Source organism: Sander vitreus, chromosome 7, assembly GCF_031162955.1.
Source record: "Sander vitreus isolate 19-12246 chromosome 7, sanVit1, whole genome shotgun sequence".
Taxonomy (NCBI): domain Eukaryota; kingdom Metazoa; phylum Chordata; class Actinopteri; order Perciformes; family Percidae; genus Sander; species Sander vitreus.
Window position 1 is genome coordinate 31,628,836 of NC_135861.1, and position 144,179 is coordinate 31,773,014.

Genomic DNA, 144,179 nt, shown 5'->3' on the forward strand with positions numbered 1-144,179 from the left:
CAACGCGCACGTGGGTAATGATGGAGACACATGGAGAGGCGTGATTGGGAGGAACGGCCTCCCTGATCTAAACCAGAGTAGTTGTTTGTTGTTGGACTTCTGTGCTAGTCATGGATTGTCTATAACGAACACCATGTTCGAACATAGGGATGCTCATAAGTGTACTTGGTACCAGAGCACCCTAGGTCAAAGGTCAATGATCGATTTTATAATCGTTTCATCTGATCTGAGGCCGTAGGTTTTGGACACTCGGGTGAAGAGAGGGGCGGAGCTGTCAACCGATCACCATCTGGTGGTGAGTTGGGTCAGGGGGTGGGGGAAGACTCTGGACAGACCTGGTAAGCCCAAACCGGTAGTGCGGGTAAATTGGGAACGTCTGGAGGAGGCCACTGTCCGACAGACTTTCAACTCACACCTCCGGCGGAGCTTTTCGTGCATCCCTGTGGAGGCTGGGGGCATTGAACCCGAGTGGACAATGTTCAAAGTTTCCATTGCTGAAGCTGCGGTGAGGAGCTGTGGTCTTAGGGTCTTAGGTGCCTCAAGGGGTGGTAACCCACGAACACTGTGGTGGACATCGGTGGTCAGGGAAGCCGTCCGACTGAAGGAGTCTTTCCGGGATATGTTATCCCAGATGACTCCGGAGGCAGTTGCAAGGTACCGAAGGGCTGCAGCCTCTGCCGTGAAAGAGACAAAGCAGCGTGTGTGGGAGAAGTTTGGAGAAGGACTTTCGGTCGGCACCAAGGTACTTCTGGAAAACCGTTCGCCACCTCAGGAGGGGGAAGCGGGGAACCATCCAAGCTGTGTACAGTAAGGATGGGATGCTGTTGACCTCAACTGAGGAGGTAATAGGGCGGTGGAAGGAGCACTTTGAGGAACTCCTAAATCCGACTAATACGCCCTCTATGGTAGAGGCAGAGCTGGAGGATGAGGGGGGATTGGCATCAATTTCCCTGGTGGAGGTTGCTGAGGTAGTTAAACAACTCCACAGTGGCAAAGCCCCAGGAATTGATGAGATCCATCCAGAAATGCTTAAAGCTCTGGGTGTGGAGGGGTTGTCTTGGTTGACACGCCTCTTCAACATTGCGTGGAAGTCTGGGACGGTGCCTAAGGAGTGGCAGACCGGGGTGGTGGTTCCCCCTTTTTAAAAAAAGGGGGACCAGAGGGTGTGTGCCAATTACAGGGGTATCACACTTCTCAGCCTCCCCGGTAAAGTCTACTCCAAGGTGCTGGAAAGGAGGGTTCGGTCGATAGTTGAACCTCAGGTTGAAGAGGAACAATGCGGATTCCGTCCTGGTCGTGGAACAACGGACCAGATCTTTACTCTCGCAAGGATCCTGGAGGGAGCCTGGGAGTATGCCCAACCACTCTACATGTGTTTTGTGGATCTGGAGAAGGCGTATGACCGGGTGCCCTGGGAGATACTGTGGGAGGTGCTGCGGGAGTACGGGGTGAGGGGGTCCCTTCTCAGGGCCATCCAATCTCTGTACGACCAAAGCGAGAGCTGTGTCCGGGTTCTCGGCCGTAAGTCGGACTCGTTTCAGTTGAGAGTTGGCCTCCGCCAGGGCTGCGCTTTGTCACCAATCCTGTTTGTAGTATTTATGGACAGGATCTCGAGGCGTAGTCGGGGTGGAGAGGGGTTGCAGTTCGGTGGGCTGGGGATCTCATCGCTGCTTTTTGCAGATGATGTGGTCCTGATGGCATCATCGGCCTGTGACCTTCAGCACTCACTGGATCGGTTCGCACCCGAGTGTGAAGCGGCTGGAATGAGGATCAGCACCTCTAAATCGGAGGCCATAGTTTTCAGCAGGAAACCGATGGAGTGCCTTCTCCAGGTAGGGAATGAGTCCTTACCCCAAGTGAAGGAGTTCAAGTACCTTGGGGTCTTGTTCGCGAGTGAGGGGACAATGGAGCGGGAGATTGGTCGGAGAATCGGCACAGCAGGTGCGGTATTACATTCAATTTATCGCACCGTTGTGACGAAAAGAGAGCTGAGCCACAAGGCAAAGCTCTCAATCTACCGGTCAGTTTTTGTTCCTACCCTCACCTATGGTCATGAAGGCTGGGTCATGACCGAAAGAACAAGATCCAGGGTACAAGCAGCCGAAATGGGTTTCCTCAGGAGGGTAGCTGGCGTCTCCCTTAGAGATAGGGTGAGAAGCTTAGTTATCCGTGAGGAGCTCGGAGTAGAGCCGCTGCTCCTTTGCGTTGAAAGGAGCCAGTTGAGGTGGTTCGGGCATCTGGTAAGGATGCCCCCTGGGCGCCTCCCTAGGGAGGTGTTCCAGGCACATCCAGCTGGAAGGAGGCCTCGGGGGAGACCCAGGACTAGGTGGAGGGATTATATCTCTAACCTGGCCTGGGAACGCCTCAGGATCCCCCAGTTGGAGCTGGTTAATGTGGCCCGGGAAAGGGAAGTTTGGGGTCCCCTGCTGGAGCTGCTACCCCCGCGACCCGACCCCGGATAAGCGGATGAAGATGGATGGATGGATGGATGGGCCTACCATAAAATGATATTTCAAAAAGTCAGTTCTTTGCTCATTTTGTGTTTCTCTGTTCTGTGCACCATCCAATATTACCAGGTTCATATTGTGGAATCTGTTCTGTATGTCTGAATGATAAATGGTGCTAATAAAAAATTTAACAAAGTCATTTATTTAAAACAACTAATAATGTGTGATATTAAATCAAAATAAGTCCCACACATACATATACTCATGTTTTTCCCTTTAGTCTTTGTTATTAACATTCATCAGCCACAAAATTAAAACTAAGAGCAGACAGAGGTTCAGGAGGATGGAATTTTAAGATGATGATGATCAGAGTGATTCAGAAGAGATCATGGGTGGATATGACCCTGCGATCAGACGAATGTTGGCTAGGGCAGAAAAGAGAGGTGATGAAAAATGGAAGAGACAAAAAAAGACAAGAGATCAGACCTCTGATGAAAGTGAAAATGGAGATAGCGATGAAGATTAGGAGAGTAGAGGAGCTACAGGATTTCATCCTGCAGCGTCTAGCATAGAAGAGATTGAAAGAGATATGGAGCGATGCATGTCATACTTGGAGAAGCTGAAGATACAGATGGACAAACTGCTGAAAAGAGGGTCCCAAAAAGTGGTAGAACAGGACTGAGAAACTCGCAGAAAACTCAATTGAATGCAGTTGGTGAAGAATAAGAAGAAGGACAAGAAGCAGGTGATTCCAGTTGTTTTACACCCACAGCCAGTTTTTGGACAGATACAGAACTGGAGAGGAAGAGGACGAGAAAGCTTAGGCAGAGGAAGAAGAGGAGGATTTGATCCATACTTTATGCAATCTCCACAAGCGTGTTATAATTGTGGACAGGATGAACACTTTGCCCGTAGTTGTAATAGGCCAGGAGGGAATTATAGAGGAAATTACAGAGGAGGATACAGGGGCCAGTCGAGGTCATCTGGAGGACCGGTGAACCCTTATAGGAGCCTGGAGCCAGGATTCTAGAGGTTCCCAGAAGATCTGAAAGGGGGGTGTCATCAGGGCCAGAAAGAGATCCAACAATTGAGGACAAGGACAGTCACAAGTTGGTACAGATCTCCACAGATGAGCGTTAACATCAGCAGACTGACCAGAGAAGGAGGGGGGGAGAGAGAGACTGGATTTGCTCTGACGCATCGACACATCAACACATAAAAAAATGAGGTAATGCTTCACAGATCAAGATGTCTACACTGATGTGTTGAGATGTTAGTTTAAGTATCAGTCTAAATTTCAATGAATGCTTGCATTGGGCAATTGAGAATTCAGTATTGACTAATTCAATTTTAGTCAATACTGTTATAATTTTATAATGTGGCAAAGTGGCTGCATTGCTTTATGCTAGTATGTTGTTGTGTGTCATGTTACTTTTAAGCCTCTGTCTAGTTTACACAGGAATGTTAAATAGATGAGGTTGAAGGAGGGGGTGTTGAACATAAGGAGATTTATTACACCCACTATCTGGTAAGCAAACAGTAGAGAGACTTTTGTGTGGTCCTTTTAGAAAGCGAGTAATTATATGCTACAAAATGATTGGCTTTTAAAATAAATTTGGTCCTCTCCATCCATACGTGTTAAAAGAAAAAGGGATGTTTATGATTTGGTTGATTTGTTTGATTTAATTTGTTGGTGTGATTGATGTATCAGGATAAGAGCATTCCTTTTAATATTGTTGGGGTATTTAGTGTTCTTATTAGTCAGAGGGGGGAAATGGAATGTGCTTCATATTCATATTATTCATTTTTAATTAATTTGATGTTTTAATTTTCATGTGTTGTCTTGCAAACGATACTGATCGGTGTTTTCTTTTCTTCCAGAGCATATGGCAGAATGTGCAGAGGGGATACTGATACAAATATGGACAATATGAATGGACTGAGAACTCTGAACTAGGACGGTGTGGAAACGTTCAGATTTCATCACACCAATACTGCATTGATAATCAACACTGCTGAGAAACTGCAGTGTAGTGGACTACATTCATAATTTGTGTCAGTCTTTTTGCATTAATTGTTTGGAGAATGATGTTTTCTGTCATGGAGTGAATATATGGGGACCTCAGATGTTTTTCTTTCTTGACACTTAGGGATATGTGATCTAGGCAGGGACAAGTCCATTGGACGGTCCTAAGGGTTGACCTGTCTGAATTTGGACAGTGTTTTGATTTTTATTTCATTTTCTGAGGTTTTCACATGTCTTTGCGTAAACCATATCTCTACATAAATTGATAAAGATGTATTTTCTAATTGATCTGGAGTACTGAGGTGGTCGCCTAGGGCAGAGGGGCCGTGAGAGAGTTTTCCTATCTTGATTGATGGATGGTTATTTGGAAAGAAAGCTGCCAGATCTCGCACTCCATAAATTACATTGTTACACTCTATAAATTTGTTTACACTCCAAAGGTTATATTATAAGGAACCTGATGTAATGAGAAGTGTTATTTTGTTGTAATCCTACTCTTTGTTTTCGAGACTTGATTAGTCTCAAAGGTGGGAAATATGTGGCATCTGAAGATTTACAACTTTGACTTAAGGTTTGCCATATAAGGGAATTCCTTTGAACTTTACCCTACTGTTGCTGAAACATTTGTAAACTGTTAACATTAGAAGGGCCCCCCTAAGACAGAAGATATTTTGTTGGAGCTATACCATGTATGGGGCCTTAAATGGTCAGTTCTCTACTCCAAGCATATACTCACACCCCCACTTTAGGTTACACAATGCACAGAATATATACCATGTGTTAACCGCAGAACGACTTATTGGAAGAATTTGAGTTGGTCGTCCTCCAAACTCTCTGCAGGAATTTGTAAAATTGATGCTGAATCTTTGATTGTAATAATTGATATCAGTGTCAGCGGATTCCTCTTCATACAGCATCACAGCATTACTATTAAAGACACAACACTTGACAGATGTGGCACGATCAACAGAATTTCACAACATCAGATTTAAGTCCAGGCCAGAAGAAATAACGAAGGACATGATCGTACATTTTCCTTATTCCTAAGTGGCGGAACGGCTGTGGCACTACAATTTGGGACACCGACTCATGCGTAATACCAGAGCTCGGAGACTAGTGCTGCATAAGAACACCATCATCAACAAGGTAGAACACAGGCTTTTTACACGTTAGGTTCTCTGCAAGAGAAAAACAAGAAGTTAAAGTAGCATCAGCTTCCTGTGCTCTGATCAGCTGCTCTTTCTCTACAGCAAGAGTTAAGGTTCTATTGTCAGGCTGAAGCGCTACACAGATAGGTGCCTTTTCATTACACTCTTGAGGTGTACTCTTCATCCACTCATGAAAGAGTCGCTAAGATCCACCAAGTGCCAAGCTTTCGTGCTTGAGCACGGGTTACAGCACACACCGGAAACTGGGACAAATCAGGCACATTGGGGTCAGGAACACATTAATCCGCAATCGGATGTTCAATCACCTCGGGAAACGGGAAAACTTTACTACAAGCCAAATCATTCCTGAGGATCAAGTCGATACCGGCTATCGGTAACTGAGGGCGTTTGGGCATACTAAATTTGCCTGACACAAATCTGGAGGACAACTCAATGAAGTGCAACGGCGCCCGCACTGCACACATTTTAACACCCCATGCCAACACATCTGCCCCACAGTAGGTGTCAGCTGAGAGGGGCAAAATACCATCTCGAATCAGTGTTTGTTTAGCTCCAGTATCCCACAGGATAGGGACTTGTTTTTCCTCACCCACTAGAGAAACAAAACCATGCGAAATAAACGGCCTAAAAGCCTCATCAATTTGGTCTCTTTGAGCATTAACCAGGTTAAATTTTTTGCGGGGTGTAGTGTGAATGGAGAGGCTGTTTTGGCATTCTTACGGTACTCCTTCCTTTTAGGAAGAAGACAGGCAGCGATGAGATGTCCTTGCTCATGACACACTCCCTGGCTTCTGTGGCAGCAGGGGCAGCAGTGGGGTTACGACGATAACTCTTAGGAGAGTTACCCTTATGGACAACTGAGATTGGCTCCCTACGAACAAAGGGCGAAAAAAACACATTTGTGAGTTAATGTGAACTCATCTGCCAGTAAAGCGGCAGCAGCAAGGGATGTGACTTTTTGTTCATTTAAGTAGATAATCTTATCTGGGAGCCGATTCTTAAATTCCTCCAACAACACAAGTTCACGCAGATCATCCAAAGTTGCCATCTTACTGGCCTGACACCGTTTATCAAACAGAGCGCCTTTCTCCCTTGCAAACTCTACATACGTCTGGGTGGCAGCTTTTTCATAACTTATAAAGTTTTGCCTATATGCTTCTGGCACTAACTCATAGGCACGGAGGACAACATCATAATTCAAGCTGTCTTCTATGGACAGAGGTACATTTTTACAAAAATGTACATTGGAGCAAAAGAGGCCACACGCTCATCGGCCAATTCAGTGTAGCAGCAATATGTTCAAAAGCATTGAAATAGGAGTCTACCTCAGATTCTCTAAATGGTGGAACCAGTGCAATGTGCCCACTCACATCGAAGCTGTCTTGGGGTCTCGGGATGGGTGACGATGAAGTAGACGAACTGGAAGCTGTAGCGGCTCCCCGCTCTATCTCCAGAGCTCTTATTTTCAGATGCATAGCTTGTACTTCCAACTCTCGATTTCTCACCTCAGCCTCCCTTATCTGTAGCGTTAGCCTCAGCTCTTCTGTTGTCAAGTTTGCCTGAGCCACAAGGCCTTGAGGTGGGATTACTTGGAGTGGGGCAACAATATCAGCCCATTCACCCGGAAAACCCCTTTCAGTTAGCTCTGAGCAAAAGAGCTCTTTCAACTCCTGCTTCTTAACCCTTGTGTTGTCCTTCGGGTCCCCGTGACCCGAAGGACAACACAAGGGTTAAGACTGGAGGGCACATGCACATCATAAAAGTTCCCCACCAAAATTAGGTCAGCCTTCTTACACCTATCTAATTTATCAACTGATGGACTAGTAGCTAAATCCTCCAATTGAAAGTCCATACCTGTCCCCACCACAAAAGAAAACTGCCAACCAGATAAAGAGCCAACTTCAGCCAGCACAACATTGAGGAAAAAAAAACAAAAAAAACAGACGAGGCCCCAATTTATGTTACGTCCTGATGTATAGGGGTAACCCGAACACAACATAATGGGTGCCCGCCCCACTCTTCCCACTCCCAAGCAAGGCCAGAACAAAGTATTACAAAGTAGCAGTTTCTATTTTATTCAGAGATGAGGCCCCAACACAACAAACAAAACAACTATAGAGACAACCTAAAACTTTTCTAAACCAAAACAAAATGTAAAGAAAAGACAAAGCTCTAACCTAGGCTTCTGATAGCAAAACAGGAGAAAAAGGGAATAAACAAAAAAGGACTTCTCACTCCTCTCAAACTGCTACTAGCAAATAATACAAAGAAAATGTATTCACAGCCGAAACAAAATGGCTGAAGAATAACAAATCTAAGAGATCAAAACAATCCTTTTCACTAAAGGCTGTTTACACTACTCACAACAACTTGAACCACAAGATACCGATTTACACAGGCACATGTTGGGAATGGCAGAGTGAAGAAAGGCTGAGTTCCTGTCCGATGGGGCTTAAAATGGCTGCTGTCCTCCAGGCGACCAATCAGGAGACAGCAATCAGCTCTGCTGGACCAATCCGGTGTGCGCACCTGTTCTCCATTACTTGTGTACACTCAGAGGAGATCAACTGATAGTGCAGGTGTCAGGGTTTTGGTATTTTTCTGTCTTATTGTGGTAGTCTTGTTTTTCTGTTATGTTCTGTTTCCTGTTTTATTTTGTAGTCTGTCTTGTCTCCCTTGTCTTGTCTAGCTTTCTTCCTGTCTTTGTTTGTTTCCTGCCTTTTTGATTGTTCTGCCCGACCCTGATTTGTTTCACCTGTTGTGTCACCTGTCCAGTGTTAGTCCTCGTTACCTGGTGTATTTAGTTCCTGTTCTGTCCTTGTCGGATCATTGTATTTTGTTGCGTGCTGTTTCTGTATGTCCAATTCTGTGTTTCGGTTGTTTCCTGCCTGGCTACCTTCCGGAGGACTTTTTGTGTAAGACTGTCTTTGTTTTAATAAATTACTTCTAAACTGCATTTGGGTCCAAGCCTCGCCACACACTTGACAGATCGTGACAGAATGATCTGACCGCAAATGGACCCAGCAGTTTTTGAGCCTCTCATTCACCCGTTGGACTCTAATGGTGAATTCATGATTGAATTTTTTTGCGGGCTGTATGAGGAGGATCCTGCCCTTGCTAGGTGCATCATGGAGGCTCGCTGGCAGGCTACTGAAAGAGAGTTTAGCTTTCCAGTCTCCAAGCCAGTCAGCCTTCCAGAGTTTCAGCAGCCAACTCGCCTCTCTGTCTCCAAGTCTGACGGCCTTTCCGAGCCTCATGTGCAGCAGACAACCAGCCTGCCTGTTTCTCGGCCTACTAGCTTCCTAGCTACTGGTTCTCTGTTCCTGACCCAGCCTGCCTCCTCGCCTGCTTCCCCGGAACTTTTTTCTGTTTGCTCAACTACTACCTGTCTAGCGGGCACCCCCAACAGCAAGCAGTCCTTTGAAGGGACCCACCTGGCTATATTTCTTGGGATTCGTGGAGGCCAAAGACGGAGGAAGGGAAAACATGGCTCACAGCGCCATGCCCTGCATCAACCTCTTGTCAGACCAGAGCCTGAGCTGACCTGTGTACCTGAGCTGACCTGTGTACCTGAGCCTGAGCTGATCAGTGTTCCAGAGCCTCAGCTGTCCAGCGGTTCCGAGCCTGTGCTGTCCAGCGGACCTGAGCCCGAGGTCTCCAGCGACCCCCAAGTCCGAGCTGACCAGTGTTCCTGAGCTTGAGCCGACGTGCAGCCCTCCTGTTCCCGAGCCAACGTGCAGCCCTCCTGTTCCCGAGCCGACGTGCAGCCGTCCAGAACCTCAGCTGTCGCCCGGCCATCCAGAACCTCAGCTGTCTGCGGCCCCAGAAACTATGCCCTTTCCCGGTACTCCTGAGACTGCCCTTCAGACTTTGCCCTTGTCCTGTCCCCCTTTTGTTTTCGGTCAAACCCACTCGTGCCCTGTCGGCACCCCTGTCGACCTCTGTTCCCGTTGCCTGTTTGGCAGTCTCCAGCCCAGCTGGCCCGTCGCCAATCTCCAGCCCAGCTGCCCCCTCTCCTGCTCAGTCTGCCTGTCCTCCTGAGGGAATTCGCCTTTGCCGCAGACCTGGACGGCCTCAGAGGGTTTTTGCCTTCGCAGATGGCCTTCAGAAGGGATTCGCCTTCACCGCCGGCCTTGTGATGAGTTTCGCCTTTGCAGCCGGCCTTCAGAGGGGATTCTGCTTCGCCAACGGCCTCCTGAGGGATATCGTCATTGCCGGCCACCTGAAGGCTTCTCCCGTCTGCGCTGCGCCCCTCTGTTCCCCTGTTTGCCCGAGGCCCCTCTCTGTTCCCTGTCCTGAGTGGCCTCTCGGTTCCCTAGCCCCGTCTGACTTTTTTCGTTCCTCCGTTCGTCCCCCTCCGCCCTGCCTGGGTTGACTTTTGTCCTGTGTTTTTGGGACATCTAGGATCTGTCCCTTGGGGGGTACTGTCAGGCGACCAATCAGGAGACAGCAATCAGCTCTGCTGGACCAATCCGGTGTGCGCACCTGTTCTCCATTACTTGTGTACACTCAGGAGAGATCAACTGATAGTGCAGGTGTCAGGGTTTTGGTATTTTTCTGTCTTATTGTGGTAGTCTTGTTTTTCTGTTATGGTCTGTTTTATTTTGTAGTCTGTCTTGTCTCCCTTGTCTAGCTTTCTTCCTGTCTTTGTTTCCCGCCTTTTTGATTGTTCTGCCCGACCCTGATTTGTTTCAGCTGTTGTGTCACCTGTCCAGTGTTAGTCCTCGTTACCTGGTGTATTTAGTTCCTGTTCTGTCCTTGTCTCTTGTCGGCTGTATTTTGTTGCGTGCTGTTTCTGTATGTCGGATTCTGTTTCGTTTGTTTCCTGCCTTCCGGAGGACATTTTGTGTAAGACTGTTTTTGTTTTAATAAATTACTTCTAAACTGCATTTGGGTCCAAGCCTTGCCACACACTTGACAGATCGTGACAGCAGGGTGAGAGACAAATTATAAAATATGACCCCAGGGTCATAACAGGTGCCACAGCCAGCTAACCAGCCAGCTAACCAACCATTAGGAAAAACGAAATTATCAACTCAGTTAGCTAGTAATCTACGTTATAAAATTATTTACTCACCGTTTCAATGCTTGGGAGAGGGTCCCGAATAGTTGGAATGGATCTTTTCAACAGTAGTTTTTGATACGACTCCAGCATCATATAGCACCTGATTCGGTACCAACTGCCATGAAAAATGTGTCGTACATAGCCAAGAAGCCTGACTGGGCACAGGTTGAGGCAAGTCTCCAAAAATAAAATCCATTCACTTGTCAGTGACATTTTTCTTTTGGAAGGCAGTGATTTATTTTATACTCTGCACCCTGGAATGATGCATTTCTCATGGCTGGTTTTCAGGGATGAATTAACTCCCAACATGACTCCCGATTCTTCTCGGCAGCACAAAGCAAACGTTGGAAAAGGGGGCAGGGCTAGGTCGATTTTTGGAACACGACACCCATTGGTTACCCGGTTTCTACGTAGCAAATACATCAAATTCTAACTGGTCTGTTTAGCTGGGAGGCGGAGAAATGGCGGCAGTGAGCAATTTCACATTTTCACAGCTTTTACTTTACACCCCTGAGCCTATATGACACAGAATCCCATAAAAACCCCTTTTCACCATATGGGACCTTTAATCTTCAACCTCTGACTGCTGTTTTTGGTGTCCTTCCAGATCCATCTCTATTAACCCCCAAACATGCAGATGTCAGATGTCAAACTGTGACAAAAAGGCGTCAAAACGTCGAAAAATAAGTTGTTGAAAGTTTTTTCAAGGTTGACGGGAAGACAACAAAAGGGTTAAGTCACCCCGATACTATGCTGCGCTGTGTGCCTCTTCCTGGAAGAAATAGTTTTCCAAAGTGCTTATTTATACGCCCTTTGACCGGTACTGTAGCCCTACCTTTACCATCCACTGGTGACTATAACACTGTAACGTCTGTTTACTCTTTTCGTTTCTGTAAAGCTTTTTTTTTTTTATATTATTACTACTACTACTACTATCATTATTCTTGTTCCTAATTTCATTCTTATTCCCATTATTTATTTATTTATTATTTTATTTTTTATGGGGCTTGTTCTCTGTATTGTTCTCTTAATTGTCCTTTCATTATTGAAAAATTCTAATAAAAAGAATTATTATTAAAAAAGAAAAATGTCAATATAACAACTTTGACCATTCCCTCTGTTTTTGTTGTCTCTCGTGCATGATATACACTTTAGTGATGATTGGATCCACAAGCCCTTAACAAATGTACATGAATTTAAATCGGTTTATGCAAACAGCCATTATACTATTTTCTGACTTTGAAAAAAGTACCGGAGCATCGTTCCGGTGCGCTCCCGCAGCACTACACCCCTGATTGGAATATATTCAAACCTATGTTCTTTTAGAACAAATATTCAAACGTCATTTTTGGCCAGTTTTGACAGCCCTACTGACCACGGGCATAATGCCCGGTTGCCAACCCCACTACCTGAGCCACAGAAAAAAAAAACACCATGTAATGACACACAACTAAACCAAAAAACACATACAAAACCTCAAACAAATAGAAAACAAGGACAAAAACTCACTCGCTCCTTAGACTCACTCCACACTCATGCATGCGCTCAGAGAGAGAGAGAGAGAGAGAGCAAGAGAGAGAGAGAGAGACTGTAATCCTCCAAATATAAACCCAAGCCACAGAGTGAGGCGGTCTCAGTGTGAAGGATGGGAGATAAAACGTCCACCGCTCTGAAGACAGATGGAGTATCCTTTGTTCTGAGCAGCACCCAGCAGGATGACTGGTCCTCTCACACTCTGCTGCCTTCTCTCTGCTTACACTCTCAGTCTAACAGCTGGTAAGTGTACATGACCCATAACAAGCAGCTTCTCCAGAGACTTCTGCACTGTTTAAATGAGGCAAAGAGTAGGGCAGAAAAAAGGAGCATCTTTAAAGGCTTCAAAAAGCTTTATGGAATAAATTCAGGTCGTTTTTCTGTGGAAGTGACAAGGTATGCTTGCTTTTATGATTTCTTCTTTGTTTGATATTGTTGATGTCAGCCTTTTGATAATCACTGACTAAGAAGTTTTCTGGGGTTTTTCAAGATGGAGATTTTTGGAATGTAGTCTATAATGTGTTTAATTGTGGTTTAAAGCTGAGATAATTGTCACCAACAGTGTGATTAACACTTGACTTATCTCTGTGCATGTGTTTGTGTGTGTCTCCCGCATGCACAGTACAGCAGCGGGGGCGGAGAATGCTACACCAACGTATAGCCCAAGCATGTCCTCGTAGTGAGTGACAGGTGCCGTGCTAAAAAGTGATCATCCGCCAGAAATTGATGCTGTCTACCCTACATGCAAATGATAAAATGATTGGTACACAAACACACTTAGACAACCGCCCAGGCTGTTGGGCTCTCCAGTACATTGTTTTGTTGCCGGCGGTTGCACACATTTGTGCAATGATTGAACCGTGTGCGTAGAGCGAGAATGGCCTGTACCCAAACATTTTTAAATTACATTTCATTAAATTATGTCATGGGACAACAACTAGGAAAACATGAGATGCAGTTAAAAGACAAAGTTAGTGAGTGGAACTTGATTTCACACATTGTTTTTATTCCGCTCATGGACACAGACAAATTTTATAATCAAACCACAAATTATTTGCCTTATCACATTACATAGCCTATCCATGATCGGAAAGGAGCTGGATGAAGACTAAATCTTATTTTCCCAGCCCTTTTCCAAATAATAAACAAACTAGATAAATAGACTATAGTTACAACTACAGTTAGTAGTTGATTTTACATAGAAAAGAGAGAGAGAGAGAGAGAGAGAGAGAGAGAGAGAGAGAGAGAGAGAAGACCAAAAAAGAAAATAATAATAAAGAAAATAAATGTATCTGGCAATTTCATATTCTAAATTGTTTTTGTCTTATACATGTTCTTAAACTTCCACATACTGAAATACACATTTCTTTATTTTCTAGGGCTGTCAAACGATAAATTTTTTCTTAATCACGACTAATCGCTGAATTTTTATAGTTAATCGCGATTAATCGCATGTTTTATCACATGATTAAAATTCTATTATTTTTTGTATCTTGATTGGGAATCAAATGAATGCAAAGAAAGTTACTTTATGAACTTGACTTTAAGATTTGTATTTGTTTATTATTTATTTATTTATTTACTGTAAACACAAGAAAAATGTGTGAATCTAGTCACACATTTGAATCTAGAGTCAAAATAGTGTGCAGTAACTCCTAAATAATTTTGATTATTCACTGATGTCCAGTGATCACCGGTTAATGAGACAACGTTTGCACTTTGTAGCAGTCCCAGTTGGGCTGCTTTCTCTGTGTCGTACAGGCTGTGTGTGTGTGGGGCTGCTGTCCCCCTCAACGGCAATGTATAAGACGGGTCAGAACATGCCAACCGTAGTACGTCATTAAGACCAGAGTCTTCTACAATGCTGACAGGTCTGTTAGTTGCCACCCATTTCGCAAGAGCTGTAGTCATTTTTTAATCGCATCGCGATTAATGCGTTAATGCTGACAGCCCTGTTATTTTCTGATCTGAACACATACATTTATTGTATATATTTTCTGGTAATACTTAGCTTTTTGCCTTAAACATTACCAACAAAGTCTGTAATTCAACAAGGTCTTTACGTTTCATTAATCCTGATTTGATAAACAATCCATTGGTGGGTTCTCTAAAATCCACTTATGTAGAATTCGTTCTGCTGTTTACTGTAAAATGAACAATGGCTCTGTTAGTTGCGTATGTGTTCCCCCACACAATAACTAAAGTAAGGCAAGATACGTGAACAGTACATAATTCGCATTGCCTTGTAATCTAACACATACTTAGCTTTGTTTTGAACAGAATGTTCTATATGGGATTTCCATGTCTATTTATCATTCATTATCACACCCAAAAATCTAAACTCAAACACTCTTTTAATAAGAGTTCCATCAATCGATTATGAAACATTTCCATCTTGCTTCTGGGAAAAAACATCAACTTTGTTTTCAGTAGTAACTTGTTTTTATCAAACCATTTTTTCAGTTTGACCAATTATTTTTCAATACTTTTTGCTATGGTTTTCAGATCATCTCCTGAACTAAAAATGTTTTTGTCATCTGCAAACAGCACAAATTGCATTAATTTTGACACCTCACACATGTCATTAATGTACAAAATGAATAATTTAGGCACCAAATTTGAACCTTTCGGGACTCCACATTGAATCTTCCTTCATTCAGATGTATTACCAGCTAACTGTACCATACCTACCATTTTAAAACTACAACCCTAGGTTTGCAATTTAGAAATTAATATTTTGTGATCTATAGTATCAAAACCTTTTTTTAAATCTAAAAATATCTGTATCGTATATTTCTTATATTCTGGCTCTCTCTCAGTGCCTGACTGCAGCCGTCTTTCCTTTACTACCATGTGGCAGTTCAAATTTACATTTGTTGTCACATTTCTTCCAAAGCTTCTTGTAGGTTTATTATAGCCCATTTACCACAGATTTCCTATCAGGATACAAATCAACTTGCACAGACTGAATCTTGAGTTGGGTAATCCATCACAGGAAACATCATGTCTGGTTGTATTGTTGTTATAGTTACTGTATAGTATTGTTGTGTGGCAATGCAGTGGAGATCTTTCAAAATTGTAATCCTTCAAATATACTGTAAGTGTGACATGGGAAAAAGCAGTCATGATGCACACTGTGATGGGATGTGTAGCAAGTACATCTCTGCAAGTAGATCTTCATATAAGAGTTTAATGGCAGGCTGGATTACTAACAACACAATATAGACAAACTCTCTGTTTGGTGTGACTTAGATGTTATCAAGGGGGTAGCGAGCATCAGAAAAGCGTACCTCCTATGGTGAGACTCTTAAGCTAACAAGCCATCACCTGCCGTTAGCTTTCCATTGACTCCCATTCATTTTGGCGTCACTTCGACAGTGAATAACTTTACATCTGAAGCGTTCAAAGACTCTATTTGTCCATTGTTTATTTCTAAACAAACAGACAATGTATAAAAGGCTTCATTACCTTGTATCTCACGTTATGGCCCCGTAGCAGCAGTTTTTGTAAAAATAGGCTAACGATTGTGTCATAACCGCGTGACTTTCTGTCGCATAGTAGAGAAATTACGTATAGTCAGGAAAAGCTCGCTGGCAGTTTCGACTCACATTAGCTGTGTTTAATTACTAATGTTAACTACCATTTTAGTTAGCAATAATTAGCCTGTGCCTATGTTATCTCCTTACATATACCTATGCTCAGCCATCACCAGAAAAGTGCTTCTAATTGACTTCACTGGTCTCCATCGAAGTATATGGCGTTAATGTGTCCATTATTTTAATGTCTATGGATGTTATATGCCACTACTGGTATTGTTTACACATATTGTTTACGTCAGTGTTTTGCTTTAAGCTCCTGACCATGGAGTGTGCACGGTGCACGAGCTCTGGCATCCAAGCGATCCAAGCTCTGGCGTGAATCAGTCAGTTGTTAGGAAAGAAAAGAAAACATTTGGCACAGTGATACTAACAAGCTAATGTTAGCTCCTTGCCTCAGAATGGGCAAGTGTTTGAAGGTTTGGCCAACAATGCAGTCAAGTTGGCAGACTTTTACTTTGGGCTCACAGGGCTCACATTCCTAAATAAAGCTGTGGTAAATCCATAGAGCATAAATAAAAATAAAATGGACTTACCATCAGTGACGTCAACTATTGGTTTGTGGACTGCCGTTTTAAAGCCTTGAATTTGGCAATTTGGTTGTCGCCATCTTGGTGTTTTGGGGAGGATGACGTGTCTAAGCCAGTGTCTATATGGTTTCAACTGCGCTAAGTTAACGTTGTCTTTGCTGGAGGAGATAAAGCTCCCAGTAAATAAAGACTACAACAACTGTTTAACTTGTGGTGCTACACTGTGCAGTAGGAATGCTGGGTGTCAGGGTTTGATCACAGAGCTCAGTTCAATATTGAGGACAACTACATCATTCATCTGGCTAGCAAGCTACCCATCTTCAGACCAAAATCCCACCTGTTAACATAAATGCATTTGATTGTTTTTCACACACATCACAATTTATAATTAATCTTAACAGTTGTAAGGGTACACATAATGTACATTTTCTAATGATTAATGCATGTAACATGAATGTAAAAGGTATCAGACAACAACAAGCACTGACAGTCAGCAGGGCCAGTACAGACAATCTGTGAATTCTGCTTTGGGATTAAAATCCATGCACTTTGTGGTCTGAACAGACACACTCGTTTAATCATCAAGTACAGATTACCTTGAGCAATATGGGTCAGAGTCAGACAATGGGCTTTTTTATCCCAGAGGGGGAACATTCTCCAAACACCATTAGGTAACTTAGATGACATGACAAGCCACACCACCAGGTTTCATAACTTAATTCCCTTTCACTCAAAATGTCTTTTCTTGTGCATTATATTTGTAATTCATCGTCATCATCAAGCCATGTGATGGACTGGACTGCTGTATTTACAATAAAACAGCATTATTATTCTATGTTTACATTTACATTACTGCAAATTTTCCAAAGCAGATAAAAACTGTTTTTTTGATTGTGTATTCTGAGGGGCCTGGGACAAAAATGTGCTGGACATACACATCATCCTCCTGCATCAAAGTCCGACATGCCACCCGCCTATCCACACTATCTCTTTCCACCTTGTTTCAGGACTCAATACTTCTTTCCTGGCACTGAGTGCTGTCAGTGAAGGTAAACCATGACCGGCAAAATCATCCAATACACAATTCCAAGGAATATTGGGCTCTGAATTGTGCTCCAAAATGAAGTCGGTTTCTATAGAAGGATATGAGAAAATGAGCCTACTTCTCATTTGTTTTATTTTTATTTTCAGTAAACATTGTCATAATGACTTTATGGTCTCAATCGCTAGTTTCAAGTATTCTTCAATACAACACAATGTTTATTTTAGAAATAATGGTCCCATTTATTTTAAAATATACAATAAAGAAGGGGATGGTTTAGGACCTGTCAATCAGGACAGAGGCTTAGCTATGCTAACCATGGCACTGTGGAGATTAAAATAGAGCACCCATGATTCCACAGCCAAACTGAAGCTGAACTGAGCGGGTCAGTGATATCACTCCTCAATATCTCATTTCACTAACTCTAATCTCATTCCAAAATATGCTTTCCCTTAGTGAAATGATTGTTTTTCGTTGTTTACAGAGAACATTATGAATCAGTTATCATGTGCAAATGCTGTCAGAGTGTGTGTGTGTGTGTGTGTGTGTGTGTGTGTGTGTGTGTGTATATATGTATGTGTGCCAGAGCTTGGCAAATGGCTGACTTTCTAGATGAAAAGCTGGAGGGAGGATTAAAATCAAAAACATGGGGAAAATAATCTGTAGGCAGGCTGACGTCATGCAGTACGGGTCAGTGTTGTGGATGTGAGGGAGCTGACTGTGATGGCAGAGGGCATCAGTGTCTCCCAGCACCGCCAGGCTGCTGCTCTGCAAGGTGCCTTTGATTTTGGTCCCAGACCATGGGTCAGAGGGCAGCACACACACACACACACACACACACACACACACACACAGTAAAGACTACATCAGGCTGGGGCTTTGTTTCAGTCCCTTACAAACGAAAGCACATGTAAAATATTACATTTCACACGCTACAATTTCAAATGTGTAACGTCCAAAAAGCACACTGATTGTATGTGACTTTATGTAAAATTAGCCTACGTATAAAAAAAATTTTTTCACATATGACAGCTTGATTTCACATTGGAAATATCTGTAAATGTACCTATGTCATGTGAATTAATCACCTGTGAAATGCTGTTTCATATATGATGACCACATATGTGAATTGGGCTGTCAATTGATTAAAATATTTAAGTCGCGATAAATCGCAAATTAATGACACATTTTTATCTGTTATAAATGTACTTAAAAGGGATATTTTTCAAGTTAAAATGCTCAAGTGGTATTCGAGCCTCGCCATACTCCAGTGGTAACTCAGTTCACATCGACAGTAACAAAGTCTCGCTTTGCCAGACCATCCACATACTGCGGAGCAGAGGACGGTCTGGCTACTCCACACAGCATTCCGGGATGGGAGGAAAACATGCTCTGGTTTATTGGCATTTCTTTAAACCAATCACAACTGTCTAAGCGCCGCACTGAGCCGCTGTAAAATAGATCTCTGCAGAGATCTGAGGAGCTGCTGGAGCTGCTCCCCCCGCGACCCGATACCGGATAAGCAGACGAAGATGGATGGATGGAGATCTGAGGAGCAGTTAACCATAGTCCTCATAAATCCACCGGAGTTTAAAATTCCAACACAAATAAAGTGGAATGAAACGAAAAAGACATGCATCTAGCAGAATTTCCTGCGGCAGCAGAGCAATCCCGGAAGTGAAACGTCAAGGATATAGACTAACAGTGCAAATAACCTCAGGTCTTGTGGCGAGAACTATCTGGAAGGACTTTGAAACGCGACTTGCCATTCAATAGACCCTTTTCATCTTACATTTCTGCTCAAGGAAATTTGTTTTTGCTAGCCATCCACTCCAGTCCCGCCATCTCAGCACAGAATGCCTATGCGTTAATCACACTGTAAACCATTTCCTGTATATTACTGTATTTTTAATGGTATTGTACTGTAATATGCAGTTTTATTAACATTCATATATTACTATTAACTAACAAAGGCTGGTGAAATAGCATACTGGTAGTAAGCAACAATTCGGCAGGGAGAGGAAAGTCAGACTGGTCTTTAAAAGGCAGATGATGAGCAGATGAGTTGCAGGTGCGCTGATTTGGGATTGGTGCCAGGTGTGGGGAGAGAGCAGCAGGAGGGGGCGTGTCCACACACTGGAGAATGAAGGTGACACAGAAACACAGACAGAAAACCAAAACACCACCAAACACACTGCAGGCATAACAAAATTAAGAAATAAAACAAAACACATTCACACACACACCAGACTGTCGCCGGGGCGTGACAGTACCCCCCCATCTGACGAGCGCCTGCGGGCACTCTAACAGGCTTCTCTGGATGCAGGAGGCTAGAGGCAGTAGCAGGCTGATCCTGACAGGTTTTATCCGGGAAACAGGGTTCACCCTGATAGTGCGGGGCAGCTTGAGACAGACAAGAACAGGGTTAATAATTGTCAGTCTTGGAGTCAGTCTTCAGTGGGAGATCCTTTGAAGAGAGCCAACCTTGTCCCCAACAAAGTAGGATGGAGCAGGAATGCGGCAACAATTAGCGTGCCGCTGGTAGTGGTCAGAATTCTTCAACAGAGTCAACGATGCCAGGTCCGATGACATTGGCAGATGTAGAACTGAACAGAGGGCACAGAGATCTCCTCCTGGGATGGAAACAGTGGAGTTTGAAAACCGTAAACATATTGAAAAGGGAACAGACCTGGGGCTGATGTGGGCAGAGTGTTGTGGGTGTACTGCACCCAGGGGAGTTCAGATGACCAGGTGGTAGGGTTGGTTGAGACCATACAGCGGAGAGCAACTTCCAGCTTCTGGTTTGCTCCTTCCGCTTGACAGTTGGACTGATGGTGAAACCCAGAGGTCAGGCTCATGGTGGCACCAATAGCTCGGCAGAAGGAATGCCAAACAGCAGAGATGAACTGGGGTCCTCTATCCGACACGATGCCCACGGGGAGTCCATATCAGGTAAATCGTTGTAGCAACAATTCAGCTGTCTCCTTGGCAGAGGGTAGTTTAGGCAGAGGCAGGAAACAAGCAAACTTACTAAACCGATCCACAACAGTCAGAATGGTGGTCATACAAAATCCAGGGAAAGGTGAGACCAAGGGCGATGAGGAATCGGCAGCGGTTGCAGGAGGCCAAAACTGGGCTGGTTTGACGTCTTATTCTGGGCACAAACAGAATAGGCAGAGACAAACGACTTGACATCTGCCTCCATCGTCAGCCACCAGAACCGTCTCTGGAGGAATGCGAGGGAGCGAGCCACTCCCGGATGACAGGTAAGTTTAGAGGAATGCCCCCACAGTAGCACAGATGTTCTGACAGAATGAGGAACAAACCGGCATCCTGGTGGACCGTTACCTGGACCTGGTTCCTGTTGCAGTGCCTCATTAACCTCCTTTTCAATTCTCCAAGAAACTGCTCCAATAACACAGGTACCAGGTACAATGGTGTCTGGAGCAGAGGAACCACTCTCTTCTTTGACAAACAGGCGGGCCGTGAACTGAGTCTGTAGATTAGAGCACAGTTGAACCGACCAAAAAACAGAGCCCACGAGAGGCCTGATGAGAGATGAGGCGTCTTGCAGAGTGGATGTACTCGAGGTTCTTATGATCAGTCCACACCAGAAAAGGCTGTTCTGCTCCCTCCAGCCAGTGTTTCCATTCTTCGAGAGCCAGTTTCACAGCCAGCAGCTCATGGTTACTGACATCATAGTTTCTCTCTGCGGGGGACAAACGGTGAGAAAGAAAGGCACAAGGGTGAAGTTTATTATCAGTTGGGTTCCTTTAGGAAAGAACTCCTCCAACTCCCACATCTGAGACGTCCACCTCTACCACAAACTGCAGGCTAGTGTCAGGTTGGGTGAGGATGGGGGCTGTAGTGAAATGCTCCTTAAGTCCAGCGCATCCTCAGCCTCAGGTGTCCAGAAAAACGGTCGTGGAGGTAAAAGTAGCTAAAGGGGCAGCCAAACGGCTGTAGTTCCTAATGAAGCGTCTGTAAAGATTTGCAAACCCCAAAAATCTCTGTTGTTGCTTTCTGTTCTCCGGCCTGGGCCATTCTTGGACCGCTTTCACCTTGCCAGGATCCATCTGAACCTGCCCCTCAGTCACGATGTAGCCCAGAAAGGTAACTGATGAGGTGTGCAATTCACACTTCTTTGCCTTGACGAATAGACGGTTCTCCAGGAGCCGCTGAAGAACTTGGCAGACATGCAGAGTGTGCTCGGTAGGATCTCTGGAAAAGATCAAAAAGTCATCGAGGTAGACAAACACAAACCTGCCAAGCATGTCCCTTAAAACAGCATTTACCAAGCATTGAAATACTGCTGGAGCATTAGTTAGGCTGAAAGGCATGGCAAGGTACTCATAATGTCCAAGCGGAGTGTTAAATGCCGTTTTCCATTCATCCCCCTTACGGATACGAACCAGGTGGTAGGCGTTGCGAAGGTCCAGCTTAGTGAATATGGAAGAGCCCTGGAGAGACTCAAATGCAGAACTCATGAGAGGAAGAGGATACTTGTTCTTAATAGTTATGTCATTTAAACCTCTGAAGTCAATACAAGGGCGGAGAGTCCCATCCTTCTTGCCCACAAAATAAGAATCCAGCTCCCAGTGGGGAAGATGATGGGTGAATTATGCCTGCAGCTAGAGAACCATTTATGTACTCCTGCATGGCTCCCTGCTCCGGTTTAGACAGGCTGTAAAGACGGCTACGTGGATGAGTGGAACCAGGCAGGTCACAGTCGTATGGATGGTGTGGAGGCAGGGAGAGGGCTTGTTGTTTGCTGAAAACCCCCCCGATGTCATGATAGACAGCAGGAACGAGGGACAGATCAGGAGGGTCCAGACTGGACTTCTGGCTGGAAACAGACAGGGGTAGAGCAGATTGCAGACAACTGGCATGGCAAGCGGGGCTCCAGTTAGTTATCTTAGCTGATGTCCAATCAATACTGGGATTATGCTTAACAAGCCAAGAGTGACCCAAAAACCAGTGGCATAAGCGGTGAATCAATGACAAAGAAACTCATCTGTTCAAGGTGATTGCCAGAAAGCTGGAGCTGAATGGGACTGGTTCTGGTGGTGATTTTGGCGAGTAACCTTCCATCCAAGGTGTGTGTCCATCCTGTGGCACCTCCAGATGTTCAATGGGCAGCCCCAGTTGATTCACTAGCCTATTGTCCAATGAAGTTTCATCAGCCCCAGAGTCAATAAATACTAGTATTTCCAAGGACTGACCTTTCCAGCAGATTTGATTTGATTTTGATTTTATTGGGATCTCCATTAGCTGGGGCTGAAGCCACAGCTATTCTTCCTGGAGTCCACTCACAACTTGTGCAGCTATACATTGCCGTGCATCATTACATTAAAAACAACCACCAAAAAAACCACATTCTGAAAGAAAAACAACGAAAAAAATAACAAGACTCAACAACATTCAACACAACACATTACAACACAGGACAACACAGGACCTAGTTTAAATTATTCATAGATCGTAGAGATGAGATTATAACATTGTTCACTAATAATATGACCAAGCAAATGCACACAGAGAACCCTCAATGATACTGACAGCATTCATTGAATATCATCCAATACAGAGTTCTGCTCAGCTAGGAGATGTTCTTTAAGTAATACTTTGAATTGAGGTTTTCTATTTTCTTGAATGACATGACTAGGCATTGCATTCCAATTAATCATAGCTTTATATATTACGGTGTTTTTTCCCTTATTTGTTCTTACTTTAGGTAATGTGAACTTGCCCTCCGTAGCATGCCTAGTACTGTAGTCATGTTTATCAGAACTAAGACTAAGTTGCTGATACAACACCCTCGGCTGTTTAGTCACTAAAATATTTCTGGTAAAGTTGAGCAATGAGGCAGTTAATCTGTTCCTTACACTTAACCAGGATAAGCAGCCATGCATTGCATCAATGTTTGATCTGAGTGGGCACCTTAGTAAACAGTGTGCAGCCTTATTCTTAGCAATTTGCAATGTCTTTATAGTTGATATGGCAGCACCTGACCAAACCTCTGAACAATAGTCCAAATGGGATAGGACAATTGTTTTAATGACATTTCCCATTACATTTTTATTGAGAAAATTTTAATATCTCCTTATAACTGAGAGACCTCTACCCATTTTATTCACCACCCCATCAACGTGTTGAGACCAGCATAATTTACTGTCTACTATAACCCCAAGAAGCTTGGTCCTTTGTACCTGTTCAACTGCCTTACCTTCAACACATAAATTTAATTTAGGTTAACTAAACAACAGATTTTTTTGTTCCAAATACCATCCTTGTGGTTTTAGATACATTAGGAACTAGTTGATTTGTTTCCCATTCCAATGCTGACTGCAATTCCTTATTCAAAACACTAGTAAGGCATTCAGCTGTAGATGCCGCCATGTATATTGTTGAGTCGTCAGCATACAACGCCATTTTTGAATCTATTAAGGTTAAAGGAAATTCATTGGTAAAAATAGAATAAAGTAATGGCCCCAAACAGCTTCCTTGTGGAATTCCACAAAGTACACCATCTGTGTCCTATTTGCTAGATAGATTTCTAGCCAAAGTATTGCACTTGAATCGAAACCATAACATTTTAGTTTTTTTAATTACAAATTGTGATCAATGATATCAAAAGCGGCAGTGAAATCTAACAGCACAGCCCCTACTAATTTCTCATTTTCTATCTCTCTGTGCCAGTCGTCTGACATTTGAGTAAGGGCTGTACCTGTTGAATGTCCAACTCTGTAGTCATGTTGATAATCTGTATATAAATCATTTACTGAAAAATAACATTGTATTTGTTCATAAGCAATTTTCTCCATGATTTTACTTAACGCCGGCAGCAGGCTAATTGGTTGACTGTTTGGGCCACTAAATGGTACAGTTGCATTCTTCGATAAAGAAATGATTTTAGCAGTGTTCCATGTTGTTGGAAAGAATTTTTTTTTCTAAATTCATATTCAACACATGGCTAACTGGAATGGCAATCAAGTTTGCCACCAATTTCAAAAGTTTTGTATCCATATTATCCACACCAGATCGTTTGTCTTTACAACTAAGAAGCAACTTTTTCACATATCTCACATCAACTATAGTAAATTCAAAAGTACATTGTTTTCCTATCATAATTTGATCTCTAATCAAGGTATATGATTGTATGTTAGTTGTTTGGCACATTTTCTCCTTAAGTTTTTCCACTTTGTTGTTAAAATATTATATATTGTTGTTAAAATATTGAGGTGATTAGCAATATCTACAGGCTTGGTAAGAAATTGTCCTTCTGATTCAAGAAATTATGGAGTATATTTGAATTTACTGCCCATCATCTCATTAAGAATATTCCACATTTTCTTACTGTCATGCTTTGCATTCCCAATTGCATTTTCATAATAAATCTTCTTTTTCATTTTATTTAACTTAGTCACATAATTTCTTAGCTTGCGGTAAACTTGCCAATCTGATTCATAATTGGAGTTATTTGCCATTTTCTTTGCTTGATCTCTCTGTGCCATACAATCCTTCAATTCCTCATCAATCCAAAAAGATCTCACATTTCTAACAGTTCTCTTTTTCACAGGTGCATGTTTATCCACCATCTCTACAAACAACTTATTAAAAGCCTCAACAGCGTCATATGGATCATCCTGCCTCAACGCACTATCCCAGCAAATATTTCTAACATCTTCTATAAAATGGTTCTCATTGAAATATTTATATGCTCTCTTAATAATGATTTGTGGTCCGGCTTTTGGGACCTTTGTTTTCCTTACTATAGCCACTAGGTTGTGATCACTACATCCAATTGGCAAAGACATACCTTCCTAGAACAATTGTTCTGCTTGGTTAATATATATATATGATCTATACAAGTTGCCGTTTTGGATCAATCCTTTTTTAAACATACTCGTGTTGGTTTAGATATCACTTATGTTAATCCACATGCATCTGTGATAGTTTGAATCTTATTCTTAAGTGGAAAATGTAAAGACTTCCAATCAATATTTAAATCTCCAAGGAGATATATTTCATTGGCATGATCACATACTGTATCTATCATATCACAAAATGTATCTAGATAATCAGAATTTGCATTATGTGGTCTATAACAGCAGCCCACTAATAAAGGCTTCAAATGGGAGATATGAGCTTGAAGCCATAATGCTTCTATTTCTGCTGACATTAAGTCTATCCTTACTTTCACAGAATATGATTTTGAACATAAGATAGCCACCCCACCTCCTTTTAATTTAGTTGAAATTCTTTATTAGGAATAACCCCTTGAGATGTAGCATCTCGTTTTCGAGGGGGTCCTTAAAGGCAAACATATACAATACATTCAAAATTAGACAAAACAGTTAACAAAACAACTTGAGGAGACCTCAAGAAAAACATAAATCAAACATACATACATACTGACAGACAAAAGACAAAGCTCTCCATCACACTGAAACCACCCATATTCTCCCCATTGAAACCATTAAATATTAGACAATAAACAGTTAGTCATTAATATACAGTTGAAAAAAAGAATTTAAGAAAAATAAAAATAATAATAATAATGAAAAACATAAATAAAATAAAGTAAATAAATAAAAATAGAAATATAAAGCATGAGGAAAGCTGTTGCAGCTTGTATGCAAATAATAATTGATTATAGGCAATAATAGTTGAGTAATAATTTTTAATCTAATCTGTTTTGTAAAACAATTAATTGAGCGGTATAACATTTTTAAGCTACAGTTTATTTTTTTCACGATAGAGTCAATATGAAGTCTGGAGGTAAGTCGGGAATCGAGCCAGAGGCCAAGATATTTAAACTCCTCAACATTCTCTAGAGGTGTACCATCCAGGAATTTGACCTCAAGAGAGTTATTTTGCTTATGGAGTGCAGATCTAGTTGCAAAGAGCATGCTATAGCACTTATTTTTATTCAATAGAAGCAGATTAGAAGAAAACCATGTTTGAATACGATTGAAATCAAATTGAAGTGAGGTTTGAATCTCAGATATGTCATGTTTAGATGTATACATAACTGTGTCATCTGCATATAGATGGATCTGACAGTCTATACATATTTGTGGTAGATCATTTATCAAAATGGAAAATAAAAGGGGCCCTAGGGAAGAACCCTGAGGGACACCCGTTTCAATTATTCTAGGCTGGGAATAAGCTCATAAGAATGAGAGCAGCATTAAGAGACACACAAGATATGCATTAAACCAGAGAACAGCTGATTTGGAAAGACCAATAGCATATAGTTTATCAAGAAGAATATAATGATTGACCATGTCAAACGCCTTAGTGAGGTCAATAAAAATTGCACCAGTAGACCTGTTATTATCTTGTGCAGAAAAAATATCATTGGTAAATATTGTAAGGGCTGTTGTTGTGGAAAGATTAGGTCTAAATCCAGATTGATTTGGAGTCAAGAGGGAGAAGTCATTAATATATTTAGAAAAATAAGCTTTTCAAATATCTTAGCTACATTACTAATTATGGAAATTGGCCTATAATTGTTGACATCAAGTGAGTCACCACCTTTGTGTAGTGGTGTTACTTTCGCAAATTTCCACATTAATGGAATTACGCAAGTGGAAAGTGATAAATTAAATAACTCACATAGTGGAAATGCTAGGACGTGCGAAGAAAGCTTAATAAACTTAATGTCCAGACCATCAGGACCAGCACCATTAGAAGATTTTATTTCTGAGATTGCCTGTTGGACATCAGAGTGATGAATTAGATAGATATATATAAATAGATAGGAGGGTTGGGGAGAAAAGGGTGAAGGGGAGGGGAGAGCATATCACACAAATATTTACAAACATTTACACACAGACACAAACACACGCACACCACGACACACACACACACTGGTCAAACCAAGGCATAACCTAGGATTAATTTAAAACAAGAAACAAAAAAATAGAAAACAAACAAGAATGCAGGCTCAGGCCGCAAAAATATTAACTGGGAATGCTTTATATGTATAAAGCATTCCCAGTTAATATTTTTATCCTAAATGTTTCACTATGTACAGACCTCATTATGAGACAGCCCGTAGGCTGTAGTAAGAAGAAAAAAAAAGAAAAAGAAAAAGAAAATTAATAAATAGCCTAGTAGTAATAGAACTCAGTGAGAAGCTGCATATGCAAATTAAAGAAACCAAATAATATCAGCCACTGAATTCATTTTTATTTATTTTATTTTTTTCCCTTCCCCTCCTTTAATATAGCCAGCCCTATAGGCTATAAGAGAAAAAGAAAAACGTCTCAATATTCTGGTCTGGGAGGAAATTATAAATCATTTCCATATCATGTAAACCTTCAAGAGGTAATCAAATACATCTAGATTACGCTACTACAAACAAACAAACAAACAAACATCAGCAACAACCAATCAATAGACTACCTTAAGCAGGAGCAGTCCGTCATTTAGGTTGTAATTCCTGAAGAAACTTTTCAGCTTCCACTGAGGTTTTGCACAGCACCGATTTACCATCAGAGTAAATCTCAAGATCTAAGATCTCAATCTTGAACGTAGCAGGATAGTGCAAGGAGTATTTAATGTCCAGTTCACGGAGTTTCTTTTTGATATCATCAAACTCCCGATACTTTTGGAGAAGACTGGTACTGAAATCCGGGAAGATAGGGACACGTTTGTCATTTTACTTAAGTTCTTCTTTTTCATGGGCAAGTCGTAGGATTTTAAACTTATCCTGAAGACTGAGGAGTTTCACCAGGATAGGCCTCGGAGCAAAATTCTTCTGGTTCTGTGACTGTTGCATAGGAGAGCGGTGAACCTGCTCTCAAGCTGGAGGTACCGGAAAATTCTCCTCACCCAAAAGCTTCTGGATTAGGCCGCCGATGAATCCATGGATGTTTTTACCCTCAGCTTTTTCAGGCACATGAATGAAGCGAAGATTGTAGGCCTTGCTTCGGTTTTCAGCATCATCCAGTTTATCCCGCAAATATAAGTTTTCACCCTCAAGTGAGTTCAAGCGTTTTTGTGTCGGATAAGTTGTCCTCATTGGAGCTGACCCTATGTTCAAGCTCCGCTACATGGTCGCCTAGAGTTGTTAGAGAGCCATGAATCAACATTAAACTTGACTGAATATTGTCCATTTTTGCGTCGAAGTGTGATAACATTTCAGCTTTCAGTTGTTGTATAGCGTCCACTGTAAACTTGTTTGTAACTGATTGCTCCATGATAGACAGGCGCTGTAAATCAGATGCTTTGAGGATGTTATTTATACAAAGCGTCAGTGTGCAAGTATAAATTGCTTTCGTAGCAAAACAATGTGATGATTTACGAGTTATCTGAAGGCAAATCTAGGCATTCTTGCAGGTCTGACTTCCTGAAACGCTCACACCGCCGCCATCTTTTTCTGTCTTTCCTATATATAGTATAGCCTTGAATGCTTATTACAGCATCTTGAAATGAAAAATCCGGCAAGATGGTGGCATGCAGTTGGGTTCGAGGACAGGAAGACAAAGGTAGAGTTGTCCAGCTCGCTAGAATCCTTCCCTGAGCTAGCGAGCCCTCCGGTTTGACGGACGGTTAAGACAGGTGGCGATGTAGTGGCCCAGTTGACCACAGCAGATGCAGCTGTTACTGGCTCTGCGACTTTCACGTTCCTCTGTGCTCAGCCGGTTAAGTCCCAGCTGCATGGGTTCTGGCTCCGGTGAAGTCGCTCTCCGTGTTCCTAGGGGAAAAAAATGGGCCCCTCAGTCCGATGAGACACCCCCACAGCAGAGGAACGATGTCCTCAATGAGGAGTGACGTCACCGCCAGCTGCTTGCCTCTCCCTCCTCCTTTCACTGCATCAGTTGTCAATGCGGATAGAGAGAGAAATCAGATCAACCAGAGTTGCTGGCTCTGGATGTGACACAAGTTCATCTTTTAACTGTTCATTAAGCCCGTGAACAAACTAGCTAGAGACGCTGCTTCGTTCCACTCGCTTTCAGCAACCAGAATACGGAACTCAATGGAGTACTCATTTTGCCGCGACCCCTGGCAAAATGAAAACAGTCTCCTGGCTGCATCTTTACTCATCTCATGAATGATGTTGGTGTAGGTGGATGACAACGGATCCTGTCTCCTCCAGTGAACGGCCACCCACTCCAACACCTCTCCTCACAACAGGCTAATCAGGTAAGCTATCTTAGCTTTCTCAGTAGAATACGTCAGGGGCTGCAGGTCGAAAACTAAACCACATTGCAGGAGAAAAGTCTTACATTTACCCAAATGTCCATCATACCTCTTGTGCAGGGAAACCCATGGTTGGAACTGCTGCGGGAGGTGGGGGTCCCAGCACTGAAGGAGCGGCTTGAGAAACAGCCTGAATCTCCGTCAGACATGTGGTGAGCACGTGAAATTCACCCATGATTTCCTGGAGAGTCTTGCTGTGTTGCTCCAGGATTGCTCCCTGTGTGGCGATAGCATGACGCACCGGCTCCAGATCTGCTGAGTCCATACTGGCCAGATTGTTCTGTCAGGATTGAGGACAGAACTTAGGCACAGACTGGAGTTGGTGCAAAAGAATCTGTGTTATTTAGACAACGCGGGTGAGCTGGCGTGGTGTGTCCGAAGCTGGCTGGGGCTGGCAGTAGAGGTGTTGGGTCTGGAGATGGCTGAGCAGGCAGTGAAGGTGCTGGGTCTGGAGATAGCTGAGCAGGCAGTGGATTCTGAAGATGAGTTATTTCTGGAACACAGAGCAGACAGGTCAGAACAAGAACAGGAAACTCGACATGGAACAAATAAAGGCTGGTGAAATAGCATACTGGTAGTAAGCAACAATCTGGCAGGGAGAGGAAAGTCACTGGTCTTTAAAGGCAGATGATGAGCAGATGAGTTGCAGGTGCACTGATTTGGGATTGGCGCCAGGTGCGAGGAGAGAGCAGCAGGAGGGGGCGTGTCCACACACTGGAGAATGAAGGTGACACAGAAACACACTGCAGGCATAACAAAATGAAGAAATAAAACAAAACACATTCACACACACACACACACACACACCAGACTGTCACCGGGGCATGACAACATGCCTATATGTGAAGTAATAATGAACATGTTTTTATGTACGGTTTGGCATTGTACCTATGTAATAAATTACATCTATATACCTATACACATTTTCATATGAAAAATTGTGTTTTGCATGTCATGTGCAAGGAAGTGTCATACATTAATGTAGTTGAAGACTTTTGCATTTGTATCAACACAGTTACATAAAAATGTGGTGCCTGGTGTAAATACTGTTGCTCCTGGGTTGATGGGAAGACAACACAAGGGATACATATGCAGAGAAGGAGGAATCAGAATGTAATCACTGCGGAACCATCATCGAATAGCTTTATTTTCTCCCGCCCATTTCTAGAACTTATGGTAATTGTTATGCAGTGCACCCAGGTTGACCCAGGTGACATCTGAATTGTAATACCAGCAATATACCCATGTTGACTGGCTTGGTTTGAATTTCCTAAAGGAGGGTTGAACCCTTATCAGACAACCCTGGTGAAACCCTGGTCATTGGTGTGAAAGCGGTATAACGGGCAGGCTATCTGTGTATCACATTGCTAGACCTATCTCCAGACCTAGCTCCACAACGTTTGTGCCACGCTGTGTGATACGCTCTGATGCAGACATCGAGCGATTGAGGGGCACATGACCAATGAAGAACCGTGTGTGTGTGTGTGTGTGTGTGTGTGTGTGTGTGTGTGTGTATTAATCGTAATGTTGTGTTAATCTTCATGTTACTGTCTATAGTTGCAATTTGACTGGCGAAAATGCTGCGTCATGCTTACTAATCAGTGGCCATGTTTGTAAACACAGAGGAGATTGCTTTGATCTCTGTAATCAGCTAACAACCGTGTCACCTGTGTCAAACTGCTACCATTAAGGGGAAACACGGCAGGCAAAAACATAATTTTTTATGCACTGTTCAGTTTTGAGATTTTGGGCTATTTGTCTTCTATAACATGTTTTCTTTCGGAAATACACATTTAGGTCTTTATTTTACTACACTTTGTCTATTTCTCGATTTCTCCTAAATTCAACAAAAGTTGGCGTTCTAAATCGACATGCTGCTCCGCGATCGCTTTCTGCACCCTGTCATCACATATACCATTAGAAAGCTCTCTCCTGTGCAATGTTGTTAGATCCAAATATGGTAATTTCCTTTTCATCAGCAACCAATTGTGAAAGTACAATGGGGGATTTAATTCTACATGCGCAATCTCTTTGGCTGATGCCAATTTCTTCGTCACGTGACATGCTCTGACATTTCCTCGGGAGTTCAAAATGTCGAAAGAAGTGCGTCGAAGGGTTCTGTAGCAGTTTACTACTAGAGTGCAGTCTTTGAAAAGAAGATGTGTACAGGCAAAGTGTCTATACATCTATGCGTCTTCAAGACGTATCGAGGAACGATGTAGTGTTTGATGTGAATGTGCAAATGGTGCTGTTAGCGCACCAGTTAGGCTTGGGATATGCAGCTCTCAACAAAATCAGCAAAGTGTTGGGGATTCCTGGCCTTCATGTTAAAACATATCAAAGACACCAAAGGAGAGTAACAGGTATGGAAACACGCTCTCTCTATACCTCGCTCTCTCTCGCTCCCTATCACTCTCAAAGCAGTTTACAGAAATTCATAACCTACATGTCATATACAGTATATAGGTGTCACATATATACTACACTGTACTGATTACGATACAACACACTATATTACAAAACAATTACATTACACAACAGTTACAGTTTTTGTATAATATAATAACTATACAATACTAAACAAATCTGTAATGTTGGGATCCTAAAGTGGTTGTGAGTCCCTCAGGCTGTGGCAGGCAGATACATATTTAGTTGTCAGTGGAGCTGCTGTTCCCTCTCCTAGGAAAACTTCCAGCTTTTCTGGTGTTAACATAGGGAAGTTTTATTTTTTTGGCTATTTTTCCAAGGTGTAAATTGAAGGTTACGAATGTAACTATGGTTCTATGAATCCTGGATGACCGCCAGAGGCAGTGCCTAACAGTGAATATATTCCGTATCGCTCTTGCGTAGGTTGAGTATTTATATCAACAAAGTCACCTGTGCCCTTGGGGCATTAAGTTCTGGTGTCAAACCCGAGCTCATTCCTACAGAATCTTCTCGTGGGTTCACAAGATTCCGAGTGACCAAAAACTCATCCAGGATTCATAGAACTGTAGTTACATTCGTAACTTTCATTCTAGTTCATCCTTACTGACCGCCAGAGACAGTGCCTAACACTGGATGACTCATACCAACAGAGTCACGAGGAAGCCTGTGTACCCACGTCACAAGGATGCAGCAGAGGACCTCGGCCGGAGAACCACGCCCAATGGATGGGGGGTGGCAACATTCACCCTGTAATAACGTGAGAATGTGCTTGGCGATGCCCATGAGGCCGCGGCACATATTTCCTCCAAGGGCACACCTCTCAAAGTCGCCCACGATGTGGAGACACTCCTGGTAGAGTGGCATTTCACTCCAGATGGTAGGGACTGACCACTCGCTCTGTATGCAGAGGCAATGGCCTCCACAATCCAGTGGGACAGGCACTGCTTCGAGAGAGCACATCCTTTCATACGACCACCATAACAGACGAAAAGTTGCTCAGACTGACATATGCAGGCGGTAGCATCCACACAGGGCACAACAGACTCGACTCATCCCCCCCTTCTCTGGGAGGGGGGTCAAAACGTGCCAGGTGGATTGGGTGATTGAGGTGTGAGCGTGCCAGCACTTTAGGGAGGAACGCTATATTAGGCCACAAAGTGACTGACAAGAGCTAATAACCACCTCAGCTCTGCCTGTGCCAAGGGCTCAAAGGGAGGCGAGCATAGGGCGTCCTGCACCTGGGGCAGGTCCCATGCAGGAGTGCTTGGGGCGCAACCTCAGAGCCCCTTTTAAGAAGCAGGATACAAGCCTGTGGCACCCCACAGTGTTATTGTCAACCGTGACATGCTGCGACATAATAGCAGCCACATAGACTCTGAGGGTAGAAGAGACCAGCCACGGTCCAGGAGGGTCTGCAGGAACTCAAGGATGGCAGGCACAGAACAATTCACTGGGTCACAATTACGAGTCGTACACTAAAGGTTTCCACCTATTCCCGTACTGCAGATGGGTAGACAGTGCTCTGGCATTCAGGATAGTATTTCTGACAGGCTCTACGCAATCAGTTAACAGCGGGTCGGGCCTTTCAGCGGCCAAACCCACAGGTGAAGGCGACAGGGGTCGGGATGCCAAATCCGACCCCCCAGCTGAGACAGGAGGTCTACCCTGCCGGGGAGGTGCCTCACAGCAGAGACTGTGAAGCAGGGAGAACCAAGTCCTGGCTGGCCAGAAGGTAGCCACCAGAAGAAGCCTGTAGCCCTGATGAAGCACTCTGAGAAGCGTCGGCAAGATCAGAGGAAATGGTGGAAAGGCATAGAGAAGGCCCTCCGGCCACACATGAGCCAGAGCATCCTGGCCAAGAGGGCTGTTCTTCTCCATCAGAGAAAACCATAGGGAGCAATGGGTTGTCATCTCCGAGGTGAAAAGATCCACCTCCACCCTGCCGAAGAGACCCCAGATCCTGTGTACCACATCTGGATGAAGCTGCCACTCCCCCGGTGGAGGCTCTTGATGAGAGAGGAAATCCTGGTTCTGCTCTCCAGGTAAAAAAATTGTCCGGAGACTGGTCAGGCGGGGGGCAGCCGTATCAGAAGAGCCTGGGACTGTGATGGGTGCAGGGAATTAGAGGACCCAAATGCAGGGCGAGGCAGGCAGGCAGGCAGGAGAAGGGTGGAACGCGAAGATTTATTTTAACAAACACAGGATCAAACCAACGGAGTCCTGAGGCTTCAGCAGGCACATAACAAATCCAGAGAACTGACACGGGGAAGGCACACAAACACACACAAAATGGCAAGGCAAGAACACAAACTGACAGAAATAGAACAAAATGCAAAGCAAAATACCGAAACCATAACACTACCCCCTCCTCAAGGGGCGGATTCCAGACGACTGAAGAAAAAAAAAAAATGGCACTGGGGACCGAGGACGCTAGAGCACTGGGGAACTGGGGGCAGACCAGCTTAGGCCAGCAGGGCTGCTGGCAACAGTGAAGGGGGAACCCCTCCGGTGGCCGAACAGGCCATCGAGGACTCCCAGGCCCCTCCGGCGGCCGGGCAGGATGGCGAGGGCAGCCCCCTTCTGGAGGCCGAGCAGGTTGGCCAAGGCGGAGCCCCTCAGGAGGTGAAGGGGCAGCTGGGCTGGAACCAAGCAACGGGTCAGCTGGGCTGGAGCCACACTGCGCCCCATCCTAAAAGGCAGGCGTCCGTCGTGACAATCTCTCGTCGAAAGGGAACAGAGCCCATGGGCACCCCTTCTGACAGATATGAACTCTCCCCCCATCGGGACAGAGCCATCAGGCACTGCTGCAACACCTTGATCTGCCTGTGCCTGTGTCAACTTGCCCATGAGTTGAAGAAACTGGCCGTAGGGTAACATCCTGCCCCCTTGGAATGGGGGAAGGAGGCGGGCGGAGGATGTCATCTATACACTGACGCTGTTCAGAGCCACACCGATGAAGGTTATACGCTGAGAAGGAGTCAGAGAACTCTTCTTGAGGTTCACCGTGAGACCCAGTCGGGCCACATGTGACAGAAGGCGAGACGTGTCCTGGGTCATCTAGCTACGGCAGGATCTTCATGCCCTGTGACTGCAGGGGTGAGAGGGCTGCTGCCACGCATCTGGTGAATACCCGTGGAGAGAGGGAGAGTCCGAACTGGAGGACCTTGAACTGATAATGACTGACCTGGAAGACAAAACGAAGAAACTGCCTGTGGTGAGGCACAATAGGAATATGAAAATAAGCATCTGTCAAATCGATTGATGTGAACCAGTCCTCATTGGCAACAGCACGAAGAACATCTGCCATGCTCAACATGTGGAACGGCAACACTTTAAAAAATTTGTTGAGTCCCCTTAGATCCACAAAATAAATCGAGTAGAACCCCCTGGAACTGAAGCTTGTACCCCTGGGCTAAGGTGGAAACCACCCAAGAATCCAAAGCAAGGGCTGCCCAGCAGGAAAGCTGCTGCTGGGAGAAGCGTCCGACAGCCAGCCTCAAGGCTTCAATGCCTGGCGCCCCGGCCTCTAAAGGCCTTGGGGGGCTTCACAGCCCGAGGTTGTGGAGCGGGCAAGCGAGCAGGTTTGCGACGGTAGCAAACTGGTCTCTTATTGGGGCGCTGAGGCCCATGGTGGCCCCAGTGTGATTGGAAGGGGGCAGATGCGGACCCCTTGGCTGGCCAGGAGGGGGCATGACCCTGCGAAGACCAGTGAATTGCTGCGTGGTCTGAGTAGCCTGGACAGTCCGCTCAAGCACTTGTAAAGCAGCCGAGCTGAAAGGTTCCCCGGCTCCACTGGAACAGTACGGAGGGTCCGCATACACGTCTCAGACAGTGGAGACTGCGCAAGCCACACTTGCGTGAGTCTGAACCAAAGTGGACATTAGGTGCCCAAGTTCCCTAGACATTAGAGCAAAAGCCTGCAGAGAAGCATCACTGAGGCTGGTGGAGGAAGCATCGAATGCCGCCTGCTGCAGGGAAGCCGAGAGGGCAAGCATGAGGTGAGAGAGGGCGTTACCAATGCGGCCCATACGTGCCGCAGTATCAATAAGCCTTGCACAGAAGGTCGTCGGTGACCCGACACTGGGGTCGAGGGCACTTGGCATCCGGCCTCAGAGCCTTGTCAGGGGAAACTATGAGGGAAGCAATAGGTGGCTCGACAGCTGGCATGCGATCCAGGCCGAATTTAGCCTCCTTGAGATATTCGTCAGAGGGAGGAACATGAAATGGTTTTGAAAAGGGGCTTGAGTGCGCCTGAAGAAAGCACTAGCCTGCACCGGTTCGGGGTGCCTCACATTCAACTGCAAGCGAGCCAGCGCCACGTGAATGATGGACCCCATGGAGCTGGCATCGGCCCCTTCTAAGGAGTTATGAGCCGAGGAACGAGAGCCAGGCCCTGAAGCAATGGAGGGCCCCTCTTCAGCATACTCATTAAAGAGAGTGGCTGAAGCCGCCAAGGAAACTATATCCTCTTCAGCCACAAGCTCAGCAGCGGGTGGATTGGGTGGAGCAGCATCCACCGTACCAGCACCGGAATGGAGGGCCAGAAGGAGAGACTTTATCTGGCCCAGCTCAGCGGTCAGCAAGTCTACCTTAGCAGACAGCCCGCAAGATTTAGCCTTTTTCTTGACACCGGAAATGAATACCTTGGCTAAGGTCACATTTGACTTTGTTGATATAAATACTCGACCTGCGCAAGCGGGATACGGAATATATTCAGTGTTAGGCACTGCCTCTGGCGGTCAGTAAGGATGAAATAGAACTCTTAGTGAAAATACTTTTTCACAGTGGAGGAGGAAGTGCATCTCTGTCTGACCCAGATGGTGGTCACCGAGCCTGTATTTAGTCAGGATCTGTCTCTTCTTCGCTACTCTGAGAGTGTGCAGATAACAATGTCAAATAACAATTTAGTCTACTTTGTTGGCTTTCTCCAATGTTCTAAATATTGATCTTTTGAATGATTCATAATCTGTTTTTGTTCTGTGTGGTTATGAACCAGTGCTGATGGGAGCCTGGTTAGTTAGCTTCACCGATGTCTGACTGAGGGGACTGAAAAGAGTGTAGCCACATTCTGGGGTCGAATCAGTGGGTTTAAGTCTCTGGTAGGTTCCTGCATTCCCCTTAAGTCGACATTTTCCTCTCCTCTTCTGGCCAGCTGTGTGGCCAAAAAGTGGCTTGGCAATAGCAGAGCAGTTTGGGATGCAATTTTGATAGTAGAAATCAATTCCTAGGAAAGACCTGATTTTTCGCATCGAGGATGTGCATCCATCATCTTCCAAGAGATCAGCTTTTTACATCTTTGATATGACCTCGCTGGATCCACGCCAACACCATTGCCATCTATGATATGGCCCAATAACTTGACAGATGCTCACATTAGGTGGCATTTCTTGGTCGCAACTTGAGATTGTGGAGCCTCAGTCGCTGAAAAACGACCTCCAGCCTTTCCAAGGCCTCCGTCTCCGTAGATGCCAACACAAGGAAGTCATCCAAATAACACAGTAGGCTGCTGAAGTAGAAGTCACCAAAAATGCTAAGCATCATCCGCATGAAAGAAGCTGGGCTATTACACAGCCCCCTGCGGCATCCTGTTGTACTCGTGCAAACCCAGTGGGGTTGTAAATGCAGTGTACTTCTTCAGCCATGGGGATGTTGTAGAAACCGGATGTCAAGTCCATCATACTGAAGTACATGTTTCCACCCAGGGCTGCCAAGCAGTCAGACTGATGGGGAACATCGGTGCAATTCCTTAAGCTGCCATGCTTTTTCCTTTATCCCCTGTTCCTCCATTTCTGTAAGAGTGTGACGCAACCTCTGGTAATGGGCAGGTGGTACTCTCCAATATGGTAGCTGGAAAGGGCGATCATCCGTAAGCTGAATGGGATGAACAAATCCTTTTGCTTCACCACAGTCCAAAGCATGCTTGGAAAAGACATCATCATAGTATTCAAGTAACTGGACTAACTTCTTCTTTCCTTTATAGTCAGCATGGCAGGAGTCAAGATCTATGTCGCAGAGACCAACAACTTGCAACCTCTGCTTCAGATCTGTCGGACTGGCAGCTTTAGGCTGCCTGTCTGGGGTGGGCTCCTTTACATGATTAGCACCTTGGAAGAATTTTGGTTGTGAGAGTATGTTTTCTTTTAGCATCTTCTGCTCAGCTTCCTCACTGAAAGTACAAGCTATTGAGCCTGAGTCCAATATTCCCTGTGTTTGGAAAACAGTGTTCACATTGACCGGAGCGTAAAACAGCTCATCATATGCTCTGTGTATTCTGCCTATGACTATCGCACCAGCTGGTGCTTCTTTACATGAAGTTTACATGGAGTTTGGACAAAAGCTGGTGATAAGCCAGCGGCTATGGGCCTGGCCACTGAGCGGGAGCGCTTGGAGAGGCTAGGCTTGCCCCCCTGCCATTGTGCACACTATCCAGGGCTGGTGTTAACTACCATCCAATATATCGGCTAAGAGGGGGAGTGATTTATGCGCGCTGGCGGTTTCATTGTCCTGCCTGTCCAGGGGACGGGAGCGTGGCCACTTTACAGCCAAATCCATCATTACACCGAATTATGAGAGTATTACAGTATTTTTTACGCATGGCAGACATGAGACAGACACAGCGGTTGTTTGCTCACTACAGAGAACCCCCACAGGGTGTGGCTCTTTTGGAGCAGCGTCTGTCTCATTGACTTTGTGAAGCAATCACCCAGGTCTATAGCGCGGAGGGAGTGGAACCCCCCCCTCAGAACATTCGGGCGCACTCCACGAGAGAGCTGCATGCATCCGCGGCCTCCTCAGAGGCATGATGTGGCCAACGTTTGCGCAGCGGCTTCCTGGGCATCCTCGTGCCCGTTCATCCGTTTTTCGGGAAAAGTCCAGAACGACTGTCCAAACGACGGCTGTCGACACAAAAAAGTCTAATAAAGCGATATTAACAGCCAAAAACAGGGGGCGCTAATACAAAAAGAGTAGGCCTACTAGGGAGAAAGGTGGATGGGAAAAATTCATAGAGGAGAGACAGCAGAGTTAATTTCACATCAGCAAGAGGTACTGGTAAGTGCCAGGAGCAAGAGGTACTGGTAAGTGCCAGGAGCAGGACACATTATAATAGGCTGCCTTTATCCCTATCTTAGCGAATTGCATAGTCAGCTATCAACATGGGTGTGCATCATGATTATGAAAATGATTGTGCCTTAGTACTGTCAAACTTAACGTGTTAACTGATTTCTGTAGGTTAATTTGAAACATTAAACGTGTTAGAAATGAATCGTGGGTTGACCGTGATTTCAATTCGTTGTATATGAGAGGTTGTAGTGAGCTCACTTTTGCTGCTAGGATGAAGGCTGTGGTATTGAATTAAATGGGAAAACATCAGGCATGCATTCGTACCACTCTAAACGTGCTAACAAACAGGGAAGGGGGCTAAATAATTCACCAAATTTAACCAAAAGTGTAACCAAATAATCCTAGCTTGCACTTTCTGTCTGTCTTCCATCAGAGTGCAGTTTTTCCTTGTCTTTCATATTTGTGTTTACTATTGTGGAACTGGCAAAGACCTGGTGGTTTTTATATATATATAGTTATAAGTTATAGTATATAGTAACTAACACTCTTAGTGTAGTTGTGGTATAGGCCTACAATATATCTAATCCCCATGTTCAGGTACAGCAAGTAGCCTACTTTATCTCTGAAAGTGTTGTCAGTAATACTCTGTACTGTTTTATAATTACAAGTTTGTGTAATTTGGGGTTTCTGTAGCCAGTGACATTTCATTATTTGTATTTTATTTTCAATGCAGATGCAATGACATTTTTTGTTTTTATTTGAAGGCTGAGGCTTCATTAATAAACACAACCCCAATTATCATCATTGGTTTTGAGATGTTACTTGCTGTGAATACCTTGTCTGTATTGTATAGTATCAGGACATCCTGGCTAGTGTCTGTCGCACACGGCTAGGGGCGAATTTGGGAGAAAGTTCAGGGCTGTTTCTTAGCCCCAGTCTGTCCCTGACTCTGGCTCAAATAAATACGGGCGGCCATCCAATTATATCGACCTCATCCACATTGTCGAAATCATTTAAATATTGAGCCATTGCATTGAAAATCTTTTAGATAACAGGAGCCTATAATTTCTGTACAACCGCCATCCTGACCGCCTTTCTCTTGTCTCGCATTCCTCTCTCCACAGCGCTGTCTTCAGACAAGAAGTCACCTCGTGAGATCGATAATGTCAGATATGGAGTTATATTCCTATCTTTATTCAAGAGCACATTCTTTCAATTTGAGAGCATTTCTCACTGATATTACGTTCATATTTTGTAATAATTTCCCTCAAAACCTTGCTCTCACACTCAAATAGTCACTGCTCGTGCTTGGATTTGCTCTGCTTGTGCTCAAACTTTGTGCTTGGACTCAGAAATGTCGTTGCTTAGACAGATTTTCAGACTTTCTCAGCTTTGGCCCTTCTCACACTCAGGCTGATTCTGTGCACTTACAAATCTTCTCTCGGATCTCTCCTACGCGCTCAGATTCTTTTAGTTACAATCCAATCAAAATTCACCAACCAATAGAATGCCAGGTGTAGTGTTGACCAATGAAATGATCCGTGCCCCGCTGAGGGTGCGTTTGTTTTAGGTTAGAACGTCTGTTACTGTAACCAAGTTTATTTACCCCTGTCGTCCATCGCTTTATTATTAGTATAGCTACATCAACAATGTGCACAGAATGGTCGACGCTCGTTCACCTGCACCCATCAGGAAACGGGAGAAAGCTTTGAAATGGGACACATCAAGTTACGTCCACAACTACGAGGGTGAGTAACATAAATTAAGCACGTAGCATATGGCGCTAGCATATAGCCTAGCTTGATGTCCATAAACAAATAGATTTCCTTTATAGTTTAGCTAGATTGAACGACATATCACTGACAGTATGTGTTTATTTACAACTGGTATTAAATGACCCCACTTTGTATTTTTCCTCGTTTGGTTAACCTTGTTCCTGGGGATTTGGCTAATTTCATGTTAGAGCCAGTTAGTAAAACCTAAACTGTAATATAACTGAAAGAACACAATAAACTGGATTGTTTGTATCAGTTTTTGCATCAATGTTATGTGTTGTTCATCAGAATTTAGTCATTATTCCTTCATATAATGAAAATGATGGATTCAAATCAGTCTGTATAAAACATTGTAGTGTTAAGTACAATTTCACCACTATAATAAAAACAGATCTAGAAATTATGTCTTCTTATCTGCTCCTTAAATAGCGGTTATTTTTTTAATTAATGCAAAGAAAATTGAACAGAAAATTAAAAAAAAGTAAAAACTTTGTTTTACTTTCTTTTCTTCCAGTCCACCACTGTTGAGCTGCTGCATCATAGCAGCACAGTGTCTTATCACCAACCCATGAAAGCTAGAAGTCACCGTGCTGCTCCAGATCTACCTACTGTATTGCTGGCTACAGACTACAACCATCTACTCCAGATCTACCTACTGTACGGGTGGCTACAGACTACAGCCATCTGCTCCAGATCTACCTACTGTATTGCTGGCTACAGACTACAACCATCTACTCCAGATCTACCTACTGTATGGCTGGCTACAGACTACAGCCATCTGCTCCAGATCTACCTACTGTAAGGGTGGCTACAGACTACAACCATCTGCTCCAGATCTACCTACTGTATGACTGACTACAGACTACAACCATGTGCAAGTTTTGTTTGTAGTAAACATACCTTGTTTTGACAAGGTAAATTAAAACCATTTAACAACCTGCAAGTGTCCGCTCTGGTAAATTTAATTGTACTGTTTTTTTTTTATAAAGATTACAGAACCTATTTGCCTTGATCAGGGTTTTAATTTGTTGCAAATATGGACATGGCTTTAATAATCTGTATCTTATTGCTCTGAAAAACTACACTGATTTAAGAAATATCAGTAATACTTATCAACATTTATTGAATTGAGTGTATATGTTGGCAAACATTACAGGCACCTATTCATGCAAGCAGAGAACACAATAGTTTGTTCTCTTTTTTATCACTTGGATTATGCAGGTGATGGTGCAGAAACGGGTGAAGTCCTTTGAGGACAGACAGATCCAGCAACTCTTCACTGTTGTCTTTGTATAGTGTGCTCCTATTTAAGACAAATTCATAGACATCAACACATAACATATTAGGTGTACATAGCTTTCTTTAACATCATTACTATCTTACCTTACCTTCTCTGCTTTGGTTTTGTAGACATCACGGTAATTTTCTCTCCCGGGCCTGGTTGTGCACCCTGTGAATTTAAGCAAGATGAATAAATGATAAGTGTATGTAACATGATGTGTGTGTAGTTGTAGTATTTTAATTACAATTACATTATTATCAGACTTGCCAACGTTCTTGGTTTGTGCCACTGCTGCCTGCCCTCTGCACACAGGTGAGTACAAGGGGAACCAATGGGATTTTGTGTTTGGAGTAATGTACTGACTGGAACAACACAGAAGGGTGGTTGTACAACACTGGTCCATGCACACGGTGCAGCTGTGATGCAGCTCAACAGGGGTGCTTTAGCCCCACCTGGAAGAAGGGAAACTGAAACACAATACTTGTTCTTTCTGTTCAGTTTGCTTTGTATTGTTTTCATTAGGGTAAAAATAAATAACTGCTATGTTAAATAGTGTTTTATTATAGTAGTGGAATTGTACTTATAAATTTCTATACAGAGTGATATGAATTTTATTTTTATACTAATGTTATAAGAATTTAGAACAATATCTGAAAAACATACAACAGTGATGTAAAAACTGATACAAACAATCCAGTTTCTTTTGTTTTTCAGTTATATTACAGTTTAGGTTTTACTATTGGCTCTAACATCTCTGAAATTAGCCAAATCCCCAGGAACATGGTTAACCAAACGAGGAAAAAATACAAAGTGGGGTCATTAAATATCAGTTGTAAATACACACAAACTGTCAGTCATATGTTGTTCAATCTAGCTAAACTATAAAGAAAATCTACTTGTTTATGGACATCAAGCTAGGCTAGCGCCATATGCTATGTGCTTAATTTATGTTACTCACCCTCGTAGTTGTGGACGTAACTTGATATGTTCCACTTCAAAGCTTTCTCCCGTTTCCTGATGGGTGAAAGAGCGTTGACCATTCTGTGCACATTGTTGACATATAAAGCAATGGACGACAGGGGTAAATAAACTCGGTTACAGTTGTCCGCAACAGACATTCTAACGTAAAACAAACGCACCCTCAACGGGGCAGGGATCATTTCATTGGTCAACACTACACCTGGCATACTATTGGTTGGGGAATTTTGAAAGGATTGTAACACTAAAAAATCCGAGCGCGCAGGAGCGATCCGAGAGGAGAAGATTTGTAAGTGCGCAGAATCAGCGAGAGTGCGAGGAGAAGGGCCAAAGCTGAGAGCAGAAAATCTGTCTAAGCAACAACATATCTGAGTCCAAGCACAAAGTTTGAGCACAAGCAGAGCAAATCCAAGTGTGAGCAGTAACTATTTGAGTGTGAGAGCAAGGTTTTGAGGGAAATTATTACAAAATCTGAACGTAATATCAGTGAGAAATGCTCTCAAATTGAAAGAATGTGCTCTTGAATAAAGATAGGAATATAACTCCATAGTCAGACACTTTTAGTAACAATCTGAGCCTGTCAGTAGCAAAAATAACCACATTTAGTGTACAAAAAGCAAGGCTGCACAATTGGTAGGTCAGTAATGTAGCTATATGGTCTATTATGACAAAATATTATCCAGCTAACTACACATTGTTGTAATTGCTATTTGTCTGGTAATACACAATGCTAGGGTATTGGTTAAGTTGTACAATGTAGAAGCTATGAATACAATGTATTCTATCTAGAGATTGACACATACATTAGATAATGTTCCATCTGTACACACTGTTTCTTCTTTTATTGCACTGCTGCAAGATGGTAGATAACTTAAGATGACCAGACGGCCCCGGTTTCTGGGGACAGTCCCCGGTTTCGGTGACCATGTCCCCGGCTGGAGCTGTCCCCGGAAATGTCCCCAGTTTTCACTGTGACTGACAGACCCGAAATTGGAATGAAAGAAAGAAAACATTGACCAAACGCGCACCATACACGTGCAGGCTCAAGACAGCCAGAGCAAGTGCTGCTCAGAGCTTAACTTCGGTAAAGTTAGAAAGATATTCACAGATTCCAACTTCCGGGATCAATTACTCTACAGCGAAATGTTATGAAATCACAAACGACGGATCTCGACGCAACACCTTAGGGACCGTCTACAAACTACAACACCGAAAAGAGATACAACAAAAATATTTATTATTTAAATAATTAAATAGAGTCTTCTGCTGGTTATACTACATCACTTTTAAAAAATAGGCATGTGCCTAATTTTGGGGAATATTTTTGCCAAAGAAAATGTAATATATGTCATAATTACAAAGAAGCATGTCTCCAAAACTACTCCACACATAGAAGCCCCCCTGCTGGTTGTTCTACAGCACTTACCTTTCAAAAATAAGCATCATCATAATTTTGGGGAATATTTTTTGCCATAACATTTTTTTTAATATATGTCATAATTACAAAGAAGCATGTCTCCAAAACTACTCCACACATAGAAGCCCCCCTGCTGGTTGTCTGAATTTATTTTCAAAGTGCACCAGATTGATGCATTTAAACGTTAAAATAGACATTTTCTTACAGGGGACCGTGCCCATGGGGGGCTTGTGCCCCAGTGCAGCTCTAGGTCTAGTGACGCCCCTGGGGCAGTGTCCCCGTTTTAAGTTTACAAAGATAAAAACATTACCTGTTTTCGAGGTATTTATGCTTCTGAGCTGAAAATGTCCCCGGATTTTGTCTCAGAAACCTGGTCACCTTAAGATAAATAAGGGACATATTTTTTGTATATTTTAACGCTGTAAATTTCAACAATATGTATTATTAATACATATTGTTACTACTGGCCAAACTATGTACTTTAACTAACACACCAGAGGCCTGTACTACGAATCAAGATCAACATGCCCTGGATTTCTTTCAGTTATCCGGCTTCACTAAACCTAACAACCGCGGTCCCGCATAACCTGTGTCACGACGGTGGTTATCAACTAGTTCAATCAACCCAGGGTTTCCCAATCCAGCAGCGCGTGCGTTCACATAAAAGAGGCGGTGTTTGCGCACCACGACCAAACGCAAACATCTACCAGAGCCGCATATTTTAAACAAGAAGAGCAAACTATAATTCTACATAAATATGAAGAACACAAACACGTTTTACAGGCAAAATGCAGGAAGGAAAGCTGGCAAAAAAAAGCTGACACTGTTTTATGTAAATCACAACGCTTATCCTTAGCGACCCGACCCCGGATAAGCGGATGAAGATGGATGGATGGACAACGCTTATCCTATCAATATCACTTCCAGTGGTGTAGTCTACGTGATTGTAAGCTCCAGGATTTCTATATAGGCTACCCACTTAAAAATGCCCAATGACACGTAACAACATAGGCCATTATATTTTTTGATAAATTTTGAATTGTCATCCGTGCTTTTTTCTTAACATCTATAGGCTGAATAAAGGTATTTTTACTGTAAATTGGTGCATTAAAGTGTATCGGAATGCAGGAAATGAAGTCGTTGATGCTTAAAACGCTTAAAAAATCGAAATCTTTCATAAAGATACCCATCAGTGAATGTTAACGGGGTTGTCGGTCTCTAAATGTTTTAACTTTTATGAGCGTAGCCCTCTCACCCCCCACTCTCTCTCTCTCTCTGCGCGCTGAGTTCCACCTGATCTTCTAAGAACGGTGACGCCGTTATCAACCGAGTATTGATTGGTCAGTAGGCGGTGCTTTAACGCTGGTTGATCTCTAATCTCCAACATAACCTGCTCCCGACCAGGTTAGGTGTTCAGCATGAGTTACCACGGCGATTGAACCCGATAACAACTAATCCACCTTCGTGGTACAGAAAACCCTGGGTTGAACCTGAAGTTAGCTCGTTAACGCCAAATCTTGCTTCAGTAATACAGGCCTCAGGCCCTTGACAAATACTTTGTTTAGTGATCATTATTGTTTGATGTGATGTGCATGGCTGGTGAAGCACAGGTCCTGGTGGCTGCCCTGGACCATCTTGGCAGATTACCCAAGGGAAAAGCAGATGGATCATTCGAGTATATTCAACATGAAGCCATATTGTACTTTACACATGTAGTAAACGTGGAGGTAGGGATCTAGAAGGTGTGATCAATAATATTCCAGAAAAAAGTGTTCTAGTATTGATTATGAAAGGTAGACAAATATTCCTAGAGTCCAAAGGCTTTATTAAAAATTATTTATTTTTGAGCTAAATTCAAACAGTTTTTTATGATCTAATAAGGTACTTCAAGCTTTACAATAAGTCAAGGAAGTGAAGGACTACAGCCACATCCCAGCCCTTCAAAGAGCTGTCCTGTAGAAAAGGCTGTCGTCCAGACTGGAGCGGTGGGCCATCAGTGAGCTCATAGCAGATGATCCCAGGCGTCCAGGAGTTGTGTGATATTCCTGCACCACCCTCAGAAGTGTTGTTGCAGACACAAGTCAGCAGACAAATACGGCTTAGGTGAAACTGAGTATGTGAAATATAATCATAACCCATTACTCAGTATGTTTGTGTATTGTTGGTGATGAAAAACTGATCCTGACCTGTGATGTACTGCAAATAATGACTGACACTGAGTTCCAGCTACTTCTACCACCAGGGCCCCAGCAAAATACGTTCAAATATCCATTATGTATGTGAAGTTTTATATTGACTAAAAATAAAGCATTATAATAGTTTCAAACTTATTTCCTGTATTATATAATGAACCAAACAGACAAGGGTGAATGTAAAAAAAAGTGTTTACAAATTTACAAATTACAGGACAGTATACTTATGGAGCTAGTATACTAGTATAGTAGGATATACTTACATACAATGGACTTAGAAACTACAAGTACACAAATGAAAATAAACTTAAGAAAAAGGCTATTGTAAGTGTTATTTGAGTATCTCAGCAAAATATGATCAATACATACTGTGGTGGAAGTTTTCGATGCAGCAGGTGTAGATGTTTTAAAATAGGAAGGTGAAACAAAATAAGGACAGTAGAAGACTAAACCAAGTTAGGTTTTTGTATTTTATTATAAACTTGCAAGTTTACAAGGAAGCACACAGTTCACAAAAGGCACGCAGCGCTTAAGTGAAAGGTCTGTTCCACGAATAAGAAAAAGCACACAGTATATATGCATCTCCAGTGAGATAGAAATACATGCCCCCTTTCTAAACATGACTCAACATTTCTTACAATCAAACATAGTCAGACTTTCAGGAGCCACTTCACTTCTTCCCCTCTGTACCACTTTCTACCCATAAAGTTTAGACATCTCGTTTATCTCAACTATGTGAGAAGTCTCAACTATCCAGGGAGAAATAACAGATAGGGGCTACAAGGTCACCCTAAACTATCTGTTCAGCGTACACATTACGTTCCCAGACTTTGTGGCTCTTACTTTCAACATGTGAGAATAAGAAAAACTCCCTTCCAGTATTGTGAGAGAAACAGTAAAAGAAATTATACAAATAATATAGAGAATCATGCTTAAATGTAAATTTGCCATCACAATACTCTATTGGTCTATACCCTGGCTGTTTGAAGCCTTACAACACATAGTGTTTCCGCCACAGAGAGACTGAAGGCTCCTCTCCCTCTGCTGCTACCATGTCCTCCTGGTTGGTCTGCCTGCTACCTGATGTGAGCTGTGATAGAAAATTATAACTAAGTTCTTTACACAAATCAAATGGTAACAAAGTTCTTATTGATAACTGCAGCTTCTAAGCTTGGGTGATTTACAATTAAAATAACTTGCTTTTAAGTAGCCATTAGCAATGTGTAGGCTTTAAAAACACTATGAACACTTTATGTACCCTATTGTATTCTGTATTCCTGTATTGTATTTAATGTGAAACTATATATTGTCCTTCACGCTTATGCTTTTCTTGGCCAGGTCGCCGTTGATCATTCTTGTTGTCTTGTAATGTCATCCTCTTGACTGTAAATGTAGCTATTAATACTAAGTTTGTTTTTATGCTATGCTATAATATTGCACATAACTATGAAGATTAACCAGTTAAGCAGTGCTAACACTGCATATGTACTGTATGTGTCAACCTCTAGATAGAATACATTATATTCACAGCTTCTACATTGTACAACTTAACCAATACCCTAGCATTGTGTATTATCAGACCAATATCAAACCACAACAATGTGTAGTTAACTGGATAATAATTTGTCATAATAGACCATATAGCTATGTTACTGACCTAACGTTACCTGGGACAGCATCGTAGCTCTGCTCGGGGTCCTGCACGTCCCACAATGTTTCATTGTTCTACAGAGAGAAGACGATAATACAGCTCCATTGAGTAAGGCCTCACTAAGCCTACATGATTCCCATGGTAAATTAGCTCAGTAACGTAGCCACACGTTTTAGATAACGTTAAATGCTAACTTAAACAGCTTTACTAGCTAGCTAGTAACTTAACACAACAAAACAACAAACGTCTAGTTACGATGCTTGCAACGTAGATCACAAACAATATACAGTGGGGAGAACAAGTATTTGATACACTTCCGATTTTGCAGATTTTCCTACTTACAAAGCATGTAGAGGTCTGTAATTTTTATCATAGGTACACTTCAACTGTGAGAGACGGAATCTAAAAAAAATCCAGAAAATCCCATTGTATGATTTTTAAATAATTAATTTGCATTTTATTGCATGACATAAATATTTGATCACCTACCAACCAGTAAGAATTCCGGCTCTCACAGACCTGTTAGTTTTTCTTTAAGAAGCTCTCCTGATCTCCACTCATTACCTATATTAACTGCACCTGTTTGAACTTGTTACCTGTATAACAGAAAACCGGTCCACACACTCAATCAAACAGACTCCAACTTCTCCACAATGGCCAAGACCAGAGAGCTGTGTAAGGACATCAGGGATGAAATTTTAGACCTGCACAAGGCTGGGATGGGCTACAGGACAATAGGCAAGCAGCTTGGTGAGAAGGCAACAACTGTTGCTGCAATTATTAGAAAATGGAAGAAGTTCAAGATGATGGTCAATCTCCCTCAGTCTGGGGCTCCATGCAAGATCTCACCTCCTGGGGCATCAATGATCATGAGGAAGGTGAGGGATCAGCCCAGAACTACACGGCAGGACCTGGTCAATGACCTGAAGAGAGCTGGGACCACAGTCTCAAAGAAAACCATTAGTAACACACTACGCCATCATGGATTAAAATCCTGCAGCGCAAGCAAGGTCCCCCTGCTCAAGCCAGCGCATGTCCAGGCCCGTCTGAAGTTTGTCAATGACCATCTGGATGATCCAGAAGAGGAATGGGAGAAGGTCATGTGGTCTGATGAGATAAAAATAGAGCTTTTTGGTCTAAACTCCACTCGCCGTGTTTGGAGGAAGAAGAAGGATGAGTACAACCCCAAGAACACCATCCCAACCATGAAGCATGGAGGTGGAAATATCATTCTTTGGGGATGCTTTTCTGCAAAGGTGACAGGACGACTGCACCGTATGGATGGGGCCATGTATCGCGAGATCTTGGCCAACAACTTCCTTCCCTCAGTAAGAGCACTGATAATGGGTCGTGGCTGGGTCTTCCAGCATGACAACGACCCAAAACACACAGCCAGGACAACTAAGGAGTGGCTCCGTAAGAAGCATCTCAAGGTCCTGGAGTGGCCTAGCCAGTCTCCAGACCTGAACCTAATAGAAAATCTTTGGAGCTGAAAGTCCGTATTGCCCAGCGACAGCCCCGAAACCTGAAGGATCTGGAGAAGGTCTGTATGGAGGAGTGGGCCAAAATCCCTGCTGCAGTGTGTGCAAACCTGGTCAAGAACTACAGGAAACGTATGATCTCTGTAATTGCAAACAAAGGTTTCTGTACCAAATATTAAGTTCTGCTTTTCTGATGTATCAAATACTTATGTCATGCAATAAAATGCAAATTAATTACTTAAAAATACTTAATGACCACGCTGCTCATAGGCCATTATATTTTGATAAATTTTGAGTGTCATCCGTGCTTTTTTCTTAACATCTTATAGGCTGAATAAAGGTATTTTTACTGTAAATTGCGCATTAAAGTGTATCGGAAATGCAGGAAATGCAGTCGTTGATGCTTAAAACGGCTTAAAATCGAAATCTTTCATAAAGATACCCATCAGTGAAATGTTAACGTTGTGTCGGTCTCTACGTGTTTTCAACTTTTATGAGCGTAGCCCTCTCACCCCCCACTCTCTCTCTCTCTCTGCGCGCTGAGTTCCACCTGATCTTCTAAGAACGGTGACGCCGTTATCAACCGAGTATTGATTGGTCAGTAGGCGGTGCTTAACGCTGGTTGATCTCTAATCTCAACATAACCTGCTCCCCAATTAGGTTAGGTGTTCAGCATGAGTTACCACGGCATTGAACCCGATAACAACTAATCCACCTTCAGTGGGTACAGAAAACCCTGCTGAACCTGAAGTTAGCTCGTTAACGCCAAATCTTGCTTCAGAATACAGGCCTCAGGCCCTGACAAATACTTTGTTTAGTGATCATTATTGTTTGATGATGTGCATGACTGGTGAAGCACAGGTCCTGGTGGCTGCCCTGGACCATCTTGGCAGATTACCCAAGGGAAAAGCAGATCAGGATCGACTGGAGTATATTCACCATGATGAAGCCATATTGTACTTTACACATGTAGTAAACGTGGAGGTAGGGATCTAGAAGGTGTGATCAATAATATTCCAGAAAAAAGTGTTCTAGTATTGATTATGAAAGGTAGACAAATATTCCTAGAGTCCAAAGGCTTTATTACAAAATTTGATTTAGTTTGAGCTAAATTCAAACAGTTTTTATCATCTAATAAGGTACTTCAAGCTTTACAATAAGTCAAGTGAAATGAAGGACTGATGCCACATCCTGTGCCCTTCAAAGAGCTGTCCCAGAAAAGGCTGTCGTCCCAGACTGGAGCGGTGGGCCATCAGTGAGCTCATAGCAGATGGTCCCAGGCGTCCAGGAGTTGTGTGATATTCCTGCACCACCCTCAGAAGTGCTGTTGCAGACACAAGTCAGCAGACAAATACGGCTTAGGTGAAACTGAGTATGTGAAATATAATCATAACCCATTACTCAGTATGTTTGTGTGTATTGTTGGTGATGAAAAACTGATCCTGACCTGTGATGTACTGCAAATGATGGCTGACACTGAGTTCCAGCTTCTTCTACCACCAGGGCCCCAGCAAAATACGTTCAGCCATCCATTATGTATGTGAAGTTTCTATATTGACTAAAAATAAAGCATTATAATGGTTTCAAACTTATTTCCTGTATTATGTATAATGAACCAAAACAGACAAGGGTGAATGTAAATGAAGTGTTTACAAATTTATAAATTCGAGGACAAGTATACTTACGGAGCTAGTATACTAGTATAGTAGGATATACTGACATACAATGGACTTAGAAACTACAAGTACACAAATGAAAATAAACTCTAAGAAAAAGGCTATTGTAGGAGTGTTATTTGAGTATCTCAGCAAAATATGATCAATACACATACTGTGGTGGAAGTTTTTCGTGCAGCAGGTGTAGATGTTTTAAAAATAGGAAGGTGAGAGCAAAATAAGGACAGTCGAAGACTAAAGCCAAGTTAGGTTTTTTGTATTTTATTATAAACTTGCAAGCTTTACAAGGAAGCCACACAGTTCACAAAAAGGGCACGCGGCGCTTATGAGTGAGTCTGTTCCGCGAATAAGAAAAAAGACACACAGTATATATGCATCTCCAGTGCGATAGAAATCACATGCTTTCTAAACGCTGACTCAGCATTTCTTACAATCAAACATAGTCAGATCTCCCTTCAGGAGCCACTTTCCACTTCTTCCCCTCTGTACCACTCTTTCTACCCATAAAGCTTTAGACATCTCGCTTTATCCTTTCAACTATGTGAGAGAAGTCCTCAACTATCCAGGAGAAATAACAGATAGGGAGCTACGAGGTCACCCTTTAAACTATCTGTTCAGCGTACACATTACGTTCCTACAGACTTTGTGGTATCCTGCACTTTTCAACATGTGAGAATAAGAAAAACTCCCTTCCAGTATTGTGAGGAGAAACAGTAAAAGAAATTATACAAAATAATATAGAGAATCCATGCTTAAATGTAAATTTGCCATCACAATACTCTTATTGGTCTATACCCTGGCTGTTTGAAGCCTTACAACACATAGTGTTTCCACCACAGAGAGACTGGAAGGCTCCTCCTCCTCTGCTGCTGCACGTGTCCCTCCTGGCTGAAGTCTGCCTGCACTACCTGATGTGAGCCAGATAGAAAACTAGTAACTAAGTTCCTTACACTAAATCAAATGGTAACAAAAGTTCTTATTTCTGGGTTTCTGCAGCTTCTTAAGCTTGGGTGATTTACAATTAAAATAACTTGCTTTTAAGTAGCCATTAGCAATGTGTAGGCTTTAAAAACACTATCTGAACACTTTATGTACCCTATTGTATTCCTGTATTCCTGTAGTATTGTATTTTAATGTGAAACTATATATTGTCCTTCACGCTTATGCTTTTCTTGGCCAGGTCGCCAGTTGATCATTCTTGTAATGTCATCCTCTTGACTGTAAATGTAGCTATGTACTAGGTTGTTTTTATGCTATGCTATAATATTGCACATAACTATGAAGATTAACCAGTTAAGCAGTGCTAACACTGCATATGTGCTGTATGTGTCCTCCTCTAGATAGAATACATTATATTCACAGCTTCTACATTGTATAGCTTAACCAATACCCTAGCATTGTGTATTTGTTATCAGACCAATATCAAACCACAACAATGTGTAGTTAACTGGATAGCTAATTTGTCATAATAGGCCATATAGCTATGTTGCTGACCTAACGTTACCTGGGACAGCATCATGGCTCTGCTAACGAGTCCTGCACGCCCCACAATGTTTCATTGTTCTACAGAGAAGACAATAATACAGCTCCATTGAGTAAGGCCTCACTAAGCCTACATGATTCCCATGGCAAATTAGCTCGAGTAACGTAGCCACACGTTTTAGATAACGTTAAATGCTAACTTAAACAGCTTTACTAGCTAGCTAGTAACTTAACACAACAAAAGCAACAAACGCGTCTAGTTACGATGCTTGCGTAGATCACAAACAATATACAGTGGGGAGAACAAGTATTTGATACACTGCCGATTTTGCAGGTTTTCCTACTTACAAAGCATGTAGAGGTCTGTAATTTTTATCATAGGTACACTTCAACTGTGAGAGACGGAATCTAAAACAAAAATCCAGAAAATCACATTGTATGATTTTTAAATAATTAATTGCATTTTATTGCATGACATAAAGTATTTGATCACCTACCAACCAGTAAGAATTCCGGCTCTCACAGACCTGTTAGTTTTTCTTTAGAAGCTCTCCTGTTCTCCACTCATTACCTGTATTAACTGCACCTGTTTGAACTTGTTACCTGTATAAAGACACCTGTCCACACACTCAATCAAACAGACTCCAACCTCTCCACAATGGCCAAGACCAGAGAGCTGTGTAAGGACATCAGGGATGAAAATTGTAGACCTGCACAAGGCTGGGATGGGCTACAGGGACAATAGGCAAGCAGCTTGGTGAGAAGGCAACAACTGTTGGCGCAATTATTAGAAAATGGAAGAAGTTCAAGATGACGGTCCAATCTCCCTCGGTCTGGGGCTCCATGCAAGATCTCACCTCGTGGGGCATCAATGATCATGAGGAAGGTGAGGGATCAGCCCAGAACTACAGGGCAGGACCTGGTCAATGACCTGAAGAGAGCTGGGACCACAGTCTCAAAGAAAACCATTAGTAACACACTACGCCGTCATGGATTAAAATCCTGCAGCGCACGCAAGAGTCCCCCTGCTCAAGCCAGCGCATGTCAGGCCCGTCTGAAGTTTGCCAATGACCATCTGGATGATCCAGAGGAGGAATGGGAGAAGGTCATGTGGTCTGATGAGACAAAAATAGAGCTTTTGGTCTAAACTCCACTCGCCGTGTTTGGAGGAAGAAGAAGGATGAGTACAACCCCAAGAACACCATCCCAACCGTGAAGCATGGAGGTGGAAACATCATTCTTTGGGGATGCTTTTTCTGCAAAGGTGACAGGGACGACTGCACCGTATTGAGGGGAGGATGGATGGGGCCATGTATCGCGAGATCTTGGCCAACAACTTCCTTCCCTCAGTAAGAGCACTGATAATGGGTCGTGGCTGGGTCTTCCAGCATGACAACGACCCAAAACACACAGCCAGGACAACTAAGGAGTGGCTCCGTAAGAAGCATCTCAAGGTCCTGGAGTGGCCTAGCCAGTCTCCAGACCTGAACCTAATAGAAAATCTTTGGAGCTGAAAGTCCGTATTGCCCAGCGACAGCCCCGAAACCTGAAGGATCTGGAGAAGGTCTGTATGGAGGAGTGGGCCAAAATCCCTGCTGCAGTGTGTGCAAACCTGGTCAAGAACTACAGGAAACGTATGATCTCTGTAATTGCAAACAAAGGTTTCTGTACCAAATATTAAGTTCTGCTTTTCTGATGTATCAAATACTTATGTCATGCAATAAAATGCAAATTAATTACTTAAAAATCATATAATGCGATTTTCTGGATTTTGTTGATGTTTTAGATTCCGTCACTCACAGTTGAAGAGTACCTATGATAAAAAATTACAGACTTCTACATGCTTTGTAAGTAGGAAAATCTGCAAAATCGGCAGTGTATCAAATACTTGTTCTCCCCACTGTATATATCAATAGATCAATACATTCACTTTATTAATCTTGTAGGAATCCGCTGTGGAGTGGCTTGTGTGTCCTCCAGACTCAAAGTCTACGTTAGCTTAGCTGCACTGAGCTGTCACTCAAACTTACCCTAAAACTCATTAGCCAATGGGGACGCACCCCTGTAAGACCCGCCCACGCGAGATGTTTGTGTCAGAATTGAAAACAAAGACTTTAGTAGCGCAAACAAGAAAGCTGGGAGCAAAACTGCAAATGTGATGGAGAGAGCAAAAGACTGATCATTGAGCAAGAAGTCAAGGGAATCATAAACAAAAGGACATAATATCAAACAAATAAAATACCAATAGTTTACAACTACACAAATGTTTTTTTTGCAAGTTTTAAGTTATACATTTGAGGTGACCATTTTTTTTTGCTTTAATAAGTGTTTTTTGTTTGATACTTGAGAGGTTTTGCTTGGAATTAAAGTCACAAAAATAATTCCTTATTCCTCCCATAAGGACCATCTCAGTCTACCTTGAGGCTATTTGAATTTAGTGTGAGCTCTTCTGACAACTAATTTTGTATTGTTTAGACCAGACATTTGTAGCATTTACTCCTCCCTCATTATATATATATACAGGAATTTTAGGAAACAATTTAACCTACTTCTGCAAAATAGTAATGATAAAATAACTGTTGAATCTTTTGATGTTTTTATTTTTTGCAAAAAATTATAGATAGTAGTATCGATAAGGGACCAGACAAAGAATGGTTCAAAAATCCTATGAAAAATCGAGGAAGGAATGAAGTGACCCTGCCCGGAGGAAGCCCGGGGCCCCCGTCTGGAGCCAGGCCCAGATGGAGGGCTCGTCAGCGAGCGTCTGGTGGCCGGGTTTGCCACGGAGCCCGGCCGGGCACAGCCCGAAAAAGCTACGTGGCGGACATCCCTCCATCCCATGGGCCCACCACCTGTGGGAGGAACCGCTGGGGTCGGGTGCGCTGCCACATGGGTGGCAGTGAAGGTCAGGGGCCTCGACGGACCAGACCCGGGCAGCAGAGGCTGGCTCTGGGGACGTGGAATGTCACCTCTCTGTGGGGGAAGGAGCCGGAACTTGTGCAGGAGGTGGAGCGCTACCGGTTAGATCTGGTGGGGCTTACCTCTACGCACAGTCTTGGTTCTGGAACCATACTCCTGGATAGGGGTTGGACTCTTTTTCTTCTCCGGAGTTGCCCAGGGTGTGAGGCGCCGGGCGGGTGTGGGGATACTCACAAGCCCCCGGCTGGCGCCGCTACGTTGGAGTTTAACCCGGTGGGACGAGAGGGTCGCCTCCCTACGCCTGCGGGTTGTGGGGGGAAAACTCTGACTGTTGTTTGTGCATATGCACCAAACAAGAGTTCAGAGTATTCGGCCTTCTTGGAGACCTTGAGTGGAGTCCTGCATGGGGCTCAGTCGGGGACTCCATAGTTCTGCTGGGGGGACTTCAACGCGCACGTGGGTAATGATGGAGACACATGGAGAGCGTGATTGGGAGGAACGGCCTCCCTGATCTAAACCAGAGTGGTTGTTTGTTGTTGGACTTCTGTGCTAGTCATGGATTGTCTATAACGAACACCATGTTCGAACATAGGGATGCTCATAAGTGTACTTGGTACCAGAGCACCCTAGGCCAAAGGTCAATGATCGATTTTATAATCGTTTCATCTGATCTGAGGCCATATGTTTTGGACACTCGGGTGAAGAGAGGGGCGGAGCTGTCAACCGATCACCATCTGGTGGTGAGTTGGGTCAGGGGGTGGGGGAAGACTCTGGACAGACCTGGTAAGCCCAAGCGGGTAGTGCGGGTAAATTGGGAACGTCTGGAGGAGGCCCCTGTCCGACAGACTTTCAACTCACACCTCCGGCGGAGCTTTTCGTGCATCCCTGTGGAGGCTGGGGGCATTGAACCCGAGTGGACAATGTTCAAAGTTTCCATTGCTGAAGCTGCGGTGAGGAGCTGTGGTCTTAGGGTCTTAGGTGCCTCAAGGGGCGGTAACCCACGAACACCGTGGTGGACACCGGTGGTCAGGGAAGCCGTCCGACTGAAGAAGGAGTCTTTCCGGGATATGTTATCCCAGGCGACTCCGGAGGCAGTTGCAAGGTACCGAAGGGCCCGAAGGGCTGCAGCCTCTGCCGTGAAAGAGGCAAAGCAGCGTGTGTGGGAGAAGTTCGGAGAAGACATGGAGAAGGACTTTCGGTCGGCACCAAGGTACTTCTGGAAAACCGTTCGCCACCTCAGGAGGGAGCGGGGAACCATCCAAGCTGTGTACAGTAAGGATGGGGCGCTGTTGACCTCAACTGAGGGAGGTAATAGGGCGGTGGAAGGAGCACTTTGAGGAACTCCTAAATCCGACTAATCGCCCTCTATGGTAGAGGCAGAGCTGGAGGATGAGGGGGATTGGCATCAATTTCCCTGGTGGAGGTTGCTGAGGTAGTTAAACAACTCCACAGTGGCAAAGCCCCAGGAATTGATGAGATCCGTCCAGAAATGCTTAAAGCTCTGGGTGTGGAGGGGTTGTCTTGGTTGACACGCCTCTTCAACATTGCGTGGAAGTCTGGGACGGTGCCTAAGGAGTGGCAGACCGGGGTGGTGGTTCCCCCTTTTTTAAAAAGGGGGACCAGAGGGTGTGTGCCAATTACAGGGTATCACACTTCTCAGCCTCCCCGGTAAAGTCTACTCCAAGGTGCTGGAAAGGAGGGTTCGGTCGATGAGTCGAATCTCAGGTTGAAGAGGAACAATGCGGATTCCGTCCTGGTCGTGGAACAACGGACCAGATCTTTACTCTCGCAAGGATCCTGGAGGGAGCCTGGGAGTATGCTCAACCAGTCTACATGTGTTTTGTGGATCTGGAGAAGGCGTATGACCGGGTGCCCCGGGAGATACTGTGGGAGGTGCTGCGGGAGTACGGGGTGAGGGTCCCTTCTCAGGGCCATCCAATCTCTGTACGACCAAAGCGAGAGCTGTGTCCGGGTTCTCGGCAGTAAGTCGGACTCGTTTCAGGTGAGAGTTGGCCTCCGCCAGGGCTGCGCTTTGTCACCAATCCTGTTTGTAGTATTTATGGACAGGATATCGAGGCGTAGTCGGGGTGGAGAGGGGTTGCAGTTCGGTGGGCTGGGGATCTCATCGCTGCTTTTTGCAGATGATGTGGTCCTGATGGCATCATCGGCCTGTGACCTTCAGCACTCACTGGATCGGTTCGCAGCCGAGTGTGAAGCGGCTGGGATGAGGATCAGCACCTCTAAATCGGAGGCCATGGTTCTCAGCAGGAAACCGATGGAGTGCCTTCTCCAGGTAGGGAATGAGTCCTTACCCCCAAGTGAAGGAGTTCAAGTACCTTGGGGTCTTGTTCGCGAGTGAGGGGACAATGGAGCGGGAGATTGGTCGGAGAATCGGCACAGCAGGTGCGGTATTACATTCAATTTATCGCACCGTTGTGACAAAAAGAGAGCTGAGCCAGAAGGCAAAGCTCTCAATCTACCGGTCAGTTTTTGTTCCTACCCTCACCTATGGTCATGAAGGCTGGGTCATGACCGAAAGAACAAGATCCAGGGTACAAGCGGCCGAAATGGGTTTCCTCAGGAGGGTAGCTGGCGTCTCCCTTAGAGATAGGGTGAGAAGCTCAGTTATCCGTGAGGAGCTCGGAGTAGAGCCGCTGCTCCTTTGCGTCGAAAGGAGCCAGTTGAGGTGGTTCGGGCATCTGGTAAGGATGCCCCCTGGGCGCCTCCCTAGGGAGGTGTTCCAGGCACGTCCAGCTGGGAGGAGGCCTCGGGGGAGACCCAGGACTAGGTGGAGGGATTATATCTCTAACCTGGCCTGGGAACACCTCGGGATCCCCCAGTCGGAGCTGGTTAATGTGGCCCGGGAAAGGGAAGTTTGAGGTCCCCTGCTGGAGCTCCTACTCCCGCGACCCGACCTCGGATAAGCGGATGAAGATGGATGGATGGATGGATGGAGTATCGATAAGAGTAGCAATAAAATCCTAACGCTACCCATCCCTAGCTATATTGAACGTAAAGTTTCATAAGATATACAATATGCAGAAGTTTTGTAACATATCAGACAACGATATGGTTGATGAGAATACGTTAATACGTAATACGTAAAATACCTCAAGTCTAGTCATGCTTTCATAGCAGATTACTTTGTAAATGCATAAGAACATACATTACAGTTCACTACAGGAGCCATACAGGGTAATGTAATGTCATTTTCAAATGTCTCTCATTTTTCTCTGTTTGGCAGGTTATTTAAGTGTTTCCATTCAGCCTCTTCCTTCTGTTGTCATTGGAGACACAGTCACACTCAAATGCAACTTCCAAACAGACGGCAACCTCCGAGAGATTGTCTGGTTTCGGGTGAGCACACGTGAAATGAATGCCTCCGCCCCCTTTTTCAGCCCTCAATGTATCTGTATCTCAATGTTATCTGTTAAATATTAATGTTTAACGTAGACATACATGTAGGTAAGTAGGTATTACCTTATCCCTGTTTTTTTTCTTGAGCAGTGGCCTGATTGATGGTGACTTATTCAGTCCAGCTGAGAATAATCAGCTAAAACTTCTGACAAAATCTGACAAAGGCAACAATGCATATTAGTCTAGATTACTTCGCAGAAAACCACTACCCAAATTGAATACACTATATTAGAATTGAAAACTCCACCTTGAGCAGATGTTAAGTAACTCTCTTTCACTGTTCCCTTTAAGTTAATTAAATTTTATTGTGAGGTATTATTAGTTTTTACTATCATTAGTTTTACTTCAGAAAATAAATCCGACACTAAAAGACATGCCCAAGTTGTGGCTCCTCGCAGTCAGAAACAGTGGTTGTTGGAGCCAAAATTATGATTTCGATGTTAACTTTTATTTTGATAAATTGTGTATGGATGCAGTGACATTCGTAGTAAACTGGACTCATTGTGAGCTGATAATTTGTGTTGGTTGATCTTGGTGCGTGGCATATGTCACAGCCTTTTGGCAATCAGCTGATTAGGGTAGTAATTGCATCAGCTGGTGTATAAAAGCCAGGAGCTGTCATTGAGTTAGGTGCCTTTGGTTTGTAGCCATATGGTTTTTTGACCGCTGTTTCAAGTAGGCTACCGTGCAGAACAGAACGTGCTTGTGAAAAGCTGAAATAGTTTTTTTTTGTTACATCTTTTATTTTTTGCTCAGCTGTCAATGCTTGTGCACCATCTGTTAAGGACAGTTCATTATTTTTTTGTGGAAAAGACGAAAACGTATCACGTTAAAGTTTGAGTGATAAAGAAGAATAAACATGGAAACAAAGGAAAACAGTTGAGTTATTGAGTCTTGTTTAAGCGCGTCGACCACAGCGCATTCCAAAAGACAAAGAAAGGGAACAAAAAACGTTGTCAGAAAGTTGCTCCCACAGTGGTGAAATATTGTGAAATGCCTCAGACGAGATCTGAAATACCATAGTCCAAAAGTTGTTACAGGACCAAAACATGTGAGACAGGTCTGCCTTTTCTGTGGACAAGGATCAAAAATGTCATTCACATTAGGTAGCTCTTGGACAGTCTGGTGTTAGTATAATGTGTACAATGAAGAACCTTAAATTGAATTAAACCAAGGCGAGCACATGAGGTTGATACATTTACCCTACCCAATGCACTATTCCATATTTCATCAGATAACTATTACAAGCTCTTCACCACAGACTGCTCAGACCTTGTTAAGTGATACGTCACTGAGAGACATGATAGTTTATTTATATATATATATAAATAATGTGTATATGTAAGAACTTAACAAGCACAGGAATTTGCAAAATGACATCTAGTCACGTTCTTGGTTGAGACTGGTAAAGGATGGGCTAATGGATTGCATGAAGTGACCTGGAAATGGCGGAAAAGGCTAGAGTACTGTAACTGAAAGTGGAACAGAGAAATCCCCGTGAGCTAAAACGTTCAGATTTCCATCTGTTCTGAATGATCCGGGTTCAACACGTTTTTTTTAAACTCTTGGCTAAGTCTTGCGCAACTCCAAGCAGGCCTTCTATGATTGGTCATCTCCATAGATGTATTAAGAGAACCTGCTTCAGGCAGGAACTACTGAAGTGTTTGTTTTTTTTAAGCTACTGCGGTGTTAACAATGTCCCATGTAGCTAGCCATGTAGCACATCCAGCTGGGATGAGGCCACAGGAAAGATTATATCTCCACCCTGGCCTGGGAACAGCTCCCCCAGTCCAGCCTGGTCTCACAGAATTCCATGAAATGATCACAAACTGTAAACACCGCATTATGTGGTGGTGGTACGGAATTTGTGAAAATTCTGTTTGGTCAGAACGGAAAAGAATGACGTAGCATTAGGAGCGACTACGGTAACGAGTAGTATGAAAGCCCGAAAATCCGCGTAAGGAGGTTGGTTGGGGTGGTGGATGGGTCAAACACAGGACTTTCACCCAGGAGAGCGGGGATCGTGTCCCACGCGTCATGTTTCCTAAACCCAACCGTCCCGTCCCGTTCTTCTTTTCCTAAACCCAATCGTCCCATTGTTGTCCTGCGTGTCATGGAAACGTAAGCCCACCCACAACCTTTTCCTTAACTTAAGGGGCGTGTTCATTTCATGGAATTTTTCTGTGGGCCCATCACGGAATTCTGTGAGATTAGGTTGCCCAGTCAGAGCTGGCTAATGTGGCTCGGGAAAGGGAAGATTGGGGTCCCCTGCTGGAGCAGCTGCCCCCGCAACCCAACCCAAATAAGCGGCTGACGATGGATGGATGGATAGAGAGTGGTTCCATAGCCAAAGCAAAAAGAAGTGGGCTAATAGGACAACCATGCCGCATAGCCCTTGCCAGTATTCTGCACACAGGATGTCCTACAGAAAGGGAGACTAACTGGCACTCTGCTTTAAATCCACATTGGATGATTAACGTCCTTTTAACCGGTTACAATATATAGTCAACACGACCAGGATCCAAAGAGTGTATCGGACAAGTGAAGCTCAAAGATGGATAAAAAGTCAATTTATTGGGGCTCACCTTGTGGAGCGTGCGCCCCATGTACTCCCTCTCTCTCTCCCCCCTCTCTGGCAATTACGTGTCCATTTAACCTAACCTGCATGTCTTTAGACTGTGGGAGGAAACCAGAGAACCCACAGAAAACCCACGCAAAAACATGTAAACTCCACATATAAAGGCCCCAGATGGCCTACAGGTTCAAACCCAGAACCTGCGCTGCCCCATTATACATACACAACATTTTAATTAATGTCTACATAGTCACAGCTACTGTACACTAAGTAATGCTAATGTTTTCTCAGGTGGTTGAAGGAGGCAGTGCCAAGCAAAAGATTTTCACCTATGATGCTATGTACAACAGCACCTACTCCCACATGGAGCACAACCACAGACGAGAGGACCTGGTCTACCAATCAACTGTGCGGTGAGACAGGCAACTACTAGTGTACAAGTTGTACCAAAATTCATAGAAAGACAGAAATGTTTGGGGGAACATTCCCACCTGTGTCATGGTTTCTTTTGACAATGGGGGAGTAGTGATAGGGGGATGTGAAAAAAGAAAACCTCAAGAACCTGAGATGTTAAAAATGAAAGGTAAAATTAAAAAACTCTCTCTGTAATTGTTGTAACTGTGTATATGAGCAGGCTTCCTGAGGTCCAGATGGAGGATGACGGTCTGTATGAGTGTCATGTGGGGATCTATGACAAGAGCTCCACAGACAAAGTGATTCTAGCCTCTGGCAGCATCACCCTCACTGTCATAGGTATGTGTTCATTTCTGAGGGTCTTGTGATTTTTAAAGACCGTGGCCCTCATTTATCAACCTAACGTAGAAACCAGCGCAGATATGAGCACAGAAATCATCTTGTGACAGGCTTCACGTGTGATTCATGAAACGTTCGTATCACACCAGTCAGAGCGTAAGGATGGTCGTACATTGATAAATGCAGTGGCTGGAAACGATCATAATTTAAAGATCACGCCCCAATATATTCTCGGTTTTGAGGCCTCGCCCCTACAATTTACGACATAGCGAGACGTAATACGGCTGAGAAGCGGCACTTTTCAGAGGTGGAGATTGAAACCCTGATATCTCAGGTTCATTTGCACTAACGTGTGTACTATTTGGCAGCCTGAAAACTGGTATTTAAGGCTGTAGAAAGAATGCGGAATGGAAAAAGATCACTGATGCAGTCAACAGTGTTGCCATAGTAAATCTGACTCCAGCTGAAGTTTATTTAATGTAGGCTACATCCTTGACATATGTATGCTATAGTCCTAATAATATCGCTGATGCAAGACAGAGCCATCTGCCCTTAATCAATCCGATGGAGCGCTCCACCGTGGCCCGTGCGCGTACGTGTGCACTGTTACCGGCACGTAGAGGTCCTCTATAAGAGCCAGATCTGCCATTGCTGATAAGTGATCAACTGATGACTTCTCCTTCTCCTGTTAAACTGATTATATGCTGCACCACAAGTCCACACTGACTCGAAAACTTGCGTACACGAGTTCAGACCAGACGTGAGATTTTATCGCCTACGCTCACGTTCAAATTGATAAATACCTTGCTTTGCATAGGAATCGCCGTACACCCGTCCTACGCCTGTTTTAGGTCGTACGCACGTTTCATAAATATCTTTAGAAGAAAAGTCAGGGGATCACAATTTATTTTAGGATTCATCATGTGGGCACCATTGATATCTGTACAAAATAACTGAATTTATTTGAAATATTCACATTTAAAGGTGCTCCCCTTGCAGTCTCAGCTTGGAGTCATCACCAGCATACCGACTCACTACTTATCGCTGATTTTTTTTATTACTTGATAAATACCTAATAACTTATATTCTATTATATTGATTTAATTAATCGAAAGAGTGTCATCTGTGTATTTTCTCTGCAGTACCTCCCAAGTCTATCTCTGTGGTGGCAGCCAACAGCCCGGCTCCTTTCAGCCGCTATGAGGCGCACAACTTCACTCTGGTTTGCATTGTTACAGGAGCAAAGCCAGCTCCCATGGTGAGACTGAGGCTTTTTTACTGTTTATCTCTCTGGATTGTTTTACATGTCCTGAATGAGACAAACACAATGCAAAAGATAAAGAGAAGCAATGCTACATAATCATAATCTTAACAGAACACCCTTTAATTAAATGTTCCATTTGTATCTACTGAATTGGACTACATGTTCAATAGCTGTCTTTGTTTAACCAAGGACACCTCTGCCCAGCACTGGTTTATTGTAGTTGTGGTAAATAATAATGATGGCAGACACCAATCTCTCTGGTCACATGACCATGTATACTGAGCAGTAAACAAGATGAACACAGGAGCAGCCAGCTGTAGGCTGCCCACTGACTGTCTGAATAATATTAAAGATACCATCACTGTTTATATATACATACGTTGTTTGCTTTAAATTACCTTGTTGCCTAGAAAAAGGCTAGAGAAAAAGGAACTATTTGCTGAGTGCAATGATGCCTCTCACAATAATCTACGTAAAACGGTTCATTAGTTATGAAAGGGGGTCATTCAATCAATCAAATGTATTTAAAGTGTAAAATCATCATTAAACATTGTCTCAATGCACTTTACAATTAAAGTAACAAATAACACACAGCAACAAAACAATTGAACAGCATTAAAACAGTAATAATAAAAAAATACAAAACCAGCAACAAAGACAATAAGTGAAAAGGTTTGTTTGTGAAGGATGCAGAAAGGATGGTGTGTTATGGTTGGCTGTAATATAATGAGTAGAGGTGGGATTTTTAATCTAGATTTAAACCTTCTTTAACATGTAGTGGGAAGCCATTCCAAAGATGAGGGACACAGTAGGAGAATGCTCTATAACCAATTGATGTTTTGTTTACTAGGGGAATGACCAGGAGACCAGCATCAAGGGAGCGGAGTGTGTGTGGCGGTGTATATGGTGTAATAAGCTCAGATAAATAAGGTGGTGCGAGTCCATGCTGGACCTTATATGTTAAAATAAGAACCTTAAAATCAGCTCTAGCTTGCACTGGGAGCCAGTGAAGAAAGGCCAGAATGGGTGTTATGTGATTGTATTTTCAATCATGTATTTTTATTTATTTTAGTTATTGTCAAGATTCTGGCTGCAGTGTTCTGGGCATGTTGAAGGCCTCTAGTGGCACAGCTTGGAAGACCAGAAAACAGAACATTGCAGTAATTAAGTTGGGAAGACACAAATGCATGGATTATAGTTTTGGCATCACAAAATGATAAAATGGGTCTAATTTTTGCAATGTTACTGAGATGGAAAAATGCTGTCTTAGAAATAGCCTTGATGTGAGACTGAACTGTCAGGCGAGGATCATAAATCGCACCAATGTTTTGATGCTCAAGCTTTCAGAGATAAAACAGCTATTACTATTAATACACAGATTCTTAAACAAGTGATCATGTTTGGCTGGTCTTACTACTAATTGCTATGTTTTATCAGCATTCAGAAAGTTCATAGCCATCTATCCATTTATGTCTGATACACATGCTTCTAAATTTAGGAGTTGGGAAAGTTTGTTTGGCTGTACAGGTACATATAGCTGGATATCATCAGCATAGCAATGGCATTTTTTGAGGCTTTTTCCCTTTATTAGATAGTAACAGTGGATAGACAGGAAAGGGGGGCGGGGAGAGAGAGAGAGAGAGGGAATGACATGCAGCAAGGGCCGCAGGTCGGATTCAAACCCGGGCCACTGCAAAGGACTCAGCCTACATGGGGCACACACTCTACTAGGTGAGCTAATAATGTCTGCAAGGCGATGCATATAGATGGGGAAAAAAACACAGAGCCAAGGACCGATCCCTGGGGTACACCAGAGTTCACTGTAGAGGAGTCAGAATTGTTATTGTTGTAGTTTACATGTGCAGTTCTTTTTGATAAATTTGAGTGAAACCATGAAAGGGCTGTCCCCTCTACACCAATATAATTCTCCAGGTGACGTAAGAGTATGCTGTGGTCCACAGTGTCAAAAGCTGCACTCAGGTCAAGGAGCAGTCCGCAACAGAGATGTTGATTCAGAGTCGGCAGTAATTAATAGCTCATTTACTACTCTGGTCCAGGCTGTTTCAGTTGAGTGACAGGAATGGAAGCCAGATTGGAATTTTTTTTAAATGATTGTTATTGGACAAATGGGCAGTAAGTTAGTTCTCAACAGTCCATTCAAGTAGTTTTGACATAAAAGGTAGATATTGGACAGGTAATTGTTAAGAACTTCTGGGTCAGTATTTGTTTTTTTTAAGTAGAGGCTTAATAACAGCTGAAAAGCTGAGGGCACAGAACCCACGGAAAGCGACTTATTAATGAAATTAAGAATAGATCTACTGAAAACAGGAAACAGGTTAGACGTACTGGATTCTGATATGAGTGTGGACCAGTGAAATTAACTCTATGAACTTCTTCGCAAGCAAGATTGACTCAATTAAAGCCTTCAGCTGTGAAAGAAGAAATGTTGGCAGGGGGACACTCTGTGTGAGTTTAGCCACAGTGTCCTGTGGATTATTTTTTATTAGTGTTAATCACTTGATAGATATCTTTCCCTAACAGCTGAGAGTGCTCTTTTTGTATGCCCTAAAACTCCTTGCCCAAGCTACGTGAGAAGTCGCATGTTTAGATCTGCGCCACCTGCGCTCAAGTTTTCTGCACTTCTGTTTGAGTGCACCAGTGTAATCAGTGAACCATGGCGGCGTTTTTGTCTGAGTGCGTTTTCTGGTTATAAGAGGTGGGACAGAGTCAAGTGTGTTAAGCAATGCACTATTCAGATTGTTTGTGATATTATCAAGGGAAGCAGAAGTAGTATTGCAGTATACAACAGTATACATTGTGGAATCCACTATTGATGAACTTGCAAGTGTGGTAAACAAGGAATTGCAGCAGGTAGTTAAACGTGTAACAAATAAACTGGTTCTTAATGTTTCTAAAACAAAAAGCATTGTATTTAGGATAAATCGTATGTTAAGAGCCTAGATTAAAGTTGTATGTAACAGATGTTAAATAAAAGACTTAAGAACTTTTAGACAATAAACAATAGATAGTAAATATTATGGTCCACACATATAGATACATTGGTGAGTAAGATGGGGAGCACAAAAATGAAATGGGACATTAAGACACAAGTTTGATCTAATCTGGACTACTGCTCAGTAGTTTTGACCCAGATGAGAAAATTGCAAAAAAACAAGCAGCACATTGTACACTTCGATGCTCATATAGAACCAATGTAAATACGATGCGTAACTGGCTAAAGGTAAAAGATAGATGCACTGTCTCTTTGCTTAAAAAAAAAAGAAGATTTCAGTAACTAAATTGCCAAGGGTATTACACATAAATAGCTATTTTTAAGCTCAAATGTGCTGAACTACCATACCAGGCACGCTATTGGAGGTAGAGTCACACTACCCAAAGCAAAAAACAGTATGGTTGCAATGTACAGAGCTGTGGTTACATGGAACTCTCTGCCTGAGCATATCATTCAGGAAAACGGTAAGAATCACTTTAAAATATCACTGAAACATCTCCTGGCGAAACAACTTTCCTCACCTAATGATATTTAGGTCTTAACTAGATGATTATATACAGTATAATCTAGATGGTGCTGTACCCAAGTGCTTAAGTGCAGGTTTGTGGTGCTTGTGTGCTTAGTTTGAGTGTTTCTATTTTTTTGTTGCTTAGTGCTTGTACTGCATTGCATCTTTGAGGCAAATATTGTACCATTTACTCCAAAATTATTATTAATACTAGGGCTGTCAATCGATTAAAAAATGTAATCTAATTAATTACATACTCTGTGATTAATTAATCGAAATTAATCGCATACATAATTAACGGTGCCTCAACTGATACTTTTTAAGAAAGTAAAAAAAGAAAAGAAAAAAAAAGGGTACTAAACAACAGTTGGTGACATCAAAGAACGGCTTGTTTATTGCTAGCCATATACAAGGCCATATGGTCAAAATTAAATGATTTAACAATAATGTATAACAATAACTTATTTCACTAGTAAATTGCTGTTGAACGACAAAAACAACAACCAGATAGGAAAAGTACATTTACAATAACTTCAAATGCACCACGAGTCTGTAGTTTACCAGTTTCATTGAACGCACCGTCTGTGTTGTTTCTCCGACGGCAGCTGCAGATTGTTACATGCCGGTGTTGAATCCTCTACAGTAAAACACAGTCAAACTTTACACCATTTAGCGTTAGCTGTCAGCATTTTAACCATGTTTAATCCAGCTACTAGCTAGCGGTAGGCTAACGTTAGCTGCTGTTGAGTATTGTGTTAACTAGCGTCACGCGCAGCGGGGTTTGTGTTTCCTGTAACGTCTGTTTCAGAGCAGCAGAGAGAAGCGCAGACATATCAGTGGCACCAGATTTTTAACGCATTATTTTTTCTCTGATTAATTAATCAAAATTAACGCATTATTTTGACAGCCCTAATTAATACACAATATATAATGTGGATGATGATGTATTGTGGTAGATTGAATTGCCCAGTAGTATAGGAAATAATCAGGTTGGCCCCAACTTTCGCCAGCTGCAACATTGGGGTTATACACATTTGGCGTTTTTCTATTACATGGTACCTGCTCGACTCGCCTCGACTCTACTCGCCTTTTTTGTTTTTCCATTATGAAAAAAAGTACCTGGTACTAGCTAACAGGTAAATTTTTTTGTTTCACCTCCGTCGAGATTCCAAGCGAGCTGAGGTGATACCAAAAGGTGACATGAAAGACTACTGCCTACTGATTGGTCGGAGAGAATCGTCACTAGTTACTGCGTCATCATTGCTAGCGACAGACGGGGGTGTACTGAACAAACCCGCCATTTTAAAATAGTTTAGCCAGCGGCGTTTCTTTTGCTGCCTCCAGCTTCTTTTGAAACTAAATGTGTGCTTTGTGCCGAGAATTAAAAACAACACACCTTCGACGTTCTGTGTGTGTGTCGCGTTAGGTCATGGCAGTTTCCTGTGGCGTCACTATGACGCATGAGGCGGTACTAAATCTGCAATGGAAGCTGAGTCGTGTCGAGCCAAGCAGAACTGGTACTAGCAGTGGGTAAGTGCCAATTGATGTCACTAACTGTAGTGCAGACAGCAATATAGTGTATATAACTGTAGGGTTGGCCACTCTGCGTGATAAGTACTCCATGGTCTGCTCAATTTATTAATACAGCTCAATGTCAAGACATCTTTAATTATGTACCTCCTGTCATGGTTGTGGTTTTCAACTGTAGTTTTCCCTGTTTTATTGTGTTCATTTATTTCCTGTTTACTGTCTCCTGTATTCTCTGTTGTGTTTTACCCTATTTAATCCATGTGTATGTTTCTTGCTTCAGTTTCTTGTTTTACTTTTTTAGTGTTGTCTTGTTTTACTTCCTGCCTTGTGTTTTACCGCCTCTGCTATTGTCTGCACTGCCCTGAAGTGTTCCACCTGTTCTTCAGCCCTCATGTCACCTGTTCGTTGTTTTACCCTTGTTACCTTGTGTATTAGTTTCTGTGCTGTCTTTGTCTGTTGTCGATCATTCTATCAAGGGTTAGGAATACCAGACTTGGACCAAATGTGTAGAGACAAGTAGGCAGTGGAATATTAGAGGATTGAATAAAGTAAACGGCATACAACAAAGGGAGTCCTGAAGGACGCAGGCAGGCAAAAATGAGTAAGTCAGGCAGGCAAAATGAGTTCCAAAAAACACTGAGCAAACCAAAGACTAGGGCATCAAAACTACAAGGAACGCTGTGACAAGGAGTTGCAAACATAATGGCTGTTGTTCAATCTCTAGAATGCAAAGAACGGACTTGTGTTCTTGGGGAGAACGTTCTTTCTGGTTGTTCTTGGAAGAATGACCTTGCAAGTTCACAAGCACAGAAAATGCTTTTAACAGTTTGAGACAATGCGTTCTTCCTGTTATTGCTCAACACCCCCAGCACAGAGGCTGCCTGCATCGCTCCAAAATAACAGCTGGAAATACAAACCACAACAATAAAACCACTTTATATTTAAACAATCTATTGCAATAATATTGAAAAATAAAACTTTAATTTTTTTGTTTATGGTTTAGCTCAAACACCCCTTATTCAAAAGAGTGGAACGCGATCCCTACTATTATTAGTGTATTAGTTTTAGTCAGTTTAATAAAAAAGCAGCATGCCTCTCTGAATGGGTAGGTGTCCCTATTAGTATTATGTGGACAAGGAAATGGGAAATAAATTAGATAACACAATAAAACAGGGAAAACTACAACTGAAAACCACACTTCCCTATTAAATCTGTTCACCAAAATTTCTAAATGCCGTTTCTAAAATAAAGTTTCCAGTGGAAAGGCTGTTAGATGGAGAGACTATTTAGTTGTAAACAAATTTGAAAACTGTAAAAAGTATTATTTATTAAACCGTAAAAAGTATGAGTTATTTATTAAAAAGTGTGAATTATTTATTAATTTGCTATTAATCAATTGACTAATATTTGCAGCTGTAATTCCATGTTTTATAAATGTGTACATGCATTTAAATGTTACTGAATCACTGCTGTGTTGGTGAATAAAGGAAAATAAGAAAACTATGTTGGGTGTACCAAATTTCATTTGTGTGGAACCTGTTGACAAACTTGAATTATGTCAAAGTAAATAGTAAAACTTATAGTAGATGAAAACCTAATGTTTTCATTAACTGAACTGAATGAATGAATTAAATGTATTATTTAATGACTACAAATAAGATATATGCTGAATTGACAAATGTAAAATATGTAGCCTGTACATATATTATTTAGGTTAATATAACATAACTGACTTAATTTGGTTAAGCTTAAATATCTCTTGTTGATCAGAAGTAAAACATTTTAATTAGCTGAATTTACAATCACTGTTTCACGGTAACATAAGTTAGTTAAATTAAATGACCTTAATATTTTTGCTTTTAACTAACCGAATAAAAATATGTGGAACCGGTTGACATAATAAATTTAATTAAAGTCAATGATTCACTTTTTTCAGTGTATATTGTATCTCTCCTAATGTTGGAATATCAGGAGAAATACAAATCTCTATTGTTTCTTGTATCTGAGTGAATCTTTAAGCTAAATATTCGTCTACCTCTTGCTTTAGGGTTTAAGGTTACCTTCTTCTTTAGACTGAACATCTTTTTATAAAGGTTAAATGGATCTCTATAAAATACTGTTCTAACTTGCTCATTCTTCTTTCTCTTCCCTGTAAGTTGTACTGCTAACTGGATTATTAGCTTTTTTTGCAAAACATGAATTACCTTTCTCATCTATTGTTGCTTTTCTCTATTGCTTTCTTAGTTGTCTCTCCACTAATTTATCTACTTCTTTATGCTGTCGAGACTTAATAGTTTACAACCTGTCCACTTTCTTTATATCAATGATTCTAAATCTTTCAGCACCATATTCATACCTAATTTCTCCCATCTTTACCGCTGCCCATCTAACACTATTGTTAGGTCTCTATTGTCTGTCTCCTGGCTCATAACTTAAAGATATTACCTCATTCTGTCAGGATACTTCATGTTGATTGTCATGCCGCTTGAAAATGTGTTCTACTTTGTTTCAGCAGTTCAGTGTGGTTTGTTTATCTTCGTAACCATAGTAACATAGTACCAGTGCATGTTGGGAAACAGGAAGTAAAATTGCCATGCGGTAATCAGCTACAGGAATGCGTGAGCTCTACCAGTCGTCAGTTTCTGAGTCGATCGCTTTTCTTTCTTCCTTTTTGCTAAGGCAACGTCTGTAAGTATTTCTCATCGTGTAACATTAGGTTAGTGCATATTTTAATTTTGTAAGATTATTGAGATAGCTAAGAAGCTAATTAGTTCGTGCTTGGCTAAGGTAGCTTTATGTTTATTACTGCTGGTTGTTTTTACTAGCTTGATTGTGTTTATCATATAGGCTACACTGCTATGTTAGCTAAGCGGTGCTATTTACACTGTTGCTGTGTATTTGGGTTTGATTAATAATATAGACATCTCATTGTACTGTATTGCAGTTTCACAAAATTCCCAGTAAACTTCATGGAAATTAATCAACTGCGTCCTGGAGTTTGTCGGGAGTGTTTAAGCTGAATGGAAAATAGCCCATGACAGTGAAAAGACTGCAACACAGCTAACGAGGGACACAAGGATTGCCATCCTACGGAGCAACTCAATACCAAGAGATAAGCGGCTAACGCTACAGCTTCCTGTAAGCTACGCACTAGTCTCCTTTTCCTGATATTGAAAACGCGGTGAGTCACAATGTCACAACGTAGCAACAGTAAAAAAGGAAATGGAGATAACCAGTCTGAGACTGCGCTGAAGAAGCAGTCGCTCATCTGGTACATCGTCCAGATCGAAGATTAGCATGGCCGTCGCCATGGCAAAGGCAAAAACTGAAGCAGCGCAAAAGGAAATTGAACTTAAAGTGGAGCAGGCACGAGTTCATCATCTTCTTGATGCATTAAACGATGAAAAAGAAAAGGATGCTGCCATAGCAGAGGCAAATGCTCTTGTGGCTGGTTTACAAGATATGGGCTTTGAAGTATGCAGTGAGGTTAACAGCCCGGTCCCCCAATCGGTCAAAGACCAGCGCGTTGCCGCTTATGTGTCGGCACAAGCCAGCCTACGCAGCAAGGGTCTATCCGTCTGAAGAGGGGGTGACTATGCTTCGCCAACGCTTCATCCTCCACACCCTCAACCAATCAATGTTATCCTTCAACAACCCACCCACGGGCAAGGGCTCGCACTGACCCAAGCTTTAACCTCTTCATGCAAGCTCCAGCAGAGAGAGAGTAAGTGGGAGAGGCCTACAAAGACATCCGTATATGTTCACAAGACGCAGGTCTCAGGAACTGCTAAGGTCAAGTGTAGAGAAAGTATGGAACGAATTGATCCAAATAAACATTGTCCTCTGCATAAAAAGCCCCACCCTCTGAGGAAATGCAGAGGCTTCCGTGAGAAGCGCATAAATGATCGTAAACAGCTTTTAAAAGAGCATTACATCTGCTTTCGCTGTTGCTCCTCCACAGAGCATCTTGCAAAGAACTGCACCGCTGAGCTAAAATGTACAGAGTGTGAGAGCACTGCTCATGTGACAGCACTTCACCCCTACCCACCTACCTGGAAATCGAAGTCGTCCCCTTCCACTTCAGAGGACGGCGGGGAGGAGGACAGAGCAGACATCCAAGAGGTCAAGTCAACGTGCACACAAGTATGTGGTGAAGGATTGAGTGCCAGAGCATGTGCTAAGATCTGCCTCGTCAGCGTGTTCCCAAACGGATGCAGGGAGGAGTCCAAGAGAATGTACGCCATACTGGATGAGCAGAAAGAACTCTGACCGCGCGAGTTCTTTGAGGTTTTTAAGATCTCTGGGAGTTCCTACTCATATACACTCAAGACCTGTGCGGGGCGTACAGAGACAGTGGGGAGGAGAGCCAGTGGTTATACCGTGGAGCCGGTAGACAAGAAAGTAAGCATTCCTCTGCCTACACTCCTTGAGTGCAACCAAATCCCTAACGTTCGCGCCGAGATTCCTACGCCGGAAGCAGCCTACCATCATGCCCACCTGAAGCACATCGCCGACAAGATTCCGCCTTTAGATCTGGATGCCAAAATACTCCTCTTACTGGGCAGAGACATCTTACGGGCGCACAAGGTCCGAGAGCAGATAAGTGGCCCAGGAGATGCACCGTTTGCTCAAAGGCTTGACCTAGGATGGGTCGTCATCGGTGATGTGTGCCTTGGAGGTGCTCACAGACCACTTGAGGTGAGGAGTTACAAAACAGCCATCTTAGAGAATGGTCGTACAAGTCATCTTCAGCCATGCAACAACCAAATCAGAGTGAAAGAGGTATTTGGTCAAGTGCCTAAACATCAGACTTCGATTTCCAGGTAGGTGGGTAGGGGTGAAGTGCTGTCACATGAGCAGTTCTCTCACACTCTGTACATTTTAGCTCAGCGGTGCAGTTCTTTGCAAGATGCTCTGTGGAGGAGCAACAGCGAAAGCAGATGTAATGCTCTTTTAAAAGCTGTTTACGATCATTTATGCGCTTCTCACGGAAGCCTCTGCATTTCCTCAGAGGGTGGGGCTTTTTATGCAGAGGACAATGTTTATTTGGATCAATTCGTTCCATACTTTCTCTACACTTGACCTTAGCAGTTCCTGAGACCTGCGTCTTGTGAACATATACGGATGTCTTTGTAGGCCTCTCCCACTTACTCTCTCTCTGCTGGAGCTTGCATGAAGAGGTTAAAGCTTGGGTCAGTGCGAGCCCTTGCCCGTGGGTGGGTTGTTGAAGGATAACATTGATTGGTTGAGGGTGTGGAGGATGAAGCATTGGCGAAAGCATAGTCACCCCCTCTTCAGACGGATAGACCCTTGCTGCGTAGGCTGGCTTGTGCCGACACATAAGCGGCAACGCGCTGGTCTTTGACCGATTGGGGGACCGGGCTGTTAACCTCACTGCATACTTCAAAGCCCATATCTTGTAAACCAGCCACAAGAGCATTTGCCTCTGCTATGGCAGCATCCTTTTCTTTTTCATCGTTTAATGCATCAAGAAGATGATGAACTCGTGCCTGCTCCACTTTAAGTTCAATTTCCTTTTGCGCTGCTTCAGTTTTTGCCTTTGCCATGGCGACGGCCATGCTAATCTTCGATCTGGACGATGTACCAGATGAGCGACTGCTTCTTCAGCGCAGTCTCAGACTGGTTATCTCCATTTCCTTTTTTACTGTTGCTACGTTGTGACATTGTGACTCACCGCGTTTTCAATATCAGGAAAAGGAGACTAGTGCGTAGCTTACAGGAAGCTGTAGCGTTAGCCGCTTATCTCTTGGTATTGAGTTGCTCCGTAGGATGGCAATCCTTGTGTCCCTCGTTAGCTGTGTTGCAGTCTTTTCACTGTCATGGGCTATTTTCTGCCCGTCCCTCTTCCTCGGTGCCGAAGGACTTTAAAGCGTCGTCAACGTAGAACTCGCGGTCAATGAATCTTCTTGCATCACTGCCATAGTCGGTTTCTGCTTCCTTAGCTGCCCGTCGCAGACCATACACTGCAACGGCAGGTGAGGGACTGTTCCCAAAAAGGTGAACCCGCATTCTGTAGTCCACGATGTCAGAGGTAGGGTCATTGTTCCTATACCACAGGAAGCGGAGAAAATCACGGTGGTCCTCCTTAACGACAAAGCAGTGGAACATGTGCTCGATGTCAGCGGTGATTGCCACCTGTTCCTTCCTGAACCTCATAAGAACACCTAGCAGGCTATTATTAAGGTCAGGGCCAGTGACCTTAATCATTGGACTGGAACTTGGATTGTTCTGGAACATGCGCACAGACACCTTCATGTTTGTAACCAAAGATGACCAGAAGCCATTCACTCGCAGAGGGGTACTCTCAACCGTGAACAGCCTCTACGATCCTCTAGGGTTCCTCGCACCCATCACAGTTCATGGAAGACTGATACTCAGGGAACTCACCTCGCAAGCAGAGGAGTGGGACTCACCTCTTCCCAAAGACATGGAGAGTGAGTGGACTAGATGGAAACAGTCACTCCAAGACCTAGAGGGGCTCCAGATACCACGCCCTTATACATCCTTCTCCACCGCAGGTGTGTTAAGAAGAGAACTCTGTCTCTTTGCAGACGCATCAGTTAAGGCCATAGCAGCCGTAGCCTACATCAAGGTGACAAGCCACCAAGAACAGACTGAGATTGGCTTTGTCTTCGGGAAGGCAAAGTTGGCCCCCCAGCCTGGCTTAACTATCCCGAGACTTGAGCTCTGTGCGGCTGTGCTCGCTGTCGAAATCGCCGAGATGGTAGTCACAGAGATGGACACAACATTTGACAACATCACCTACTACACAGATAGCAAGGTTGTATTGGGGTACATCCAGAACCAGTCAAGGAGATTCTATGTCTACGTACACAACAGGATCCAACGAATCCATCAATCACCCTGTTCCGGCCAGTGGAAGTACGTCCCAACGCACCTGAACCCAGCTGACATTGGGTCAAGAACTGTGACACCAGCCTTGCTTAGCAGCACAATTTGGCTCAAAGGACCAGCCTTTCTCCATGATGTATCTTCGCATTCACCTGAGCTTCAAGAGACTTATAACCTTATTGACCCTGACACTGACTCTGAAGTGCGTCCCCAGATGGTGACAAGTCTCACACGTTACCAGAGATGTGGTACACCCACAACGCTTTGAACGTTTCTCTAAGTTCAGCACTCTCCTCACAGCCATAGCACACCTCATGCACGTGGCTCGTTCTTTTGCCCACTTCACCCAGAATGAATGTCAGGGGTGGCACATCTGTCGCTCTACAGAGGAAGAGTTGCTGAGGGCCAAAGTTTGCATTGTGAGGAGTGTCCAGAATGAGTGCTATACAGAGGAACTTAAGTGTATCAACTCAGGATCCAACATCCCATCTTCCAGCAGCCTCTGCGGAACTAATTTCATCGGCGCCTCTTGTGAACTAGAGATGGACAAGACTAATCCAGGCTTAAACAGTGTGGAAGGGTACCTGGACACACAGAGCTGCACCTGGGTATTCAACCCGCCCCACGCGTCTCATATGGGTGGCGCGTGGGAACGAATGATTGGCATTGCCCGCCGTATTTTGGACTGCATGCTGCTTGAGGAGAGGAGGTCTCACCTGACACATGAGGTTCTGACCACACTCATGGCTGAGGTAGCTGCAATCATGAATGCTAGACCGCTCATCCCAGTGTCATCGGATCCGGAATCGCCTCTCATTCTCACCCCAGCAATGCTCCTGACTCTCAAGACAGGCTCCGCACCTCCTCCTCCGTCAGGAAGCTTTGAGGAAGCGCATCTCGTCACAGAGGAGTGGAAGCGGGTTCAGGGCCTAGCAGACATGTTTTGGAACAGGTGGAAACATGAATACCTCAAAACATTGCAGCTTCGGCACAAGTGGCAAGAAAAAAGGCCGAACCTCCAAGAGGGAGATATAGTTCTCCTGAAAGACAATCAGGCAAAGAGAAATCAATGGCCTAAGGGCATCATCGCAAAAACCTTTCCAGGAGAAGATGGATTGGTCCGGAAGGTTCAAGTGGAAGTCGTCAAGGATGGAACCAGAAAGACTTTTTCTCGGCCCATTACAGAAGTGGTTCTGCTTCTCGCTCCAAAGACTGATTCTTTTAATAAATGTGGGCTCTTTAAAGACCCCAAGCGGGGAGTGTCATGCCGCTTGAAAATGTGTTCTACTTTGTTTCAACAGTTCAGTGTGGTTTGTTTATCTTTGTAACCATAGTAACATAGTACCAGTGCATGTTGGGAAACAGGAAGTAAAATTGCCATGCGGTAATCAGCTACAGGAATGCGTGAGCTCTACCAGTCGTCAGTTTCTGAGTCGATCGCTTTTCTTTCTCCCTTTTTGCTAAGGCAATGTCTGTAAGTATTTCTCATCGTGTAACATTAGGTTACTGCATATTTTAATTTTGTAAGATTATTGAGATAGCTAAGAAGCTAATTAGTTCGTGCTTGGCTAAGTTAGTTTTATGTTTATTACTGCTGGTTATTTTTACTAGCTTTCATTGTGTTTATCATATAGGCTACACTGCTATGTTAGCTGAGCGGTGCTATTTACACTGTTGCTGTGTATTTGGGTTTGGTTAATAATATAGACATATCATTGTACTGTATTGCAGTTTAACAAAATTCCCAGTAAACTTCATGGAAATTAATCAACTGCGTCACCACCCAGACCTTCCTATACGAGGCGACAGCAATCGACCCCAGGTTCAAGGGAAAGATGAATAATGATGCCAATTGCTGGGACCGGTTGAGAAGGGCAGCAGTAGCCAATGTAACACAATAGGGCTGAACGATTTATCGCATTTGCAATAATATCGCGATATGTTAAAACGCGATTTCCTAATCTCAAAGGCCAAGTGACTCGCGAGAGAAAAGCAGTTTGTAATCCGCAGAGAAAGCATCAACTTAGCACGCTAATGCTACGTCGTACCTTGACCTGTTGTACAATGGCCTCAGTCTCGACAGAAACATTAGTCCCAAATAGGAACAGTATGTCACTTGTGTGGGACTATTTTTGGTTTAAAAAAAGATTAAGTGCAGCTTCAGGTATTGTGCAAAACCTGTCTTGCTAACGTTGCTACCTCATGGGGTAACGAACCTGTATCAGCACTTAAAACAACACAAAGCCATCTGTGACAGTTGCATGGCTAAAATGCCGAACACCAGTTTGTCAAGTAAGCAAAACGCCTAAATATTTGAAAGTGTAACGTTAACTCCATATGAACGTACTTCAAAACGGAACGAGGAAATTACTCAAGCAGTAACTGAGTTTATCACCAAAGACATGATGCGGTTGCCAAGCCTGGGTTCACGGCTACACAGAGCGTCTGTTTAGCACTGGAGGGAATATAGATTAGATTAGATTCAACTTTATTGTCATTGTGCAGAGTACAAGTACAAAGACAACAAAATGCAGTTTGCATTTTTACGAAAACCAGAAGTGCAAAAAAAAAAGCAGAAAAGTGCAATGTGATATTCAAGTATAGACAGGTGGTGCATAGGCAGGACAAGAAATATATTGGAGTGTTATAAGAGCATAATAAATATGGCTATGTAATATGAACAATGTATGTACAGATATATGCAATGTAGTAGCAGTGACATTATACTAGTAGAGTTAAGAGTAATAATATAGAATAATATAGATATATGCAGTGTATTAACAGAATACATACTAAGAAAATCAGAATAAATATGGATATTCTGAATGTAAGAATGTAAGAATAAGTGTATGTGCAGGATGAATAGTATGAAGAGCAGTAGAATATGGCTATGTATAGGTGTAATTACAGTATGTACATTTGTAAATAATAAACGAAACAGTATGGGTGAGGTAGGGTAGTGCAAATTGTGTAGTAGGTTAAATTGTCAGAGCAATAGTTCAGTAGGGTGACAGCCACAGGAAAGAAGCTTCCTCTGAACCTGCTGGCACGGGTGCTGAGAGACCTGAGACGCCTCCCCGAGGGGAGTGGGGTGAACAGGCTGTGGTTGGGGTGAGAACAGTCTTTGATGATGCTGCACGCCTTACGCAAGCAACGCTTGCCCTGGATGGTCTCGATGGAGGGGAGTGAGGAACCGGTAATGCGTTGGGCATCGTTGGGTTTTCACCACCCTCTGCAGTTCTTTCTGGTCATGGCCAGAGCAGTTGCCATACCAAACTGACACAGTTGGTAAGGATGCTGTCGATGGTGCAGCGGTAGAAGTTCACCAGGATCTGAGGAGACAAGTGGACCTTCTTGAGTCTCCTCAGAAAGAAGAGACGCTGGTGAGCCTTCTTGATCAGGGTAGAGGTGTTGAGGGTTAAAGAGAGGTTCTCAGAGATGTGGACACCCAGAAACTAGAAGCTGGTGACACGCTCCACCTCAGTCCCGTTGATGAGAATGGGTGTGTGTGTGTGTGTGCGCTAGCTTTAGACTTCCTGAAGTCCACAATGAGCTCTTTGGTCTTCTTGGTGTTGAGAGCCAGGTTGTTGTCTGTGCACCACGGTGATAGGTGCTGGACCTCCTCCCTGTAGGCCATCTCATCGTTGTTGCTGATGACACCAATCACGTAGTGTCGTCTGCAAACTTTACAATGGTGTTAAAGCCACAGTTTAGTCGTAGGTGAAGAGGGAGTAAAGGAGAGGGCTCAGCACACATCCCTGCGGTATGCCGGTGTTCAGGGTGAATGTTGAAGAGGTGTGATTATCTAACCTAACAGACTGAGGTCTGTTGGTTAGGAAGTCCAGAATCCAGTTACAGAGGGAGGTATTGATGCCCAGTTCACTGAGTTTGGTGATCAGTTTAGTGACTTGTACTCGCTTGTCCTCTAAACCAGCAAAAGTGGATATGCTGGTTTTCCTAGCAAAAAACCTGTGAGCTACTGAGAACAATACAATAATAATAACTTATTTATATAGCACCTTTCATGAAACCTAAGGACACTTAACATAATTACAGTGCTAAGCTAAGGGAGGTTGTAGGCTGTGGTGAACAGGTGGTGTTTCAGGAGTTTTTTTAAAAATGTCCAGGGATATAGCATTTCGGATATCTGCAGGGAGGGTGTTTTTTTTTTTTTTTAAATTACCTGACTAATGTAGTTCTACTGTAACATAGGGTCAGTTTCAGCACATATGACAGGAAGTTAGTTTTATAAGTGTAGCTACTGCATCTTTAGTTGGGAGCCAGTGAAGGTGGATGAGGGTTGGGGTGTGCTGCCAGGTCTTGGTGTGGGTGAGGACCCTGGCGGCAGAGTTTTGGACATACTGGAGCCTGTCTAGGGTTTTGCTGGGGACCCCAGACGGGACTCCAATGCAGTAGGCCAAACGGGAGGTAATAAAAACATGTATGAGGGTGTCTGCCATGGAAATACAATGATTTATTGCTTGTCTTTGTTGAATAATACAGCAAATAAGAAATAATCACACAGTCCTGCAGCTGTGATGAGGCTCCCTCAGGCCACGTCTTTACAGTCTTTGAGGTGACTTGAGTTTTTCTTCTGAGGGGGGTATATGCTGGGGTAAGTAGTATGGATAGGTGGTCTGGCTGGCCTAAGTGTGGTAATGGTATTGACCTGAAGCCTCTCTTGATGTTAGAATAGGCTTTGTCAAGTATGTTAACTCCACCTTGTGGCGCACTTAATGTGTTGTGTGAACTTGGGGCGGACCCGTTTTAGATCTGCATGGTTAAAATCCCCGGTTATTATGTGGGCAGCATCAAGGTGTTTATTCTGTTGTTCACTAATAGAGCCATGTAGAATGCCTAAAGCTGCGTTAGCGTTAGCATCTGGTGGTATGTAAATGGCAGTGACCATCACCACAGAGGACTCCCGCGGGAGATAAAACGGCCTGCATTTAATTGTCAGGTACTCCAAATCAGGGGAACAGTGTGTAACAATGGTTTGTGTGTTAGGGCACCAGCTATTGTGGACGTAAATGCATAACCCCCCTCCTTTCATCTTACTGGAGTCTGCATTTCTGTCCCAGCGAAATAATGTGCGGCCTGTTAGCTCCATGGCTGCGTCCGGGATTGATGAGTGCAGCCATGTCTCCGTTATCACCAGAATGCAACAGTCCCTGATGAGTTTGTCCGAAGAAATCCAGAGATTCAGTTCATCTAACTTCTTCACGATGGATCTGGCATTTGTGAGTAACAAGCTGGGTAGTGGTGGTTTGTGTGGTTGCCTCTTTAGCCTTGCGAGTACTCCAGACCGGCATCCTCACTTTTTCTTCCGGTATCTCCTCCGCCTCCGTCGCCTGTTGGTGCCAACAACAATGCACATCTCATCTCCGGTTTCTCGAGTTTCTCGAGCGTGTGTAAAAATTACTGTGTGTGTGTGTCAGTCAGTCGTGTGCCCTACCCGCTGCAGAGAGTAGACAGGATTGAAACAGCAGCAGCTTTTAGCGACATCAGTGTGACAAATCGTAACAGCGTACTTTGATGTTAAAATGTGTACAGGTAGGCAGGACAGTCTGAATTGGTTTGTACGGCCTTTTGCTGTACATTTTGTTCGTAAATGTGAGATGCACACATCTCATCTCCATACCCTACACAAGGAAATGAATTTGGCGTTGTACTTGTACTGTCAACCTGTTCTCGCTCCCTCTTTATCAGTGGCTCTCAGCATCAGATACCGAGGCAAAAGTCTGGCATGGGGGACTGCTGTGATTGGTAGAAATCGCGGGAAGCTCCGGTTATTGGTCAAATTTGCGGTGAAGTTTTGGTGATTGGACAAATTTGAGTCACAGTGAATTCACGGAGATTGGTTGAATTCGCCTGAATTGTTGCAATCGTGACATCGCGAATTCCAGAAGGGATTGTATTATGTACAAAGTACATAATACTTTGTTACTGTACTTAAGTACATTTTTCACGTATCTGTACTTTACTTAAGTAGAATCAATAGTGCATACTTTTGACTTTTACTTCTATCTATCTATACTTTCTACTCCACTACATTTCTACAACGTTCCGTTACATTTTCTGATCAGTTTTTCCCCCTGCTAAAACGTCTTCCTGGCCATCACACGTTTGTCTCACCAGTGAAGTTTGGTTGCCATAGATATATATGGGGCACCGCCGTTCCTTAATCGGCTTCCAAGCCGGCTCTGGTGCTCCAGAGCCCGGGCACAACGCCGCTGACCCTCAGTACAGCCTGCGGTAAAAGTGAAAATGAAAAGGTTTGTTTTTTATTATTCCCGTTTTTTTAAATCATAGTTGCCATCTATTTCTCGTTTCTCGTTTCTCGTCGTTTACTCCTCCGCCAGGCTGCGAAGACGCGTTCATATCTTATTTATTTGGCTGGACCTCTTCACATCCACCTCACCATTCCCGCTGCTTCACATACTTTATTTGCTTACGCTCCCATGGTTATAGGAATTAAAACCATCTTAAAATACATCCATGAATAAAATCAACCACATTCCAATTCTACAACATATTTCCGTTTTATGCTAGTTAGGATAGGAACTTTTTTTAAAAGCCAGGCCATGTTTGTGGTAGTGGACAGTATGGATACTGTCAAAGCTCAGCATCAAAATAACTGAACCACCCCTTTGTAAATAACGGGTTGCTAGACACAGTGCCCTCACTGACCAAGGTGCAAACTAACGAACTAACTAACTCTTTTTGCATATTACCATTTAAAATTGTAATATGCAAATAAGATTAAGAAAATAAATCATTATGCAAGTACTTTTACTTTTAATACTTAAAGTACATTTAAAATCAGGTACTTTTTACTTTTACTTAAGTAGGGTTGTAATTGTGGTACTTTTACTAAAGTAAATATGTCTCTGGTTATTTGTACTTTTACTTAACTACTGAGATTCAGTACTTCCTCCACCACTGTGCATTTATTTTACATTTGTTGTTTGAAATAGTATAGTCTAGTTATTTAAACATTGCTGCTGTTGCTGCTCAAACACTATTTGTTAACATGAATAATAAAACAATGTTTACTCTTTTCTTAATTTTCTCACAAAATAATAAAAAAAGAACCAATAAATGTATCAGTAAGAAACAGAACCGTTAATTAAGCAGTATCGATTAAACCCTATCCATATCCATCCCTAGTAATAAATAAATAAAAGCCCTTGTGTGGACTCCCTCCTTCTCACATTGCCTGAGCCAGGATTGACAGAAATTGTCAGGAGGAACAGTGACACCCCAATACGCATGTGTGCAGGCCTCGAGCTCAACTTGTTTAAATGTTCACACGTCCCACCAGTATTGGAGTGTTGCCTGCACTTGATTAACAATCACATGTTCCTGTTGAATACCATTCTTGACTACTTAGGATCTCCTTTAACCAAATATTATTGTGTCAAAGCATTTGACTTGTCCTGCCCCTTATGCAATTGACAGCAAACTGTCTTTTTAAATGGAGGTTCTGTGTTCCAGTTGATCTGACCTGCCTTTGTCCTGGCTTTTAAGGTTTACTTCAAGCGAGATGGTGAGCTTATTGATGTGGTGCCAACTGCCCAGTTGTCCTCAGTGGAAGACCAAAGCAAGGGTCGAGGTCTAGAAAAAAGCTTTGACAGGAGCCAAGCGGGGCTCTGGAGCTCCCGGGCTCTCACCAGTCGAGACCTTGATGACACCAAACTCCAGAAGTCCCTGCTGGAACAAGAGGGGAAGCTTGCTCGGCTGGGCCAAGACGGCCCAGATGGCCTAGAAAAGGGGAGAGAACATGGGTCCAAGTCAGACTCCGAGCCAACCACCGAGGTGATTCCTGAGACGGTGGTGAGCCGGGAGTTTCCCCGCTGGGTCCAGAGCAGCGATCCGCTCTACTACTTCCAGCAGCGGCAGCAGGCAGCACGTGACGGCACCATGGAGGTGAGAGCCATGCTGACCTGGAGCCTCAACCCCCAGCTGGACAATGAGGCTCTGTTCAGCTGTGAGGTCAACCATCCAGCTCTGTCCATGCCCATGCAGGCCGAGGTCACACTGGGTGAGTCATGCACCAACACACAGAGCTGAGCTCTGAGCTGACATGCACACAGAATTCTCTCTGAATCCAGTTACTCAGACCATATAGGTCATGTTTTATATGAGTGCAGAGGAGAAGCATCGATGTGAATAGATGAACAATCAAATCATTTTTTTATACCTTTTCTGAAATGTGTTGGAGCCAGATTGTATACCGATACCTCACATTTAATTTAACTTAATATCAAACGTTAATTATAGATCCATATTTACATAAACATTCAAACCAGCAGTGGTATTTGTGCTCGCAGTGAGCCCTAACTATTCCATAAACACCTGTCAACTTGTAAAATAACTAACCAACTCAAATGTTAAATCAAAGTCTCAAAGCTCAATATTTCACCAGTACTGTCTCACCGTCACATTCCCCACCCACAGAGCGCAGAGCAGAGAGCTGGACTGTGATGAAATTATAATCTGTTGTTGAAATCCAAGATTATGTAAAATATTATGAAATATATTTATATACATTTTTGGGGGACAAATTCAGGGCTACGAAGAATTAACAGGGGCAAGCCACCTAATTCATTAATTTAAACTAAACTGAGAACAATGAATAGTAAGTGGGTCATCCTGAGCCTTCAGCACAGTTTGTACCACTTCACTTCAACTTGTTTGTAGTCTGTAATAATAGTACATGTTACCTATTATTTGGTTTTGTTAAAGTTAATATAAGTGTTGTGTTACTGTACAACAGCAATCCAACGTGCCATTTTATTTTTCTATCAGCTGCTCCCAGAGGACCCAAGCTGTCCATGAGCCCCAGTAAGGCCACTGTGGGAGACACAGTGCGGATCACTGTCCAGGGCTTCCAGCTGGGATCTTCTGCAGTGAGTTTTTCAACACAGTGGCTCTGTGAAGTCATACAATTACATCAGGGGACTTTCCAGGATAAAAGATATGGACAGAGTAAAAAAAGGCTCTTTTCGCACCCTTTTTTACAAAGTGTACTACAGGTTTCTGAATTCAGTTGCTCCGTTCCAGACAGTAGTCTTGTGTTTTTTTCATTGGTTTATTGTTAATGGGTATAGATGGGCTTACAGGCAGGTTCAGGTGCTAGTGGCTTAAAAGCAAACGTGCAAAGCACATGACCACTATGAAGATCTGCGAAGGGCACAATGAAAGTGGGCCATTGAGGGGCTGATGAGGGAATGAGATGCAGGTGAGAAGGTGGGCGGGGAAAGCCAGGTAAATGCAGAGCAGATGAGGGAAGTGGGAAAAGGTGTGTAGATGGGGGGAAGCAGTCAGGATGGGGAAAGGAAAATAGCAATGAAGGGACCTGTTGAATTGGGAATGTGACTGGCGAGGAAGGAATGAGAGACAGACTGTGACAGCAGATCAGAAAAGAAGGAAGCTTCATGCTAAAATATGACCAAATAAAGAATATACTTATCAAACAGAGTGGATTAGTAATAAAATGCATGTCTCTAATATAAGCCTTCTTCAATCTGCAGTTGAGGTAAATACATGGCAAAACATTACCAGCTGAAACACTGTTGAATATCATTTTGAAAGAAACTACAACACTCACTCTGACCAATGGTTTAACTTCATCACTCAGTAAGTCAGGGACAGACTTTTGCATTTATAGGGTTGGCCCCACATTGCTGCGACCAGATAAAATTATGAGCATCATTTACATATAATTTACTATAATCCATTTCTTAAATATATCCATTATAAATATATAATTTCGTTGAATAGAGGAGCTAAAAAGATTGTACATCTCTCGATCCAGATTAAAAGTGTGACTGTTGCATGGGGGACACAGTGCCTTCTCATTCAGTTGCAATATTCTTGCTTGAACACCTTGTCTATTCCCCATCATTTTGCTGCCATTATCATAGGATTGTCCACGGCAGTCTGAAAGTTCTTCTCTGAAACTTCTCCAGAGGCCTGTACTACGAAGCAAGATTTGGCGTTAAGGAGGTAACTTCAGGTTCAACCCAGGCTTTTCTGTATCACGACGGTGGATCAGTTGTTACCGGGTTCAAACGCCGTGGTAACTTATGCTGAACACCTAACCTGGTCGGGAGCAGGTTATGTTGGAGATTAGCGATCAACCGGTGTAAAAGCACCGCCTAGTGACCAATCGGTTGATAACGGCGTCATCGTTCTTAAAAGATCTGGTGGAGCTCGGTGCGGAGAGAGAGAGAGAGGTGCGCTCAGAAAAGTTAAAACGTTAAAAAAGTTAAAACATTTAGAGATCTTTCAATCCTAGTGACGTTTCTGGTAAGGGCAATAATGGGGCAAGAACAGATTTCTCAATACACTATAGGGTTTTTTGCTGAACTACTAAATGTGCTTCTCTAAAAATGCCCTTTTCTCATTTAAACACATTTAAGATCTTTTGAGAGCCATGGTTTATTACTAAACACCTAGTCTCGCTTTGCCAGACCTCCTCACAGTGCTACGAAGGAGGGTCTAGTTAGTCCAACATTCCGGGATGGGAGAGGAACGTGCTCTGGTTTATTGGCATGTCTTTAAACCAATCACAAAAGCATATTGTAGTCTTTAGTGCACACTCTCTTGAACACTTTGGCCCAAGTGTTGTCAATGAACATACAGAGTCCTCCTCCGGTGGATTTTCTCTTATGACTATACGTATATCTCGCTATGTCGATACTTGCGCTGTTCTCATGAAGCCATGTCTCCGTAAAGCAGATCAAGTTACTTCTCCAAAAATCCTCATCACAACAGATGTGTGTTGTGACCCCATCCAGTTCATTATTTAATGATCTGATGTTTGACAGTTATGATGGGAAGCAGGTGTCTGCTTCCTCGCCTTCTCAGTCCGTTACGGACTCCTTCCCTCTTTTCCTTCTTTTTTTTGCCTTGGCCTTGTCAAATGAGGGACTGACACATGGTTTCAACAGGCACAGCTTTATCTCGAATATTCGATGATTGACGAGGTTTGTACACAATATTCACTTCCTTCGTTGTTCCAGGTTAAATCAAAATTCTCACTTATGACAGTGTATAGGATGAATAAAATCACCACGGCACACGAGTAGTCCATTTCCATGTTGCTTAACAGAAGGACGTAGAAAAAACAGAAGTTAACAGAACAATTAACACAGATAAATCGACAAACAGTTAAACAGAGTGCCCTAATGACATCCAAACACATTTATGAGTTATTGAGTGGTGGGGGACTTTAAGATGATCTCCACCCATCCGTCAGTTCTTCAAACTAAAAAGGGTGTGCCATAGTACTAAAGCGTTTATTATGAAAGCTTTTTTATATGAAATCTTAATGTTTCTCAACAGATGTGATTGTTCCAGTGCTGCTCATTGAGGTGCCTCAGTGCAGTGTTACAGGTTAAGAACATGGCTCAGATTGGGGCTGCCTTTAGCTCACCTAGTAGAGTCCGGCCCCATGTAGGCTCAGTCTTTGTCAGTGGCCCTGGTTCAACAGAAGCCCTTTGCTGCTTGTCATCCCCTTTCTCTTGCACATTTTCCAGTGTCTCTTCAGATCTCTGCTCACACACAAGTGTCTGTGTGTGTGTGCGTGTGTCCACAGAGCGAGGTCTTCCCTGAGCCCATATTCACCTGGACCAAGGTCGGCGGGCCTCTGCTAGATGGCAGAGAGGAACATAACGGAAGGGAACTCATCATGGAGAGAGTTCCTGCTGAGCTCAATGGCTCAATGTTCCGCTGCACGGCCCAGAATCCTCTTGGGTCCACAGATACCCACACCCGCCTCATCGTGTTTGGTGAGTCTGTTTATGAGGGAATTTGTTCTAATAATTTATCATTAGTTTAGTGAGCTCACAGTAATGATTTTTTTTTATTTGGTGTGTTTTTACAGACAACCCAAGACTGAGGAAAAGACATTTTATTGGTAGGTCTTTCTCTGTCATATTCATTTCAAGGACTACTGTTATAGTGATTACATCCTGTTAATGTAATGAACCATTCATATAAACACAAAGTGACCACAGAAATCCGGGCTTCTGAGTCCAACTAGCTGAGCCTTCCAACACTTCTTGATTATAAAATGAACTTATAGTTGGAGCTATCATCTATTCCTCTACAATTTAGGGTCACATTAGTCAGGGGATTATACCAACCAAATATGACACAAATACGATAAGATCATCTAGGAGGACTTTAAAAAACTATGAATAGAATACAGGAAAAACGCACAAAATTGAAAATGGCTGACTTATCATTGGAAAATTGGAAATATGTCGGAAATGATGAGAGAAATGTGGGTAGCAAATTTTGTGAATATAGGAGCAACTATGTCTAAATTAAGGCCTTCATGCTGGATAATAAACACAATGCTCACAGGTTTAAAAAAAAAAGTGCATTCAAAGGAGTAATCACTATAGAGCTGATGTGCCATACCTATGCCCAACTGTGTTATCAATTTAAATGAACATGGCTGCAAAATGTTGTAATTGTGCATCCTAAAGTCTTAAACATTTTCGTAAAATAAAAATGAGGGGGCGGGGCAAACCATGAACAATGAACCATGAACAATCAAAAAGGAGGTGCAATGATACCTTCCACAGAATTATACGTCAAACAGTTCATGAGTTATGACTGTATAGAGGGTGGCACGAGACATGTATTTTGTTGCTCACTATCATGTGTAGACCACACAATGTAAATTTCTTACTTTGTCTTTCCGAAATGTTTACAATGGCCCATTATCAATTGGCGAAACTTGAAAAATGTTAATGTTAAAGTTTGTTAATACAGCGCCTTGAATATAAGGGCACTTTCATACCTACCTAGTTTGGTAGATTCGGTGGGTCAATTCGGGGGTGAAGTTGCAACCATTGTTGCATTTTTCATTTGGTTCGGTTAGCTTTTACATTGCACTTTGTCAAATGCACCAAACATTGTAAACAAATAATGGGTCCGATCGCATTCTCACCTAAAGTGAACCGAACTGTAGTTCACATGGAAGGGAACCAAGACCCCCGTTTTCAAGCAGACCAGAGTTTGGTTGTTTGGTCCGCACCAGAGTACCAATGAGCTAACCCCTAACCCTGGAAACGGTAAGCGGGGTATTAAGTATAATGCACTTGGTGACTGTAGATGGTAGGTGGTAGCAGAATGCTTGAATCCTGTTGACAGGATTTTAGGATTTATGAACAATACACCCTCTGACCAAAGAATGGGTTACAATGGCAGAGTGGCGCTGTTCGTATTTCTGCTTGCTGACTCCACAGGACGAAGAAAGAATAAGACTATAAACTAACAAAGTGTGGAAGAAACTCACTCACTTTCTTATGGTGGAGCTAATATTCATCTTATTCATTCAGCTGTGGAACAGGATGAACGGTAAGAGATTAATTGTGCATTGGTGTTGCTCTCATTTAGCAAAAGGGCTAACGTTACAACTAACGTTAATAAAAAAAAAATAAAAAAAATAGGTATCAACTAATTCTGTCATTGAGTGTACACGTTAAACTCCAGTGTTTCTCAGTCTGACCTTATTTCACCTAACACGTTAGCTAGATCTGTGTGCTTTTGATGATTTTAAAAACGTACGGACATAACCCATTCCGTCTGTTTTCTCTCCGTTTTATGATGGATCAATGTTGCTGTTATTTCTGCCCGTTAGATTAACCTGTAAGGTAAATTAACCTGTAAGGTAATCATGCATTTGTCTGTCAAATGCTAATTAGTGTTAGCTGAAATGCGGTCGAAGAGACACCGAAGTTTAGTGACTTGTTTACAGTGTTTATAAGACTGCAATCTGCACACATGATGTGATTGGTCGCACTGCTGGAACATAATTCCTATAATATTGGGAGATTATATGTTAATATTTCTGAGTGAGCAGGATTGTGGTGCAGCTTGAAAATGTAACATTAGTTTGAAAGTTAGTTTAAAGAAATGAAAATAGGCTACGTATAGTCTGCATGTGTTTTAACAGCATTTCAGTGACTGTTTCGATTGAGTTTGTTAAACCTCCTTTTCTGAAACGTGGCACAGGAAACAAACTACAACACATTTAGAATGTTAATGTATAAAACTGAACTACTGTTTGACTTTTCCATTCAATACTGCAGGTCGCCTAATTTGTAGGAAATCTTAACTCATAACTGCAATTGAGACATTTTGGACCACAAAACTCACCAGAGAGGCCTGCAACAATTACATCGACCACTTGGACAAAGTGACAACGCAGGTCATTGCATGATTTCAGAAAATACATGTGAATAAACTTTTATGCCTCTTGCTAACCCTAGCCAGGTTAACAAAAAAGCTGTTGAATTTTTTTTTTCTCTACTGTAAGACTGATATTACTGTATTATACTTAATATAGTACAGTAAAAACTGAAAATATAATATGTGCATTGCACAGGGTACCCACTCAGCCAGTGGGTTGATCTTTTAGATGCGTTGCCTGCACACCTTTGTAGGTACCCGGCATGTTGCTGGCATTGTCATAAAACTGTCCTCTACAGTTATTAATGGCAATACCAATCTCTCCTAAAACACTAATAACTGAATTAAACAGTGCTTCTCCCCTTGAATTGGGGGGAATTTAACAAAATGCTCCTCTATACAGCCCTCTGGTTATACGTACTGCAGGATGAAAATCAGCTGGTCCACATGTGTGATGTCTGGCGTGAAGTCCACATTGACTGAGAAATATCTTGCAAGTTTCACTCTGCTGATGACTTCATCCAGCACCTTCTGTCACATCAGCTGTCTGAATTCCTCACACACATTCAGGGAGAGGTAGAATGGGGTTCCTCTGCCTGCATTTCCATATTTATCAATATGGACTTTAAAAAAAGGTTCCAACTAACTGATCAATTCCATGCTACCATAATAGTTGCCATTGTTGCTGTCTCCAGAACTGTGGCTTTCACCACTAAAAGCAAGTCCCCACTGAGCCAGATACTCAGCCAAAGTAACCCTCCCCAATATTCCCAATCCTTATTGTTTCTTTAATTTTGTGTCCACTGTCCCGCTTCAGATGTATGATTTATGTACGCAATCATGGCTTTCCTGTGCATATCACAGCTTTCTTGTTCTCTGATACGTTCATTTGCATGCTTCCAATTTGAATAACCCACGTCATTTATCAGAGTCTGGTTGTTTACCCTCCCCACGGCAGTCTGCTCCGCTCGAGCTGATCTTTATAATGGAGTTATTGGAGCTATCCCGAGCTCCATCACCGTGCCTGTACCCATTAATTGTAATGAATGACAAAAATCTGTTCAGATGAGATCTCAATAAGTGCAACAAGGACACATCTATAGTACAGTTACATGTAGCAGCATGTTTATTAGGATCGGAACACCGATCTATACCTAACAAAATGAAAACTTCAAGCAACCAGGAATAGGCCCTCGCCCCTCTCAGCATGTCGGGGGTACTGGCGGGATGCCTGGGTGATTTACTTCCAATTTTGCACACTGATGCTCAGTGGAGCATCAGGAACAACTGTGCCAAGTTTCGTCTAATTCAGAGTAACTGTTGCCAGGATACTGTAGACTGGATTCTACATGCAAAGTTTCATGCAGATCGGATTCACGCTGTAGGAGGAGTTGGAAAGAGGTTTTGCATATATCGCGATTTTGCCAAAATTAAAAGAAAAATAAAACCACGCCATCTAATGGCTGATTGGCGCAAAATTTGGCACAGAGCCTCACTGACCCATGGGGAACAACTGTGTTGAATTTTCTGTCAATCAGAATAACTGTTACCAAGATACCCAAAACTTCCTGTTTTGACTGCCACGTACAGGAAGTTGTTCCTCTATAACTCACACATTTTTAGATTATTAAGTTCTTATGATATATTTTTGTCATGAGGGTCCACAGATTCTACATGCAAAGTTTCGTGCAGATCAGACTGCCTAGGAGGAGTTCGCAAAAGTAGCATAAAAATTGCATTTATCGCTATTTTACGCAAAAAAAAGATCCAACCTCTAAATGGGCGAGTCCTAGGCTGTATGATTCAGCTTCATTCAAGGGACGTGTGGATGTAAAGATTTTGAATCATGGGCGAACTTCTCCCACACCCGCTGCTTTGCCTCTTTCACGGCAGAGGCAGCAGTCCTTCTAGCCCTTCGGTACCCTGCAACTGCCTCCGGAGTCCTCTGGGATAACATATCCCGGAAAGACTCCTTAAGTCGGACAGCTTCCCTGACCACCGGTATCCATCACAGTGTTTGTGGGTTACCGCCCCTTGAGGCACCTAAGACCCTAAGACCACAGCTCCCCGTCGCAGCTTCAACAATGAAAACCCAGTAGAACTATGGGGTCCCCCACTGGAGCCCGATACAGGACTCCATTAAAAGTCTCCAAGAAGGCCAAATACTCAGAGCTTTTGTTTGGTGCATATGCACAAACAATAGTCAGAGTTTTCCCCCCCACAACCCACAGGCGTAGGGAGGTGACCCTCTCGTCCACCGGGGTAAACTCCAACGTAGCTGCGCTCAGCCGGGGACTTGTGAGTATCCCCACACCCGCCCGGCTCCTCACACCCTGGGTAACTCCGGAGAAGAAAAGAGTCCAACCCCTATCCAGGAGTATGGTTCCAGAACCGAGACTGTGCATAGAGGTAAGCCCCACCAGATCTAACTGGTAACGCTCCACCTCCCGCACAAGTTCCGGCTCCTTCCCCCACAGAGAGGTGAAGTTCCACGTCCCCAGAGCCAGCCTTTGCTGCCTGGGTCTGGTCCGTCGAGGCCCCGGACCGTCATCGCCACCTGTGTGGCAGCGCACCCGACCCCAGCGGTTCCTCCCACAGGTGGTGGGCCCATGGGATGGAGAGAGAGAGGTGCCACGTAGCAGACCCGGCCACCAGGCGCTTGCTGACGAGCCCTCCATCTGGGCCCAACTCCAGACGGGGCCCCAGGCTTCCTCCGGGCAGGGTCACTCTATCTCTTTCTCGGTCACTCATAGGGTTTTTGAACCATTCTTCATCTGGCCCCTCAACTGAGACCATTTTGCAATGGGAGACCCTACCAGAAGCACCAGACAACACAGCCCTCAGGTTCATAGGGACACAAACCTCTCCACCACCATAAGGTGATGGTTCCCGTATAGCATTTGGGTTCAGGGTAATTAGGTATTTTATCTGCCGAACCATTAAATGTATTTGACAAACCAACCAGATTTAATGACGAAGCACATCATAGCTACACTCCATCTGTATCTGTATCATCTTTTCATCTAGTTTGTTTAATATGTAAATAGTTATTTCTAAATGATCTGTTAATGTTATGTAGTCATTGTTTTCAATAAAAAATTCTTTGTTTGTAGTTTATTACTGAACCCAGCCATCACGCTGCACCGTCACATCTTGCACCACCTACCACTACAAGTAAATTCTTAACCTGTGGGAAACAATGAATATGCATTTTCTTTATTTTAGAAAAAAAGGTTCAGGAATTACCTAAAACACATAGTTTTTGACAACAATGGAGCTTTATGGCATGGAGGAATAAAGGGCAATCCACACGAAGAACAATAACTATAATCATAACTAAAACGATGTGAGCATCCACACTGCTAAATAAAAACGCTATGTAAACGGGCGTCAAGCACGCACTGCACGCTCCAGCTGATAATAATACATAATACACACTACAGCAGACATTGCCACGTACGATTACAGGAATGTCTGTGTTAATATCCTACATATTCTTGAATTCAGGTACATTTTATGAACCATAAAAGTCTACCGGGGGTCCTTGGGGGTGGACACCGCTGCCTTCTCCAGGTTACAGTGGCACACAGAGCTCAGAGAACCTGGGAACAGAGTGGGCAGGCTGCGTCAGATCTGTGTATGATAGTATGATAATAACATCAAAAACACAAGATCCACTCTCAGTGGCTTCTGTGACATGAGAAATACTTTCAAAGGTATGTCAAAAAATACAAAAATACAGCTAAAGGATTGTAGCCCCATCGAGTGGAAAGTCCCGCCACACCACTGACCACCTGTGTGGAACAAATCTCTCTGCAGTGTCTCTCTCTGCCATGTAATGTTGTGAGTTGAGATAAATTGTGATTGGCTGACAGTGTTTCTATTGTTCAACAAATCGCTCTGAAAATGATCCCAACGATATTGTTTACCGCTGCGGTTGTCGTTATAGTTGTGGTGTGGACCCCACCATCCACTTAAGTTAGAAGGATTTTGAAAACTATATATTTATAGTTATCGTTTTTGGGGTGGATGGTCCTTAAGATATATCAGGCTTTGATGCACACACACACACACACACACACACATATACACAATTATTATTGTAATTGTTTTAATCTGTAGCAGTGCTCTGTAATGCATGCTGTCTTGTTTGTGTGCAGCCATTGACGCAGCAGCCAATCAGTGCCCCCTCACATTAACCTCCATGTTGTTGCTGCTGAGACTCACCTGCGAGCTGACGTGACCCAGGGCCTTGCTGCGCCTCCACACACCACCACCGGCATCAACCTGAGGCACCTGTTCTTTAGTGACTTCCCCGCAGTAGGTAAACCCCAACCCAGCTGTTCCAGCAGAGCTAAACAGTAAAGGTGTAGCAGGACTTGGAGAGAAGACAGACACTGACACAGCATCAGCCACACAGCAAAGGTCCAGATGCTGTACAGCATGCCCTCACACTATGACAAACTTTGCTGATGAGTTACACTAATCTGACTGATTATGAGTTTGTAAGAGGCTCTAACTGCATCATACTAAGGAAAAGGTTGGTGTAGTGTGTGTGATGTCACCTACAAATGTCTGCAGGTATGACACTAGATCCCATGGAATAATGGCACTGGATTATGGTCAAGTTTTATCAAAAGTTTGGAGTGAGATTATATGCGTTAGGGGAGGAGCCATCCCAATATTTGCCGCAGTGGCAGTGCTAGAAGTGTTGGGCAAGTTACTTCCAAAATGTAATACATTATAGATTACTAGTTACTGTCATTTGAGAGTAATTAGTTACATTACAATATTACTGTCTTTGAATTGTAATGCTTTACACTACTTTTACATTACTTTTGAGTTACTTTCACCAAAATAACAGCAGAAGTTTGACTTGGCAGGTAGCTTGTGAATTTCACCACCGGATCAATAAAGTCTCCTCTTTATCCACTTTAATACATCATAGATTATTCATAATATTTTGTATAATTAATATGAATATGCAAAGTAAGCAAAGATATGAAAACAGGGAAGTAAAACATACAATAGGCAAGTAGGAGAAGATGAAAATATTCAATTAAAAATACCTTACAGTTGTATTGAAGTACGGCATAGTTACTTTCCACGGCTGATAAAATGCAATGATATTTACGTGTGGCAAGCCTAAACATTAATTCCCGACATATTTATATCTGTCAGCAGCTTGAACACACTGGCTCTGACCACGGGAACAGTAACGGGACAGCTTGCTTCAATGCAGCATAATAACTCCTGAAAATAATGTCCATCTTGCAAATGTATCTGTCTCTGCAGTCATCTCAACCATCGAATACAGCAACAGGAAATAATACTCATGGCTTTTTTCCTATGAAGAAATGTTTTGCGGTGTTGGTGAATTCTTAAAAAAACAAAACACCACTAAATGCGTGTTAATGTTGCGTTAAAATGCGTTTTATAGATTTATAGAGATTATATATGTATAATATTACCAAAATGTAATTAGTAATGCGTTATATTACTTACAGCAAAAAGGAATACATAACCGTAATTGCGTTACTTTTGTAATGCGTTACTCCCAACACGGCCCATTGTACATAATTAACCAGCACAAACAGAAATTGGTAAATCTGATAAATGACCACCAGTCTTTTGGTTTTCATATGCCATGTACCTTGGGCTCTTGTTCTGTTATGCCACCAAAGAAGCTGAAGCATAAAACTTGCAATCCTACTTGCTGACTTAGGTTCCTGTTCTTTGGCATGATGCCCTTTGCATCAGTCACACATTGATGGGCACAATAATTCTCGTGTCTGCAAACAGAGCAGCTGTAATAGGAGCTGGTAGTGCCTTTAGTGATAAATGGCCATTTGGTTGACCACAAATGTTTGAAAGTACACCTATAAGTGGCTGCTCTTCCACTGTCTCCTGTATGCTCTCTTCCACTGTCTCCTCTATGCTCTCTTCCACTGTCTCCTGTGTGCTCTCTTTCACTGTCCCTCCTACTGTCTCCCTTGGTGTCTTCTCCACCGTCTCTGCCACCACCTCTTCCACCGTCTCCTCCTCTAATCTGGCAACCTTTTTAGGGGGCTTACCCTTTGGTGCACAGAACGAAAAAATATTCTTTTGCTTTTTCCCTGACATCTATGAAACAGACAAATGCAATGATTAATGTAGGCCTATGTTTTGACAGGATATTAACATTATTGAAATACAATCCAGAGCACTCTGCTTTAATAAATGTAGTCTTAATGTAACTAGAAAGACTATTAATACAGTATAATTTGAAATAAAATGAAGAAATACATCTTCAGTCCTTAACGCTAAGTGTCAGATAACGTAAGCCAGCCAAACTGAGCCAAAGCTTGTGGTTGCAAAGCAGATAATACTCTAGCCACAAATTGGCTATATTACAAAATGTTCTGGCCTCTCTGGAGTAAATATTAAAAAATTTAGACAAGCTTTCTTCCAACTGACCTTCTCCGTGTGTTCGCGCGTCTATGTTGCTTACTTAGTAACAAACGTGCGGTGGCTGAGACTGTTCCGTTTGTTTGCGTGTCTATGTTGCCTGGTAACAAACTTACTGGTGGCCGAGGCAGGGGCAAACAATACGTGCTGGTGGCAGGAAATTTCACTCTGTGTGTCTCCACCTCGTCCATAATGTACAACCTTAGCGGGACAACGTTAGCAGGACAACATTAGTGGGACAACTTGGTGGGCGTTGCCTTCTCAGTAGTGGTGGGCGGATCAATCCAAATATCAATAATATCGTTACCAACTTTGGTATTGATCTTGATCATTGTAATAAGATCAATACTTTAGTTTCAGTTTCTCTCCAGTATGCACCGCTGCGGTTTCATCAAAGAAGCGACCTGGCTGTCTGTGTCTGTGTAAGTGCCGCTGCTTTAAAGTGGTCAAGTCCTGTCACAGCGTGGAGGAGGCACACTTGCTCTTCCTCCCCCATCTTGTGATTTGATGTTGTACTGTCACGTGACTTAGCGGCGCCAGGTAAACAAGCAAGCAAGCAAGCATCCAGGCCCGGCAGCGTCCAGCAGCACACACACACAAGCAGTACAGAGACGGAGCAGAAGAATGGCAGAGAGGAAGAGCGCTGTGTGGATTCAGGCCGAAAATGAAACAACTGCAAGCTGTATAATTTGTAAAAAGGCTATAAGATGTAGTGGTAACCCAACAAATTTATACAAGCATATGAAAATGCTGTCCTTGGTTTTAACTTATAATCCAAATGTAAAATCACAAAAACACTTAGGCTAAAGGTCATGAAAATTCATCCTCCTTAATTACTAAAAAGTGTAGGTATCGTATTGGTATCGGCGATATTGGCCCTGTATTTACTTGGTATCGGATCAATCCAAAATATTGCAGTATCGCACACCACTACTTCTCAGTGTGAGAAATAAAAGGTGTGGTGTGTACTGCTTGAAATGCGTGTCTCACGTTCAATGCGTGAGGCTTGAGAACCCTAATTATGGTAGTCCTGTTAGGCTAAAGGCTGGCCAATCAGCATGTTGACACCAGACCAGATAACACTGCAAGAAAAAAACCTGTCAATCTTAAAAAAGAAATATCGTTTCAGTTTTTAGTTGTAAGGTGAGTTTGTGATCAATTATTTGTCAATATATGTATGACTCGACCCTTTCTCTTGGCTGGTTGTTGACTAGCAGAGTAGGGCCGAAGGAAGGACCTTTGCAGAAGTCAACAACCAACTCCTGTTTTGAGGGCAGGGCAGTTCCCCCTACACCACTCTGTAAAAATGTAATTTCAAAGTGATCAAAAGGCCTGTGACCAGAAATTGCAGACCTATCAGGTACCGACTGGTCAGGGCCATTATTCTTTGGGATCTGATAAAGGAAATAATTTGAGTTCTCAGAAATAGTAGCTTTTATTTCCTTGTGCAACACAGCTGCTCACTTAAAGCTCTAGAGTGACTGAGTAGGTTTGTTTAGGTTGTGTCTTTGCTCTCCTTTCACAGAGTTGTTGAAGACCACGTCATACAATTATTTCTGAAAATGCTTCTGTAACGCTTAAGTAAACAATTGATTTCATTCATTATTTAAAGGATAATAAAAGCGTCTACCGATACTGAAGCAGGATAACTACCTCCCTCTCTGTAACTCCTGTAAAAGGGCTTTCTGCTGATGACACAGTGTTTCCTTGTTTAAATGATGGATGAATTGAAAATCTAAGAATGTATTATTGGAAATTATTAAAATCTCCAAATTATCCTGAATGTTTAGCATTCAGTGTATAATTCTAAAAAAAAAATTAAAAAAAAAAAAATTTTTAAAACATTTCTTCCAAATGACTATATCCATCTAGACGTATACTGTTTGAACCAGACTACGTTTTTCTTCTTTTTTTTTTTAATTAGTTATTGAATGAAGTAATATAATTTCATGTGTTTAAAAAAAAGAAGTTCATTCAGTCATTCATTAGTAAGCTATAGTCAGTCACTTATCATAAAATAATGACTTACATGCAGCTCAGCAGCTTGTTAATGACTGCATGTCAACTGGCTTGGTGTTTTTGAGCTGCAATCAAGTTTCATACTTAAAAATATAAAGGCTAAACGAGAACAACTTCATGGTGAATTCTGCTGTATTAAAACACAGTGTAGTGATCATCCAGAGCAGAAGGGGCCGTGTTGGTGGTAAAACGTGCACAGTTTGCCAATCTGTGAACACAGTTTATTCATCTGTCTGCACTTATTTTTCACATAAATTTTTCTTTACTACTACATTACCCTTGGTATCTTCATGCCATCATTATCTGGTTTCAGCTTTTCTGAATGACGGCTTTTTTTGTGATGATAGCAAACCAGATATCTTTGGGATTTGGCCTTTTGGTTTAATGAAATATGAATACCTCATCTTGGGCTGTGGGAGTTTATTATTTACAGACAATGGTCAATCAAGATTAATCCATAATGAAAACCATCATTAGCTGCAGCCCTACTGTACATATGTGCATATTGTCCACTCCATTGGGAAAAAAAAAAAATCCCAGCCTTTCAGAGGGCAAAAGACAAAATCCTGAATTTTTAAGTGGCACGATTCCCAAAGAAGTCAGATTGTTTGTTCCTAGTTGTACATGTTTCTTATACCACTTCTTGAAAAGTTCAATTATTTTCATGAATTGGAAAATACAAGATAGTCAGGGCATTCATTCAAAATGGTCTTGAGCAGTTTCTTTGGCGCTGACAATGTCTTTGAAGGTTGCAGTTGCCTTCACACACTCTACATTCTTGGGTCTTGTAGGAATCTATAGAAAGAACAGAAAAGCAGTCTCTTAGTGGTCATTATTAGTCAGCAAGGTCCTAAAAATGTATTTCATCCTCTTAAAGCAACACCCTACAAATAGCATTTATTTATTTTTAGCTAATCTGAATATTAGTTTCATGTGTCATAGCTATGGAATGCTATTTTATTACATCCATAAAAAATATGACTATGAAATGCATCCCTAAAGAAAAAATTAGGCAAAAAATCATAAATAATGTAAATATAAATATATAAATGAGTCAATATAGTTCAATAAAATTAAAATAATAAAATTATTAGCACCTCTTATATTGAAATGAAAGGGTGTGGCTGGGAGTCGTCTGGCTACAGTTTTAGTATGTGCTTATGGTGTTATCACATATACATAATATGTCTATTTTGTTATTATATTATTGTATTGTTTTGAATATTAGTCTTAGTTATTACAGTATGTTGTCTTCATTATGTCTAAGTAAGTGGTGATGATGATTGGGGGCGTTCAGGGATGTGTTCATTTTGTGAGCTGTATGTTTTGTTTTAAAACAAAATAAAACCTGTCAATCTTAAAAAAGAAATATTGTTTCACTTTTTAGTTGTAAGGTAAGTTTATGATCAATTATTTGCCTATGTATGACTCGACCCTTTCTCTTGGCTGGTTGTTGACTAGCAGAGTGGGGGTGAAGGAAGGACCTTTCCAGAAGTCAACAACCAACTCCTGTTTTGAGGTCAGGGCAGTTCCCCCTACACCACTCTGTAAAAATGTAATTTCAGTGTGTAACTGTCCCTGTGAGTTGTCGGTGTCCATGCTCACAGTGTCATCAGAGTATTTAATGTATGTTATACCTGGGTTAATGCTCCTGCAGTCGTTTTTGTATAGTGTGTACAGAAGCGGTGAGATAACAGAGCCTTGTGGGGCTCCTGTGGAGACTGTCTTGGATGGACTGAGGTGACCATTGACTCCCACCCTCTGTTGACATCTATCTGGAGCAGTTTGCAGGCCATCAGGTGAGGTTGCACGGTGTTGGCACTAGAGAAGTCCACAAAGACCAGTCTAACTAGTAACTTAGGCTTCTCAAGATGGGTATAGGCACCATGCAGCAGCAGTGTTAGTACAGCGTCATCCACACCTCTGTGTCGTTGTATGCAAATAGAAAAGGTTCAGCATGCATACTAACTTCCTCCTGAAGCTGGGAATGAATAAGCCTTTCATAGCCTTTAATGACCAAAGAGTTTAATGCCACAGGCCGGTAATCATTGTCACAGGTGGGATTGTTCATTTTGGGCTACAGGGCAGATGGTTGAGGATTTTCACAGTGACAGGATTGAATGTTCTGACAGGGAGAGTTGAAGAGATGACAGAAAACACCAGCCAGCTGGCTGCAGCAGGTCTTCATCAACTGACCACATATCTGGTCAGGTCGTGGTGCTGTTTGGTTTCATCCTCCTCAGCAGAGTTCAACCTCCCTCTGTTGCAACTCCAGGTTTACTTGGGTAGGTAACATTGGAGTGAGCTCAGCTATTAGCTCCTCCCCCTTCCGTGAGTAGTTACACTGGTCAAAGCTGCAGTGGAATTGATTAAGGCTCTCTGCCATGTCGAGTCTTTTGACCAGGTGTTTGATGATGCTGAGTTGTTGTTGGGGAGACCAACCAGTGTCTTTTCTATGGTTTACCGGATGTTAACACTGTATTTTTCACATTTCATTTTGCATGCTGAAAATATTAATTGAATTTTAGACAATGTATTTTGCATCTGAATTTGGTATATTGAATTTTTTAACATTGAATTTTTGATTATGACGGCACTCCTAGAGAGTGTCCAGAAAAGGGCCCTGAGGATCATCACTAGAGGTCGCACTCAACCTCTGCCACTCCCATCTCTTCAGAGCAGGAGGGAGCAGGCAGCAGTTTGGCTGGTTAAAGACATGACATCTGAACACCACCCTCTCCATGACCTGCTTCCACTGACTAAACCTATAAACACCAACAGGCTACTGCAAAACAGAGACCATCTTACAGACATTCAGTGCAGAACAGACTGAAGACAGCAACACTGCCCACAGCAGTCAGATTGTACAACACTGCACTGAGTGCAGTGTGAGATAAACGTATGTGTAATTATTTACATTATTTTTATTTTCATTTAATTTTTTTTATCTGTATAGGGCCGGACTTTGTTTTAAACCAATGTAAAGTCTGCTTTTTATTCAGTTGTTTAACTGTGAGCATGATTTTCAATAAACTCAAACTTAAACTCATGTCTTATGGTCAGGTCCAGAATTTTGGACCGGGATACATGATAACCTATGTTGGATTGGAGGGACCGAGGTTCCATTCAGCCCAAGATTATTTGTTCTGGGAGATGTATCAATCCTAAATCAAATAGACAAGGACATAAGAAGCTGGGTCCAGACTAGTTTAATGATAGCCACAGACAGATTATTTTAAGGGGATGGAAGAATGAAGGGGTGCCGTCAATCCAGGAGTGGGCTTGTGAGATGGCTAGAAGGGCAGCGTTTGAAAAAAAAAAGCCATATAAACGGTTTGCAAGATTGAATGTTTACAATAGAAAATGGGGAAAGTACTTAAGCATTCTGGTGGGCTCCTGGAAAGCTTTGTGCTGGGGAAAAGCGTATACTATGTGCTGTTTTGTCTCTTATACATAATAGGTTTATGTGGTTTACATTTGTCTATTTCGTTATTTTATTGTACTGTCTTGAATATTATGGTATTTTTTTCTTGTCTTATTTTTGTAATTTTAAGTATTGTAGTTTTGTAAGTATGTGGTGATGATGAGTGGGGGGTTCAGAGGGAGAGAGCATGTGTTCATGGTGTTAGCAGTGTTTGCTTTTTTTAAACAAAATAGGAACTGGCAATCTTTAAAAAAGAAAACATGGCTACAAGCCTTCTTGATAAATGCAGGTAATCTATGGGTAAGAGTTGTGTAAACTGATTTCATTCCATATGTTTTCATCACTACATCGCTGGGTGTAGACAAAAACTATGACATACAATTGTCTGGTATGGCCAAAATGCAGACTACTGCTCAGTTTGAACAGACAATGTATTACACTGCCATTTCAACTCACATTATGTTTTAATTGACTTAATTGAAAGAATAAAAAATCTGAAACCTCATGCATAACTCATACCTGGTTGCACACAGCCTTTCCATAGCGTACAAAAGTGGCAAAGTGCTCGCAGTTGAGAGTGAAAAGATGATATGGGAATTCCTTATCAAGAAGGGCATCGCACCGTAGCCTCATATCCTCAGGTGCTGAAGGTGTGAAGGCATGGCGGTTGTTACTGATCAGGGCATGGGTTCCTTTCGGGACATTCACCTCACCAAGAGGCACTCTGCGGATCTTGGTCTCCCCAAGAAGAAGGTCACCACATACAGGGAAGATTGCTTGTAGGGAAGAACGTATGTTGCTCATCAGTTGCCCCTGATCTAAAGAATGACACAGTATACTTTCAGAATGTGTAACAATTGGACAAACTGTCTTAGTTTTATATATGCATAATATGTATCTGTAGCTATATTTAGGGCCCGAGTGGCGAAGGCCCTATTGAAACTGAAGAAATTATTATTCTTTTCTGCAAATGAATCGCCTTTTTAGTGGCTTAACATACTCAAAAACTCACCAAAATTGGCGGTCGCATCAAGTCTGGTGAAAATGTACGTAATTTAAGGGTTTCAGCAATAGGCGCACAAAAATGGCTCGCTAGCGCCCTCTACAAAACTTAAAAAATGGAGCCCCTGCAGTACGTTTAACGTAGACTAACGAAAAGTGGTACACATATGTAGCATACTACATATGTGTACCACTTTCAAGACGTACAAAAAACGTCATTGGAGCCATACCCTAAACCCAACAGTAAGTCCGCTATTTTGAGTTGCGAGTTTGGCTATTTCCCTGTCGTTTAACTCCTCCTCCGAGAGATTTCATCCGATCAACTTAAAATTTGGTCTGTGCCATCATAAGACATTAAAGATGAAAAGTTATTTAAAGAAAAACTTTTCGTCATAGGACATGGCCGTGGCGGGGTGGCCTTTTTGTGTCTCGCCATCAAAACAGGAAGTGGGTGTAACTTGAGTGTACATTGTCCAATTGGCTCGAAACTTTTCATGATTCATAAGACTCTAACTCTGAGAACATTTACCGGCCAAAATTGACTCAAAGTCATAGCGCCCCCCTAGTGGCAACGGGAAGTAGGCCCAAAACTATACGTGTTATACTTAACTGTTAACAAACTACTCTGAGAGATTTCATCCGATCAACTTCAAATTTAGTCTGTGTCATCTAAAGACCTCTGCGATGAAAAGTTATTAAAAGCAAAACTTTCGTCCAACGGTGTGGGCATGGCGTGGCGGCCATTTTGAGCATTTATCGATGAACAAAGAAGTTGTTGTAACTTGAGTGTACGTTGTCGTATCTGCCCGAAATTTCTCACGATTAAAAAAATTTCAGGCCTGAGGACATCTACAGGCCAAAATTGACTTTTGGTCATAGCGCCCCCCCCGCTGGCAACAGGAAATCCGCCTTATATGACAAACATCATCCGATTTACATGAAACTTATAATCTAATATTAATAGTCTACATGTGATACTGAGCCGCCCCCTATACGTTAACCACGCGCAGGTACTCAGACCATGCCCCCTTTCATAACATTTGAACCATTTAAGGTATAGTCTTGTTTGAGGTGTCATTGAAATCAGCAGAGAGTTCCTTCTTCATTGGTGATGGTTTGGCCCCTATGCTTAAGCCACGCCCCCTTTCATAACTGGTGACCCATTTAGGGTAGAGTCTTGTGTGAGGTATCACTGAACTCAGCAGAGAGTTCCTTTTTAAGTAGTAACGGTTTGCCCCGCCCCATACGCTTGCAGGGAGTTCCCTTGTCATTGGTGATGATTTGCAGTGTCTGAGTGCCGCGCAAATGCACGGTCGCAAAGAGCGGCGTCCGCCAGTAACCCCGACGCGCGCAGAGGAGTGAGGGCCTGTCCAACGCTGCTTGCAGCTTTAATTTGTTTTGTATTTCATATAGTTCCCTTGATTGATAACCAGACAATGACAATTAGAGGTCTGTGAAGGTGATCATGCACAACAATGTTTCAAAGTGGAGCTTTATGCATTCAAGGAGGTGATTTTTTCAAGTCTCCTTGAATTGATCCATTTTGGTGCTCCATAATCCGTGTATCATTCCTTCATTTATTTTTCCAAAATAAAATAAACTAGAATTGCAAGCAGTTATAACGGGGCCCAAGCCACCGACGCCCCGGGGAGCGCGCAAAAGCGGAACTTGAAAGCGGAACCGGCGGCGGGGAGGCACACGTCGGTAAATATCGAGAGGTGTGAGCCGCGACATCTGCAGTACGTCGCCGTTCCAAACGTAGCGGTCAACAGTTCACCTCGATGCATATACAGACTACCTTTAACAATGATATACGGATAGGATTGGAGATGAAAAGTTCAACTGACACGTTACCGTGATCAGCTTCGTGGGAAATTAAGAATCAATGCCACCGACATAACCAATCACACTATGACAGACTCTCCACTTAGCACCAACTGCAATGTTTAATTGTAAATGAATGTAGCCTACTGGCAGTCTGGCACACGTGGGTGCTCAGTATTTTCATTGGCGCCTATGAATGGTGTTGATTTTGAATTGAAAAAGTGAGAGAAAAGAGTTGCATTTGTCCACTGAAGGTTGTAGAAACTTTGTCAAGTGGGTTAAGAAGTTTGTTTATTGTAAAAAACCAGGGGAGCACACAAAAGCAAAAACCAAAACCAAAACCAAAACCTACCGGTAGAAGGGAAACATCAGTAAATCAGTGTGAGCTGCAAGGTCTGTGGTACATTTCCATTGCAAATTAATTCCATTCCATTAACATAGATTGAGTAAAATGGCCAAAACTTGTCTACGTTGATTATAGCGCCCCTCTAATGGCTGATCTTCACCAAATTTGGTACAGAGCCTACGAGCAGCATGCCGAATGAGCATCACAAGTTTCGTGTTGATTGCATTTACTGTGGCAGAGATATTGCAATTGCAATTTTCCCGTTTAAATGCATTGTTATTGGCCAAAACAAATAAACGTTGCTTATAGCGCCCCCTAAAGGCCGATATTCGCCAAATGTGGTACAGAGCATCGTAGTGGGATGTTAAACAATGATCTCAAGTTATTTGCTGATAACATTTAATTTGGCCGAGATATGATATGTGTGTGGTAGCTAGCTAGAAAATTTGTTTGGTCGTCAAATGTCAATACTTTAACGTAGCAAAATTCTTTGAGTAACTTTTGGTCAGGTCCATCTGGAGATGCTACCTACCAGGTTTCGCGCTGTTCCGTCGCACGGCCTAGGACAAGTTCGAAAAAGTTGGTTTTGTGCATTGCACGATATTGCGAAAAAGATTTTAAGCAGAAATGGGCGTGGCCTATATCATATTCAGTTTGATTCAAGGAAGACGTGTATGTAAGGATTTCTAATGTGCGATGAGGGAGTTAAAGGCAAAAAAAAACATAACGCCACCTAGTGGTCCACATGTGTAGTTTTTGGTAGGTGTGGACCATGACCCATTTTCTATCTACCCTGTAAATTTAAAGTTGTTGTAAATTTAGACCTGGGTCCCATAGGCCACGCCCACTTTGACCCCTCAGTACCCCACTCTAGGGTTGGCCTCAAGAGTGGCCCTACATGGTACCCACAACAGCAGTTCATGAGATATAAACTTTGTACTTGTAGCGCCCCCTAGTGACCGATTTTCGTAAAACGCGTGAGCAACCCCCAGAGGTTAATGCCAAACAAGAATCTAAAGTTTGGCGTTGATAGCATTTATTTTGGCTGAGATATGGCAAAGTTGGTGTTTTCATAGTTAGCTACACAAATTTGTTTGTGCGTAATATGCGCAATTTTTATCCTATCAAAATTCTTTTTATTCACTTTTTGTCAGGTCGGTCTGGAGATGCTATGGTCCAAGTTTCGTGTCGATCGTTCACATGGTCTAGGAGATCGAAAAAGTAGGTTTTTGATAAATCGCGATTTTTCACGCATAAAAGTTTAGGCGGAAATGGGTGTGGCCTACATCACGTGATTCAGTTGGATCCAGAGAACGCGTGGATATATGGTTTTTAAATGTCCGGTATACGGTGTGGGAGTTATAGGGCCAAACGCGTTTTTTCTGCTATAGCACCACCTAGTGGTGGAAGTGGGTCAATTGTTGCTCCCCAGGTCCTGAAAATGGCAACCCCCCACCATGTACGGTTTAGGCTGTAGTCGGAGTTATAGGCGGAGAAGAATAATGATTAATCCTTACAAAAACAATAGTGTTCCACAGCCCTGCTGTGCGAACGGCGTAGCTCTTGCTACCGCCAGTTCTTGCAGACTCGGGCTTGGTTTTAAATTCAAATTATTTGTCTTCTCAATACTCATTTCCCAAATCCCCAAAAAATAATTTTTCAAATTTCCGATTTTGTGCTCAAATGAAAAATGGAAAAAACGGATGAGCGTTTCATCCAATTTTGCTATTTTCAACTGATGCAAAGTGCGTAACCTGGAAGAGATCTCTACTAGTACTAGAACCACGATTAGGACACTGTCGGATATCAATATAAATATATATTTGATCATGCACAATTGGTTTCCTCAGGAGGGTAGCTGGCGTCTCCCTTAGAGATAGGGTGAGAAGCTCAGTTATCCGTGAGGAGCTCGGAGTAGAGCCGCTGCTCCTTTGCGTCGAAAGGAGCCAGTTGAGGTGGTTCGGGCATCTGGTAAGGATGCCCCCTGGGCGCCTCCCTAGGGAGGTGTTCCAGGCACGTCCAGCTGGGAGGAGGCCTCGGGGGAGACCCAGGACTAGGTGGAGGGATTATATCTCTAACCTGGCCTGGGAACGCCTCGATCCCCCAGTCGGAGCTGGTTAATGTGGCCCGGGAAAGGGAAGTTTGGGGTCCCCTGCTGGAGCTGCTACCCCCGCGACCCGACCCCGGATAAGCGAATGAAGATGGATGGATGGATGGATGGATCATGCACAACAAAACACGCAATAATTAAATCCCATTTTTAATACCATGGATATAGAGCCACTCGACCAGCCATGTCAAAACACTTCAATATGAACTTCAAAAGCCAATGGAAAATAATCTCAAAATGAGTGCGGAGTTTACTATTGGGCAAACACACAATACTTTCACCCAGGAAGCACTCATTCGCTCCTCGGGAGTGTTTTATCCACAATTTTTTTCCTAAACTTTGCATGACGCTCAGTTTTTCTGGCAACCTCCACCACTACCATCACGGCCCCTGACAGGACCATCATCTGGCGGTGCCTGTAGCCGGCTCACGGGCACCTATTGGCGGCTAAACAACTGCTGCTGGTAGCCGGCGTCCCAGAGCTCTGCCACAGCTAAATACAACCAGCAACTGCTGCTGGGATTATGTGTTATGTGTTCACCTTATAGCGCTTTAGTTATTTTAAAATACTTCTATTTTAGGTACATAATATAATGGTCTATTATTATATACATTTAGTCCCCACCCGGGATAAAAATTATAAAAATATAAATAAACAAAAAAGCAACCCAGCTTCCCAGGCCGAAATAGACCGAAATAATAACATTAAAAGAAATACATATAAACCATGATAAGATCTCGTGAATAAATGTTGATTAAAACAGCTGTTATTGGGCTAACAATACCAATAATAAAACTGCCACAGATTTCGAGTTAAGGGGGGCGTGTTTTTTCTTTCGTCTATATCCAATGGTGAGGGATTAACATGAATGTCTATCTTATGGACCCCCCCCCCGTTGAAAAACAACGCAATAGGTACACCTCTTTCGTTGGAACTTAACGCCAGGGGTCCTTGGCCGTACATCAGACATTTGACGAGTAGGGAGTGAGACTGTGTTGTTAAATCAAACCCTTGAGTGTAATAATGCAATTATACAACTACTTACTTAAAAAAAAAATAAAGTTTAATAGTGGACCCTGTGATACATGGATACATGGAGCTCTACGTCCTAGTAGAGATCTCTTCCAGGTCACGCAAATTGCGTCGGTTGAAAATATCAAAATTGGATTTAAAAGCTCGTTATCCATTTTTTAATTTGAGCACAAAATCGGAAATTGGAAAAACAAGTGGTTATCCATTTTTTCATTTTGGTTTTGGAAACGAGTATTGAGAAAAGTCATTTTTGGCCTTTATAATTCATTTTGAAAAAAACAAATGAACGAATGATACACGGATTCTCTTGTGTTCACACAAACAGAAAATGATCTGACCCAACGCCAGTAAAAAAAAAAAAAACTGATCACATGAAATGATTAACCAAGATCAGGTAGAGTGCAGTGGATGACAGTATGAGAACTGTGGAAGTTGGGGCAGGAGGCCTGCACACAAACTGCAGAGTCTAACCTAGCTAGTTTCTGCACAACAATGGAGCTCTGGGCACAGAGGAAGAGGATATATCAGACATACAATACTAGTAAGTAGATACATTCATAATATTGTAAGCCTTACCTTTTAATATATAATTTACTAATGCTTTACGGTTAGATATAAGCCAAAATAGGAATATTTTTTGGGTTACCAGGTTAAAAAAAATGCCTTTGGCTGATGTTTATCCTCCTCCAGCACCACACATTTTTCTTTAGCTCTTTAGTTAATCAGAACAACCACTTAAATCCTGGAAAAAAAAAGATGCAAAACATCTGGGCCAAAATACATTTGAAGCAACTCATTAACATTAACATATAAAAAGATGTATGTAAGTTTCCATTATTATTGACTTAACATTTACAATTCAAGATATCTAACTTTTGCGTTATTGAATGATATATCAGCCAGTGGTTAAAGTTCATAGAGCTTTTCTAAAGCGTGCCTTTTTGGAGAATAGTACCATATCCATCCCACCACTAAATTTCAAAACATGTAAACAACCGACCAGACAACCAGCCCCGGATCCCCAAGAGCCCTAGTACCGGGATCACTGTGTCATTTGGTTTGTAGGGATCTAAATAATTAAATTAAAAAGTTGTGCTGAGGACAATTCAATTCATTGTCATATCACAATGCCTGCACAACTCCAACCGGACTCCTTCACAACTCTTAAGAGACTTTAGTCCAGCATCATGACCTCATCCAAGTCTAGTTTTAAGAAGGTGGTATTGTTTTGTATTGCATATTTTTTTTCAACTTAAAAACAAATGAAATCATAGTGGTGTTATTGTATCTATGTTGTCCTCACCTGCAACAGCAAAATGGATTACATTACCATCTTCAACATACACTCCCCAGTGTGAGTATCCGATAGGGTAGGAAAATTCAATCAAGTCTCCAAATTTGGCAGTGGAGGCAATTTCTTCAGCCTGCATGCATGGCAAAACAAATGACAAAAAAGCAACAGCGTATGACACATCTCCACCCTGCTCCACTCCCTGTACAGCCTGAAAGCAGGTTAAGCTACATTACATTCATTTCAGGGAGACGTGTGGTTACAAGTTCTTTACTAATGGTAAATACTGCTCAGTATCGCAATGTGTAAAACTGATCACCCTTGTTTGTTTGTTTCTTGTAAGTCATGCATTTACGAAGTTGCAAGATTTAAGTTGCTCTGGACAAAAGTATTTGCTACATTGCTATATTTGCGCATTCTATTACATTACACTGACTAACTAACTTTACATTACCTACAAAATAACTATGTCTGATTTATTTAGAATACAGGTGATCATGCTGTAACATTGTAAGATTGTTGACTGTTCCATTACAAGATAATTTAGAGCTGGATCTGGATTTTGTGTTGTTGGTTCTTACCTGCTTCAGAAAATCCATTTTACTCCCTGTAAATTAGTGTGAGCCTGTGGTGTCTGTTGTAAAGCAGTTTGCTCGTACTGTGCAGGGTATGTTGGTTTGGCTGCTTGGGAGTTATATATCTCTTTCACTCTCTCTTTCACTCTCTCTTTCGCTCTCTCTCTCTCTCTCTCTCTCTCTCTCTCTCTCTCTCTCTCTCTCTCTCTCTCTCTCTTTCTATCGGAGAGAGAGAGAGAGAGAGAGAGAGTGTGTGTGTGTGTGTGTGTGTGTGTGTGTGTGTGTGTGTGTGTGTGTGTGTGCGTCTGTGCGTGCGTGCGTGTGTCTTTCTCTCCCTCCGTGTGCCTGATCGCGTGTCTCGCTGTGAGAAGTCAAGACTACCCAAATCACCATGAACCTACAGTGAGAACTCGCCCGCTCAACACGGGTAGGAGAGACTACAAGACCGCCGCCGCGGTACCGACTCATCGAAGATCCAGCAGATCAGATAAGGAAAGCCCATGACGTGTTGTCGCCATAACGACTGCAAGCAACGGTGATTAGACTGTGTTGAAAGCGCAACTTTTCAAACTGAAGCCAAGAAGCACTCTACCATTAGGCTACATTCAAGTTAAAGTGGTGTGAGAAGTGGTTCAACTTGGAAATTGCAACTAAGGACTCAGCTCTATTAACCTTGCATTACAGTTCTTATCCTACATGTTTTGGGGATGAACCTAATGTGTTTGTGGTTCTGGTTGTTACATGCTACAAGGTGTAAAGGCGAATCTAACTCCATAAGGGAGTGAATACGTTTGGAGTATAAGGTGAAAGAAAAGGACAACATAAGTTTAAGTACGCCTCCATGACTCCTCCAAATCACAGAGAACACATTTGGGATGAGTTATAATGTCCACATAGTTTTGAACATGAACATCTTGCTCGAACACATCTGAAATATTACAGTCCAGGGGTTTATTAATTCATTAAAATGAATGAATGTATCATTGAGGTGAATAATTGTCATATGCACATTTAAGGAGGTTACTTCCCCAACAAAAGGCGCAAAAGAGAAGGGAAGAGTAAATTATGCCTAGGCTACATGTATGCTGATTCAGATATAATTAGAAAAGTCCATCCAAATGTAACGGTACAGATAGTTAATGCCCCACATCACTTGTGACAGGTGTATCACCCTATCAGGGTAAAGAGTTAAGGTAAATATAGCCTATCCGGTGTGAGGGGGGTGGGGTAAATAAAAAAGAAAAGAAAAAAGTGTGGAGTTGTGGGGGCGAAAAAGGAAGGCACGCAGAAGTTTACCGGAGAGCACCACTCTCGCTTGAACGGCATATAAAAGAACCAAATTATTGTGTAAGGGATGGACAACTAGTCGGGGTTGCTAAGCTTTAAGTAAGGGCTGAATCTATTCGCGTCATCTAGGACACATTTCCTCAGCTGAACAAAGGTCGGCGTAGCTATTAGCAATAGCGACAGAGTCTTTGATGTTAGCCGCCTTCCGTGTGACTGGAAGGAGTTGAAGAGCAAGCGAGGCGAGGGCCTTAACACAGACCCGCACCTGCAAAGAGAACATTATCCTGAGAAATATCTGTTAACAGTTAGGGATTGTCTACAGTGAGATACATTTTTTTTGAAAAGTATTGTTTTTCTTGACATTGAACCTTAGTTGGTTTTATGTCATTTTATTTTTTTTGGGATTAATTCCTGCAATAGCAGAGTTGAAACTGGTCAAATTTAATCAGACTAGGTTTGATTTACAATATTTTAAAGGGTCAATCAATAAATAATTTGTTGAGATATCTACTCAGTTGTTATTGCAAATTATACTGGGTTTATATTGCTCTGGAGTAGGGGCGTCCCACCTATGTAGCTATGTATAGGATACAGGGGGGAGATTGTGCAAACCTTAAATTCGGTTTAGGAGCACATCACACTTCAGGTGGTCACCGTGTTAGAGATACGAGTCCTGAATCCCATCCTACCATACTCTCATTGCTTCACGTTGATCAGGGAGATCAGCTAGATAGGTGACAACATACTTACTGAATTAGGTACTGGGGCCAATTGCACTGGGACGTACAGACCCAGATCTTGTACTCTTCCAGTCTTTCATAGCAGAACTATACTAATAACACCCCTACATAGTGGGGCTTATCCTCCACTACACAAAGGAGAATAAATAGTTGAAAGCAATACAGAATGCCTAAGAGCCTTATTGTAATCTATTCCATTACGTTTTTATATTTGGATTGTAATCTGTTTCCCTTTACATAAAGATATTTCCAGCATAAAGTGATTCAGAAAAAGGTAGAAATAGGTGCATAACAATTCACCTGAATGCAGGAAATGAAGTGTTTAATGTTCACAATTTTCTGGGGGAGGACCCCCAGACCCCCCAAATCATAAGACGCCACACATCTGGAAACAAAACCTTGACCTTTGGGTTGCCAGGCCAGTTAGGATTAGGCCAAATGTTGATGCCATCTAACTAAAATCTACAAACCTGCCAGCTAAAATGAACATACGCTGGCTATTAACAAGCTGGGCAAGCCAATTGCTGTTTTGCATTGCATTCAGTTTATTAAATGGGTCCGGGCTAAGCCCCGAACCTCCTCAAGTCCTGTAAACGCCCCTGTACAGTACATGCACCAATAGTGCACCAGTGTTAATATATATTTGAGCAAACTATAAAAATGAAAAATGTAATCGTATCAGGATAGTTAATTCTCTTTCCGTCCAGGCAATGGACGACATTACACTCCTACATACAGGTCATCCATTGTTACCTGAGGCTTTAAACCCTCACACCCTGTGGACATAAATTAAAGAAGAAAGACTAAAAATATCTAAATAAATGTATTAATAGTCGATGCAAGGTTTGCAGGTTTTCACTGGGGAGAGAAAGAGACAAAGAAAGATCACCATAGATGCCATTCAATTTCGAAATCAGGGCGACTGCATAGTCACCTAAAGATGTGTTGACCATTCTGTCCCCACACCCAAGTAGTTGGGAATGGACGTCCCATCAGAGCTTCAAATGGAGATATTTTAGTGGTTGCATTTGAAGTCATTCTTGTCTCAGCTAGGACAGTAGCTATCATTACAACCCAAGATTTCCCTGTCTCATAGCTTTAGTCAGCGTTTGCTTTATAGTTCTATTCGTTCCTTCCACTGTACAAGATGATGGTACCAGAGGATGGTAAGGAACGTGAAACTGCAACTCAATGGTGAGATATTTACATAGTTGTTGAGTCTTTTGCAGTAGGGTGTACCGCTATCACTGTTAATCATGGTAGCTGAAAGTTTGGGGATACAAAAATGTTCTTTATTGAGTGCTATTACTCCCTGTGTCTGACAACAATAGGTAAAATACACTGTGGCAGGGCCACATCGGCCTTCAGAGCAACGCAACAAACCATCTTCAGAGGGGATTTAGTCAATAGAGTGTCAATACTGAATGGTGGGTTCCCTAACTTGGGACTGTAGTATTTTGAAATCAATGGTGTTATCTAGGTAACCAGATGAATGGTATGTAAAGTAGGTGGATGTGAAAGTTCTCCATCCTGTACCATCAAAGCACAGGCAGCCAGAGCTCTTAAACATGCAGGCATGCCCTGGACCACCACAGGAAGAGTCCTAGGCAGATATGCAGCAGGCCTAACCTCCCCCATGTTCCCGAGCTAACACAGCAGCAGTCGTGCTTCCATTTTCAGAGACATACAGATGAAAGGGAAGATTGTAGTCTGGCAGGCCCAGAGCAGAGCAGTCTTTAATGCTGAAAATGAGTGCATCATTTCTATGGACCATACAACAGTCTGAGGAGAGTATTTAAGACAAGCCTGTCTCAAAATAATGTCATGGTAAGACCAGTCAGGGATCCATTGTCTGCAGTAGTTAATTAGACCAAAACAATTCATCATGGCCTTAGCAGTCTGAGGAGGAGGAACCTCCTGGATCAATAAGACACGATCAGCAGATAACACACATAGGTGGCCCCAGGGAGGGGCTTTGTTGGCTTGCTGTAGCTACCCCTAGGATTCCCATAGCACCCCCTTAGCACCCCCAAAACATTGCTGTGGTTTATTTATAAAAAAAAAAAGAAATGCTCTAATGTGTAAATGCTATAATTTATATTTGAAAAATGAATAAATACATTAATAAAACAGACTGAATTTTCTGATTTTAGAATTAAAACATAAAGCCAACACAGGTGATCGTATTTGGGTGCAGCACATATTAAACTTTGGACCTTACTTCCGCAGTAACGTATTTACACAGAAGAAGAAGAAGAAGAAGAACGCAATATTTGGTAGCCGTGAGTAAGTGAGATTAACGTTAGCAATGGATCGTTTTTTACTCCCTAAACGTCAACGTGTGGAGACTTTATCAAAACCTGTAAATGAGACATGGTGAGAGCGAGATGGTGAACCTGTCACCAACCAGGACGAAGAAAAGCCGCCGGAGGAAGATGACCTGACCGCGGCCGTGATTGCTGCTGAGGATGCCAAACGTTCCAGTTATTTAACTATTGCAATTACAACAGGAAACACACTTTTTAAGTTGCACAGTCTCCACCTCAAATATTTTCAAAAGTCAATGAACACAATTCTGCACAAAATATGACAGTATAAGTTATCAGAACTTAAAATAAATATACACTATAATATAGTAATTCTTTTGTGCAATTTTGTGTGTTTTTTTTTTTTTTGGCATAGCGTCTCATGTATTGTTAGCAGAAGGTTAGAGTGTCTCAAATCAAAAGCTTAAAAGTCTGTGTGTGTGTCAATATGAGAACTGCAAACCCACTTAAAAAAATAAAAGTAATAAAGGAATAAAAAGAATGGAAATTTGCACACACACACACACACACACACACACACACACACACATACATATATATATATACCCTTCGTCCATACCAGCCTCCCTTACCGGGAGTGGGAGAGGCGGTAGAGCAGAAACAGGGCAGCGAGACACAACACCTCAGGCCCCAGAGGAGCCAGGAGCTGGAGGTGATAGACACTGCCTAGCAGCTTCCACACTTCTTCCCAAAAAGAGCCCCTGGATTTGGGGGTTGTCTGGGGGTAACATAATCTCCTGCACACATTTTTAAGCATTTTCAGCTAAGTTTTTAGAGGAAAGAGCTGTCAAGATAATCTGTGACAACCCTTATTGAAATGCAGCAAAGGAGCATGCTAAGGGAAGTTTGTTTGCCAAGAGCCGAATCCTGCCAAATACATGGTATAGCCTACGGGGAACTTATGATTTACACAGCACTTATAAAACCCAGAGTTAGAGACTACTGGAGGAAGAGATCACACCCTAGTGTACACTTTCCTGCTTCTGTCATGACCAGGTTCATGGCAATTAGCAGAACCATACACATGAGCAACCCATAACTTGACTATATCTCTCTCATTTTGTATATAGTTTGTGAAGATCACTTGCATTATTTATTAATTTGCACTTAGTTATTTAAACTTTTAGACTGTACTGAGAACCCACAGCGGCCTCAGTACAGAAGAAACTGTCAGACGAGGACTCAATGAAGACAGGCAGGCATAGTCAACTGAGTATAGAAAACTTAATGTAAGGTAGGTAAGTAGTAGATATTGAGCCTGGAGGATAGCTCAAGGCTTGTATCCTTTTCTATCTAAGAAAAAATACCAGATGTAATATTACAACATATAACAGATGTGAGGAGCTGGAGGGGGAGCCCGATGGGGAGGATTGGAGGCAGCATGTGACTGAATTGAATTTATTTTATCATAAGTTATTAATAAAATTAAAATAAAAAATAGAGACTATACAAACAAATAGATTAGACTATTTAATATAAATAAAACAGAAAAAAATAAATAAAAAAGGATAATTACATAAAGGAAAATAAACAAGCCAACAAAACTGAGCAAAGGGAAATATCAGCAGAATTTGAGGCCTACATTTGTTTATGTTTTGGTGGGGGGTGAGGGGGTGCATGGCAGTTGTGTGAATTATTATTATTTTGAATGTACAGGTAGTTGTTCTACTTCCACCGGTGCCACTCACAGATGTTTCCCCCCATTACTCCAGAACATCTCCCGGTGGCGGGGCAGCGAACAGGGACATCTCCCTCACATTCCCTGCGGCAAACCTTTAGGAGTTGCCTGCTCACCATGCCTGACTCAGTCTTCTCAGTCAGAGCCAGAAGCTTGCCTCCCCCCCCTCCCATGGGACTGTGAGCTTTTCCAGCCTCTGACAACAGGAGCATGTCTGCAGATGTCACCTGGGAAATGGAGCTGTCTGCCCAGGTCCACCTCCATCTTCCACTCCAACCCCGGTGTCAGGAGCTTAGATTCTGGTGTCTTGTTGATGGTGACTGCCAGCTCCCCCTGCCGGAGAAATATGATCCTCTGCTCACTCCCTGCTGGACTCTCTTCACTTGCCTCTGGCCTCCTCCTCTCCACCCCCTCTGCCAGCTTCCTGAGCACTTGGTCATGTCTCCATCTAAACCGATCCTGTGTCAGCGCGGTCTTGCAACCTGACAGAATGTGCTGGAGGGAGGCATTGATGGTCCCACAGAGGTCACAGGGTTGTTCCGTAGCGAGCCACTGATGGAGGTTGCAAGGGCAGGGTAGGGTGTCGTAAATTGCCCTGATGAGAAAGCTGAGTCAAGCCTGCGCAGTTTCCAGATTTCTGCCCAGCTGATCGCTCGACTCATGACACCCTCCCATGTTGTCCAGCACCCCAGCTGCCCTTGTGCCACGGCCTGCACTCTGTAGCCCTCCTGCTCCATTTTGGTGATCTCAGAGACAACAAGGTCTTTCCTCTCCTTTTTAGCCACTCATAAGCAATTTCAGATCATACAGGGTTGGTAAGGTTGAGGCTCCATCTAACCCCTCCCCTCGGCGCTCCCCCCAACACACAGATGTGCACAAGCACCACTTTAAAGCGAGGCGCCGATCCGCTTCTGTTTCAAAGCAGAGTGGAGGAAGAACTGCATTTTCACTCATCAGAACTCCTTCATTTTGCATACAACTACACAATTTACATGAGTTTCCCATTTTATGTATTCCCAGGAGGAATTAATAGTACAAAAAGTACCCTTTGTTTTTATGTTTTATTCGAAATTTATAAATTACTTTCCATTGACGTTATTAAACTTATCAAGACATCATATCTAATTTCTATGGAGGGATTAATGGGGCATAACTAAATAAATGTTTAATTATATAATTCAATGTATAAATATGTATATATTTATTTATACTTTTATTTATATGTTGATACTTTTATTTGTACTTCTATACTTTTATTTATATTTTTATACTTTTATTTATCCATAGCGTAACTTTCTGCAGGATACAAAATCAATTTGTCACCTTCAGTATTCAAAAGTCAGTGGGCGGGTTAAAGCTGAATGAACGTATTACAGACCCAGCAGGCTCAACTAGTCAATCAAGCTCTCTTGGATCGAGCTATGAGTTTGCTTTGCACTGTAAAACTACAATCCAGCAGATAGATTAGAGAGAAAGAAGGCATACTATTCAAAATATGTATAATATGTTCTTTTTTTTTATTTTAATTTTATTAATTGGGAGTTCTGTAAATACTGGATATTATTCAAGAAGTAGATCCGACCAGGCAATCTGATTTGTAAAACTAGAAAGTGCTCAAATCAGCATGACAACACACCCAGAGCCATTTGAGCACACCACAGGCTCATCCCTAAAAATATTACTCATATGCCATTTCCATGTCAACATAAGAGTTCAATGAAAAACTGATTTTGAAACATATTTGAACCAAAAAATAAACATAACTTATACAGTGGACAAAATATCAACATTTTTTCAAAAAAAGTCCAGACGCTTTTGCCCTCATGACATTCCTTATGCCAATTGTAGAATAAAAGTTGCTGGAAGTTAAAATTGCATTGTGTTGCAAAAAAGCTGTGTTAGTCATTGAGGAAGTAGTTAGAAGTACTCTGGGTGACCTCTGACGCACAGAAAGTTAAGCTTAAGTCATAAAAATAGTTTAGGCTTTTATGGCATAAGAATGCATTGTGTACCAGACAGATAAGCAGAACAGGAAGAGACAGTTAAAGTTAAGAGATTAGGAGAGGAAGTTGCACTACACACAGGCATTCTGATTGTAAAAGTAGAAAGTCAGCATGTCAACAAACCCAGAGCCATTTGAGCACACCACAGGATCGTCACCAAAAATCAGGGGCGGATTGGCCATCTAGCATTTCTGGCAAATGCCAGAGGGGCCGGGCCATTTTTTTTTAAATGTGGGCCGGTCAAATGTATTGTGTAATATTAAGCATTTAGCCAGTCGGTCTGAATACTTATGACCATGTGATATTCAGTTTTTCTTTTTTAATAAATTTGCAAAAATGTCTACATTTCTGTTTTTTCTGTCAAGATGGGGTGCTGAGTGTAATGAAGAAATAAAATGAACTTTTTTGATTTTAGAAAATGGCTGCAATGAAACAAAGAGTGACAAATTTAAAGGGGTCTGAATACTTTCCGTACCCACTGTATGTACAGTGTGAACAGAGAGAAACACGGACAATCGAACAGACAGACAGTAACAACAAAGAACAACATACTGTAGAGAATGACAGTAACAGCATACAAACGGCATAAATAGGCAGTATGGGTAAATTTGTTATAAACGTGTGCTCTTTAAAAAAGTAGTAAGCATTGTTTGCCAGTTACATTAAATGTTTAAAAAATATGTTACATAAGGTACTGCTTATATTATTTCACCATCTGTACACAAATGTAATTAGTGTCCGTGGGTGGGGCTGCATGGGCGTGGTAATGTGGGCTGGTGTGGCTACAGTGCCAGGGCTGAATTTTTGTCCCAGTCCGCCCCTGCCAAAAATATTACTCATATGCCATTTCCATGTCAACATAACAGAGTTAAATGAAAAACTGGTTTTGAAACATTTGTATTCATGAAAATAAATCAGGAACCACAGTGGAACACACAAAAACTCCCAACATATAAAGGGATTAACCCTCTGAGTATTTTTGGCAACCTCTGGTCAATCTGGTTTTATCTTCTAAAAAAAGCTTGTAAAACATAAGCCCTGTTGTGTACAGTCAATCTATGGACGCCATTTTTTCAGGAAAAACTGGGCTATTAGAATATTTGTGCTGCAGTGAGGTCACTTGAATGTAAAAAAAAGGTTGTAGGACCATAAAGACAAATAAATAAATACAACGGAACATGAATCTCACCGATATGTATCACACACACAGCAATAAAAGCTAAGCCAATCTCCTGTCCAAATCAGTTTTCATATGTATTAGGAGTCAAACAGTGAAAAAATAAACATAACTAGGGCTGTCAAAATAACGCGTTCATTTCGATTAATTAATCTGAGAAAAAATAACGCAGATTAATCCATTCCATATTGACGTTTGACCTGGAAATGTTCTAGCCACCATTGGACTGTAAAATGAAGGAGGGAGACGAGAATGTGCTGCCTGGATCATTGATTGGAACATTTACTTATACAAATCTTCTTCCTGAATAGGGTTGGGTACCGAAATCTGGTGCCACTGATATGTCTGGCATTACAGGCAACACAAACACCGCTGCACGTGACGCTAGTTAACACTATACTCAACAGCAGCTAACGTTAGCCTACCGCTAGCTAGTAGCTGGATTAAAAACGGTTAAAATGCTGACAGCTAACGCTAAACGGTGTAAAGTTTGTCTGTATTTCACTGTAGAGGATTCAACACTGGGGTGTAACAATCTGCAGCTGCCGACGTCGGAAAAACACAGACGGTGCGTTCAATGAAACTGGTAATATACAGCCTCGTGGTGCATTCGAAGTTATTGTTAAATGTCCTTTTCCCATCTGGTGGTTGTTTTTGTCGTTCAACAGCAATTTACTAGTGAAATAAGTTATTGTTATAGTTATTACGTTATTATTAAATCATTTAATTTTGACCATATGGCCTTAGCAATAAACAAGTTCTTTAATGTTGCCAACTGTTGTTTAGTACCTTTTTTTTCTTTCTTTTTTTAACTTTATTAAAAAGTATCGGTTCAGGCACCGTTAATTATGTATGCGATTAATTTAGATTAATTAATTACAGATTATGTAATTAATTCAATTACATTTTTTAATCGATTGACAGCCCTAATTATAACTTATACAGTGGACAAAATATCTAAATTTTTAAAAAAAAAAGTCCATACGCTTTTGCCCTCATGATATCCACTTATACCAATCATAGAATAAAAGTAGCTGACAGTTAAAATTGCATGGTGGTTAAAAGTACTCTGGGTGACCTCTGATGCACAGAAAGTTAATGTTGGGGAGGGTTGGTGAATGGCGGACCCAAAATGCAGAGACGGAAGCAGAGGATCGTTTGATGATTTAATAAAACATAAAAACATACAAAATCAAAGGAGTCCTGGAAAAGGCAGGCAAAAAGGTAATCCAAAAGTCCAAGTCAAAAACAGAAACACTAAGACTAACAGGGAAGACTAACACTCAGGAAAACAAACTGGAGACGAAACACACACAATGATCTGACACAGGACAAAGGGAGCACAAAGACTAAATACACAGGGTAACGAGGTAACACAAGACAGGTGACACAAGGGCTGGGAAACAGGTGAAACACATTAGGGCTGGGAAAAAAGGCGGGAAAACACAAGACAAAGTAAAACCAGACTAGACAAGACAGAAAATCAAACTATCACAATAAAACAGGAAACTGAGCAAAATACAGAAAAGAAACAGACTACCAAAATAAGATAAAACACACCAACCCATAACAGTTAAGCTTAAGTCATAAAATAGTTTAGGCTTTTATGGCATAAGAATGCATTGAACAAAGAGTGACAAATTTAAAGGGGTCTGAATACTTTCCGTACCCACTGTATGTACAGTTTACAGATTACATTACATTACATGTCATTTAGCTTAGCTTAGCTTCCAATTAAGTGCTTTCAACCCTGAAGGTGCAAACTCCAGACAACAAGTAGTAAGTGCAAGTACATTATCTTTAAATAAGCAAAACTACAAAGAGCCATATGAAAGTTCAGCTTCAAGAAATTATATATAATTCTTTTCTTTTTTTTAATGTTTGCCCAAGGTGTAGTCGGAAGCGATGTGTTTTTAGCCTTTGGCGGGAGATGCGTAGGCTTTCGGCCATAGTGATGGTGTATGGACATCCAAGAAGAAATGTCAGTCAGACAGGTCGAGATATGTGCTGCTACTTGAGTTTCAGACTCCGGAAAGGAGAGAATTAGTTGGGTGTCATCTGCGTAGCTATGATAAGAAAGGCCATGCGAGTGAATGACAGACCCGAGAGAGTTGGTGTACAGAGAGAAGAGGAGGGGAGCCAGGACTGATCCCTGAGGAACCCCAGTTTTTAGTGGGCAAGGTTCTGAGGTACATCCTCTCCAAGTTACCCTGTAGGTTCAGTCTGTCAGGTAAGATGTGAGCAAAGAGAGCTCAGAGCCTGAGACACCCAGATCCTGGAGTGTCGAAATGAAGATCTGGTGGTTCACTGTGTCAAAGGCAGCAGAAAGGCCAGAAGGATGACGACGGAAGAGAGAGAGGTTGCTCTAGCGATGTGAAGCTGCTCAGTGACAGCAAGGAGGGCAGTTTTGGATAAAAATGGAAGAAGGGAGACGGGTTTGTAGTTATTTAACTCAGACGAGTCAAGTGTTGTTTTTTTGAGTAGTGGGCTTACTCTTGCCTTTTTGAGGGCGTTGGGGAAACAGCCAGTTGACAAGGAGATGGGTGAGGAAAGGAAGAAGGTCAGGAGCAATAGACTGGAGAAGGTGAGAAGGGATAGGATCAAGGGGGCAGGTGGTTGGGCGGGCGGAGGTAATCAAAGTAAGAATTTGATTTGGAGATAGAGGGGTGAAAGAGGAAAGAGTACTGGATGTGATGGATGGTAAGATGATTTCAGGAAGTGTGGTGGAGAATGAAGAGCGTATGTCATCTATCGTTTTTACAAAATAGTTGACAAAGTGGGTTGGTAGGACGGAGGAGGGGGACTGGGGGAATATAGGAGGTTAGAGAAGATGCAAAAACGTTTTTTGGGGGTTGGAGATGTTCATGACACGTTCATGACAGTGTCATGTCACTCTTATGTAGATACCTTCAAGTAAAAGCGTAACCGAAATGTCTTTATAAATCTTGATTTTTTAAATAGTCAAATTCTGACTTTCTCTTCATCTTCCAGATTCAAAATCTTTGGAAGGGTAAGTCTACAAATTATGTTAATGAAATGTATTATAGTTCTTTTTTTTTTAAATAGGCTGCTAAAAAAATTAAGGTAACAATTGCATTTTTTCACAATTGCTAAAACACATTTTTTGAAACCTTCCACCCATTTCTCCTTTCTCAAACTACATTCACTGAACGTCAGACAGTTATTACAAAATCAAACAATTGCCTCTTTACTGTGTACCAATGTATGATTGAAGTGTTCCCTTAATTTCTTGTGTATTGTGTGTCTTGTGTATTTTGGGGTAGTCTGATTTTACTTCCCATTTGCATGTTTTTCTAAATGTATTCATAAATGTTAGATTATTTCTTGATAATCTAAACAGGAGCCGTGCATAAACACAGGAAAATGATTGTTATGATGATTACATTATAGGGACGTTTCCGGTATATCACAGGGGCAGATGTGAGAGTGGCTACATTGACAATGCAGTCAAAAGGCAAAGTCATGACCCAGCAAACATGGTTGGAAAACACCATATTGGGAGGAATGTGTGCTCTGTTCACGATTAGTAACTCTTACAACAAAAGAAGGGACATCTATAATGAAGTTCTTCAGGTGAGACATTCTGCTCTACCACTACATCTACATATTCCCACCTTTGTCAGTAGAAGTTACCTTTGATGCTAGATGGGTTTCATCACAAAAACTATTATAAGTGTTGGAACCAAACAATGCGCTTAAACTGATCTTGAGCAGAGAGCCTGTGACCACAAGACAAACGGGGCACAGGAGGCCGCCACGTGGCTCTCAGACAAAGGGATAGGCCCTCAGTCAAACCAGAAGCCTACAACTTCGCACTTCGACGTGAAAAGTTTACAAAAGGACAGACAGGCTCAGGTTTCACTGGCGCTCCATTGGATGAGACCCTTTGAACGCACCAGGGACGGCCGCCAGGCGGCGGGGTTCCTGGCGTCCCATTGGCTCATTGAAGCCACCTGAACGCACCATGCTCACCGCTAGGCGAACAAGGAGGATATAAGCGAATGCAGCCCGACACACCCCGTCTTTCCACTAGTAGCCTTCGTTACTGAAAGGATGACACTTCGCAGCACTGCCGAGAAATCCACAGCCTCACCTCGCCGGTCGAGTTTGAGCTGAATAGTATCTTCGTGGTACTAAAGGGGGGGGGGTCCTGGTGAAGGAGATTTTCCGTCTCTCATCGAATCTCCATAGGCAGGGGTGGAGCTAGACTCTCAGTACAGCTGGGGGGCGGAGCTTCATCATGGGGCCCTCTGCTACCAAGTCATTTTAAAATTAAAACCGTTAAATAAAAACAGTAAATTATCTGATGAATGCATATGTTATGATGTGTCACTTGTTGAGCCAAGTAACCTTATATGTCAAATAAAACACAAAGAAAAGCCAAATGTTTTGACAAGTTTGTATTGACAAACAAACAAAAAAAGCAGTTTGCCAGTCAAGTAAAAATGTTTCAGCACCAGCCGATGGACAGCGATGGTGCTGAACAGGCCAAGTGCGCTCAATCAGTGCCACGCTATATAATTGACACGGCACTATTATACTGTATTGAACACGTTTGTTTACAACTCCATAGGTAGGCGAAATGTGCTACATGAAAACTCAACTGGGATGAAAACTTTGAGTAAAACTGATTTATAACATTCTGAATGACTTATTCATAACTAAAATATGAATTCTTAGATGATTTTCTTTCTTACCATTTTTGAGAATTGCTGGGAGGCTCTGTATCACCGCTTCTGTGGCCTGCTTCCTGGAGGTCCACCTTGTGTCAGAAAGGCTTTTCAGCGTAAGAACAGTTCTTTCTATTTGCATGATTTCCTGTTCCTCCTCCGGTATTTTCCTCAAATTTAATAAAGCTCTCAAAGCTGCTGCCTGTTTTGGTGACATATCTGAGTGAAAGAGAAAACTGATCCATTCTCGTTATATCTATGGTGGAATCTACAATAACTGAGAAAAACTTTGCTGACTTTATCTCATCAATTATTGTGCTCAGTATCTCTTTGGAAAGAGCTGCAATGAGCTTGTTTTGGGACTGGTGACTGAGGTATGTCACTCTGCTGACCGGGTTATTCACGTGCTGCTCGAGGATGGAGTCGTAGTGAGCCAGCAACTTCAGGAGCTCTAAGAAATTCTCCTCTTTAGAGTCAGGGGCTCCCAGCCCAGCATGTTCACTGTGGCCACGAAAAACCAGCCCCTGGCTAAAAAGACCGTGGTGTCCACCAACCTTCTGTTCTTCTCCACCTGCTCTCTCTCTGCTTTCAGAAGCTCCGCAATGACAGTGCTGTCCTGACTCAAACGAAACTTTGTCATTAGATATGCCTTCTCTGCCTCCCGGTGAGCGCCGGACCTTTCATGCGTCTCAATCCGCTCTGTCCCTTTTTTAAATGAAGAAAACCCCATACATGGGTCAGCCCAGGCTTTCCCAGCACTGTCATTGGACTTTTTACCGAAAAGCCAGCAACAGAAACAGAACAGTCGGTTTGCCCTGGGTGAGTACACCAACCACTGACGCTCCACTGGGTTACCTGAGCCTCTCATCTGGCGCATATACCAAGCCGGACTGAAGCGTCACTTATCCTGGTCATGTGGAAACTCTTTGTAGCAGTCCCACAAGCCAGGCTGGCAAGGACCATGTCCAATCACCGCATGGACCAATTCAGTAGTGAGAGGCCGGTGATGAAAAAGGTACGGGTCAGTGGGATATTCCTCTTCAGACAGGACATTGGCTAGGCAGTGCGCCTCTGAAGGACCCATGCTGGCGCTGCTGCTGGAACCAGAGGCATCCGCGACCGACGAGATATCCTCCACTTCAAATTGCCGGTGACAGTCGCCCCCCTCCGGTGAGCTTTTCTGGGCTTGACTGCTGTTAGCCTCATCGTTAGCCGGTGTCAGGCTAGTAGGGAAAGCACTAGCAGTAACATTAACTATTGATGACTGAGTTACAACGTTAACGGTATTATAATTTTGTTGAGTCAGGGATGATGATGATGATGATGAGAAGTATGATGTGAGAGGAGCACACGATGCTACCACACTTCTCCTACTATCTCGTTCTTTTCTTTTTAATGCGCCAGATTTATATTTTCTCTCCATTTTCGTAACTATTCTCTTAAGTGCTATCAGGAAAGTAGCCTATATAGCTGTGTTTATATTATGCATTTGTGCCTCACGCCACCCTTAGTTACTGTTGCTAAGTAGGAGAAGCTTGGGCCGGCCTTAGCAACAGTAACTAAGTACAACAAGCTAGGGGGGACTTGACATGGCGACGCTCATTGCGCTGCCCATTGGCCTCTGTGTGTATAGATATATGGCGCTGCCACTGTCAAAGAAGCAGACAGAAGGAGTTGCATTACGCATTTGAAGGTTATACTGTCAAACTGACTCAGAAGGAAATAACGAAATGAAAAAATAAAGAGAGCGTGGCTCATTGGCTTGCTAATTCCCATGATGCGAGGCAGTAAATAGAGTTGTGTTAAAATTTGCTGATAAGTTTGCCGTTTGTTCTAAAATACAAAATGTGACTTCATAAAATTTGTTTTTTAATGTATCTGCTTAGAATGTAGTGTTTTTTGCCTGGTAATTGTCATTGTTGTGCTGGTTTACCATTGTAACCATGAGTTAAGTGACTGTTCCGTTTGATAAGAACAGCTAGTTTATCACAACACTAGCTCATGTGCTGTAGCTTCTTTCAGTTAACGATCTGTAATATGTCACTTGGTGAGGCCCCGTTTTCGTCAAGTGACAGAAGATTGGTGGTGATTGAGGGGCTCCTTATTGGCACGGGGCCCTGGGGTGACCGCACCCAAGCACCCACGCTATCTCCGCTACTGTGTAGAGGGTAAATTACCCTGTTTTCCAAGGAAAGGAGGACGTCGCTTCTCCTACAGTCGACTCTGAACAGTGCTCTGAATCCAGATGCCGGAGGGAGTTTTTCTGTTTCGTTAAATCACGGGCCCGTGTTTTTAACTTGCTTTCTGTTCATCGCGGGGGATCCGCCGAACAAACTAAGTGGACTACACATCCAAAAGTAAGAGGTTTGATAAAGTGTTCTGGGCAAATGTTAGAACAGGGTGTGTTTTATTAATGAGTAATTGGCTAATGTTGCCATTGTTTTGCCATTAATGTGTGATTAATCCTAGTGCTACTGGTGCACGTTTTGGGGTATTAATCTGTGATCGGGACCACAGTGTCCCATTATTTTCTGTGAAAGCACCACTGATCAAGGTGCGTGGTTGATGATGTTGTGTTGATTAATGTAGGTTATTGAACTGTAAATGCTACATGGATATTCCCTCCACAGGATTTAGTCACTGCTCAGAGAGATAGCTCCGTTGGTCCGTCTGTTCACAGCCTGCGAGGTGATGAGCACGCCACCCCGCGGTCCTGTGAAGAACAGCGGACCTGTGTTTATCTCCGTAAAGAATCAGCTGGTTAGCTTGTATCATGAACGTCCCCTCATTCAGACAAAATTCTCAGTCTGCCCTAACTTTGCGTTAGTCCAGACCTCAGTGACTCAAAATCCAAAGTGTCTTTTCTTTCTGTAAATGTGCTTCTATCATCTTTTACACACTAACCGAACACACACACGCCAAGTTGAACAGCTTGCCAACAGCTAGTCACGTACAGAGTGTACACAGCTCTGTACGTGACTCCTTGGAGCATCTCTTTGTCAGCTACACGTTAGTTTGAGCACTAACTGGCTAGCCTAGCCACGTGGCACTGCGACGCAGCCCACTACCGCCCTCTTGAGGCTAAATAGCTTTTGTGTAGCTAACACATAGCCTACCTCGAACGAGCTAACGGCTAATCTTGAGCGCGGCCTAGCCTAGCTCAACCCCCTCCTCTTTCTCACACACACACACACACACACACACACACACACACACACACACACACAGACACAGAGAGCGTCTCACTACATGCTGGTTTGTTTTTGCTTTTGTTGTAGTTTATAAAAAGGTATATAGATTTTGATGACTGAATATGTATTGATTGGCCATTGATAATTTCGAAGTTAACCCTTGTATTGTCCTTCGTGTCATGGGGACTTGGTTAGTTTATTAACATTTTGTATTAGCCTGTCCAAACGCGTTCGATCGCAGCACGGGTCTCTGGAACCCCCCGTGCCAGTTCACGTGAAATGACATTACATAGTACACGGTCACGGGGGGACCCAAAGCTCAACGCCAGGCCAATACAAAAATTCTACTATACTTTAAATGGCAGTTGTTAGTTGTTATTTTGTGTATTTGTTGTAATAAGTGCTGGTTGAACACAGGTCGGTGCTCAAATTCACCCTTTCTGTTCCTTTAAAGAATACCAGATAGATTAACCAAGTTATTGGGAAAACAAGATATTCAGTGTCGGAGTGAACATGTAAGAAGCAGAATATAACAGAAAATGCTGTCACAACACAGCTGACACAAATAAATGAGCTGGCTCAAGAGCCTTCTGTGCATATGGTTCATTCCGGCCATAACAATGTGTTTAACTGCTGTCACCTTCACAGACACAATGGTAATGATGTTCTGGTCTGGTGTTAGTCTGGAGGTATGTAATTGTTGAAATGTGGAACATGCATGATTATGGTGGGTATGGATTATGATTACGGCTGTGGTTATATTACTTCAACTACAAATTGTTGCCTCAAACTAGAAGAATCAAATGTGGTGTGTTTGAACTGTCCTTCCAAAGCCAAAGATGGTTATAAATTGTAAATACTTTTTAATTTCAGCAATTCGTCCGTCACATAATATCTGTTTGTACATTGTAAACTTTTTATAAACTGTTAAACAATTTCTGACACACTTCAGGAATGGGAGGCACGAGGGGTACCCCTGAAGAACAAATTCCTAACCTGGAGCTGTAAGGGTCCGAGGATGACCATGCTGAACAACTACCACCTGAGACACAGTCCCATGATTTAGAGGTCGGTGTCTGTAGTTGTGTTTTGTCAGATGTTGTAAACACTGAATTCTGTCAATACAATAATGATGTTCACAATTTCACAATATTCTTTCAAAGACCTCTTATCAAGAAGATGTAGAGGAAGATGGACTACCCAAAGGTGTCATTGAAGAAATGATACATGTCATCGTCACAGACGAAGAAGACGATGAACAACTGGATACACAGTCACCTGATTTTGAGGTTGGTGTCTTTAGTTTTCTTTAGATTCAACCTTTTCTTTCAAGACATGCAAATCTCGTCAGTGCCTTTGTGGTATCTGAAGATTTACAACTTTGACTTAAGGATTGCCATATAAGGGAATTCCTATGAACTTTACCCTACTGTTACTGAAACATTTAGAAACTATTAACATTAGAAGGGGCCCCCTAAGACAGAAGATATTTTGTTGGAGCTATACCATGTATGGGGCCTTAAATAGTCAGTTCCCTACTCCAAGCATATACTCACACCCCCACTAAATGCACAGAATATATACAGGATATATACAATGAGATAGCCGCAGAACTTCAGACAAATTGTGAAAAGACCATTTCAACCATTTCGGACTGTGTTTTAGTATTCAAAAGGAATCAAACAAAAATACAAGGTTCCAGAAAGACAACAGTTCCATTTTGGCATGGGAAGGCACATTGCAAGTTTGCCAATTGTAGGACCTTCCAAATGATAATTCTCGAAGATCCTGGGCCTCACAATGACGACATTATTGTTGAAATTCATGTCTCAGGTACAGAGAACCGAACAGAAAGGGAAAAGAACTTGGGGATTTCACACCAACCCACATGTACACCAAAAAAATGCCGAGTGCCAATAAGGAAAAACTCCTTTCAGGAAACTTTGATCAGGTGCCATCCATTCCTGTTCTCCAAAAGATATCCAGCGAGAAAAACCTTCAGGACAGATATCATCAAACCTATTTTTGGACATATCCCTTGTGCAACAAGCACAGGACTCAAGGTTTTGAAAGTACAGCTTTAAGACACCACTATGTGCAGTTTATAGGGATGTTACCTTTAACTGTTTACATGTACTCCCTGCCTCAGCTCCAAGCTTTGAAGCAAAAGATTGATAATAAGCAGCTTTGCTTATATCTTGATGCGATAGGCACAGTAATAGCCAAACCTCCTAAAGCCAAAAATGTATCCTATTATGTACAGTGCATGCCCCTGGAGTTGCCAAGGCCTACTGTAGTTCCCCTTGCAGTAATGATCACCTCGGACCAAACTTCTGTGAACATACAGAACTGGTGCCTGTGCTGAGATTACACCTCTATATACAAAAAAGAGTTCACACCCACAAAAGTGGAAACAGATTTTCAGCTGGGCCATCATCCATGCAACACTGGCATCCCTGTCAAAGTGTACAATACACCAATACCTACAGAGATGCATGGAAGTGTGCCAGAACACAGAGCCTTGCACGTTTACAATTGTGCATATATGTGCTGCATGTATGATCGAGATTGTGGCAGACAAGGCATCAAAAGTGAAGTGCAGTAAAAGTACAAGGTCAGTGTTCCTACATGCATTTTCCCTGTTCCCTGGATCGTGTCCCGCGTGTCACGTTTCCTAAACCAAACCGTCGCTTTCTTCTTTTCCTAAACCCAACTGTCCGTTATTCTTTTCCTAAACCCAAACGTCCTGTCAAAAGTGACGCCAATAGTCCCGACCAAGCGCTTTTAGGTAAAGCGTGTTTAGATATGATGCTAAAGCAGGCTTTTAGCGTCAATAACAACGACAAAGGCACCTGACCAAGTATCCATATTTTACAAGCTGGGAGTGAGAATCTGTTGGAATTCTGCCTGTTCAAGTAATAATGAACTACAACAGGCAATACAAAAACAAGGCTTCAATAATGAAGTGAAGGCTGCGCTGGACATAGCCGGAGTGGATCAAGAAATAGGTGAAGATGATGGGAAAACTCCGAAAGGCATTGTACGGAACTCTCCCTTCACACGGCTATTCAAAGAGGTCTTAACCCTGCAAGAAGACAAAGGTGAGATGAACCGTGGACTCCCAACTAACCCACATTTTTGCCCAGATCTTGTGAAGATATTGAAGCAATATGTAGGGACACTACCACTAAGGAGTGGTGTCATGTTGGAGCATTTGGGTCAAACAAGGGACACAAATGCATATGTGGAGAATTGGTTCTGAACCACAAAAACTGTAGTGTTAAGGGACAAATTGCATCGGCGTCCAGGTCAGTTTATCCAGATCATGGAAGAATTTGTTTTGGGTCAGAAATGGGTCAGAAATCCATTCTGCTCGCCAGGTGTTTGTGGGGAATGATGAGGTGACGGATGATCCGACAGACCAGCCACTTACCCAGCAAGAAACATGGCAGAAAAGGGGGAAAAAAATGAAAAGTAAGTATTACAATCCTCTGAATGTGCTGAAAAATATGGGGAAGACAAATACTTGCCCGTCTGGTGAAGGCTCACTACTGGACAATAAGTGAATCACAATGACCAACACATGCACGATCGACAATTTGTTGTCGAAACATCCACGTTTTGAGGCAGGTGGAAGATGCATCCACTGATGAATGGCTTCAGGCGTTGCTGCAGGTATACCAAGAGTTCTTGGGAAGGAGGTGGGGCCAAGGGAAAGTCACTTGGCTCAAGAACCTGCAGCAATTCAACAACTCAAGTGTCTGGGACTGTTTTGGAACAGAACATCATGTTGTATCTCGTCTGAGCACCTGATGAGGGAGATTACAACATGTGCTGAACTGAAGCGCATTTCCCAGAGTTTACAGAAATCTGTACAAACTACCAGAAGGATCAAGCAAATTTGGCCTAATCAATTGCAATTGACATACAAACTGGATGTCACACATGACCCCACAGGACGACGAGGTTGTTGATCTTTGGAGTTGGATCCGTATCAGTGGACTATACTACACAAGGAAGGAAAGAAACACACTAATGCTGATGCTATGTCACGGATTCCCCTCTCACAGGACCCAGTGGTCTCAAAGGACACAGCGACCCGTTCCCAGGAACACCACTCCTCTCCTGTTAAACTGGACACTCCTCCTCCTGCTCCATAGTTGAACAATCTGCCAGTGCATCCTTCGTCTATGATCAGCACCACGGATCAGGTTTGCTGTGCGGAACTAGATTCTGCTGTTGTTCAGACAACCAATGTAGGTATGGAATTGTTACAACACACACTTTTTGGTCAAGGTAATGACATTGTAGCTAATCAACTGTCTGACCCCATTCTCTCAGAAGTGTACAAATGGGTACAGCAACACAAATGTCCTTACCTTAGACAGGTAAAAGGGAAAATCCAAAAAAAACTCTGTTTAGGGAATTGGTGGCAATTCCCTAAACTTGTACTGTGTCGTGACACGCTCTGTCGTAAAGCTCACATTGCACCAGGACAGCCAGTTGTGTACCAAGTGCTGATTCCCACTACACTTATTATAGAGACAATGAGCATTCTCTATGGCACACCCTTTTCTGGTCATTATTACGCTGATCGCACATTCAAGAAAGCTCTAACCATGTGCTATTGGCCGAGCATGAGGTTGGATATAGATGACTTTTGTGTCATACATGTGAAGCATACAGAAAACCTGTCGCATGACACAGAGCTCCCCTGCAATCCATACAAGCAGTATGGAAATGGGATGATTGAGAGATTTAACAGGACTCTAAAGGGACTGTTGGGCATCATCGGAAATGTTAAGGCGCTCTAGTATATACATCAGGTGACACATTCAACTGGAAACCATATTTGGCTCCTAGGCGGCAGTGCAAAGTCAGCAATTGTTGCAATAGAATTGTCAAAATGTTGATATTTGAGCTGGAATTCCTCCAAAATTCCACAGTAGATATGGATATGTTGGGCGTCATCTGAAAGGTAAGGAGCTCTAGTATGTGACTTAGGTGACACATTCAACGGGAAACCATATTTGGCCGTTAGGGGGCAGTGCAAAATTCGGGCTCGGGCTGTTCTGAATCAGAATCGGCAACAAGCAAATCTATCTGTTGCAGTTCTATCTGTCGCTGTTCTGTCTGTCCTGTCTGTTGCTGTTCCGTCTGTCATTCTGTCTGTCGCTGTTCTGTCTGTCTGGTCTGTCCTGTCTGTTGCTCTTCTGTCTGTTGCTCTTTTTTGCTGTGGCTGATCTTTCAGTAAAAAAGAACAAAATGTCTTTACTCCTCTTTTCTCCTGATCTTTCCTTCAACCTTCAGGAATTTAAATGATTATGTTAGTTTAATACATCTACACTAATGTATCAATTACAGCATGCCTTTTTCTGTTACATGTCTTTTTCTGAAGCACCTTTATTTGTGCTTCTTATGATGTAACCGATACATTAATTCAGAATTATTAAAATGTATCCCATGCAGACTTCTACTGTGTACTCGAAAAAACACTAGCACTAGTTAGTAGTTGCAGAGACTTTATAATGACTAGACACAGCACTCAAAGAATCTCCCGTAGAAATGTGTGGGGTTAATTCGCACTCGCAATTAATTCTGCCCGAAATAGATGGCCGATATGTGCCCAAAGTGCGTTGCAATATGGCTGTCGAATGGATGGACATGCCTAAAAGGAAGCCACTGGGTGAGCTTTGTGAAAGCTGTTGTCTTACCTTTCCTGTAAAAGGTGCTTGTGGTGTCACAGCCTGTGAGGGTGTGGCGTGCAGGTAGACAATCACAGAATTGAGCTCTAAGTTTCTGTGAAATGGCGCAGATTGGGACAAATCTTTCCCTTGGGCCATGTCCAGAGTGCATAGAGACAATAGATGATGCAAACACCCCTTTGCTTGCATAGTAGACAAGCAAAACAAGTACATCTGTGCCATCACATTTGATGATAAGACGAGAATGTGACTGTGCAAGGTGTGCATGTAACACCAATCTCGTATCAGCCTCCTCCTGGTTACTGTATAGGTCTATCAGGCTTTCTACCCCCGACTAGCTGACCATCTTGATGTCTTCACCTTTTTCAAAGCATCCTGCCAAAATAATTGGTCTTCCCTGAAGAGATTCTCTGTGGTCCTATGTCCACTATGTAGTTGCTGACAAAGCTACATATGGCAGCCTTGTTCTCACTGCACTTCAGATATTCTTTGTAGTTTGTAGGAACTTTTGCTCTTCCTGTAATAACATAGATAGGTCTGTTGACTTACTGTGAACTGTGCCTCTTCATTTCATGTCAAGGTCTTTTATTGATGGGAAATGGTCATATTTGTCAAAGACTATAGCCACACGGTTGAAGCCCTCCTTTCCTATTAAGGCTGTAATCTTCCTCCAGATGCTCTCACCTAGGTCATTGAATGTCTGAAACTCTGACTCAGGAAGACCCAGTAGAAGAGCCATGCCATCAATGACAAGTGAAATGGAGACAGATCTTTCTACGATTAAGAAAAGTATACGAATGTTCTCAGATGAAGGAGTTAAGCAATAAACAAACTTTGCATAGTGGTTAAACTTTTGATGTGCACTGAGTTTTGTTCCTGCATGAATGATAATGAGCATGAATGACATGCTGCATACAAAATACGGAAAAAGGAAGAAAAAAAAGTGAATGTTTTGTGTTTATATGTTATATATTCATTCTTAAAGCATATTTTGCCTGTTCAAATAATTAAAATGATATCTCTGCACCCAGAACATTTATTTACTCCTTAAAGTTTATACAAAACAGTTTTTCCCCTGATTAAAGAGTAGACGTTGTTTTAGATTGCTTGCTGACTTTCTATTTACACCTATTCCATTGTGCTTAGCTACACGTCATACATTTCTGAATGTAGACAACAGACTGTATGTGCTACAGCAACAAATCATATATTGCTGGATTCAGCCCCGTCACAGCTTTATAGAAAACCTTGGTTGGTATTTCTGGGACCAGCCCAGTCAAAGCTGCCTTAAAGCAAATTAATACATTTATTATAGACCCTAATATTTGATATTTCCACTTAATGTATTTCTGTGTTTGTAGTGCTGTATTCCCTCAATTCATCAACATATTCACATTCTATTTTTTCAGACATGTAGAGGAACCCCCTGCCCACTTTCACACAAAATATGGGATGAATCAAATTTAACATCTTCCATTCGGCCTGGCTTTATTTTGCACTTTTTTAATTTCCTCCTCCTGGCGCTGCTCTGCTGTGACTCGGGCTACCTCGTGCTGTTGCCTCATTGTTTTTGTTTGTTTTAGGTGATTGTATGTGGCTTCTTATGAACTTTTGGTGTTTTTAAATCACAACACGGGTGCTCAAGCGCAACACGACGCTGGTTTTACTGTTTTTACTGAGAGGACTGCTTGTTATCCCAATAGTTTGGCTTGTATGCCACTCCACGCAAGCGGGCCGGGCACTGTGCCGACCGCGCTCCTGAGTTACACCCGTGACCAGCTCCTGCTCCTGCGGCCCAGTCACATGCCTGCCCCTCAGCTACCGAGGGAGCTGCTTGCCCCGAAGTCCAACAGCAGGTTGCAGTGGACGGACGCGGAAGAGGGGGAAACGCGGCGGAGTACGACAGAGACTTCGGAGAAGAGCACACAGACCACCGCTGCCCTCCGTGCTTCTCTGCAACGTCCGATCGCTGAAGAGCAAAGTTGAGGAGCTAAAAGTCAACACCAGATTTTTACACGAGTACCGTGAATCATGCCTGCTTGTCTTCACTGAGACGTGGCTGCAGGAGGACGTGCCTGACTCGCTCGTCTCTCTGGACGGCTTTTCCCTGGTGCGTTCTGACAGGACCAATAACTCTGGCAAGAGTAAAGGCGGCGGTACCTGTGTTTATGTTAACAACAAGTGGTGTTCGCAGTTCACAACAAAAGAGTCGCTCTGTAACCCCGACATTGAGCTGACATGTTTAAGCCTAAGACCCTTTTATCTTCCACGTGAATTCGGCAACATTATATTATGCACTGTTTATATTCCGCCCAGTGGAAACGCTGCAAATGCAGCTACAGCCATAGCAGACTGTGTTCACAGGCAACTAAAGCATACTTCTGAAGCCCCCTGTTTTCTTTTAAGGTGATTTTAATCATTGTAAACTTGAGCCTGCTTTACCAGGGTTTAATCAATACGTGGATTGTAATACCAGAGGTAAAAATATTCTTGACAAATGCTATGGTAATGTTAAGAATGCGTACACCGCTAAGGTTAAACCCCCTCTAGGATCTTCTGATCACAATGCCGTCCACTTAATCCACAGGTACAAGTCCCTGCTTAAAAGCTGCAAACCACAGGTTAAAACGGTATATATATATATATTAATATATATATATATGGGATAATGATGGCATTGAGACTTTAAAAGCTGTTTCTCCTGTACCAACTGGGAACTCTTTCATAGCCTGGAGTTAGAGGAGGCTACACATGCTATCACTGATTACATTAACTTTTGTAAAGATAACGTGTTACCCCAAAAAGTAATCACTAAGTACCCAAATAACAAATCTTACATTTCCAAGGAAATCAAAGAGTGCATTGTACAGAAAAAATAGCATTCAAGAGAGGTGACCTATGCAGAAATGAAAATTATGCAGAAAGAAATTAATCACAAAATAAGGACAGCTAGATGTAAGGAGAGAGAAAAATTGGAATCCCACTGTTTGACTATGAACAATAAGAAACTCTGGGACTCTGTAAAAGCCATGACAAACATGGCACCAACTAAGAGGTGTATTAATGTGATAAATGAGAGGGATAAAGCAAATGAGTTGAATAATTTTTTCTGTAGATTTCGAAACAAGAGACTTCTCTCAAGAGCAAAAAGCAGCTCTGGATGGTGTATCTGCATTGAACTCTGTGAAAATCTCCATTGACCAGCATGTTGTGGAGAGACATTTTTTTCATGCATCTGCCCCAGGAAGGCCTCTGGACCGGATGGCATCTCTGGGCGCCTATTGAAATCTTGCAGCAAAGAGCTGGCAGAGGCATGGTGCCCCATCTTCCAGAAGTCTCTAGACATTCACTCTGTTCCCTCTATCTGGAAAAACTCTACTATTATTCCCGTACCTAAAAAAGCAAGCTGTAAAGAGAATAATGACTACCGTCCTGTAGCACTTACGTCACTGGTGATGAAGTGTTTTGAGAAAATTATCATACAGTTCTTGAAAACAGAGGTCAGTTGTCTTTTAGATCCCTTTCACTTTGCAAATAAGAGTAACAGAAGCACTGATGACGCCATAATCGCTGTGACACATAGTATTAACAGACATTTAGAGGATTCTACCTCATACGCACGCCTCCTATTCGTTGATTTTAGCTCAGCTTTTAATACGCTGCAGCCACATTTGTTAATTAAGAGGCTGAATGATTTTAAAGTACAACCCCCTTATTATCAAATGGTATCACTCATTCTTAACCAATCGTAGACAGCAGGTCAGCGTTAATGGGACTCTATCTGAATCAAAAATGTTGAGCACAGGAGCCCCTCAGGGCAGTGTCAGCTCACTTGTCCTTTTCACTTTATACACAGATGAGTGTAGAAGTTTTTATCCAAATAATCATAGTCATTAAATTTTCTGATGACACGGCAATTTTATCTCTGCTGAAAAAGAACTGTGACCCAGCTGATTATTTTATAGAAATTGAAAGGTTTGTGAATTGGTGCGACGATAGCCACCTTTTATCAAGCAGTCCTGGAGAGCCTGGTCAGGTACGGTATTACAGCTTGGTTTGGCAACCTCCCTGTGCAGTTGAAAACTAAACTGTTACGATTGATTCATACTGCATGGAAGATCATTGGTGTTAAAGAGCACTTATCCATGCAGAGTTTTTATGAACAGGCTTCTTTGCGACAAGCAAATAGAACTGTTAGCGACACGTCTCACGTTCTGCACGTAGAATATGAGCTGCTGCCATCCAGTAGGAGGTTTAGAGTTCCTCGCTGCAGGCTTAACCGTTTCAAAAACTCATTTATCCCAGTGTCTATTAAGCTTCTAAATAGCCGCAAGTAATAGGCAGAACAGGCCTGAATTACGATGAAGATATGTAATTGTTGTATTTGTGATCTCTCTTTGTTTTTATTTAATTTATTTATTTTGAGTACGTTTAATATTGTGCAGTATTTGTTGTTTGTACATGCTGTCTGTGTTTGTTTTTACTATGACTGCAGCATGGGTTGAGTGCCCAAGACAAATTTCCCACGTTGTGGGACAATAAAGTTGATCTTGAATTTATGGGGTGTGCCAAAATATCTGTCAATTAAACCACATTTGCAGTAAAATATTTTTATAGAAGAATCAATTTCATGTGGCCGGTTAGCTCAGTTGATAGAGCAGGCACACATATGTAGAGGTTTATTCCTCGACGTGGAAGGTCAAGGGTTTGAGTCCGACCTGTCACAGTTCCCTGCATGTCTTTCCACTCTCTCTCCCAGTAGTGGTTTTTGGCACGGGCGAAGTGGGCAGCTGCCCAGAGCGGCATTTTTTTCATGACACATGGGGGATGGAAAGTGGAAAGTGGAGGGGGAAGCGGGGGACAGTTCACCTCTGGGTCGAACGAGTTGCTGGGCATAGGCGCCAATACCGTTGGTGTGCCACTAATACTGAGCACCCACGAAGCTGATCGCGGTTATGTGTCGGTTAAACTTTTCATCTCCAATCCTATCCTTAGTTGAAAGATAGCCTACTTTACTTTATTATCGAGTTGATAAGCATGTGTGTTCGTGTCGGCCATGTGAAATGCAAACATTTTTTTACTACTTTTTTTTTAAAGGGCGTGCGCCCGTGAGCACACACGGAGGAAAACATAAATTGGCGCCTATGTTGCTTGGTCTCCCAAATGGAACGGTCCGGACAAGGGGGGGAACGGTGGACCATGAGACTCCTTGAGCTTATCACTTTTATGCATGATAAGGATCTATCAGAGATCTACCCTAACTTTTGGACTGCTCTCAGGATTGCACTTACTCTGCCAGTCACTGTGGCTCAAGCAGAGAGGAGCTTTTCTGAACTAAAGTTGATCAAGTCATACCAGAGGTCAACCATGTCCCAGGAACGGCTCACTGGCCTTTCCGTCAGTATCAATCGATAGGGTAGCAGATTTCATACAATAACATCATTGATGATTTTGCATCAAGGAAGGCCAGAAAGGTCAGGTTTTAGTTAGGGACAGAGCGCCGACAGCAGTGAAGGGCCTATTGGAACTTAAGGAATTATTATTTTCCTGGCAAATGATTTGCCTTTTTGAGGGGCTTAACATATTCAAAAACTCACCAAAATTGGCGGTCGCATCAAGTCTGGTGAAAATTTACGTATTTTAAGGGTTTCGGGAATAGGCGCATAAAAATGGCTCGCTAGCGCCCCCTACAAAGTTACAAAAATTGAGCCCCTGCAGTACGTTTAACGTAGACTCACGAAACTTGGTACACATATGTAGCATGTCAATGTGATATTGAGCCGCCCCCTATACTTTAACCACGCCCACTTACTCAGGCCAAGCCCCCTTTCATAACATTTGAACCGTTTAAGGTAGAGTCTTGTGTGAGGTATCATTTAACTCAGCAGAGAGTTCCTTCTTCATTGGTGATGATTTGACCCGCCCCCTATGCGTTAACCACGCCCCTTTTCATAACTAATGACCCGTTTGATGTAGAGTCTTGTGTGAGGTATCATTAAACTCAACAGAGAGTTTGTTTATCATTGGTCATGGTTTGGCCCGCCCCTTATGTCTAAGCCACGCCCCTTTCATAACTAGTGACCCGTTTAAGGTAGAGTTTTGTGTGAGGTATCATTGAACTCAGCATAGAGTTCCCTTTTCACTGCTGACGATTTGCCCCGCCCCATATGCTTAAGCCACGCCCCCTTTAATAACTAATGACCTGTTTCTTGTACACTATTGTGGAGGTATCATTGAACTCAACAGAGAGTTCCGTTTTCATTGGTCATGGTTTGGCCCACCCCCCATGTTTTAGCCATGCCCTCTTTCATAGCTAATGAACTGTATGACGTAGAGTCTTGTGTGAGTTATCACTGAACTCAGCAGGGAGTTCCCTTTTCATTGGTGACGATTTGAGTGCCACGCAAATGCACGGTCGCAAGGAGCGGCGTCCACCATTGACCCCAACATCCGCAGAGGTGCGAGGGCACGTCCAATGCTGCTTGCAGCTTTAATTTATATTATTGTTGCTCTCTGCTCTTTATATTTATTATATATCTGATACATATTTTTGGCACATTTATATATATATATTTTATTATAACAACATAAGTGAAAGAGAAAATTCTATTTCTCAATTGCAAAAATCCTTCATTAGAACATTTGAAAAACACACTTAAGAGAATCCAGTTATTTAACTATTGCAATTATAACAGGGAACACACTTTTTAAGTTGCACAGTCTCCACCTCCAACATTTTCAAAAGACAATACAAACACAATTCTGCACAAAATATGACAGTTTAAGTTATCAGAACTTAAAATAAATATTAGGGCTGTCAGCATTAACGCATTAATCGCGATGCGATTAAGGGCAGAGCATAATGCATTAATTTGTTTTAATCGCATGCCGCCATTTATTAATTTATTTTCACTTCACTCGGCTTTGCGTCATGCCTAACAGGCTATTATTTTGCCGTACTTCCTCGTAACACATCCTGCTGCTGCAGGAATAGCAACGCGGATTTCGGTGCCTCATTCTGGTGCCACTGATATGTCTGCACTTCTCTCTGATGCTCTGAAACAGACGTTATAGGCAACAGAAACATTGCTGCACGTGACGCTAGTTAACACTATACTCGACAGCAGCTAACGTTAGCCTACCGCTAGCTAGTAGCTGGATTAAACATGGTTACAATGCGTTGCAAAGCTAACACTAAACGGTGTAAAGTTTGTCTGTATTTCACTGTAGAGGAAACAGGTCAGAGCCAAAAGACGTGAATGGTTTACATTTACCACTCCACACTGTCTCCAACATGGTTGGGGCACTGACAGGAATTTGTTCTTAATTTTAGGTGTAATGAAAAATCTTATTACATTTTTTCCAACAGAATTCCCTCCATATACGCGACGATGTGGTAGATTGTTGTGTATTCCATATATGCAACCAGTCTTCCCCAGAAATATTCATACCTAGCTCTTTTTCTCACTTCTGCTTGACATATGATGTTGTATTTCCCTTCCTCTCCATCAGTTGCTGGTATAATGTAGATATTACTCTGTACTTCCTTGAATTGTATATTCCTATTATAGTTCTAATTATACCATTTTTTTGTCCAAATTTTGGACACCTTTGGGTTTTACTTTACTTCCTTCACATAAAAATCCCTTAATTACAAGTATCTGAAATGATCCTGGTTGCACAATGTAAAGTTTTGTTTCATCTCTTGAAAACTCATGAAATTCCCGTCCTTTGTTACTGTACACAGTGCAGACACTGCTCCATCTAAGTAGTGGGAGATCTGCCTCTAATTTATATTTTCGTACTATGCTGTACCACAATTTTAGTGAAAACTGGGTGATAGCATCTATCTGTTTAAATAAATCCTTAGCTTCCCCTTCACCCCCAATAAGACTTTGAATTTCCCTCCCTTGTACATACTCAGTATTGGGGAGTAATGGAATACATGTAACAGCGTTATGTATTCAGAATACAAATTATGAGTAACTGTATTCCGTTACAGTTACAATTTAAATAGTTGGTATTTAGAATACAGTTACATTGTTGAAATCAATGGATTACATGACGATACTTCTCCATTTCATGAGTTTATTCACTCTCTGAATAAATTAAGGCAACTCCATGAATTTCCCAGAAGCCCCAATATGAAAACGAAAAATGTAGCTATTTGCGTGATCACTGAACCGGCACAACAGAGCCGGTGCAGGAATGACTTTCTATCTTGGAAATTCAAACAGCATTTCACATTAAAGAAAGAACAGGGAGAACGAAATATAACTTTGTGCTGTGCAGCCTCTGCTAGCCAGCAACCAGCCTGGAGGATTGTAAAAAGAAACGAGATTGCGCGCAGCTGGACAATAGTCTTTTTGCTCTGTGCTTCTCAGCAGCCAGCAGCTGAGCGCATGCTTCACTTAAGTATATCCAAGATGCATGCAAATGATTATGTCCTGCAACTGCGGAATTAGACTACCGGCACCTTTTTTGGTCCAATTCAGGCACTGGATATAGGGGAGATGTATTTTATCAGTAATAGACAGAAACAGACTAGCTGTTTCCATGTTTTCAGTCTTTATGCTAAACTAAGTTAAATGCATCCATTTTTAGCACACAGACGTGACCGTGCTATCCATTCTCTCATCTAACTCTCAAGAAAGTAAATACCTGGACTTCCCCTAAATGTTTCCCCAAAACAATGCCTACTTTATTATTTTAAATTTTGAAATGTATAGTTTATATATAAACTCCATCTGAAAATATTGTTCTTAAAATGTACAGTAATCAGCCTGGAAGAGAGTAGACCACATGTCAAAGTTTGGTTCTTCTTCATGCATTGATTTTTTTAATAAAAATAAAGATAAGGAGAATAAAAACTAAATAAATTAAATGTTTGAAGTGTTATTCCAATGTGTAGTGTCCCAAACATTGCCTGAAACACAGCTTTTGTTATCTAATAACATAAGGCTACTACAGTGGGCTTGTACACTAGGTGGCAGTCCAGGTATGTTGTATGTAGCATTGATGTACTCCAACACTCCATGTTACACCCACACAAATGCTGTTCTCTTGCTATTCTGTGGAAGCGGTACAAGGGATGAGTCAACAAGTAAAAGTTAATGTGCTGTCAGCATTAAGCTGGTGGATTCATCTTTTTCTTTAGGTTATTTATATGTGCAGTACCACCGAAAGGCGAAGACTCTACTCATAAAGATGATCCATGCAGGTCCTGCTTTCTCTTCTCCACATTGATGCATCAACCCCACCTATGATGAGCATTATGCTAAAGCTACATCACAATTCAGGGTCTGGACCCTTCGCAGTCTGCATTTTGTTCCATATGTGCTCTTTCTAATAAAAGCCTGAAAACCAGCCTTTCTTTGACTAAGGACTATGGTAATTTTTCTTTTTCAGTCCATAGTGTTCCATTATCCCTTAGTTGGGACTAACCACCAACTGGTGGGTGGGAATGGACCATCTTGAGTGGGAAGAAAGTGAACCATGAAACATCAAATTGTGAGAAATGTTTCATATTGTTATATAATGGCCTGTAAAAATGTAAATGGTAAAATGTACCCACATCTGCTGCAGCATGTCATATCAAATACTAACATGGATGTAACACCTCTAAAACATCCAATGGAATGAGCATGAGTACATCTTTAAAGCCACCCACTTTACCAAAATCAACTGTACTGTGTCGGCTGTAAAAGCCTTCAGGTTGCACAGATCTAAATTCTCCCAATCTACAATCTCGTAAATACATACTGTTATTTTTCTCAAGAAGTAAAATTCACATTATATGACAGACAATGATGCAATTATGAAAATCATTTTATTGAAAATAGTCTTTATATATGACATTTTGATTGATCATTACTTTCAGGAATAAAGATATTTGCAGTCAATGAGGTCCTTCTTCAAACCTTTCAGGACCTCTGTGTGACAGGAGAGGCTGAGAACAGGTGTGTTGATTGGGTTTGGTAAATGCAGACAAAAAGTAGAGCCATGTCTTCAGGAATGGCCAGAGATGATGATGAAGTCAATGGAAAGTGAAGATACTGCGTTGTGAGGGCTCCAGCTGAATCCTTTATTCAACACCTTTCATGAACTCAAGGAACTCTGTCAGAGAGAATGCATTAATATATACATATTAATATTTATATAATTCATCTTCTATTTCTGACTTGAACACACCCTTTAGGAGAGTAATGATTCTCTGAGATCCTTTGTATTTACATCTGCCTGAATTTGTTGATAAATGGGTGCAAACAGCTTTCATGTTGGGCAGAAGACTAGTTGTACAATGATTGTGAATGAATGATTATTTTGGGGGCATTTTAGGCCTTTATTTTGACAGGACAGCTGAAGACGTTATTACACCAGTTCTCATGCACGTACATACAGAGCCCCCCTCCTCTGCTCTTACCGGAGTCCTCAGTCATGTCCCAGCGGAGCAGAGTGCGACCTGCTAGCTGCATGCTAGCATCGGGTATCCCCGGGTGAAGCCAGGTTTCAGTGATAATTAAAACACAGCAGTCACGAACATAGTGATTTCCAGCGAGTTGTAATTCCAAGTCGTCCATTTTATGCACCAGGGATCTAGCATTGGAGAGATACAGGCTCGGTCTGCGCTGCCTCCTAGACTCGATAACAATCCACGGAGAGCCCAGCGGTCTCGCTTTCATCTGAGATGTTGCGCATATAATGAAAGACACTCGAAATAGATATCTCGTGCTGGTCACCTCTGTCCTCTGGTCTGGAGGACATAGCCAGACCACTGGGTGCTCCGTGGATTGTTGTTGGCAGCGGCAGGCAACGAAGGTGGCGGCAGGAGAGAAAGCAGAAGCGAGGATGCGGTCGGGCCTGCTAGCCCGGCTAAGGACACTACCACACAGACCTCCACTGCACACAAAATGGATGAGCTGGAACTCAGCATAGCAACAAACAACTATACACGGAACTGTTGCGTGATGATTAGCACCGAAACCTTGCTGAACCCCCTCATCCCGGATGCCGCTATGCAGCTAGCAGGCCGAGCTAGCTACCGGCAGTATCGAGACAAGGTAAGTGACAGTACAAACTTTGAATTTAAACGGTTTCTTCACAGTGTCTGAGTTGAAAATACATCATGTTGTCATGTTGCATAGAAATTTTAATTACATTTTGTGTCTGCTAAGAGTCACAAAGGCACTCTTTAGAAGT

At 42.5% G+C, this 144,179-nt stretch overlaps 3 protein-coding genes across 3 annotated transcripts in view; 1 reads left to right on the plus strand and 2 right to left on the minus strand.

Moving 5' to 3' along the window:
- The first annotated feature begins 38,033 nt into the window (after window positions 1-38,033).
- Window positions 38,034-90,935, plus strand: LOC144520399 (immunoglobulin superfamily member 21-like). Its single transcript, XM_078254080.1, has 10 exons — window positions 38,034-38,127; window positions 59,208-59,320; window positions 62,247-62,368; window positions 62,590-62,708; window positions 63,851-63,966; window positions 83,427-83,940; window positions 84,708-84,808; window positions 87,502-87,694; window positions 87,790-87,822; window positions 90,928-90,935. The coding sequence occupies exons 1-10, from the start codon at window positions 38,034-38,036 to the stop codon at window positions 90,933-90,935; spliced, it is 1,413 nt and encodes a 470-aa protein (XP_078110206.1).
- An 8,046-nt stretch (window positions 90,936-98,981) lies between these two features.
- On the minus strand, window positions 98,982-110,349 carry LOC144521366 (phospholipase A and acyltransferase 2-like). The gene is made up of 4 exons (XM_078255918.1): window positions 110,188-110,349; window positions 109,619-109,739; window positions 102,520-102,818; window positions 98,982-99,371 (listed from the first exon to the last, which is right to left on the minus strand). Exons 1-4 carry the CDS (start codon window positions 110,203-110,205, stop codon window positions 99,273-99,275), a joined length of 537 nt encoding a protein of 178 aa, XP_078112044.1. The 5' UTR covers window positions 110,206-110,349; the 3' UTR covers window positions 98,982-99,272.
- Window positions 110,350-142,790: 32,441 nt separating this feature from the next.
- Window positions 142,791-144,179, minus strand: part of LOC144520389 (troponin C, slow skeletal and cardiac muscles-like) — a 10,264-nt gene continuing 8,875 nt past the window's right edge. The window contains exon 7 of the mRNA XM_078254073.1: window positions 142,791-143,096. Within this exon, the coding sequence (XP_078110199.1) occupies window positions 143,065-143,096 (32 nt within the window). The 3' untranslated portion in view covers window positions 142,791-143,064. The remainder of the gene's footprint in view (window positions 143,097-144,179) is intronic.

Coding starts and splice junctions, on each gene's coding strand:
- LOC144520399 (XM_078254080.1), top strand. CDS start 38,034: ATGGCAGGAGTCAAGATCTATGTCGCAGAGACCAACAACTTGCAACCT. Junction 62,709..63,850: donor CATCACCCTCACTGTCATAG/GTATGTGTTCAT, acceptor TTTTCTCTGCAG/TACCTCCCAAGTCTATCTCT. Junction 87,695..87,789: donor CACCCGCCTCATCGTGTTTG/GTGAGTCTGTTT, acceptor GTGTTTTTACAG/ACAACCCAAGACTGAGGAAA.
- LOC144521366 (XM_078255918.1), bottom strand. Junction 102,819..109,618: donor AATCCATTTTGCTGTTGCAG/GTGAGGACAACA, acceptor GTCATTCTTTAG/ATCAGGGGCAACTGATGAGC. Junction 99,372..102,519: donor GAAAGGCTGTGTGCAACCAG/GTATGAGTTATG, acceptor TTCTTTCTATAG/ATTCCTACAAGACCCAAGAA.